The sequence below is a fragment of the Balaenoptera ricei genome, chromosome 18, assembly GCF_028023285.1.
Source record: "Balaenoptera ricei isolate mBalRic1 chromosome 18, mBalRic1.hap2, whole genome shotgun sequence".
NCBI lineage: Eukaryota > Metazoa > Chordata > Mammalia > Artiodactyla > Balaenopteridae > Balaenoptera > Balaenoptera ricei.
The window spans coordinates 47311195-47455373 of record NC_082656.1 but is presented as its reverse complement, the minus strand read 5'-3'; the positions used below and the strand labels follow the sequence as shown (position 1 = coordinate 47455373).

At 34.6% G+C, this 144179-nt stretch overlaps 1 pseudogene; it reads right to left on the bottom strand.

Annotated features, from left to right (window-relative positions):
• Window positions 1-20761: 20761 nt before the first annotated feature.
• On the bottom strand, window positions 20762-21760 carry LOC132352602 (AP-1 complex subunit sigma-1A-like; annotated as a pseudogene).
• Between the last annotated feature and the right edge of the window lie 122419 nt (window positions 21761-144179).

The window sequence follows — 144179 nt, the reverse complement described above, 5'->3', positions numbered from 1 at the left end:
GTACCTACCTGGTTTCCTCACATCATGGCAGCTTAGGCTGGCACAACATCACTTCCTTCATATTCCACTGGTCAAAATATTAACATAGTTCTGGGATATTCCAGAAAAAGGGACATAGAACTTCCTTTTTTTATGGAAGGAGTGAGAGAGACTCTTGATACTGCAATAAGCCCTGGGGTAAATGCCCAGTTATTTGTGCTCTTTTTAAAATGAAGGGTGGGAGCCTAATCTCCCTTAGTCCTCAGTGGTGTGACATATCAGAAGCCCTAACCAACACTTGGTTTTCAGCCATTTAAATGTATTTGCCCTAGTTTAAAGAAGACAGATCCATTTCATGAGCAGTGTTGAGAATACTTTCAATTTTATTTGTATGTTTTACCATTTATGAATCATTTTTGCCTACATTAGATTCATTGTTTTAAGAAATCAATAATCCTCAGAATCCTATTATCTATAGGAAAAATAAAAGAAATAGAAAAGGAAATATCTTTAAGCTAAGTTCTCAATATACCACTTTAACAAATCAAAATAGTGCTTCCCGATGCAGCTATCAGCTAAATCAGGCCTATCACTTTGAATTTCTCCATGCTTTGTTCTTTTTCCCTTGCTTGCCCTGTCTTATTGTGTTTTCAAATCATGACTGATCAGTTCCCCCTTCTTGACAGTTTCCTTTGTCACTAGTAAAGCTTGAATCTGACATTGAACATAGGTATGACCAGGGGGACATTCAGTTGGCAAGAAAATCACCCTAAATAGGAATGTTCTTGTCTGTGTGCTTAAATATCTGTTTCATGAGATGGTTTTCCCTCAACAAACCTGTCTTCTTCCAAGGGAGAGAAATGGCCTTGTGGAGGCAAGTCTCTGTGCCTGAATAAAAAGAGAATTAGCTGTAGGGGAAAACATTCGTATACTGAAATGAATTCTTCAACATGGCTTTATTTTGAGCTATATTACCAATATTCTTCACAAATATAAAATTGAACAGCCAAATTTCATATCATTTTGATGAAATAAATAAACTCTGAGGGGACTACCACTGGTGCTGAGGGTCTCCAAGATTGGAAAGCTTGTGCTTATTTTGAAGAGTTATCAGATAAGAACAAAACACAATATAAGCTCCAAACAGGCAAGCTGATATCATGCTGGCCTCAGGCAAACCAAATGTTCACTGTTGATTTACTGTTGAATTGTGAAAGCAAAAGCTATAAAAGCAAAAACAATCTTTGTTTTTCTTTTTTTTTTCTCCATCGTGGTTTCTTGATACACTAAAGTAAATATGATTTGCTACGGATGATGTGAAGAAGAGTTGGTTATACTTATGGTTCTGGAAACTTTCAAACATTTTAACATTGTGAACACAAGTGTTAAAAAAATCAAACAATTTCTGTGACAAAGGTTAGAAATATTGTTACAAAGACAGGGGAATTGAGTTTCAGTGACCTCTTTACACTTTAGTGTCATTGTAAAAGCTGCAAAGTTGAGGTAAAACAATAACACCACAAAATGTTAGTACTGGTGTCCTGGCATTTCTTTAGAAGGGCACAGCTTTATGAAACATTAGCTATAATGACCAGAGAAGTCAATAATATTCAGACGCTACTTCCTATGTAAACAAGAGTCTTTGTTGTTGAAAAAATCTTGCTGAGCATGAAGCATCTTTTCTCATTTGAGTGAAATATACCAATCAATTAACATAAATTATGACAAATGAAAATTTTAAAGTAGCATTTTTTCCCCTCAACATGAAGAATAAACGTGTTTACTTTCCCAACTTTATTTAAATAATGAAGAGAAAAATCGTAATACTTTTATAGGAATTTTACTAACCTGATAATTGCAATAGGGAAGAACAAATTTGACTCCGTTTTACATCTGTTTCTTTTACTTTAACCTTTGTATTCTATTGCTTTTGCTTCAAGTTAATAATGTTGCCTATAGCCTGAGATATACAGGATAACCCATTCTCATGGCTCTGACATTTAAATGTATTATAACACTTTTCCATTCATATAGAAATAAATAGTTGCAGAACAGAAAATAACATGTGTCTTGTTGGAAGTATACAGGAATATCGTGACCTGGCCTACTAGGACAGCTGCAAGAACAAAGGATTCCCGCACCAAGAAGTTTCCAATAACCAGTCAATGCCCCTTCCCTTTCAATATAAAAGAAGGTTGAATTTTGACTGGGGTCAGAATTCTCTAGGACATTAGTCCGCCATCTTCTCGGACTCCTGGCATTCCGAATAAAGTCGTTATTCCTTGTCCCAACAGCTCCTCTCCCAATTTATTGGCCTGTCATGCAAGCAAGCAGAATGAGCTTGGACTCAGTAACAATATGATTTATCCTATCAACAACATCATGAGTCAGATGAGGGACTGGAAACACAGAAATATTTACCTAAATGAGCAGAAGAAAAAAGGCCAAATATAGATTCAGATTCAGATTCAAAATCTGATGAATCCTTTACATATTGTAGCTCCTACTGTTTCTAAAACTATCAGAATAATTTACTTGATGTTCTCATCATGAGGAGAAAGTTTTAGAATATATTCTTCTGATTAGGTAAAAAGAAGAAATTGTAAATAATTTTTACATTATGTTAAACATGTAATACCTACATCTTCAAGTAAATAATATTAAAAAAAAACAGATTCTTTATTGTATCAGATTTAATAGCAATAGCCATGGAATTTTCTGGAATTTTCATATGTCCAGTGTCACATACTGTAATAGTTTCCAGGACTGTTATAATAGCTACCACAAATTTGGTGTCCAAAAACAACAGAAATGTACTGTTTCACAGTTCTAGAGGATAGAAATCTGAAATCAAGAGATTGGCAGTGTTGCTTTTTTCTAAGGGCTCTGATAGAGAATCTGTCCCCTGACTTCCTTCTAGCATCTGGTGACAGTTGGCAATCCTTGCCATTCCTTGGCTTACAGATGCATCACTCTAGTGTCTGCCTCAATATTCACATGGTGTTTTCCCCGTGTGTCTCTTCTCCAACATTTATGAGGATACTGGTTGTATTGGATTAAAGGTTCACTCAATCCCTGTATAACCTCATTTTAATTACATCTACAAAGATCTTATCTCCAAATAAAGTCACATACACAAGTGTCAGGGATTAGGACTTCCACATATCTTTAGGGTGGAGAGAACGCAATTCAACCCATAATGTGTAGAACTCATGCAACAGAGATCAGCTAAAAACAATCAAGCAGAAAACTATAAAGCCTGAAAGAGCTCGGTAGTTGTGAGAATATAGATATCTATGTGCATATGTATATGTGTGTGTTTGTGTATGTGCTCATGCATTCAAATTTTCAGGTGGTGTCACAGTTTATGCACTGTTTTTAGATTAGTTGATCCTCCATATCTAAGCCTTCTCAATCCACAGTTTTAACCGACTGTGAATTGAAAATATTTTTTAAAAATTGCAGAAAGTTCCAAAAAACAAAACTTGAGTTTGCCACAGGCTGGCAAATATTTACATTGTACTTATAACAATTTACATAGCATTTACATTATAAAGGTATTGTATGTAATGTATAGATGATTTAAAATATACAGAAGGAGGTACATAGGTTTCATTTAAATACTACACCATTTTATATGACAGACTTGAGCATCTTCAGATTTTGGTATCTGAGGGGGATCCTGGAACCAATCCCCTGCAGATACTGAAGGATGACCATGGCTCCTATTTTTGGTAGGGGTATTGTAGAGGAGCAGAGTTTGCTACCCCAAATATGTCTCTTTGTCATATTAATAATATTAAACTGGTTATTTTCTAAAAAACAACAGACATAGGAAAAACTGAAAACCAAGTAGGAATTATTCTTTTGTAAAAGACATTTGCATTTATAAGGGAAACCTCCATTTGTAAGTGTGTCTCTCTGGATGTACTGGGAAGAGGAGAGTGATCAAATCTCTAGAAACTCTTATCAGTGGAGAAGGCAATGACTTAAATCTGTATAACAACCTTGCCCTGGTTTACTGTGTTTTCCTGGTAATTCCCATATCTGATTCTCCCAACATCCCCTTTTGTCTTCAGCTGAAATGCTATTTAAGGTAAATTACTCAATTTTCCTGGGTCTCTCCCAGGTATACATATTATAAAATTTGTGTTTGTTTTTCTCCTGTTAATCTGTCGCATGCCAATTTAATTCTCAGACCAGCCAGAAGAACCTAGAAGGGTAAAAGAAAATTTCTTTCTCCCTGAGAATATAAAGCTGTAGAAAGCTAGGAATTTGAACAGACTGTTTCAATGATCTGGTATTCATTTCCTTCCTCTTCTCTGTCTACAAATAATTTACCAACTTTAAGATTTCCTAGTTGGAGATTTATCTTCAAGAAATCTTTCTAGACCTTGCCTTTGGGACTTTACTCTCCAAGAAGTTTCTCAGAATGCTCCAATATTTTAATTAAAAAAAAAATTTTTGTTTTGGGAACTTGTAAATTTGTTATCTTTTTCATACAAGTAAGAGTTTATCAATACTTTCTTGAGGACTTTTTATTATGAATAGTCATTATACTCATGGTCCTATATTTTAATTTTCTAGTATTTAGATATTTTTTGTAAATATTTTCCCAATAGCTAAAATTAAACCTTTGTAATTATGAGGGTATAGTTAATATAGAGCATAGAATATACAATATAAATCTGAAAGCAGCTTCATAGAACACTAAAGACCCTTATTTTACACTTTTTTTGGCATAGAGTTAAGAAGCTATTCATTTGGAAAGCTGGAATAAGATTCTTTAAGTCAACAGTAATTTAATTTTTTAAAAAGTGAAACACCTCCCTCATATTTTAAAAAGATCCTTTTTCTAATATGCACAAATCAGCAGTGCATTTGGAGCATAACATATTGGTTAAACTGTTTCGAATTCAAGTCTTCCTGTTTTGTGTAGGCGTTTTTGTGCATCCCTTGTTCACTTTCTATGGGTCTGATATACACTTGCCTATAGCGTTTAAAAGCAATTTTGAAACCTGATAGAGTTATTTTATTTTACTTATATAGTTTTTTTCTGTAATGATATTCTCATAGTCCACTAATGCTCATACGTCTTAAAAATGTGTTTGCTTTCCGTTTAGAAACTAAATTAGAGTAGTAAAAAGTACCCATGGTATCTGTCTCTCTTATTTTAGGTGCGCTGCCTCTGGCTTTCATGTGACACAGATTCCAACGCAAGCATAGAGGTAGACAACAATTATTAATTTTTATTCTCCCCTTCTTGCTCAGAAGGTAGTAAGCTAAATGCTATATTAAATTTGGAGAAAATAATATTACCTCTGTGACCCATATTCTTCCTCTAATCTCCTGAAGTAGGCTTAGTGCCCAATGAACTAGTGAACACAACCATGTGAAAGCAGCCATGGAGCACACATCATGAACATGTTATCAAATCAGATCCTACTGCTTGTGGCTTACAAAATCAATACTCACAACTGTTGGTAGAAAGGAACAGTGCCTTTAATCAGAATGCTGGCAATCTGGGGAAATAGTGGACTCAGCATCCCCAAAAACCACCTCCGAAGATTCTGCCTGGACATGAAAGCTTTTAAAGGGAAACAGGGAAGTAATCTCAATTAATCACTGAGATAGGGGGTCAGAGTCACTCCCATCCCCCACTGTGTGCAGGCTTTTGTGCAGGCTTGTGGACTCCTCATGATCTTTCTTTAAATGCTATCTTGTTCACACAGCTTGATTGCAAGATTACTTGAGGGGAAGCTAAGAAAGAGATCTGCTCATCAATTAATTACTTATTCTTCATCTATACTTCTTCAATCTATGGAAAAAAAACAACATGCTAGGCAAAGTATTGTGTGATCAAAAGATTTGAAAGTGTCCTAAGGCTGGAGATGAGTAGAACATGTGGGTACCTGGTTTAAGGTCAGTGACAAGACCAAAGGGTTCCGCCTACAAAGGGTTCTTTCCTACAAAGAGCTTTTTCCTACCAAAAGCTGCTTACAAACATTGCAATGAAGGGTGGAAACAGGAGTCATCCAGTTCTTTTCCAAACCCAGATTCTGGCTTGTGAAGTCAAGTGTTTGGAAGATGTAATTAACTTTCGGGTGCATGCAATTCATAAAGAGTGTCATATGGAGGGAAGTTTACAACCAAATTCTAAAGTATAGTCCATAGTTAAGTCCATAGTTACTGGGTGATATGAAGGGGAAAAATGTATTTCAGGAACAAATAATTTTGGGAAATTGTGAGTTAAACAGAATAAAATAGGTTTACCTAGTTCAGAATATCTTAGATCCCTGAACATGATAATGTACATTGTAAACCACTAAAATTTGGGATATAATGTGTAGTTAATTGGTTCTGCCCCTAATTCCTATGTGAGGGTGTGGGGCTTTTCCCCACACCTACCTGGAGATAGCATCAGATTCAACAATCTGGAAAGGGCTCAATCCCAAAAGACTGCCCTCCACTTCAGATGCCAATCACAAGCCTAGGTTACCTGTACTTCTAACACACTACCTACAGATTGGAGGTTCCAACAACCCCCTCCAACTCAGGATACCAATCACAAGCCCAGGTTGTTAGCTGTACTTCTGACGATTGGCTGTAAATCAGAGGTGCCCATTGAAAAAGGAGGTAACTCAGCAACAGCCAGATAGAAGAGATGAATAGGCAAGGTGTGTGGAAAACTTTCATGCTCCCTGAGAATGTCACTCTCCCCAAATCCCTACTTGTTCATGAACCTGGAAGCTCTGGGAGCCCTCTCTTTTTGAGATTTTATAGAGGTTTCATTACTACATAAGCATGATTGATTAAATTATTGGCCGAACAATGGGCTTGTGTGCCTGAGGCACACAAAGTCAAATTCTGAGAGTGAGTGTTAGGAACAAAGTAAGAGTTTATTGCAGGGCGCCAAGCAAGCTAGTGGAAGACAAGCCTCAGACCCACTCCAACTTGGTCTGTGAGTTGGGGGTATTTTTAAAGAAGAAGAACAAAGAAGCTGAAATTAATCATTGTCTTGTGACTGTTTTGTTTGTTTGTTTGTTTTTTAGGTAAGAAGTAGCTTTAGAGAGATACACATTCCATAGGTTGAATGTCCATCTCAGAAAGTGAGAGCTGCTTGTGACATTTCTTTTTTTTTTTTTTTTTTTTTTGTGACATTTCTTAATCATAGTTTCTGGAGTCAGGATGTCTACTTTACAAGTCTCTGGTCTGGTGGTCCATGACCTTGGGGTCTGTTAGCTCATCTTGCCCTGGAGAAACAACCCAAGTCTGTACATTAATGATATTATCAACAACATCAATTTTAGCACATTAATGATGCTACTGACTACAGCAATTTTAGTCATCTGACTCTGGTTGATTACTGTGTTCAGTTAACACAGAGGACAAGAAATGGAATAAATTTTGGATAGAGTAGTTGATTATAAACTCAGGAAGGGAACTTGGTTTTATGGGGGCTCGGTTTCACTAGTAGGCTATCTTCTCTGTTAGCCCCAATTTTGCCAGATGGGGTGAAGGCACATCCTGCCCTATCAGGACCTTAGAAATTATGACATAAAAGTTAAAAACACAGTTTCTTGATTAAGAATCATTCCCCCACTTCCAGCCCTGGTAGTTGTAGCCCTGATCCTATGGCCACGTTATCAAGTAGGGGGAATAAACGCTGAGGTGATGTGTGGAAGAAAGAGCACCACCATCCTTCCCTACCACTCTTCCCCACATCTACCAGAAAAACAGAAATCTATCCAGTGGGGACATCACTTCACCCCACTCATGTTCATGTTGAATGTGAGCACATATTTGTGAAGGCACATAAGCCAGCCCTTCATGTTCTAATCTCCCCTTTTTAGACAACCAATGTTTTCATTGTCCATTCTAATTTTCTCTTAAAACTATTACTCTGAGAAGGATATCTCTCTTTCCATTGTTGGACATTAAGGGCTGTAAAGAGTGTTCCTTGATCTGAAGAAATGACTGTGAGCCATTCAAATTGGTGCAATATCTTCTCTTCCAGTTCTTCCATAACACTGTATTTGTATCTACCACTGGGTAAGCAAAGCCCAGTCCAGAGTCGGTGTCTATTCTTGTCAAAACCCACTGATGAACTTATGTACAAAACAGAAATAGACTCAGAGACATAGAAAGCAAATTTACAGTTACCAAAAGGGAAGGGGGTGGGATAAATTAGGAGATTGGGATTAACAGATATACACTACTATATATAAAATAGATAAACAACAAGGTTCTAGTATGTAGCACAGGGAAATATATTCAATACCTTGTAATAACCTGTAAGGAAAAGAATCTGTAAAATAACATACGTGTGTGTGTGTGTGTGTGTGTGGGTGTGTATAACTGAATCACTTTACTGTACACCTGAAACTAACATAACATTGTAAATCAACTATACTTCAATTTTTAAAAAATAAAAAAAAAAAACCATTGGCCACCCTCAAGCATTAGTCTCACTTGCCAGCTGTGATCAAGGCTTTCCCATCAGGGAATCTGCCACATAGTCATTTACAGTCTTTGTTTCTCTTGTTAGACAGAACAGTCATTGGCATTTTGTGCATCAGAGAGTACAAGAGGGCTATGTTTAGATTCAGCCCACCTCTGCATCACTGCAGTACCACCATATCCACTCATTTCATGGACACCTTAAATGAGCACACAGAAATATCTGCTTGTAGATTCTAATCACCTTCTGAACCTGAAGGGGTTTCTTCTGATGAATATCAACCTGTTCTACTTTAATGCAACCCTCAGATTCCCATAGTCATTTCCATAGGGCTGTGCCCCATATGGACATCTCTTTAGTAGGCTACGTTTCCATTGCCCTCCTGCCTGAACATTTGACCAGGGCAATGGCCACCACCCATAAGTCAATAAAAACTGAAACATAGGAGATTTTTACCACTGTTCATTTCTTCCATAACTGCTAAGAAAGTAACATGTGATTCAGCCCACTGAGCTGATTTGTTTTTACCTTCTTCAGTCAGAGTGGTGGTCTCCCAAATAGGATATTGTTCATTCATCTTGGAACTGCCATACAAAAACCAAGCAGCTTTTTTTGGTCAGTAAAGAGCTGTTTATAGGGCACTGCTCATGTGACAATAGAAGTTGTTCCTCACACAGTTCCAGAGTCAGTCTTAGGGGAGAAAATCTCCCTGCTTGTAAGTACCTCTTCATGGCATTCTCCAGGCAGCATGATCCTGTATAAACCTTTTGCATTTTATTATGAAATTCTTCTGGGCACTGCCATCCTCATTAGAGTGTTTCTCTGGCATCATCTTAGACAATATAACTGTTTCATATTTTAAGATCATTTTATGTCCTTCAGTCATAAGGGTAGCTTCAATTAAGAATGTCCAACAGCAAGGTAGGAAATGCCCCTCAAGTGGAAATTTTCTAGTCCAAAGTCCCAGTAGTCATTGCTGGGAAGTGATCACAGGTTTTTGCCATAGCTGCAGTCTGTGCTCCACATAGGTCTATCACAGAAAGAATTTGTTCCTTCTCCCACTCCAGCTTCTATTTTATACTGTGTGGGTTCAGGGAATCTTGCTGGTTTCAGTTTAGCATGTCCAATTAACATTGCCTGAAGGACAGATTTAATAGTCAGCCCTCCTTATCTTTGGTTTTCACATCTGCATATTCAACCAACTTCAGATCAAAAATATTAAAGAAAAAAAGTTCCAGGAAGTTCCAAAAAACAAAACTTGAATTTGTCACACTGGCAACTATTACACAGCATTTACATTGTACTAGGTATCATAAATAATCTAGAGATGATTTAAAGTGTATGGGAGGATAGAGACCAGCCTCACCCACCAGCAGGCAGACACCAGAAGCAAGAAAACTATAATCCCACAGCCTGCGGAACTGAGTCCATAGGCACAGGTTGGGACCTACCCTGGGGCCAGCTAGCTGGCCCCTGGACCTTGGGTGATAAAAGGGGAGTGCACTGCTGGGACACAGAGGACATCCCCTACAGAGGGCTACTTATCCAAGGTAGAGAAACATAAGTAACCTTCCACATACATAAAAATACAAATAGATATTTAGACAAAATGAGATAGCAGAGGAATATGTTCCAGATAAAGGAACATAATAAAACCCCATAAGAACAACTAAGTGAAGTGGAGATAGGCCAGACAGATCCTGCTCCTGATTTCAAGGAGTTTATATGCTAGACAGATAGAGAAGACACTAAGTGGCATGTTTACATAATTATATATTTGATTATAATTTTAGTAAGGGCCAAGTGTAGAAATACAGGAAGCTAAAAGGATATGGCACAAGGGTCCCAGGCTTGACTCCAAAGACCAACCAAGAAGGGCTTTCTTAATCAATGGTAGAGGATCAAATTGCCCCTCCCTCCAATTATCTTCTAAATAGTTAGAGATTAGCCATGATTCCATGAAGGGTTTGAAGGGTTTGAAACCCAATGACTGTAATTGAATTCCTGTCATTTTGGCAGAATGAGGCATAAAAATAGATATCATTTTGGCTTATTAGAAAATAAAGTTACATTTCTTACATACAAGAGGTTTTGGACTCTGATTTATACCTACTATACTTGCATACACTAAGGTGTTGAAAATGATTATGTCAGATACATTTATTTCCTTTGTAGAAATATGTGTGCTTTTACAGGAAATTAGTCATCTGAAAACAACTGAAGAAACTGCTTGAAAACTCTTTGGCTTTTGTTTCTGCAAAACATAGGTCACACTCTTTTGTACAGTCATTAAAAATACTTTTCATAATTTTTCCACAAATCTGTCTTTCCCTACTTTCCTAGGACTATCCATCATTCTGCTTGACACCCTTGTTGTTTTCAACTTTCCAAGTTTCTTTTCCATATGAAACCTATTTTCATAGTTTCATTTCTCCATTCATGTGTTTTAGTCAACTTGAATTGCTTTGTTTGCTTTCTCTTACTTGTATGCTCATTATATATTCCAAGGCTAAATATGATCTTTGTGAGGCTTTTCCCATCCAACCCATCTCAGATAAATGCTATCAATTTCCTACTTTACTGTTATAATGTAGCACATTTTTCTATCACTAATTTAGTATTCTGAAGTATTTGGAGACAACAAGCATACACTTTAGTTGTCTCCATTAACAACATTGATTATATGATTGTTCAAATTTCTACTTGACTTTTCTTTTATCTAGATATAACTATTAGGAAACTAATTTAACTTGAAACAGTATAATGCTTCATACAACTAAAGTGTGGTCTCAAAGATATAATTATTTCAATTACCTTTGCAATTTTAGAAAACTATCTACTTGGAGAAGTTATAAGCAGCAATTTATAGTGGTTAAGAGACCAGGATCTAAACCAGACTATCTCACCTTGACTTTTGGTTCTGCCACTCACTACCTATATGACCATGAGCAAATGATTTCAACATTTTGTGCCTTCAGTTCCTGATCTGTTAAATGGGGACATTCATAGTACCTGACATAGAGTCTTGTAATGAGATATAAATGGATGTAATGAGGTTAGAACAATGTCTGGCACATGGTGATCTCTTAGCACATTTTACCTATTAATACTGTAAGTCGTGATTATAGTGGTAGGAAGAGAAGACAAAGGGTCAGTATTGGTGATAGTATATGCCAGACAATATGCTTGTTATTTCTTCCATCAAGGAGTTGTAGTCTATTGAAGGGACAAAAACACAAGCAGATCAATGCACACCACTGTGTTTGGCGCCACAATAGAGGAAGGCACATAGGAGATTGGGAACATTCTCAGAGAAGCACTAGAGAAGAGGAACTATTTTGGGTGAGTTATGGAGTTCTACTAGAAGTTAGCAACAAAGAAATGGAGAAGCAGTGTCCCAGGTACATACAGGCACACATGAATACAGGGGGCCTGGGACACCAGGGCACATTGAACCTCTGTCTGTAATATATCAGTGGTAGTCTATACTGTGGTCAACAGAGGAAAATACATTTTAGATTGTGAAAGGTTTTATGTTCCATGGGAAGATGTTTGGATTTTACATAGAATACACTGGAAAAAAATTAACCGTTAGAATTTTATTATTGGGTAATTAGTCCAAAGCTATTACTTGTCATGAGTATGGACAATGGGTTAGGAGGCAATGAGGTAGGAGTAGGTAAGACAACTAGAAAGTTACTGCACTAATTCAGAAATAACCAGCAAAGCCCTGGATAGAACTATGAACAGTATATAGAGTACAGAGGTACCCTTTGAATAATATCAAGAGGGCTGAGAAGAGTAGAGAATCTAGAGGTGGAAATGGGAGATTATGAGGTCTGGGAATGTTTGCATAAGTAACATGTTAAGGGGAAGTTTAACTTGACAAAATATAAGAGAGAATATATAACTGGCTACATGGTTCTAAAAGTTAAATATTTTCTGGCTTAAAGTAGTTTTGGTTAGTCAATCAGTGCCCTGAATTTGGAGACCGCACTAAATGAATAAACTTAGAGCTAAATAATTATTTGTTACTGAAACTATGAGGATACTAAGGATACAACTTATAATATATTATAACTTACATAACATATTTTGGGAAACAAAATAGAAAGCAAACAAATGAGTAAACTCATTATGCCCCTGGAATCATTATTTTACATATACATTACAACACAAAAAACAATCCTATGGAATGCATATTAATATCCCACTTAAATATGAAGAATATGACATTAAAGCCATTTAAATCATTTGTTTACAGTCTTATAACTAAGAAGTATCACAGCTAGGATTCAAATTCTAATCAAACTCTACATATTTTATTCCTAAACAAACACATTTCACTCCTGATAAAGTAAAAAACATGCAGCAAATACAGTTTGTACAGGAAGCTCACATTTCTTCTCCTATATGAGAAGAAGAGAGGCTACTTTAGTATTAACACATTAATATTGTACTCCTAATAATGTGCTGACACTTGATAGAAGTCAGACTTTAAACTATGGAAAGTATTGTCTTTGCATGTAAGAAACATATAAACTTTTGGACTTTGACCTCAAAGAACATTTAGAAAATGCAACTAAAATTAGAAGGCAGAAAGTAGAGCTAAAATGACAACACAATACTTAATCAAGAGTACAACTTTGTGGCTGATGTCCAAGATGGCAGAGTAGGAAGACACTGAGCTCACCTCCTCCCATGAGCACACAAAAATTAAAACTATTTACAAAGGAACTATCTATGAGAACTACCTGGAGACTAGCAGAAAAGATTTTCCACAACAAAATACATAAAAAAGGAACCACAACACAAAAGATAAGAGGGGCAGAGATGCAGTATAGTTAGGACCCACTCATCAGAGTTAGCAACTTGCAATTGGGAGGAATATCACAACTGTAGAGGTCCTCCTGAAAGAGTGAGAGCTCCAAGCCCCACATTAGAGTCCCCAGACTGGAAATCCTGCCCTGAGAAGATGAGCCACCAGAATATCTGCTTTCAGAACCAGCAGGAATTATGTTTGGGAGAGCCACAGGACTATAGAAACCAAGACTCTGGACTCAAAGGGTGCACCCCAAATCTCCTACACTCCAAGTCCCAGCACAGAGGCTGTAATTTGAAAGAAGCCTGGCTCAGACCCACCTGATGACCTTAGAGAACCTCTTAAAGAGACAGGAGGCAACTGAAATTTTCCCTGAGGATGGAGATGCTAGTGCTATCCATTTTGGTGAGCTAGTTCTACCACAATAACACTGACATTGGCAAGCACCATTTTGGAATGCCCCCTCTGTGCTATTAACACTGGAGACATGGTCCACAAACCAGCAAACTGGCATCAACCCCAACCCTCCCCCCACCCACCAAGACACACAGACAGCTGCATGGGGATCTGTATCCACTGTGCACTGAGCCAGCACAAGGCCCATGCCACAAACTGCTGGGCCTCACATCCAACTGCATGGGAAGAGTTCAAGGTAATGATCATAAAGATACTAACTGAACTTAGGAGAAGAATGAATGAATGCAATGAAAATTACAACAAAGAGTTAGAAAATATAAAGGAGATTCAAACAGAGCTGAAGAATACAATAACTAAAATAAATAATACACTAGAAGGAATCAACACTAGATTAGATGATACAGAGAAACAGATCAGCAATCTGGAAGAGAGAGTAGTGGAAATCATCCAAGCTGAACAGAAAAGAGAAAAAAAAAATTAATGATAGTTTAAGAGACCTCTGGAACAATATCAAGCATAATAACATTTACATTATACTGGCCCCAGAAGGAAAAGATAGAGAGAAAAGGCAGAGAAATTATTTGAAAAATAATAGCTGAAAAATTCCCCAATCTAAGAAAGGAAACACACATGCCGGTTCAGGAAGCACAGTGAGTCTCAAACAAGATGAACCTAAAGAGGTCCACAATAAGGTACATTATAATTAGGATATCAAAAATTAAAGAAAAGTAAAGAAACTTAAAGCAGTAATAAAAGCAACTAGTTACACAGAAGGGAACCCCATAAAACCATCAGCTGACTTTTCAACAGAAACTTTGCAGGCCAGGGAGGTGGCACAATGTATTCAAAGTGATGAAGGGAAAAAAGCCTACAACCAAGAGTACTCTCCCTGGAAAGGCTACCATTCACATTTGAAGGAGAGATAAAAAGTTACAGACAGTAGGGCTTCCCTGGTGGCGCAGTGGTTGAGAATCTGCCTGCCAATGCAGGGGACACGGGTTCGAGCCCTGGTCTGGGAAGATCCCATGTGCCGCGGAGTGACTAGGCCCGTGAGCCACAGTTGCTGAGCCTGCACGTCTGGAGCCTGTGCTCCGCAACAAGAGAGGCCGCGATAGTGAGAGGCCCGTGCACCGCGATGAAGAGTGGCCCCCACTTGCCACAACTAGAGAAAGCCCTCACACAGAAACGAAGACCCAACACAGCCATAAATAAATAAATAAATAAACCCAAAGTTTAAAAAAAAAAAAAAAAAAGTTACAGACAGTAAAAGCTAAGAGTTCACCACTAATCCGGTATTACAAAAAATGTTAAAGGGACTTCTTTAAGCAGAAAAGAAAAGGCCACAACTAGAAATATGAAATTTAAGAAAAGAAAAATCTCATGGGTAAAAGCAAACATACAGTAAATGTAGTAAATCAATCACTTATTAAGCTAGTAGAAAGCTTAAAATACAAAAGTAGTAAAATCACCTATTTTCATAATAAGCAGTTAGGGGATACACAAAATCAAAAGATGTAAAATATGACATCAAAAACATAAATGTTTGGGGTGGGGAAGTAAAAGTGTAGGGTCATTAAAATGAATTCAAACTTAGAACATCAACATAAAAAATCATACATATACATATGTATATGTATACATGTTGTTATATATGAACTTCATGGTAAACACAAACCAAAAATCTATAAAAGAAACACAAACACAAAAAGTGAGGGGAATTCAAATGTAACACTAAAGATAGTTATCAGATCACAAGGGAAGAGAGCAAAAGAAAATGAAAGGAAGAAAAAAGAACTATAAAACAACCAGAAAACAATGAATAAAATGGCAATAATCATATACCTATCAATAATTACATGTAAATGGACTAAATCCTCCAATCAAAAGACATAGAGTGGCTGAACAGGCAATAAAACAAGACCCTAGTATATACTGCTTACAAGAGACTCACTTCAGATCTAAAGACACTTACAAACTGAAAGTGAGGGGATGGGAAGTGAAGGGATGGAAAAATGTATTCCATTCAAATGGCAACAAAAAGAAAGCTGGAGTAGCTTATAAAAGACTAAATAGACATTAAAACAAAGACTGTGACAAGAGACACAGAAGGACATTACATAAAGATAAAGGGATCAATCCAAGAAGATATAACAATTATAAATACATATGCTCCCAACATAGGAGCATATAAATACATAAAGCAAATATTATCAAACATGAAGAGAGAAATTGGCAGTAATGCAATAATAGTAGAACTTTTAACACCCAATTTACATCAATGGACAAATCATCCAGACTGAAAATCAGTAAGGAAACACTTGCTTTAAATGACACATTAATCAGCTAGATCTAATAAATATATACAGTGCATTCCTTCCAAAAACAGCACAATGCACATTCTTTTCACATGGACATAGACAATTCTTCAGAATAGATTACACTCTGGGCCACCCTAGGCCACTAAACAAGTATCAGTAAATTTAAGAAGATTGAAATCACGCCAAGCATCTTATCCAACCACAATGCTCTGAGACTAGAAATCAACTACAAGAAAGCAACTGCAAAAAATACAAACATGTGGAGGCTAAACAACATGCTACTAAACAACCAACAGGCCACCGAATAAATCAAAGAGGAAATTAAAAAATACCTGGTGACAACAGAAAACAAAAATACAATGATCCAAATCTATGGGATGCAGTAAAAGCAGTTCTAAGAGCAAAGTTTATAGCAATACAAGCCTACCTCATGAAATAAGAATAATCTAAAACAATCGAATTTTACACCTAAATGAACTAGAGAAAGAAGAACAAACAAAACCAAAAGTTAGTAGAAGAAAATAAATCATAAAGATCACAGCAGAAATGCATGAAATAGATACTAAAAATAATTAGGAAAAATCAATGAAATAAGAGCTACTTCTTTAAAAGGATAAATAAGACTGATAAACTTTTAGCAAGACTCACCAAGAAAAAAAGAGAGGGTCCAAATAAATAAAATCAGAAATGAAAGAAGACAAGTTACAACCCACACCACAGAACTACTAAGGATCATAAAAGATTACTACAAACAATTATACACCAATAAAATAGACAACCTAAGAAATTCCTAGAAGTATGCAATCTCTCACAACTGAATCTGGAAGAAATATAACATATGCATAGGTCAATTACCAGTAATAAAATTGAATTGATAATAAAATAACTCCAAAAAAATTCAGGATCAGACAGCCTCACAGATGAATTCTACCAAACATTTAAAGAAGAATTAACTACTCCAAAAAATTGCAGAGGGTAGAATGTTTCCAAATTCATTCTATGAGGCCAGCATCACCCTGATACCAAAACAGAAAATATCACAAAAAAAGCAAATTCCAGGCCAATATCACTAATGAACATAGTTGAAAAAAATCTTCAACAAAATATTTGTAAACTGAATTCAGCAATACATTAAAAGGATGATACAGCATGATCAAGTGGGATTTATCTCAGGGATGCAAGGATAGAGCAATATTCAAAAATCAGTCAATGTGATATACTACATAACAAATTTAGAATAAAAATCATATGATCGTCTCAATAGATGTAGAAAAAGCTTTCGACAAAATTCAACATTCATTTATGGTATACTCTTAACAAAGTAGGTATAGAGGGAATACCAATCAACATAATAAAGACCATGTATGATAAACCTACAGCCAACATCATACTCAATGGTGAAAAGCTGAAAGCATTTCCTCTAAGATCAGGAACAAAACAAGGATGTCCACCTTCACTACTTTTATTGAACATAAGTATTAGAAGCCCTCACCACAGCAATAAGACAAGAAATGGAAATAGAAAGAATCCAAATCAGAAAGGAAGAAGTAAAACTGTCACTGCTTTCAGATGCAATAATACTATATGTAGAAAATCTTAAAGATGTCACCAAAAACTATTTGGGCTAATAAATAAATTCAGTAAAGTTGCTGGATACAAAATTAACATACAGAAATCTGTCACATTTCTATACAATAACAACAAACTTTCAGCAAAGAAATGAAGAAAAATGTCACATTTACAACTGCATCAAAAAAGAACAAAATCCTTCAGAAAAAATGTAACTAAGGAGATAAAAAGCCTGTACTCAGAAAATTATGACACTGATAAAAGAAATCGAAGACAACACAAACAAATGGAAAGATATACCATACTCATGGATTAGAAGAATTAATATTGTTAAAATGACCATACTAACCTAAACAATCTCCAGATTTAATACAATCCCTATCAAAATAACAATGGCATTTTTCACAGAAATAGAACAGATAATTTAAAATGTGTGTGGAAACACAAAAGATCCTGAATAGCCAAAACAATATTGAGAAAAAAAACAAAGCTGGAAGTATCACACTTTCTGATTTCAAACTACACTACATAACCACTGTAATCCAAACAGTATGGTTCTGGCACAAAAACAGACACATAGGTCAGTGGAATAATAGAGAGCACAGAAATGAATGCATACTTCTATGGTCAAATATCTATGACAAAGGTGGCAAGAATATAAAATGGGGGGAAAAATCCTCTTCAATACATGGTGTAAGGAAAAATGGACAGCTACATGCAAAAGAATCAAATGTCTACCTTCTCACACCATATACAAAAAAAAACCCTAAAAATTAAAGATGTATATATAAGACCTGCAATCATAAACTTCCTAGAAGAAAACTTAGGCAACAGAGTCTTTAACATAGACCTTAGCAACATTTTTTGGATCTGTCTCCTCAGGCAAGGGAACCAAATGCAAAAATAAACAAATGGGACCACATTAAACTAAAAAGCTTTTGAACAGTGAAGGAAACTATCAACCAAAAGAAAAGGCAGCCTACTGAATGGGAGAAGATATTTGCAAAGGATATATTTCATAAGGGTTTATTATCCATAACATACAAAAATCTCACACAACTCAACATCAAAAAAGCAAACAATCCAATTACAAAATGGGCAGGGAACCTGAACTGACATTTTTCCAAAGAAGGCATAAAGATGGTCAGCAGACACATGAAAAGATGCTCAACATCACTTATCATCAAGGAAGTGCAATTCAAAACCACAAAGATATATGCTCTCACATCTGTCATAATGGCTATCATCAAAAAGAAAACAAATAACAAGTGCTGGTGAGGATGTGGAGAAAAGCAAACCTATTGTTGGTGGGATTGTAAACTGGTACAGCCAGTATGGAAAACAGTATGGAGATTCATCAAAAATTAAAAATAGAGCTACCATACCATCCAGCAATTCCACTTTTGTATATTTTTCCAAAAACAAGAAAACATTAATTCAAAAAGATGTTTAGGGCTTCCCTGGTGGTGCAGTGGTTGAGAATCTGCCTGCCAATGCAGGGGACACGGGTTCGAGCCCTGGTCTGGGAAGATCCCACATGCCGCGGAGCAACTGGGCCCGTGAGCCACAATTACTGAGCCTGCGCGTCTGGAGCCTGTGCTCCGCAACAGGAGAGGCCACGATAGTGAGAGGCCCGTGCACCGCGATGAAGAATGGCCCCCACTTGCCGCAACTAGAGAAAGCCCTCACACAGAAATGAAGACCCAACACAGCCATAAAAATTAAAAAAAAAAAAAAAAAGATATTTACACTCCTATGCTCATTGTAGCATTACTCACAATATCTAAGATATAGAAGCAACCTAAGTGCCCATCAATAGATGAATGGATAAAGAAATTTTGGTATCTATACATACAATGGTATATTACTTAGTCGTAAGAAGAATGAAATCTTTCCATTTGTGACAACATGGATGGACCTAGAGTGTATTATGCTAAGTGAAATAAGTCAGAAAGAGAAAGACAAATACAGTATGACCTCACTTATATGTGGAATCTAAAAAGCAAAACAAACAAACAAAACAGACTCATAGATAAGAACAAACTAGTGTTTGCAAGAACCGGGGGTGGGGGGAGTTGGGAGCAAAATAGGTGAAGGGTATTAAAAGGTATTAATCTCCAGTTATAAAAAAAAATAGCCATGTGGATGTAATATGCAGTACAAGGAATATCTTCTACAATATTATAATAATTTTGTATGAGGACAGATGGTTACTAGACTTATTGTGGTGATCATTTCTTAATGTATGCAAATGGAAACTCACTATGTAATACACCTGAAACTAACATAATACTGTATCTCAAACATATTTTAATTTAAAAAGGCACAATTTTGCCATAGTCTGAACTTATTTTCACCTGTATAAGGATAAATAGAATGTATCTAAGGTTTCATCTTTGGAAGATTTAGAGTATTATGAAGTCAAAGAGATCTTAATGGTTTTCCCACCTGATATCCATTACTTAAAAAACTTCTTTGTGCTTTTCTTTTTATATCAGAGAAAAGGAAATAAAGTCAGACATTTCCCCCACCCCACCTCTTAAACATGGAGTAAAAGAGGGACTGGTCCCAGTCTCCCATTAAATCCACCCTTCACCCAACTCTCCCTTCCCTCGAAGCTGCAAGGTTAGAAAAAATTATGTTGTTCCTCCCCTGGCAGTAGTCCCAGACCCCTTTGCAGCCAAGAAGGAAGGGGAGGGGCAGATGAGGCAGGAGTTCTCTCCCACACAGAAGTCCCGCTCCCAGGCAGAGAAGCTACCCTGGCAGACTGCTGGAGGGGTGGAGGTAGGTTATGTGTCAGGGATTAGAGAAGAACCCTGAAATCTTTTCCTTAAACCTGGTATATGTATGTATTTACAGTTATAAAGGAAGGGAGGAGTTTGGGGTAACATTAGTCCCTCAAAGGCAGGAAATGAAAGTCAAATAGCATGCCTGTCTTGGTCACATTTTCCTAACTCTTAGCTCCTAAAACCTTTGGTGGGAAAAGGGGAAACAGGAAGTGGGGGGTGGAGGAAGGAAGGGAATGTTTGAGGATCTAAGCCCACAGCTCACTCCGAAAGAAGGTGAGGCAGCAGAGGTGGGGCAGCTGGGTACCACCATGAAAAAGGCCCTCAGAAAGACTTATGAGAAGCAGTCACTCATACCCTGTCTCTCCACCACTCCCCACATCATCACCCAGCCAGGCAGGGGCTCTTCCTAACCCATCTTCTCCAGCATCCTTCAGGGCTTCTCATCCTCCTCCTGCAGCTGGTCATCCTCCTGCATAGCCTTCATCACACTCTTCCTGGAGCTGTCCTGGACATCACCCTTCATCAAAAATGCATCTGAGATGAAGCAGGGCTTCTCAAAGTTGAAGATGATGTCCAGCTTGAAGTATTTGTCCAGGAGTTCCACATATTGGTCAGTCAGTTCCCGAGTTGAAACCATGTATAAACCCCTGTCCTTGTCTTTTGAAATAAAAGGCTGAACCAAGAGTTAATGATGGGGAAATGTGAAGATGTGGAACAAACAATAGCTGTTGGGCTGGGGAACTGGTAACAATTTAGACTATAAATCTGCCACATAGCAGTTCCCTGAAAGATATAGATAAAGGCCTGACACACATTCCTAAGTTGTTTGTACAGGAAGCAGACCCCCACCAGATGAAAACTGCTGACTGCAAGAACATAGAACCTAGGCTGGTTGGAACCAGAAGGTTGATGATGCTGACTCCCCATTACCTCACTACCAAGCAATCAGAAGAATGAACACGAGCTGGTCACACCCTGCTCCTTGAATCATTACTATAAGACTCCTCACTACCCCCTCCAGGACAGGACACACAGTCTTGAGGGCAATAGCCTGCTGTGGTCCCCTTTGCCTGGCAAAGCAATAAAGCTATTCTTTTCTGCTTCACCCAAAACTCTGTCTCTAAGATTCAATTCAGTGCCGGTGTAGAGAGGCCAGGTTTCAGCAACAGCGTGACGGGCTCATTGTCTTGACCCTTGATGGCACAGTAGAAATAGAGGCTGGCATGTTTCTTATAGACAACTTTGAAGTTTCTTCACTCCAGGAAGTTGCATATCCTGAGCTTGAAAGCTAGAATAACCACATACGCTCCTGAACCATCTTCTTTTGCTTCATGTCTGACATGGCCAGATACCATTTTTGCAGCCACAACTTTCCCAGTAGGCTGAACATCAGCTTAAATCACATAATTTCACAGCTTCCAGGTCTGCACGTCCCTCTTAACACCATAGATGCCAGCTCCACTCCCTTACTTAACCTTTACTTATCTTCTTTTCTCCCTCTCATTTGAAGCCTAACCTGCTCTGGAACCTTCTAAAAAGTCTAACTCAAAGAAATAAAATGTCAGAAGCGTATCTCCTTATTATGAGCGCCTTAGGGGCCAACAGTCTTTTGACAAGGCTAACTGCTCCCCTGATGCCTTTATCTGGAACCCACACGTCAGACTTGCTTGGGGCTTTCACATTCAGGGATCAGCTCCTACTGCCACAGCTGACATTTCTGTTTTGTCCATGAGCTGAACTTTGGTGAACTTAGGAAATAATTTTTATTTTACAGTAAAGTATATATAAGGAAATTTCAGAGCAGCCAGTCTTATGATGTAGATGCCTTACGAATAAGCAAATACATCTTTTATCCAGTTTTCCAAAACATTTTTAGAGTTGACTTAAAATAATAGTAATTTAACTTGAATTGCTTTTGAAAGCAATACAAAGTCATTCTTTTCTCATGATTGCTTGATTATAGATTTCAAATTTGTCTTTGTGTATAATTATAATCTCTCGAGTTTCCTTCACAAATGAAATAGCAGATGGATTCTGTAAAGCCTGTGTTATATACAGTTGAATAATTTACACTATCAAGTATCTATTTTTCCAGCTAATCAAGGTTTTAAATAGTGAACAAAACTAATATTTCAATGGTAAAATAAAACCTTGTGTTATTGCTATGAGAATGGAAACCATGTAATAATGTTCAGAATGTGACTTTTGGTACTAGAGTGCTTGGGTTTTATTATACTAAGTGAAGTCAGCCAGACAGAGAAAGACAAATATCATATGATATCACTTTTATGTGAAATCTAAAAAAAAAAGATACAAATGAACTTATACACAAAACAGAAATAGACCCACAGACATAGAAAACAAACTTATGGTTACCAAAAGGGAAAGAGAGGGGGAGGAGTAAATTAGGAATTTTAGGATTAACATATACACAATACTATATATAAAATGGATAATCAACAAGGACCTACTGTTTAGAACAGGGGACTATACTCAACATTTTGTAATAACCTATGAGGGAAAAGAATCTGGAAAAAATAGATATATATATGTGTGTATAACTGAATCACTTTATTGTACACCTGAAAACTAACACAACATTATAAATAAACTATACTTCAATTTTAAAAAGGCAAAAAATAAACAGAAAAACAAAACAACAAAAAACAAATGAAAACAAAAGTAATACTTGCTCCACAATTTACTAGGTGTGGGACTGTGAGAAAGCATTTCATTTAATTGTACCTCAGTTTCTTCATCAAAATGTACTTTATATTGCATCTGAAGCAGTTAGCATATTACTTGGCATGTAGTGTGCATTCATTAAGCATTATTATTTATCTATTCCATTCCCACAGAGAGGTTTGGAGAGGGGTTAGGCCAAATAATTCGTGAGTTACCTAGCTTTATTTTTCCTGTTGCCAAAAATAAGATGATAGGTCCAGTGGGGTACTGAGCTGACTTCTACTGGGAGAACTGATTGTGAAATTTTCAGGAATTTGGGGAGTTGGTTGGTGTTATGTTGGTCGCTTAAAATTGGCTATGATAGGAGTATTTAACCAATCATTCCCAAAAGGCAGTTGCTAAACATTTACCAGGATGATACTGAAGTTAGCTTTGTTATCCAAATCAGTAGTTTTCTCCTGCTCTGATCTAAAGGATCTTTAGATTGGTTATATAAAATATTACATTCATTTAAAAAAAAAGAATTTGGAAATTTGGCAGTTTTCTTCCATTTATAGAAACAATTTTCTATACTGTTAAATGTTTGTTTACCTATAACAGGTAAACAGACTGGTTGGAACCAGTTTTTACTGGTTTTACTCCAGTAAAACTGGAGTAAAAAATTTACTTCAAGTTATTCATCCAAGAGAAATGAAGGCATCTGTCCACAAAAAGAATTGTTCAAGAATTCCCTAGCAACATTATCCATTATGGGCAAAAACAGAGTTCTTTTAAAAGGAGAGTATATTAAAAACTTGTTTTATACTCATACAAATGAATACTACACAATAATAAAAAGAAATGAATCACTGATGCTTAAAACAAAGTGAAAGAATCTAACAGAATTAGAGTTGATTGAAAGAAGCCAGACAAAAAAATGTGTAGCATATGACTTTATTTATATAAAGATTAAGACCAGACAAAAGTAATCTATAATGAGAGAAATTAGAACTGTTGTTGCTTTTGGTGGGTTGGAGTGGTGGTGGTGGTGGTTGAGCAGAAGGAGAATGATATAAATTTCTGGGGTGATAGAAACATTCTATATCTTAAAATGGTTGTTGGCTACATGGATACACACATTTATCATATGTTATCAAATGTACACTAAAGATCTGTACATTTGTACATTTTATTCCTTACAAATTTTATCTCAATAAAGAAAAATAAAGCAATATATTTCAATAGAAATACTGATTAACAATAGAAATGGATGATGACAAAATTTGACAATTATAAAATGAAGTTTGGGGGAATATATAACACATATAGAAAAAAGAAAGAACAAGGTAACAATTAAGTGTACAATTCATCTAATCCTTCTTTCAGTCACTGTAATTTTTTAAATTGTGTGATCTTGTGTAACTTACTTAACCTTATAAATATTCTGGTTTCTAATCTTCTAAAATTGGTTTAAATATAATATTTACCTCATAAGGTAGTTTGCTGGTAAATGAAACAATTCATCAAAATAATTTAAGGTGCTTGTTTTTTAGTAAATGCTTAATAAATTATTTTAGAGCTGTTTTTATTATTAAGATATAAATATAAAACTCAAAGAAAATACGTCCTGAATTTCCATCTCCATCTCATGAAAATGCCAGGAAGAATGGAGCAGGTAAAATGAACTAATAGATTAAATTTCCCTTGAGATGAATACTTATAATCTTCTGATTGAAACAATCCAGTAAATGTCAAATAAGAAAGAGGAAGCAAGCCTAATCAATCTTGCTGCAGTTTTAATTTTCAATTAAAAAGAGAAAGTATTATGCAAAAAAAAAAAAAAAAAAGGAGAGTGATACGGTAGCTTTCAAATAGGTGAGAGACAGATTGTCATCTTCCTTCTAAACAGCAATAATGTATATTCTAGAAAACAATGGATCAGTGCCTTCTAATGCACATGGAAAATAATTTTAAAGCTTGACGTCAATGTAGGAATAGAATAAAAATTTACAGTCATGCAAGCGTTCAGAAATTTACTTCTGACATATTTTCCTTTTCTAGGAAAAAAATTTTTTACCATTTTATACTGAGCATTAGTAGTAAACAATGAAGATGAGATGGAGGTTAATTTATTTCACTGTATATTTCTCTATACTTCTAAGAAAACATTTTTACTATGACTACATACTACTTTTATAATTACAAATAGATATTTAGAAAGGTTAAATGAAGGTATCATATATTATTAAATATCATCTCTTTTCATCTGTTTTCCTAAATTAAGTATGTAGTATAATTTATCCCTTGTGCCTTGAGGAACATGAATTATGATTAATGTTGCCACTATATTTTACATTCATATTTTTATAGAGGTAAAGTTAACATATTGATAAATTACATTGTTCTTAGATGGTCAGTTTTATATGTACTGACTGTTGTATACAACCCTGTAGCTATCACATTCAATAAGATATAGAAAATTTCTATCACCCTCCAAAACTCCTTTATGTTTCCTATATCCTACCCCTCCATACCTCACTCCCTGCAGCCCCTGATCTGACTTCTATCACTAAAGATGAGTTTTGTCTGTTACTTGAGTTTCATATATCTTACACGTTTGACTCTTGAACAAATGGAGGGGGTTAGGGAAGCAAAACCACCAGGAGGTCGAAAATCTGCATATAACTTTATAGTTGGCCCTCCATATCCACCACCCCCATTCTGCATCTGTGAATTCAACCAACTTTGGATCCTATAGTACAGAAATACATATTTATTGGAAAAATTCCATGTATAAGTGGACCCATGCAGTTCAAACCCCTGTTGTTCAAAGTTCAACAATATATAATATTTATTCCTTTGTGTCTGATTTCTTAGGCTGTATTTTTAATAAAATATTTGTCCATGTTGTTTTGAGTACCGGTAGTTTATTCTTTTTTATGGCTAAGTAGTAATCCATCATTTGAGTATATCACAAGTTGTTATCCGATTTGTCCATTTCTCTGTTAATGAACATTAGGGTTGTTTCAAGTTTTTGTCTATTATGAATAAGAATGGTCTAAAAATGCTTGTGTGAGTATTTTTGAGAACGTATGTTTTCATTGCTTTCTGGGTAAATGTGTAGAATGGAATTTCTAGCTTATAAGATATATATACATCTCTGGCTTGTAAGATACATATTTATGTACATATGTATATGTGTATATATATGTATTTTACAAGCCATATGTAGCTAGAAAACTGTATGTTTATGTAACAACATATGTTATTTTGTTATACTGTTAAGAAATGCCAAACAGTTCTTCAAAATGTTTGTACCACTTACCACTCCCACCAGCAGTGAGTTCCAGTTGCTCCACAACTTCACCAACCCTCTCTGTTAGACTTTTTAACTCTATGCATTCTAGTGGGTGGAAAATGGTAGTTCATTGTGATTTCAATTAACATTATCCTGATGATCAAAGATGTTGAGCACTTTTTCATGCATTTATCAGTCATTTGTATGTCTTGTTTGGTGGTGTTTCAGTTCAAGTTTATGCCCATATTTATTACATATTTTTGCTTATATTTTTTACTGTTGATATGTAAGAGTCTTTTATATATTATAGATATATATTCAGAATATGAGACATTTGTCAGATATATGTAAGGAAAATTGTTTCTATTTTTCTTTTCTGTGGCTTGTATCCTCCTTTTCTTAGCAGTATTTTTTAGTTAACTGAAATTTTAATTTGGGTGAATTTCAATTTTTTTTTTTTCCTTATATCAGTCCTTTTTGTGACTTGTCTAATAAATCTTTGTCTACCTAGCAAAGATGTATTTCTTAAACTTCTGGATTTCAGATGGAAATATTTTACCATCCTAATTATTTTTCACTTCTCAATGATTGTCCACATCCACCTTTTCATTCAAAGAATGGGATACAACAAATTGAAATAATCAATGAAAGCACCTTTCTACTAGAAGTTGCTAAATAAGTGTGGTTTCTCCAAAAGATTATTAAAATTCCAAAGCAACTTCACAATGTTTTAGTAGGTTACGTTTTTGTGGAGGACATTATATTTGAAATATTTCCTTCAGAAAAGGAGAGAAGAAACATTACATTTTAAGGCAAATTTTATACAAACCATTTTATGTGGATATAAAACCCCAAATACACATTTGGTTGGCTGGGAAACTCTTTCAGCTTCACACGCTAATGATGTAATTAAAAGTTACAGAAATTTTAATCTGTAAAGTATTTTAAGGCTATGATTATACAAATGCAAACTCATGTCTATTTTGCAGAATACATAGAGTAGATACAGATGGATTTAAATTCATACTGAAATAGGAAAGTGCAAACCTTCTTGGCAATGCTGTTTTTTTTTTTTCCCTAAGAACGAAAAAGATTTGGTTATGTATAGTCAAAAGCAATTTTACAAGAAAACATCCCACAATTTCAAAGTGGCGCTTAATTGTGTAACACAAGTAAAACAACATTTTAATTCTTAATTGGAAGTGGCATTTGCTCTTTAGCACATCTTAATACTTTCATCTGCTGGCCAGATGATGTAAAAAGATTTTTAAAAAGTAATTGGTGCCCCTAAACCAAAGAAAATCTTTGTCCAAATGCTTATCTTTCCTGAAATTCAAAACTCTGAAAACAAACTATCATTCTTTTATGCTTTTATCATATGTATTTTTAATATATATAAACCCACACACTGTATATAAGCTTACTATATTTTAAAATATATATGAATAAACAGAACAATGATGGATGATCATGCTTTATTGTTCTGCCCCTGATTTCTGAAAAACAACGAAGGAATTTGTCATCTCAAGGTCAGGATTATTAAACTACTATTTTTTTTCCCAAAATGAACTAAAATCTGTAATGACTGATGTGCCTGAAGTTGTCTCATAAGGCTCCCAAGTGGGATGTGTGATCCTTGGTTTCTCTTTTTATTTGATCCTGAAATTCAGTCTTAATTTTTTTCTTTTCACTCTACCTGTAATAATTGCTTTTTACAGTTACTTATTAAAAATTTCTAAGTGTAGGTGTTTAGAAATCTAAGCAGATTCAAGATCTTATATGTGTTCAATAAACTATTTCAGGCTTTCCAAAGCTTGGATTATTAATAGTGATAGTCCTTGATCAAGGACTTCTATGTGATGCCCAATAAGAGTAGAGAAAGCAAAGGCAGTTGCTGAAATGACATTTTTGTTTGTGAGCTGGTTGAAATCATTAAGTTTTTTAAACTCTTATATTGTACCCGGAATGTTCATATTCTGAGACGTGGCCCAGAGATACCACATAACCTTGTATAATTTACTCTTGGCTCTGGAAGTATCAGTTTTTATATCTTTTACCCTTTGAGTATGAAATGCTCAATTTTTAAAAGTATTTTCAGAAGCACCATATTTAACCAGTTTTGCACACCCCAGAGCAAGAAAGAATGTCAGCAATCACCTTAATTTTGAGGAGGGTATATCATGTAGCCTAGTGTGTAAATTAATTGGTTAGAATGTTGTCATAGTTACACTAGAAATAAGAATTTGTACCAGAAACATAGACCAATTATTAACTTTATATTATCAAATAATACAGTAGTAAACGTGATATGGCAAGATTTAGTTTTATTTGCCAGGTTCAAAAAATATATTCCACATATCTTGATTTTAGTTACTTATTTTGCCACATCTCATTCTTTTTCATCTCCTAGAGCATAATGGGGAAATAGGAGACACTATATAAGGTGAACACACATGCAAGGACAAAGCAAAGAGTGCCTAGGGAAATTAGGGAAGACTTCTGAGAACCCTGGGTTATGACCAGAAGGCAATAGGCTTTTTTCCAGGTGGACAATGCAGTTATAATTATTCTTTATACTCTCCCCTCCAGCTGTTTTGTTTGTGAGTTTTGTTTAACATGTTGATTCTTATACTTGTAATAATTTTTCCTCCCTGTATACTGCATATTGGGGAAAACTGTTACTGCAACAATTCCACACTGGTTACTTCAGATGCCCAAAGGGTGTAAGGGTGAAGAATTTGTGGAGGCTTTTCTTCCATGACACAGGAAAGTTTATTCCTATAAACTTTCTCAAATCCCATTTGTCAAAACACCTCTTTCTCTCTTATAGTTGTTAAATCTCTAACGAGTATTTATTATACATGAAAAGATATAAGGAAATAATCATCTTTCATGTGCTTTTTTGTAAGCAACTTGTTCTAATTAATCTTATGTCTAAAAAATAGCTTCTTATATTCTTTCTACAACTATAAACATATAGAAAAAAATTCCTGGAAATATCAACTCAAGAATTTTCCTGAGGCATATTAGTAAGTATCATCATCCCATCACTTATATTTTTGCACTTACTCAGCTTCTAGTGTAATCTGATTTAATTCTTCTGCAGACTTAATTATCATCTCTTTTTTCAATGGTTAAGTTATGTATTAAGATTTGTGAAATTCTAATGGACTGCACAGAAAGAGAACTGTTATATATTTCACGTTAAGTCTAGAAAAAAAATAACATTTCCTGAATCTAATATGGAGAAAAAGTGATGTGAAATACTTGTTTTAATGTATTTTAAATATCACCTTTCCATAAGATGTGACTCAATTTCAGCAAATCATGTTCATGGAAAAAGCAATGTGAGATTTAAAAGATGAAGTTAGACTATTAAATTGTAATAATTTATGTGTTATATTTCATGTGCTTTCTTGTAAGCAAGTTGAATCACAGAGCATATAAAATTATTTTTAACCAACTGACAAACAATCTAGAATTTAAAGTAGAAGAAAGAATTTTTACTTAATGAATTTGCTATTAAGATTGCTGTGTTTTCTAAGGAAGGTGTTATACATAATCATCTGATTTACATGCTAATTTTGCAGACAAGATGCGTGTTTTTGCAAATTGTCTGTAGAACAGAAACTAAGAAAAACTTTAAACTGAAAAAAATTTCCATTTTGAATCTTATGGTATTTTATATAATAATTACTTGATTGCATGGAATGCAATTCACCTTCTGAAATATATGACTTGGTTTGAGCATCCAATGACTAAGGGTTTAGTTAAGAGTACAGATGAACTTATTTTTTAATGTATTAGTTGACTCTCCATTTCTGTTGGCTTAGCTTTCCCCTGACAATGTTGAACTTTATCTGAGCCAAATGTTCCTGGAAAATAACAACAGTTAAGAAACACCCTTCCACAGCCCCTACCTATTTTGTGTTCTAGGAAATGGCTTACTGCAAAGAACTACCCCAATGTGACTTAAATAAGGTTCATGGATGACTCTCCTGTTTATATATGACAAGGCTAGACACAGATCTTTCAAATGCCTATTCTTTGGCTCATAAATAAATAGCTACACTCTCACTGACCAATATGGACAAAATGCCTGGTAAACTGAATTGACCCAAATTTTGTCAGTTTTCCCCAAGCCTCTGAACTTTGATCCCTCCTCTGTGATTCCCTCCTGAGAATCAGCTGACTTTGAAAACACATTCCTGATCAACTGTCTGACCACAACACTTGCTTGTCTCATGCCCCCACAATGGATTCATTCTAGTCTTGTTTACTCATCCCTATAAGTAAAATTCATTTCTACCTGATCTTTGGGAGGCTTATAGATCTCAAAATTTCAGAGTATTTCTCTTGTCATAGTCCCCCTTCCCCTTTTAGTCGGGACTAAATAGTCTTTTTTTTCCTTACCTAAGTCTGGATTTGGTTTTAATTGATAATCCCCTTCTAAAATTGTGATCGTGTTTTGACTTAACATTAAGAAAAATGGTTACAGACAATAATTCATGCAAACCCATCTGCATAAATTAGAAATAGAATTAGAATCACTCTCAAATTTTGAAAGTTTAACCTATGTATTTTTAGGAAGAAGGATAATCAGAATAATATAATCTTAATTTTAATTCTGACCTAGGTTTCAAAACACTCAATTATATCCAATTTACTATTATAATTATATGAAAAAGTGATCATAAAACTTTTTATGAGAAAATGTCTCATAAAATTGAAGTAGAAAAGGAAGCAAACTCTATACTTTTATTTTGCATGTTAGGGTAGAATTCTGGTTTAAATGTGTGTATTGGGAAAGCTAACCTGCTTTTGAGGGGAAAGATTTAACTGTAATCAGAGGCCCATCTGTGTATAGGGTGTGACAAGTCAGGAAAGAAGACAGGAAGCCATCAAGTATACAGTTTATTATATTATATCCCAAGTACCTAGCCCAAAACATGACACATAGTGTATACTAATTCAATATTTACGGAATAAATTTGTAATATCTCTTTGATACAAGCATACTTTACTTATTATTTTACTTCACTCAAAAAACATGTTGTCAGTTCTTAGAATAAGATCGACAAAAGGGAAAACAAGCATATTTATTTACTGAAGAGAGGAAAAGGGATGTTAGGGAAATGGGAAAATCACAGGTATGTCTATATCACTCATCTTCAAGTCCAATAAACAACTCTAAATTTTATGTTTGGTCATCTTGAGATGAAGTCTTACATGACATTATGTATTTTTCTGGTCATTTATATTTTTATTTTGAATTTACAAACTGAAGTTATTGCATAATTTAATGAATGAATAAGCTGATGTTATGATGGTGTTTTGTGAATTAGTAAATGGTTAAAAATTTCAATCCAATATGAATAACAATTTCAAAATTAGAGTCAAAATCAATTTGTTGAGAACCACAATCTGGACCCTTAAAAAATTGCCCCAAAATGTAGGATGATAAGGTTATTGTCCTCTGTAGCACTGGCCACTGTTGGTGTCCTCCCCATCTCAATATGTACCCTTTATTTGCATTTCCAAATTATAAAAAGTAGGCAACTTTTATGATATTGTTTAGTTATGGAAATTTATTATAAATGTTATGCACATACTTATCCTACAAAAGACCTGTCCTTCTAACCCTCTTCTTATTCCCTCCCACACTGTACTATGTTGATAGCATTGCCTCAAAATTCATTTCCATTGGGAACCTCAGAATGTTAGGAAATAGGGTCTTTGCATAAGTAATCAAGTTCCATGAGATCATACTGAATTAGGGTGAGCCCTAAATTTAATGTGACTGTTGTCTTTATAAGAACAGGGACATTTGGATATAGAAACACAGACATGCATCAGGAAAATCAAGCGTTGCCAGCAACAACCAGAAGCTAGAACAGACAAGGAAACATTCTTTTCTTGAGATTTAGGAGGGAACATGACACCTTGATCTGGAGTTCTAGTCTCCAGAACTGCTAGGGAATAAATATCTGTTGTTTTAAGCCACCCAATTTGTCGTACTTTGCAATGGCAGCCATTGGAAACTAACATAACCCATACAGAAAAGAACCCTTATGTAGGGTGTTTGGGAAAGGGATTTTGTAAAGATGAGTAAAACGAGAGAGCTCTAGGAACTCTCATCCCTCACAGAGTGTCATATGCTTCTAAGGGCTGACAGTGAGTGTTTTTTGGCTGTGAAGAATGGCCTTCTGTTGATTGATTCCTTCTGTTAAAAGGGAATAGAACTACTGTATCACTCACAATTCCACTCCTGGGTATATATCTGAAGGTAACAAAAACAGTAATTTGAAAAGGTACATACACCCCAATGTTCATAACTGCATTATTTACAGTAGCCAAGATATGTAAACAACTTAACTGTCCATCAACAGTTGAATGGATAAAGAAGATGTGATATATATACATATATATATATATATGTATATATACACACACATACACCTATACATATAATAGAATACTGCTCAGTTATAAAAAAGAAGAAAATTTTGCTATTTGCAGCACCATGGATGCACTTCGAGGGCATTATGCTAAATGAAATAAGTCAAACAGAGAAAGACAAATACTTCATGATATCAATTATATGGTGGAAACTAAAAAATACAATAAACTAGTGAATATAACAAAAAAGAAGTAGACTCACAGATATAGTGAACAAACTAATGATTACCAGTGGGGGGAGAGGTAATAGAGGAGTGCATGGAGTGAGAGGCACATACTATTGGGTGTAAGACAGGCTCAGGGATGCATTGTACAACACAGGGAATACAACCAATATTTTGCAATAACTATAAATGGAAAGTAACCTTTCAAAATTGTATACAAATGAAAAAAGGGAACAGGCTTTCCTGTTGTTTAATAAAGTCTGATTTAGATAAGGTAAAAATAGTTGCTGTAACATATCCAATGATATGTTATAATGACTTAAAAATTATGAAAACAATATTTCTTACTGTCACTGTCCAAAGCAGTTGGTCCTAATTGGAAGCCAATTCTCCTCCAATCCCAGGGTCCTTCTCTTGTTTTGCTCCATCTTCATCAACACATAGCTTCAAAATCACCACGGAAGAGGAAAGAATGATAGTGTGGGAAGTTTTTAGCAGGTCAGATCTGAAAGTGATATACATCTTTAGTGACTATATTCCATAGCCAGATCTCAGATTGCATTGCTACATCTGGGGATCCAGTAAGGGCCCCGGAGAATTTTAGTCCATATCTTATACCCAGGAAGTAAAGAAAGTAGGTTTGGTGAAGGGTTAGCTATCTCTGCCACAGGGTCAAATCATTTCAGTAAACAATCGCTGAGTAATTATGATTGGCCAGGAACCTGTGTGGTCAGTCTACAACTGAGGAGCTCTTAGGGAATTGTCTGTAATTCATAATTCATAATAATTTAAGAAAAGTTTAAATGAATCATTACATTAAATATTAAACATAAGATTGATATTATATTACATTTTTTATTAGCGTTTTATTTTAAAATTATAATTTATTTCATTGGCATATTCTTGATATTTAGTTATTCCATTTTTATTTATTTCTAAACGTTTTTCAATTCTCTACATATACATTTTCTGAAATTTTTAAAATAAAAATCACCCTAGTACAGATACAGGAGAGAGGTTAAGCAATATTTAAATGTATACTCCTGACTCATAATCACACCAGTCATATTAATCTGTGATAAAAATTAGAAAGCAGAAGTAAAGGGAATAGGGGATTTTGAATCTCTGAGAGAGCTAAATGAAAGAACCTCAATGTCAGCTGTGACATTGAAAACATTGTTTATAAAAGTTACTCTAGATACTATTAAAGAAAGCATCCTTCTGCAGTATCTGGTGATTTTAGCATAAGATTGAATAGTCTTGAACATCAGAAGTATCCTTTTTTTTTTTTTTTTTTGGTTAGGGGGGAATACTTTTTGTCCTAATGATGGGATGGAATGATGGACATAGTATTTGTGGACTAAATAATCTCTTGGTTTATGAAAGTTAAGGGTGTTGACAATGTTCCCAGTAATTCATACTCTTCCATTTTAGCTTATAGGGCTTTGGAGAGGTGTGCTTCCCTCTTCAGCTGAGCCAGGACCAACACGTGCTGAGAAGGGAGCACCAGCAATATTTGGACATAAAATTTGGAAAAAGAACTGCACTCATCTGGGTCACAATACAGAGTGACACTATTATCATTTCAATCTTTTATACTTAAATTGAGTTTAATATAGAGACTACAGAGTTTATTTTCAGTGTTTTGATCAATGGACTTATTTTTGGCTGTCCTGGTACAAAAATGCCTAGAATAAAATATGTGTGTGTGTGTGTGTGTGTGTGTGTCCTTCTCTCTCTGGAAATTGTCTTTCCACCCCTTTTTGTTCAAAAAGTTATATTTTATAAGAAAGTGAAAAGCTGAAGCCTTTATTGTTGCATATTAGTATCATACTTAAAATAGAAAGTAAAACATATTTTAATAAAGTTATAATTGAAGGCTGAGTTAAATTTGTGATTAAAAATGAAACCACCCTGAAGTAAATGATAGTTATACACACAAAAAATTTAAAAAAAAAACAGTATGTCTAAGAAATAGGTAGTATGGTGGTTTAAAAAAATGTTTTCACTATCCTATTTTAGGCTAATTATTAGCTGTCAAAGCCTATCCTAACTGATGCTGAAATTTGGTATCATGATGTGAACATACAAGTGGCACAGTCTAAGACTGAAATTGCCTAAGTAGAAGTAGTTTGAGAGACAATGGGAATCACAATAATCCTAAGTAGGGAAGTTCCATTCTTGTTATTTGTTATCAAACAGATGGACAAAATGTTCTCTGTTGTACTTTACAGTATAAATTTAACATGATTGTACATTTTGAAATCTGAGAGAGAAAATTCTGGTTGTTAGAGTGGGTTGTTAGCTTTTTCCCTTCTTATAGTTTCAGTAATATCCTGTAATAAAGATACAGACTGGGCTTGAAACTGACTCATCGGAAAGAAAAGGCATACTTATTGCCTCTGACCAGTCTCTAAGGATGGCTGAGAGTGTAATAACCTGGAGGCTTGTTGGGATGAAAAAGCTAAACTATTTAACAAAAAGCTTGTCATTGTTAGCAGAGTTAAGGAATCCAGAACTAAAATTGGCAATAAGATTGAGATATGAGAGAAGTCTGATTCCCACAGGCCCTTTCCATGAATCTCCTGTTATAAAATACCAGGCAGACATAGGAGACAGTTATTTTTATGGTGTAAGTGCAGATAGCATGGACAAGTGCTGACTAACTACACCTTCCCATTCATTGTCTCAAATTGTCCAAAGCAGCTGCCTCAGTGGAGGCCATTAAACTGAGGGCTAGGGAAGTGAGCATATAACTGAGAATTGTTGCTATGAAACAGATACTTCAAGTTCCAGCTCTAGAATCAAGGAATGTGGCTCAACATGCTATCTGGTTTCCAGGTAGTTACCTTCTAGTGTCTGGGATTAAGATATTATAATGGTTTCCCATTTAGCAATTGCAACACCACTTTCACATTAGCTATCCTCACACACAATGAAGACATATGTAAACAAACCTGCAGGAAGTAAGATGATAGAGTCAGCACCCAGAATATACATCCTTTCCAATTCCCATCTCAGATGTGGGCATGGATACCACTGAATAAGGGACTCCTTTCAGAAGCCAGAATCAAGAGGCCTGGGGAGTGAGGTAGAAGTAATGGGCGAAGAAGCCCCTTCCAGAAAGACAAAACAAAGCAAGCAAAAAAACCAAAACAAAACTAGGAATCATCCCACTATCAGGGTGAACATTTCACACTCTTCTTTGGAATAGGATAAGAACTATGAAGCAATAACCACATTACTTTGTTTCCAATTATTTCCTCTCTCCAATTACTTTTTACTGTTGTATTGTTTTACCTTCCTTTTTATGTTGTATTAATTGAAGGTAATTAACATTTATCCAAAGGTCTCCAGGTCACATGGAGAAACAGCCTAAGTTGACTTGACCACTCCTTACCTGGAGAGGGAGATGGATGCAGAGACAAGAGGAGGGAATTAATGAGTTTTGTATTGTCAGGAATATTTTTGGAAACATATGTATGGGAAGGATGATATATATGGATGTCAGTTCTAAAATATTTTCAGAAATATTAAATCATAATTCTCTTGTAAATATAAACAAATATTTCAAAAAATGTATTTCACACATCAATTAATTAGGGAAACAGTAAGTCATTAATATAGGTCCAAAGAACATTTCAGATATTTATAGGCAATTAAATAAAGGAATATTAGCACAAGATTGCTGAGTTTAATATAAAACTGGCCAATGTTCTACAGTCAAAATCATAATCTTTGCTTTTGCCATGAGACAAGTTATGTACATCTCTATTGGACAAAATTTACAACTTAGCATGGCTCTTTTACTAAATCTGGGACCTAAGATCAATAGTAAATAGTGAGTTGAAAAAGTACATTTCCAGCTTTTAATATTGTATAATTTATTTGCCATTTATACCTCAATAAATGGGGGGGGGGGGAAACAAAAGTATACATTCTCCTAAGACTTAGGTAGGGATCCCTGTATGATGTTGAAAAAACAGGCCGCCTTTTTTTTTTTTTTTTTTGTCTTTATTTCCAGGTTTTAGGTGATTTTATAATCATTAGGTAGATCAAGGATTTTTTATTTTTAGCTAAATTACACTATTCTATCTTTGTTTTAAAAATGATATCCTTATTTTCCTTATGGGAGTCAACCCTTATCCACTTTCTATCCATGTGGCTTCAGGGACTGAATCAACCACCAGGACCAGGGTGGACATAAAACTAAGAGACAAAGAGCTTTACTTTCCTTCAGCCAAGTGACTTTTTCAGGAGTATGGAAAGAGCTGGATTCAATAGTCCATCCACAAGAGGTGTAGTTATTATTATTAGTCCTGGAATTTTGAGTTTTGAGAATTTCTGCAAGCATATTGTTACCAAGACCGATGACCCTATCTAATAATAGAGTTAACTCAAGGAAGTGGATCTGAGAATTGTTGGACTAAAACTTCTGGTGAGATTATTGGAGACTCGTGGAAAACCACATCTGAATTCAGAAATATCTAGACTTTGCAGTTATGTGAAATAAAATATTTCCTTAGTTTTCAATCAAAGTAAACTGGCTTTTCTTTTAATTAGTATTAAAAACTTTCTTAGAATGGATACGTGGAAATTCTACTTTCTGATCTTTGTGTTTTAGGGAATATCTTAATTTTGTCTTGACTGAATTGAGAATTTAGAAACATCCTCTAGTCAAAATTGTTCTTTCTAAATTTCAAAGACATTTATACTTGGTCTGAAAATCCAGGGAGATGTCTAATTCAAACTTAATTGTTACTTCAGTGTAGAAGACCTGTTTTTAAAAATCTAGACACCATTTCCCTCTATTTTTCTCTCTCAAAATTCTGAAATAAGGTTCTCAATAATGAGTTGTTTACACTCATACTGCTTGGCTTTCTGTATGCCATTTGAAATTAAAAACTTGTGTCTTCCTTCAGTTTGGAGAAATTCTTGATTAAAAAGATATTGTTTTTCTGGTTTTGGTCTCACTTTCAAGTCATGTATTTTAATTTCTGGTTTGATTCTCTCTTGCTTTTTCTTTCTTTTTGACCATGCAATATATTCTGGGAAATGTCTCCAAATTCACAGCTGAAATCACTCTATCAACTACTTCATTCTTTTTTAGGATGATGGTTAAGTATTTTTGTGTTCCCTTAAACTGCATTTTCTTTTCCAACCATATGCTCCTGATGGACCACTCACCTTGTTTCTCCCAGTACAAGATTTAGCCCATACAACAACCTCTGTATAAAATGATCTTCCTCCTGTTTTTACATAGTTAATTCCTACTTATCCATCATATTTCAAATGCTGTACCGCATACTCAAGGGATTTTTTTCTTAATTCTAAGGATGTTTTTCTGTTATTAAATCTGTTACTTTATGTTCATTGCATGTATAACTCTTTCTAAATGTGTTTATGTGATTATTTAATGAATTTTCTTCAACTAACTTTGTACTTTAGAAGAAAAATGACATGTCTGATAACAGACCATTGTGATACCAGTGTGGACTGTTATAAATATATGTGGAATGAATGAATTAATGAATGGGGAAGAAAGTTCCTTTTTTATTCCAGCCTCTTGTCCAGTTCTTCTTCTCTTTTTCTTAAAATAAGTACTCCTTAGGGATCTCTGTCATTATTACGGTAGTGATTAAATTCATAAGCCCCCAACCCCCAAACACCATTAATGGAATGCTTGCATTTTTATTTTTTAATTCTCAGGTCTTTGCTTAGTAGCTAATGCAATAATTTTATCTGGATTTTCTTTGTATCCCAAACTGTTATCACAGTATTATCTTTGTTAACATTTTAAATTTCTCTCTCTTTCCTCTGAGCATGGTATGTCTGACTCCATCTTTCCATGACTGCTGCAAGGAATTCTTCATTGGGCATTCTCAAAGTAGCTTTAGCATCGTACAATCAAATTTCAATCTGAGAACAATCTCTTGATCATCTGTTATGACACTTAAAGTAGCACACCTCATTTGTAGAATGTGCACCTACCATTCACATTTCTGAGTTCTGACTGCATCTTGAAATTATCATGTGCATTTGTTGATTCCATGTATCTTTTGATGTAGTGTATATCTCACTTAAGCCTCTCAGCAGTGAGGAATCTGAAATACAGAGAATTTAAGCAAACTTCTCAAAATCCCTCAGTTAATAAGTGACTGAGCTAGCTTACTCATGCAAGTTTCTTTAGATTGGAAATCTATTTTAAAATCAAAATTTGTCTGTGTAACTCACTTCCCTGATTAAATTATTCAGTTGCTCTCTATCACCAAAAGATTAAGTCTAAATTCTTCAGCATGATACATAAGTCTTTCCATGAATTGACCCCTTTTTATTGCTCCTTTTTCATTTCTTGCTATTTTACATCACAAACTTCTTACAAAGTGCTTCACACAATATATCATTTCACAGTTCTATTCTTTTATTCATACAAGTTCTTTTGACAGAAATGCTGGCTCCATATTTTCTTTAACCTTTATGTTCTCTTTCTTCAGGTCTCGGCTCATTTCTGCTCTTGATGCTTTCTAAGAATACCAGGTGGTTTAAGTGTTCCTCTTCTGTGCTCTACAGCACTCTGAATATTTGCCATCTTATGTATACAGTATTACACAGAAATCAGAGATATTTTGTTTCTTTCTCTTCCACCAGAATGTAAACTACCCGAGGAGAGCAGCTTTATTTTTATCATTTCAGCATTACTATTTCACCATGCCTGTAATGTAATCAATGTAAAATTTAAAAAAATGTGTATTGAACTAAATTCTTTCATAAAACCTGAATCACGGCAAAGAAGACTGGATCTGTCTAGGGGATTATATTTAGCATGAGAATAGTTAATTTATATTTTAATCAGATGTGGAGGGGTCCTACTGGAGGGGGTCCTAGTTTCAATGTTTTTTTGAGAAAACCATCTATTTTAAAGTGACATAATACTTATGATGATAAATTTTACTAAACGTTTAGTTGTTCCAAGCTAAGCTTGGTAATAATTATTTCTTATAACAGCCATGCCACAGAGGCACAATGAATATTTCAGTTATCAAGGGAGGAAGTGGAAGAACAAAAATGTTAAGAAAATCAGAAAACGATGAACCTTTAATAAATGATGACAACGAAGATCAAAGTACTGCAGTCTGATCCCACACACTGTGAACATAAACACAGAGCTTCGGTGTCAGAGTTTACAGAGTTTAGTGTTCTAGTTAGATTAACTTCAATGGAGATTCATAGCAGGAGGACAATGATTTGGAGAAGTCAGATAAGAACTCCCAGTGTTTTTGTTTTGTTTTGTTTTGTTTTGTTTTCTTGTCATAAAGAGATATTTATTGGGACTCGTACAAAAAGGGCAAGCTCAGGAAGGAACATGGCAGAATTACAAAATTATGAAAGCCACAGTCCAGGAAAACCTGGACCAAGGAAGCACTCTTTAAAAATCTTGAGGATGGTAGTACTTTGTATAGCACATAATAAATTTACAGAACTTAATATTTGAGGATGGTAGTAGAAACAATGTTTTGTTTCTTTTTTTAAATGGCACAGTTAATACTTTGAATGTGTGAGACACACCAAGCTATTAACAAAGTTGAAATATATCTAATCAAATCCTGGAACAGATGGAGTATCTGAGCATTCATATGCCTAAGATCAAGGCAAAGTTCAGATAAGTGCTCCCAGTGATCAAAGAAAAACTGAAATGAACAGTTCCAGAAGTTCTCAACTATGCATTCCAAAATTATTACAACAGAGGACTGTATGCTTTCAGAGAATATTGAATGAATTGTTATAACAACATAACCACAAGAGGGCATTTTCATAGTCCAATGGAGCTCTTGTTAGAGTATGGACTTTGTTTTGGAAGTCAGTGGTAAGTAAGAATATTAGAAGTGATTGTGAGTCTCACTTATTATTTGGTTGCATAGCAACTGAACCTTCTTAGAATCAATAAATTTCCATTTTCTAAATCTTTGCTGGTTACAAAAGCTCTTACTATTAAGGCTGAAAATACCTACTCTCCTGGAAGCTAAGGCATGAGCTCATAGTATTGGCTTGAGAAATCCAATACAGGAAACTAAATGTTTCAATTTGGTGATAGTGACAGAGGAAAAAAAGAGAATGTAGATTTTTTTTTTTTTTTTCTAATGGTAGTACCCTTGCGTTTACGGGAAGTAATAGATATCATACCAGCTGTGAACTCTTGGCTGAAGTATCAGCTATAGAAGTGACAGCACACAACTTTCAGTAATAGTAACTCACTGGTTGGTTCTGTTGTGTGAATGGAGTTATGATTTTGCTTGCATAATCTCCTTTTCATGCCCATAATCTGAATATGTTTTTCTACTCGACTTTGATATTTTGTGTGCTAACATTATTTTAATTAATTCATTTTCTTCAAAAATTGGTATACACTTATTACCACTGCTAATGAAGGAAGAACCTTGACTGATGCAGACATGGCACCAACAGATTCTTCAGAAAATTGAGGAATCAAGGACTTATTTTCTAGTTTGCATAAGAATAAATAAAGTAAAAAGAATTCCAGCCAATATTATAGGCTGGGGCTATGGTAGACCATGGCAAAGTACAATATATAAGTAAAATATAACTTGTGACTAGGCATAAAATTAAACTTTTGGAGAACTGAGTTGTTGCTGTAATAAAATCTGAATTCAGGATTTTATGATTGTGCTAAAATAATTGTGAGCCTCTTGCAACTATTTGTCAGAGATAAATGGGGTTAAAAACACAGCAACACAATCAAACTCTCAAATTGTGATTCTAGGGGTTGCTATATCCCTGGGTCAGTCAGGAAAAATAAAGAAATCACTTTGGTTATTTTCCTAGAGAACACTCATTATAAAGAATTAATAAATAAGTATTACAAAGTGAAAAGGAAATCTTGAATAGACCTAGAACTCATAAGTGCAGGAAGGAGCCATCCTCACAAGGGCTAGAAGAACAAAGGGAAGATACTGGAGTTATTAAAATCTAGAATTTTGCAAGAGGAACCCTGACAAAGGGGAGATTCTAACACCGGAACAGGAGCTGGTGCTTTGTTAGTGCTGGTGCCTCAGGAGGCCAGAAGGAAGGCCCCTTGAAGCTGAAACTCAGATTATTGAAAAGTCTGGCTGGGACTATTGTCTTTGAGGGGGCAAAATGAAGCTAATTCTGAGAGAGTAGAAAACAACTAGAAACTAGAACAAAGTGCAGCCAGCAGGTGTAAAACTATAAGGAAGAGGCTGACGGGAAGGAAAAATTTCTTCAACTACTGACTTCTCTTTTCTGCTCTCTCACTAACGCCCACTATTGGTGAAACCTACATGGACTCAGTTTGCAAAAAAGCAAAACAAAGCAAAAAAAAAAAAAAAAAGTTTTGAGTTTCCAGTACCACAAAATACCACAAAATAGAGCAAAAAACGGTGGATGTGGAACTGTGTGAGACCATAGTTGAGTAGACACATAGCACATATGATGATTTACAATGTTAATTGAATTTGCCAGTTCTTGTTATGTGAAATTAATTGATCATAAAAGAATGGAGATCTAATAAATAGAATGTAGAAAATGTTTGGATTTAGGGAACTCCTCCCCTTTATTTCTGGCCTTTTTGGATTTGGAAGGTGTAATGTAACTTAAGTGTGCCTCCCCAGTTTGTTTGCCTGGTGATCCAAAAGTCTACCAACACTGTGTATTTCCAAAGGCAAGAAACAAGCTCCACCTGACCCAAAATGCAAAGCAAGCAACTCTTAAGAGGTGTTGGAAGTATGTATGGCAAAATGGACTTCTTTATGGAAGATGTAACAAGCCACATTCTTAAAATCATAGAGAAGTCTCCTAGGAGCTCCAGAAGAGAATGACCAAATACAAAGGACAATAATTGAGTAGGCAAAACTTTCCTGGGATTATCTGATCATCTAAGCATTCATTATAGTGCGTTGCTAGAAGCATTACATTGCAGATTGGAAGTGTGATTTTGGAAACAAGGCAGGAACAAGCTCTGAAGCAAAAACTAACTTGCATGAGCAATTAGATCGCATTCCAGAATGCCCCGTTATCCCTGTGCATCTCTTAACACACGCCTATAAAGAAAGGTCATTGTGGCTAAAAGGAAATAAAGCAAGAGAAGGGTGGGAAGTCTGTTAAACTGAGTCCACGATATCCAGTATTTGTTCTGGCCAAGGATCACTATGCAATGAATTCTTTGGATTCAGTTAGTTTACAAAATAGATCAAATGTAACTTTGCTTTCAGAGAAATCTCAAAACAATAGACAAAGAGCTATAATTGTTCAACTACTTAGCCAATCTCTAGGACCTCAAATTTGCATTAACAAAAAGAACAGTGCCCAAAGCAAGACATCTTTTTAATTCTTTTCTTCATTGCCATGCAAGACAGTGGACCAGGGAGGTTCTCCTGAAAGCAGAGCTGTGGCAGGATAATTGACTAATCAAATAAATTATATCAAATGAGGATTTTTAAAACATACTTATTTTGGGGAATATTCTACCACTTGTATATATAACCATTTCCCCTTTCCCTCCTTTAAAAAAAGTGTCCCTTTGTGTTGTAATAGTTTTAATGGGCTTGATAAATTTATCCACTGGATATATGCCTTAGTTTCTTTTTGTATGATCATTTTTAGTCAATTGAACAAGAAAGCTGTTTTGAATTTGGGGCAACTTGGCTTAGACTCTTTTAACTAACCAGCTTTCCCATGGATAAGTGACAGGATTGCTATGAGGATTAAATGTATAGCATTTATTATCAGTGTCTGATCAATAGTAAGCAGTAAGTTCATTACAGTTATAACAAAAATAAAGTATATTTATACCCCAGCTCCTCAATTTAGTCCTATTTTTAACAAATGGGTTACCATCTACCATAGCAGCATTCTCTGATATCTACATCTCTTTGCTTGTTTTTTCTGCTTCTATGACTTTTCTATCTGAGTAGATGGCTCACTTAAGCTATCAGTAGGCAAAGGAATCAAACTTCAGTTTACCTTGTACACTAGACTGCTGACTCCTCAATATCTGAGTCAATGTCCCAATATCATATCTCATTCTTATCATGCTCACCCTTATGCCCATCACACAAGCGTCTTTTCTAATATCCTGACATTTCTTTCCATAGACTTCACAAATTATTATGATGAGTACAAGGGACCCTCAGCATGAAGGAACAAAGCACACAGCAGGGAATCTATAGAGTTAGAGTTTGGCCATCAAAATACGGAACAGTAGGATTTCGGCAAACAAGCAGTAAAAATGGGTATTGGGAGAGATAAGAAAGGAGGAGAAAGAAGGAAAAACATTTAGCTGATAATATAAACAGGACTACTTTACATAAACATGAAATAAGCCTCCTGTTAAGGAAATATTGCCATCTAGTGTGAACTAATTTCACATGCAGCCCTATTGCCACTAGAGTGTACTAGAGTGTTGCTAGTACACTTTATTGAAAATAGACCACATCTGCAGAATGTAGATTTATCATTAAATTCTGTAAGTTTTAAAAAAATGCTGATGTAATCCTATATTATTTTAGCTAAATTGAGTATTTTCACATAATATCAAGAACAAAATAGCATAAAATGCAATACCTTAATAATTTAAAGAAATAATAAATAAAAACTTAATCCACAGACTCAGTTTATTATTCTTCAGATTTCACCCTTGAGGTTTTCCTGTTTTCTCCCTTTAATGATTTAGGTACAAATCCTGTTCTGTTTCTTTAATGTTACATTCATGAAAGTATTTTCACCTGCAGTGAAAAAGAAGAGTATGTGTTTTATATTTTATTTTTTCTTTTTCGAATATTCTGCCAAATAGAATTTTAAAAAATATTCAAAAGGAATTATTTTTGCAATTTATTCCATAAAAAACAAAAACAATGTTTTTTCTCCTAAAAGTGAAGAATAATGCTAAAATTCTTTATGTGACTGACAGAGCAGTTGGTATAAATCAATAATTCTCTTTCTGTTTTAAGATATTTCTTAGAAGTAGAAAGATACATAGTATAAATAGATTAACATTCCATTTTCTTTCCTTGTATAGTACTTGCAACTAGCCCACATTTCTCAATTACTAACTTACATGAATTTAAGATATACTACTTTTAACTTGGGGCTAACCTATTATGTTTAGATAAATTTTTAATTATAAAATTTTCAAACTAACAAAAACATATTTTAAAAGAAAAATAATGTGACAGCATTGCACCTTGCAGCATGATTTTTCCTTTTGGATTTAATTTATTTTGGAAACCTATTTTTAAATAATTCTTTCAGAGAAGATTTTTAAAATTTTTGATTGGATTATCAATATTTAATTATTAATCTTAAGGAATATTTAGCAGGTAATAGAATCCTTTATTTGATATCATTTGATATTGAAGATGTTAGTCCATTTTTATCTTGTCTCTGTTTCTACAAAAATATTCACTTTGAGTCAACTTGTTGATCCATTTTGGGAAATGGATCTTTCTTTCTAGTAGGTTCTAAGATTTTCTCTTCATCTTTGGTGTTGTGCAATTTCACTACTGTATGTCTAGAAACTGATTTCTTTTTTGTTTATCTAGATCAGAACCTTGTGCGATATTTCATTCTCTGCGATCTGAGTATCAATATTGACTTGATGGTTGAACATGACATGATGGGTTGGCTTACTCTTCCTAGAATCCCACACCCTCATCCCATGCATGTGGAAGGATGATAAAGATCTTTGAAAGCTTCTACGTGAAACTTAGGATTCAATATTCAATATAATTGTGAGAGATTTGTAAGACAGAGGTAAACTAGAGATCATCTGCCTGTTCATTTTGATTTCTTCTACTAATGAGCAAGATGAGGAAAATGTTAGTTAACACTACAATATTATTCAAGTATTCCTTCCCAGCCTTCTGATGTCAAGAGCCAGTTTCATTTGGCCAATTCTGGTAACTGTGGAGACTTTGTTCCTTGTGAATTTAAGGTTCTTGCTTCATTGTGAAAGAATTTGGAGACAAAGTGATAGTAAGAAGTGGATTTATTTAGAGAGAAACACACTCCACAGACACAGTGTGGGCCATCTCAGAAGGCAAGAGAGAGAGCCTTGAAATATGGTGTGGTTAGTTTTTATGGGCTGGATAATTTCATAGGCTAATAAGTGAGAGGATTATTCCAATTATTTTGTGGAAGGGGTGGAGATTTCCAGGGATTGGGCCACCATCCACTTTTTGGCCATTTATGTTTAGCCTCAGAACTGTCATGGCGCTGGTGGGTGTGTCATTTAGCATGCTAATGTATGACAATGATCATATAATGGGGCTCAAGGTCTCAGCCATCTTGGATCTATTTAGTTCTAAGCAGTTTTTGTCATGTCCTACGGCCATGTCATTCTTTTAAAAGTTGTGCCCTGCCCCCTTCCCTCCTACTTCATCTTGATTTTGACTTTCTTATCTCTTTTTTCCACCACATAGTGTCCTTCATGCCACAAAAACAGGTGTTACCAGGACTTCTTCTTGTCACCCTATGTGAATTAAGGCTTGGGAAACTTACACAAATGCTGATACTCTGCTACTGCTATTACTGTAATACAGTCCTTTGTCTCTGACCCAGGATTCTTGTGTCTTCTTCTCCTACTCAGGAAACTGGAATGCTAATTTGTTAACTTGCAAGTACAGTAAAATCTCAGACCTTTCAGCTTTCTTTGCATAAGGATGTATCTTGATCTCAATATTGCCAGTATTGATCTCAGAGACAGTGGTCTTGCTCCTTGCTTTAAATCCTGGTATATTTTTAAAATATATAATATACACTTACTTTCATTCTGATTTAATATCTTTTACCAACTCTAGAAATGTCTTATCAAAACATTAATTGAATATTGCATTTGCTGCATCTTATTTATTATTACTTTTGAGAATTCTTTTTATACATGTACTGACACATTTATCTTCAAGGTCTCTTGAATTCTCTTAGTTATTATCCATCTTTTCAATTTCTCATGTTGCATTTTATAATATCCTCAGTTTTGTCTCCTAGCTTATCAATTCCCTTTCCCTCTGTATATATCTTTAAAGTAAACTGCCTAAGGGGATTTAGATTTGAAAGTCTACGTTTTTCTTTAATAGAAATAAAATTTTGGTTCTTTTTCACATCTGCTTGTACTCTTTCATATTATCTCATTCTTTTATATCTCTAATCTTATAAGCTTTTAATCATTTTAAATAAATCTATTTTTAAAATATTTTCTTTCTGGGCTTCCCTGGTGGCGCAGTGGTTGCGAATCTGCCTGCCAATGCAGGGGACACGGGTTCGAGCCCTGGTATGGGAAGATCCCACATGCCGCGGAGCTACTAGGCCCGTGAGCCACAATCACTGAGCCTGCGCGTCTGGAGCCTGTGCTCCGCAACAAGAGAGGCCGCGACAGTGAGAGGCCTGTGCACCGTGATGAAGAGTGGCCCCTGCTTACCGCAACTAGAGAAAGCCCTCGCACAGAAACGAAGACCCAACACAGCCAATAAATAAATAAATAAAATAAATAAATTTTAAAAGTATATATTTTCTTTCTGATTACAGTACTATTAGCTCAAGGTCTTAGAGTCTGTTATCATTTTTGTTTTATCTGCATATTCTAAATTATCATTGATTGCTTCCTCACATATTTTGTAATTTTGAATTACTCATATTTTAGAAGGTCTGTGTGATTTTGCAACCTGGTTTGAGGAAGCCTCTTTCTGAAATACTTATGTGGATCCATCTTTTGTCCCTGAATAGGCATTCCACTTCAAGCCTTAATTTTATATGCCCAACATCTCTCCCATAGCAACCACACCACATACTTCCCTTAGTAACCACAGCAACACTTGCTGTGTCTGGTGTCTCAAAACCACTCTCAAGTTAATTGATTAGCTAAAATGACTCACAAGACTCAGTAGCATGTGATAGTATAGCTAAGATTTATTACATCAAAGGATACAGAGCATGATCAATATGAAAAAAAAAATGCACTGGTGGAATCCAGAGGGATCAGGTGCAAGTGTTCAAGTCATTCCCTTACCAAGTCTCACAGGCTACATCTTGCTCTCTTGCACCAAATATAAGGATACATGCAAAATGCCTCAGCTCAAGGAAGCTCATTAGAATCTCAGGATCCAAGTCTTTTTTGGATGACGTGTCACATAGACACATTCTACTACACAACCAGTCATGACAATAGCAGCTTAGCATCCTGACAGTAAAAGCAGGTGCATCATTATTAGCCTTGAAGGTTCCACAAAGTCATCCTCACAGGTCCTGAAAACCTGGTACAGCATATCCCATTGCTCTGGATGTACAAAACTACCATCAATCAGTAATATAAGAATATTCTCAAGATCTTAGTTTCCAGGATTTGGTCAGTCTGGGTTCCAAGTGACTGTAGAGACATGCAAGGACTAAGAAGCCAAAACTGCCATGTTGATCACTTCTCACACCAGCTTTTGGCTCAGTTTTTCACTTGCTTGTTTAATTCTGTTATTTGGGTACTTTACTTTATTGTTTATAATTATAATAACCAAAATATTGTTTTATTTTATTTAGCATTTGTAAGTGTTTTTAGAAGTCTTTTTTAGTTTTTCTTAGTTCTCCATCTTGCCCTTTATATATTTCTTTATAAAAAGGGCTCTTATTTTAGATTACATAATTATTTGTGCATACCTGTGTAACTCAACTTTTCTCAGAGTGATAATTAAGAGCTGAGTGTGTGGAAGTTTGCTTACAGAGTACATTCAGTGAAAACAACTTAATAATAAACTTTTTATCTACCTATCTCTCATCTACCATCTATCTTCACTTGTTAAAGAGCTATAATGAAAAAGTTGTAGTCCCAGAAGTGAAATAATTAGCTAAGACATTAAAAAAATATTGACATGTTATGTGTACTCTTCTACAATTTTATCTTTTGCCTCACAAATCATTCTAGTTCAAGAAAAAAGAGGAATATTTCAAAGAGGTGAATTATCTTTTCTACACCATCAAAAGTCATAAATTCTTCTTTAGATTAGATTTCATTTGAATTTTCAATGGAGATAATACTATTTTTGGAAAAATTTTAAGTTATACTTCAATGTAATTTTAATATTAATATTTCATATGTCATATCCTTAACATTTCCATAGTTTTCTTAAACATATTAATTTGGAACTTATGAATTTTCACTAAAAGTTAAGTTGTGTTTTGCATATGCTGCATTCCTCAGTTATAACTGGAGTTCCTCTAGAAACATTTGTGTAGCTTTCTCCTTATTAGCTGGATCCCTGTTTACTCTGGTTTATTATTTTGTATCAACTGGGACTTTAATAAAAATAACTTTTCAATTCCATAATTGCTGGAAAATATTACACATTTCGAAAAATCTATTAAAAATAAAATTATAATGAAGGTATAACAGCCTCAGGTGAATTACTAGGATGAAGATTGAAAATTTACTTGTCTTGTTTGTTCATTTTTTCATTCAATTCATTTACTGGGCAACTACTATGTGGTCAGTCTGCTGTCCTAAACACTGAGGATATAGAATTGAGCAAAACAAATAAAAATTGAGATGCTCTCATAGGGATTACCATACATTTTGGATTTAAACCCTTGGAGAAAATTATCATGTAACACTAGTGCAATATTTCTGTTCAGAAAGAAATGATCATCTTTTGAATGAATCTATGGAGTGTTGTCTTCTTTTGACCCACTTTATCCACTACAATGCCCCAAATTGACCCGTTTGTAAAAAATGGATATTAATACACATCTAAAAGATGGACAATTATTCTCGTGGAAATTAATTCTTGACAAAAAATCATATTTTGCTTCACTCCAAAACACTAATTTAAAATGGTACGTTCAGTGTTTCAACTCGTTCTGATGGTCTGTTTACCTCTGGAAAGGAGAGCATGGCATTGTTGCTTTTCTTCTTGGAGTACTCTTCCTATTCTTTGTAACAGAATACATTCTTATTCAACTTTTAAGAAAGAAATCCAATACTAAAGCTTACATGCATCCTACTGATCTCCTCCACTATCCTGAGGGAAGTAACCATCTCTCTAATGAGCTATTATTATATCATATGGTCACCTTTAAAATTCATCTAACATATTCACAGATGCAGAGAACAAACTAGTGGTAAAGAGTGGGGAAAAGAAAGGAGGGGAGGAACAAAATAGCAGTGGAAGATTAAAATGTACAAACTACTATGTATAAAATAAATGAGCCATAAGGATATATTGTAAGGCACAGGGAAATAAAGCCATTATCTTATAATAACTTTAAATGGAGTATAATCTATAAAAGTATTGAATCACTATTTTCTACACCTGAAACTAATATAATATTGTAAATCAACTTGACATCAATTTAAAAATCTATCTAACATTATATTGTGTTAATTAATTTATTTAGTTATATAATTCCCTTTTGATAAGTTGTGAACTCCTAAAACGTAGTTTGTTAATGATTTGTCCATTTTTTATTTCTTTAGTGAGCTACTACTATATCATATGGTCACCTTAAAAGTCCATATAACATATTATATTGCATTTATAATTTCTTTCTGTGTCTATTTATCTATTTATTTATATTGTTACCCCCTTACATAGGTTGGGAACTTATAAAATGTACAGTTTGTTAATATTTGTCCATATTTATTTCCCTGAAGCACAAGGCATAGTGTTGGGCACAGTTTAGCTCATATAGTAATATGCTGTTTTATTAAAATTTAATGAATGTCACACAAAATGTTGGAAGTGCAAAGACTTTCTAAACTGTTTTATTACCTTTGTAGGCTTGAGTAATATGAAACATATTGCTTGATATGTTTCATTTTTTAATTGAAATATGTTTGTTTCATTAATCTATGATATTATAATTTCATTCTATAGTGGAAAACAGAGTGTTGGTTTTGTTTTTGAAATTTTTTGTTTTGTTTTGTGTTAGAACTGAGTGTCTTGCCAGAATGTTGAAATTGTATAATAATTCTATTGAAAACAATGTGTCTTATTACTAGGAACTACAACTGAATAACTGTATCTTAGATAGATTATAATAAAGGCTGCTTCTCTTGGTAGGCTTTAAATGTCTAACCTCTCCATGAATGATGGATATCAAAAATAGAATGGGAGGTAAGAATTGAATAAGTCAGGCTAGGACATTTTTACTTTTTTAAGTGAGAAAAACATATGTTAGCTGTGGTGCACAAGCTGTACTTTAAAAATAAGCTTTTAAAATACTTTACATCATTCACTTGGTAATGGGGTATTTTTATTATTCTTTAATAAAGCTTTTCTAAAATTTCCTCTTCTTTTCAACTCTTTCAGGAGGAAAAAAGTGGGGGGTTTTATTGATGCTTGATTCTCTGTGCACTGCTGCTAGAATGGTGTTAGCATAGAGTAAGATATCCTCAATGCGATTCATGAATTGATGGTAAGGTCATGTACCAGAAGCCCTTCCCTAATAGGAGATTCATCTTCCAAGATGAGTTTGGAGTTTCTGGTATTTTTCTCAATTCAAGAATGTGAAAGCTCTTTAATTCGTGGTTTATAGTCACACCTACACTCAGACTTTTAAGTGCCTAAAATATGCAGAGGTGTACTTAGTGATGTTTCAATGTTTTAAGAAAAATTGTCAGAGCAGATGATTTGCCCCCCAAGAATTGTACGTACATCAATGAGAGTCAAAACTCACAAGCTTTGTTTATTGTCATCAATGATTATTAATTAACAGCTTGGGTTAGTAGAACTTACCATGGGAGGCAATAAGGGCTAAATGAAGAAATAGTAATAAAATAGTATTTAGAATAATCTGGGAATTTCTAAATGATTAATAGATCTATCTCATATTTTCAAAATTTTGATATTTTTTGGAGGATGTATCAGAAAATATTAAAAGTATAAAAAATTAAAAATAAAAAACATAAGAATTTTCCTATTCTACCAATTGTATTCCCTGTTTAACTACCAAATGAATTTATGCTCATGCTTAAATTTATTTTATTTTTCTAATATTGTTGGTCATGTATTAGAACTTAATAGAGAAAATAGACCCTGTTTCCTTGGTATCCATGATTATACTGTCCTTAAAGATCTCTTTTTTACTGTATATTAGTTAGAGCTTGTGAAACACAAGAGAGACAATTATAATAGCTCAAGCAAATAAGGATTTATTTATCTCATGCAAAAATAAATCTACAGGTGGTACTCTAAGAAAGAAATTCTGCCTCAATAATGACAGGGAATGGTCTCTTTTTTTTTTAACATCTTTATTGGGGTATAATTGCTTTGCAATGGTGTGTTAGTTTCTGCTTTATAACACAGTGATTCAGCTATACATGTACATACATCCCCATATCTCCTCCCTCTTGCGTCTCCCTCCCACCTTCCCTATCCCACCCCTCTATGTGGTCACAAAGCACCGAGGAGATCTCCCTGTGCTATGCGACTGCTTCCCACTAGCTATCTATTTCACATTTGGTAGTGTATATAAGTCCATGCCACTCTCTCACTTCATCCCAGCTTACGCTTCCTCCACCCCGTGTCCTCAGGTCCATTCTCTATGTCTGCGTCTTTATTCCTGTCCTGCCCCTAGGTTCTTCAGAACCTTTTTTTTTTTTTTTTTCTTAGATTCCATATATATGTGTTAGCATACGATATATGTTTTTCTCTCTCTGACTTATTTCACTCTGTATGAAAGACTCTAGGTCCATGCACTTCACTACAAATAACTCAATTTCATTTCTTTTTATGGCTGAGTAATATTACATTGTATATATGTGCCACATCTTCTTTATCCATTCATCCGCTGATGGACATGGTTGCTTCCATGTCCGGGCTATTGTAAATAGGGCTGCAATGAACATTGTGGTACATGTCTCTTTTTGAATTATGGTTTTCTCAGGGTATATGCCCAGTAGTGGGACTGCTGGGTCATATGGTAGTTCTATTTTTAGTTTTTTCAGGAACCACTATACTGTCCTCCATAGTGGCTGTATCAATTTACATTCTCACCAACAGTGCAAGAGGGTTCCCATTTCTCCACACCCTTTGTAGCATTTATTGTTTGTAGATTTCTTGAGGATGGCCATTCTGACCAGTGTGAGGTGATACCTCATTGTAGTTTTGATTCACATTTCTCTAATAATTAATGATGTTGAGCATTCTTTCATGTGTTTGTTGGCAATCTGTATATCTTCTTTGGAGAAATGTCTATTTAGGTCTTCTGCCCATTTTTGGATTGGGTTTTTTGTTTTTTTGATATTGAGCTGCTTGTATATTTTGGAGCTTAATCCTTTGTCAGATATTTCGTTGGCAAATATATTCTCCTATTCTGAGGGTTGACTTTTCATCTTGTTTATGGTTTCATTTGCTGTGCAAAAGCTTCTAAGTTTCTTTAGCCCCATTTTTTATTTCTGTTTTTATTTCCATTACTCTAGGAGGTGGGTCAAAAAGGATCTTGCTGTAATTTATGTCAGAGTGTTCTTCCTATGTTTTCCTCTAAAGGTTTTATAGTGTCCAGTCTTACATTTAGGTCTTTAATCCTTTTTGAGTTTATTTTTGTGTATGGTGTTAGGAAGTGTTCTAATTTCATTCTTTTACATGTAGCTGTCCAGTTTTCCCAGCACCACTTATTGAAGAGACTATCTTTTCCCCATTGTATATTCTTGCCTCTTTTATCAAAGACAAGGCGACCGTATATGCATCAGTTTATCTCTAGGCTTTCTATACTGTTCCATTGATTTATATTTCTGTTTTTGTTCCAGCATCTTGATTACTGTAGCTTTGTAGTATAGTCTGAATTCAGGGAGCCTGATTCCTCCAGCTCCGTTTTTCTTTCTCAAGATTGCTTTGGCTATTTGGGGTCTTCTGTGTTTCCATACAAATTGTGAAATTTTCTGTTCTAGTTTGGTGAAAAATGCCATTGGTAGTTTGACAGGGATTGAATTGAATCTGTAGATTGCTTTGGGTAGTACAGTCATTTTCACAATTTCATTCTTCCAATCCAAGAACATGGTATATCTCTCCATCTGTTGGTATCATCTTTAATTTTTTCATCAGTGTCTTATAGTTTTCTGCATACAAGTCTTTTATCTCCCTAGGTAAGTTTATTCCTAGGCAAATTCTTCTTTTTGTTGCAATGGGAAATGGGAGTGTTTCCTTAATTTCTCTTTCAGATTTTCATCATTAGTGTATAGGAATGAGAGAGATTTCTGTGCATTAATTTTGTATCCTGCTACTTTACCAAATTCATTGATTAGCTCTAGTAGTTTTCTGGCAGCATCTTAGGATTCTCTATGTATAGTATCATGTCATCTGTGAACAGTGACAGTTTTACTTCTTCTCTTCTGATGTGGTTTCCTCATTTCTTTTTCTTCTCTGATTGCTGTCACTAAAACTTCCAAAAGTATGTTGAATAATAGTGGTGAGAGTGGACAACCCTGTCTTGCTCCTGATTTAGAGGAAATGGTTTCAGTTTTTCACCATTGAGAATGGTGTTGGCTGTGGGTTTGTCCTATATGGCCTTTATTATGTTGAGTTAAGTTTCCTCTATGCCTATATTCTGGATAGTTTTTATCATAAATGGGTGTTGAATATTGTTGAAAGCTTTTTCTGCATCAATTGAGATTACCACATGGTTTTTCTCATTTAATTTGTTAATATGGTGTATCACATTGATTGATTTGCATATATTGAAGAATCCTTGCATTCCTGGTATTAACCCCACTTGATCATGCTGTATGATCTTTTTAATGTGATGTTGAATTCTGTTTACTACTATTTGGTTGAGGATTTTTGCATCTGTGTTTACCAGTGATATTGGCCTGTAGTTTTCTTTTTTTGTGACATCTTTGTCTGGTTCTGGTATCAGGGTGATGGTGGCCTCATAGAATGAGTTTGGGAGTGTTCCTCCCTCTACTACACTTTGGAAGAGTTTGAGAACAATAGGTGTTAGCTCTTCTCTAAATGTTTGATAGAATTGGCTTGTGAAGCCATCTTGTCCGGGGTTTTTGTTTGCTGCAAGATTTTTAATCACAGTTTCAATTTCAGTGCTTGTGACTGGTCTATTTATATTTTCTATTTCTTCCTGGTTCAGTCTCAGAAGGTTGTGCTTTTCTAAGAATTTGTCCATTTCTTCCAGTTTGTCCATTTTATTGACATATAGTTGTTTGTAGTAATCTCTCATGATCCTTTGTATTTCTGAAGTGTCAGTTGTTGCTTCTCCTTTTTCATTTCTAATTCTGTTGATATGAGTATTCTTCTTTTCCTTGAGGAGTCTGGCTAATGGTTATCAATTTTGTTTATCTTCTCAAAGAACCAGCTTTTTATTTATTGATCTTTGCTATTTCCTTCATTTCTTTTTCATTTATTTCTGATCTGATCTTTATAATTTCTTTCCTTCTGCTAACTTAGGGTTTTTCTTATTCTTCTTTCTCTAATTACTTTAGGTGTATGGTTAGGTTGTTTGTTCGAGATTTTTATTGTTTCTTGAGGTAGGATTGTATTGCTAAAAACTTCCCTCTAGAACTGCTTTTGCTGCATCCCATAGGTTTTGGGTTGTCGTGTTTTCATGGTCATTTGTTTCTCGGTATTTTTGATTTCCTCTTTGATTTTTTCAGTGATCTCTTGGTTGTCTAGTAGCGTATTGTTTAGCCTCCATGTGTTTTTATTTTTACAGATTATTTCCTGTAATTGATATCTAGTCTCATAGCGTTGTGGTCAGAAAAGATATTTCATATGATTTCAATTTTCTTAAATTTACCAAGTCTTGATTTGTGACCCAAGATATGATCTATCCTGGAGAATGTTCCATGAGCACTTGAGAGGAAAGTGTATTCTGTTGTGTTTGGATGGAATGTCCTATAAATATCAATTAAGTCCATCTTGTTTAATGTATCATTTAAAATTTGTGTTACTTTATTTATTTCATTTTGGTTGATCTGTCTTTTGGAGAAATTGGGATGTTAAAATCCTCTACTATTATTGTGTTACTGTTCATTTCCCCTTTTATGGCTGTTAGCATTTGCCTTATGTATTGAGGTGCTCCTATGTTGGGTACATACAATATTACCATTGTTATATCTTCTTGGATTGATCCCTTGAACATTATGTAGTGTCCTTCTTTGTCTCTTGTAGTAGTTTTGTCTGATATGAGAATTGCTACTCTAGCTTTATTTTGATTTCCATTTGCATGGAATTTCTTTTTCCATTCCCTAACTTTCAGTGTATATGCGTCCTTAGGTCTGAAGTGGGTCTTGTAGACAGCATATATACAGGTTTAGTTTTTGTATCCATTCAGCCAGTTTATGTCTTTTGGTTGCAGAATTTAACCCATTTACGTTTAAGGTAATTATTGATATATATGTTCTTTTTTTTTTTTTTTTTTTGAAAACACTTAAGGGTCTTTATTATGGTAGCTTTTTTTTTAACATCTTTAGTGAAGTATAATTGCTTTACAATGGTGTGTTAGTTTCTGCTTTAAAACAAAGTGAATCAGTTATATATATACATATGTTCCCATATCTCTTCCCTCTTGCATCTCCCTCCCTCCCACCCTCCCTATCCCACCCCTCTAGGTGGTCACAAAGCACCGAGCTGATCTCCCTGTGTTATGCAGCTGCATCCCACTAGCTATCTATTTTACATTTGGTAGTCTATATATGTCCATGACACTCTCTCACCCTGTCACATCTCACCCCTCCCCCTCCCCATATCCTCAAGTCCATTCTCTAGTAGGTCTGTGTCTTTATTCCCATCTTGCCACTAGGTTCTTCATGACCTTTTTTTTTTTTTTTCCTTAGTTTCCATATATATGTGTTAGCATACTGTATTTGTTTTTCTCTTTCTGACTTACTTAACTCTGTATGACAGACTCTAACTCCATCCACCTCATTACAAATACCTCCATTTCATTTCTTTTTATGGCTGAGTAATATTCCATTGTATATATGGGCCACATCTTCTTTATCCATTCAACTGATGATGGACACTTTGGTTGCTTCCATGTCTTGGCTATTTTAAATAGAGCTGCAATGAACATTTTGGTACATGATTCTTTTTCAATTATAGTTTTCTCAGGGTATATGCCCAGTAGTGGCATTGCTGGGTCGTATGGTAGTTCTATTTTTCGTTTTTAAGGAACGTCCATACTGTTCTCCATAGTGGCTGTATCAATTTACATTCCCACCTACAGTGCAAGAGTGTTCCCTTTTCTCCACACCCTCTCCAGCATTTGTTGTTTCTAGATTTTTTGCTGATGGCCATTCTGACCGGTGTGAGATGATACCTCATTGTAGTTTTGATTTGCATTTCTCTAATGATTAAGGATGTTGAGCATTCTTTCATGTGTCTGTTGGCCATCTGTATATCTTCTTTGGAGAAATGTCTATTTAGGTCCTCTGCCCATTTTTGAATTGGGTTGTTTGTTTTTTTGTTCTTGAGCTGCATGAGCTGCTTACAAATCTTGGAGATTAATCCTTTGTCAGTTGTTTCATTTGCAAATATTTTCTCGCATTTTAAGGGTTGTCTTTTGGTCTTGTTTATGGTTTCCTTTGCTGTGCAAAAGCTTTTAAGTTTCATTAGGTCCCATTTGTTTATTTGTGTTTTTATTTCCATTTCTCTAGGAGCTGGGTCAAAAAGGATCTTGCTGCGATTTATGTCATAGATGTTCTGCCTATGTTTTCCTCTAAGAGTTTGATAGTGTCTGGCTTTACACTTAGGTCTTTAATCCATTTTGAGTTTATTTTTGTGTATGGTGTCAGGGAGTGTTCTAATTTCATACTTTTACATGTACCTGTCCAATTATCCCAGCACCACTTATTGAAGAGACTGTCTTTTCTCCACTGTATATGCTTGCCTCCTTTATCAAAGATAAGGTGACCATATGTGCGTGGGTTTATCTCTGGGATTTCTATCCTGTTCCATTGATCTATATTTCTGTTTTTGTGCCAGTACCAAACTGTCTTGATTACTGTAACTTTGTAATATAGTCTGAAGTCAGGGAGCCTGGTTCCTCCAGCTCCATTTTTCTTTCTCAAGATTGCTTTGGCTATTCGGGGTCTTTTGTGTTTCCATACAAATTGTGAAATTTTTTTTTCTAGTTCTGTGAAAAATGCCTGTGGTAGTTTGATAGGGATTGCATTGAATCTGTAGATTGCTTTGGGTAGTAGAGTCATTTTCATAATGTTGATTCTTCCAATCCAAGAACATGGTATATCTCTCCATCTATTTGTATCATCTTTAATTTCTTTCATCAGTGTCCTATAATTTTCTGCATACAGGTCTTTTGTCTCCTTAGGTAGGTTTATTCCTAGATATTTTATTCTTTTTGTTGCAATGGTAAACGGGAGTGTTTTCTTAATTTCACTTTCAGATTTTTCATCATTAGTATATAGGAATACAAGAGATTTCTGTGCATTAATTTTGTATCCTGCTACTTTACCAAATTCATTAATTAGCTCTAGTAGTTTTCTAGTGGCAGTTTTAGGATTCTTTATGTATAGTATCATGCCATCTGCAAACAGTGACAGCTTTACTTCTTCTTTTCCGATTTGGATTCCTTTTATTTCTTTGTCTTCTCTGATTGCTGTGGCTAACACTTCCAAAACTATGTTGAATAATAGTGGTGAGAGTGGGCAACCTTGTGTTGTTCCTGATCTTAGTGGAAATGGTTTCAGTTTTTCACCATTGAGGAAAATGTTGGCTGTGGGTTTGTCATATATGGCCTTTATTATGTTGAGGAAAGTTCCCTCTATGCCTACTTTCTGCAGGGCTTTTATCATAAATGGGTGTTGAATTTTGTCGAAAGCTTTCTCTGCATCTATTGAGATGATCATATGGTTTTTCTCCCTCAATTTGTTAATATGATGTATCACGTTGATTGATTTGCATATATTGAAGAATCCTTGCATTCCTGGGATAAACCCCACTTGATCATGCTGTATGATTCTTTTAATATGCTGTTAGATTCTGTTTGCTAGTATTTGGTTTAGAATTTTTGCATCTATGTTTATCAGTGATATTGGCCGTAGTTTTCTTTTTTGTGACATCTTTGTCTGGTTTTGGTATCAGGGTGATGGTGGTCTCGTAGAATGAGTTTGGGAGTGTTCCTCCCTCTACTATATTTTGGAAGAGTTTGAGAATGATAGGTGTTAGCTCTTCTCTAAATGTTTGATAGAATTCGCCTGTGAGTCCATCTGGTCCTGGGCTTTTGTTTGTTGGAAGATATTTTATCACAGTTTCAATTTCAGTGCTTGTGATTGGTCTGTTCATATTTTCTATTTCTTCCTGGTTCAGTCTTGGTAGGTTGTGCATTTCTAAGAATCTGTCCATTTCTTCCAGTTTGTCCATTTTATTGGCATAGAGTTGCTTGTAGTAATCTCTCATGATCGTTTGTATTTCTGCAGTGTCAGTGGTTACTTCTCCTTTTTCATTTCTAATTCTATTGATTTGAGTCTTCTCCCTTTTTCTCTTGATGAGTCTGGCTAAAGATTTATCAATTTTGTTTATCTTCTCAAAGAACCAGCTTTTAGTTTCATTGATTTTTGCTATTGTTTACTTCATTTCTTTTAAATTTATTTGTGATCTGATCTTTATGATTTCTTTCCTTCTGCTAGCTTTGGGGTTTTTTTGCTCTTCTTTCTCTAATTGCTTTAGGTGCAAGGTTAGGTTGTTTATTTGAGATGTTTCCTGTTTCTTGAGGTAGGCTTGTATTGCTATAAACTTCCCTCTTAGAACTGCTTTTTCTGCATCCCATAGGTTTTGGGTCGTCATGTCTCCATTGTCATTTGTTTCTAGGTATTTTTTGATTTCCCCTTTGATTTCTTCAGTGATCACTTCGTTATTAAGTAGTGTATTGTGTAGCCTCCATGTGTTTGTATTTTTTACAGATCTTTTCCTGTAATTGATATCTAGTCTCATAGCGTTATGGTCGGAAAAGATACTTGATATGATTTCAATTTTCTTAAATTAACCAAGGCTTGATTTGTGACCCAAGATATGATCTATCCTGGAGAAAGTTCCATGAGCACTTGAGAAAAATGTGTATTCTGTTGTTTTTGGGTGGAATGTCCTATAAGTATCAATTAAGTCCATCCTGTTTAATGTATCATTTAAAGTTTGTGTTTCCTTATTTACTTTCATTTTCGATGATCTGTCCATTGGTGAAAGTGGGGTGTTAAAGCCCCCTACTATGATTGTGTTGCTGTCGATTTCCCCTTTTATGGCTGTTAGTATTTGCCTTATGTATTGAGGTGCTCCTATGTTGGGTGCATAAATATTTACAATTGTTATACCTTCCTCTTGGATCGATCCCTTGATCATTATATAGTGTCCTTCTTTGTCTCTTGTAATAGTCTTTATTTTAAAGTCTATTTTTTCTGATATGAGAATTGCTACTCCAGCTTTCTTTTGATTTCCATTTGCATGGAGTATCTTTTTCCATCCCCTCACTTTCAGTCTGTATGTGTCCCTAGGTCTGAAGTGGGTCTCTTGTAGACAGCCTATATATGGGTCTTGTTTTTGTATCCATTCAGCCAGTCTGTGTCTTTTGGTGGAAGCCTTTAATCCATTTACATTCAAGGTAATTATCGATGTGTATGTTCCTATTCCCATTTTCTTAAATGTTTTGGGTTTGTTATTGTAGGTGTTTTCCTTCTCTTGTGTTTCTTGCCTAGAGAAGTTCCTTTAGCATTTGTTGTCAAACTGGTTTGGTGGTGCTGAACTCTCTCAGCTTTTGCTTGTCTGTAAAGGTTTTAATTTCTCCATCACATCTGAATGAGATCCTTGCTGGGTAGAGTAATCTTGGTTGTAGGTTTTTCTCCTTCATCACTTTAAGTATATCCTCCCACTCCCTTCTGGCTTGCAGAGTTTCTGCTGAAAGATCAGATGTTAACTTTATCTGGATTCCTTTGTGTGTTATTTGTTGTTTTTCCCTTGCTGCTTTTAATATGTTTTCTTTATATTTAATTTTGACAGTTTGATTAATATGTGTCTTGGCGTGTTTCTCCTTGGATTTATCCTGTATGGGACTCTCTGTGCTTCCAGGACTTGATTAACTATTTCCTTTCCCATATTAGGGAAGTTTTCAACTATAATCTCTTCAAATATTTTCTCAGTCCCTTTCATTTTCTCTTCTTCTTCTGGGACCCCTATAATTCAAATGTTGGTGCGTTTAATGTTGTCCCAGAGGTCTATGAGACTGTCCTCAGTTCTTTTCATTCTTTTTTCTTTATCCTGCTCTGCAGTAGTTATTTCCACCATTTTATCTTCCAGGTCACTTATCCGTTCTTCTGCCTCAGTTATTCTGCTATTGATCCCATCTAGAGTATTTTTAATTTCATTTATTGTGTTTCTCATCGTTGCTTGGTTCCTCTTTAGTTCTTCTACGTCCTTGTTAAATGTTTCTTGCATTTTGTCTATTCTATTTCCAAGATTTTGGATCATCCTTACTATCATTATTCTGAATTCTTTTTCAGGTAGACTACCTATTTCCTCTTCATTTGCTAGGTCTGGTGTGTTTTGACCCTGCTCCTTCATCTGCTGTGTGTTTTTCTCTCTTATCATTTTGCTTATCTTACTGTGTTTGGAGTCTCCTTTTCACAGGCTGCAGGTTCGTAGTTCCCGTTGATTTTGGTATCTGTGCCCAGTGGCTAAGGTTGGTTCAGTGGGTTGTGTAGGCTTCCTGGTGGAGGGGACTAGTGCCTGTGTTCTGGTGGATGAGGTTGGACCTTGTCTTTCTGGTGGGCACGTCCATGTCTGGTGGTGTGTTTTGGGGTGTCTGTGGCCTTATTATGATTTTAGGCAGCCTCTCTGCTAATGGATGGGGTTGTGTTCCTGTCTTGCTAGTTGTTTGGCATAGGGTGTCCAGCACTGTAGCTTGCTGGTCATTGAGTGAAGCTGGGTCTTGATGTTGAGATGGAGATCTTTGAGAGATTTTCGCCATTTGGTATTACGTGGAGCTGGGAGGTCTCTTGTGGACCAGTGTCCTGAAGTTGGCTCTCCCACCTCAGAGGCACAGCCCTGATGCCTGGCTGGAGCACCAAGAGCCTTTCATCCACACAGCTCAGAATATAAGGGAGAAAAAAATAGAAAGAAAGAAAGAGGATTAAATAAAATAAAATAAAGCTATTATAATAAAAAATAAGAAAATAATTATTAATAGTAAATGTATTTAGAAAAAATTTTTTTTTAATTTTTAAAAATAGATTTATTAATTTTTTATAATAAAAATAAGAAAAAATTATTAAAAAAAATTATTAAGAAAAAATTTTTTAAATAAAAAATATGAAAAAACTTATTAAAATTTTTTTTTAATTTCTAAAAATAGAAAATAAGGAAAAATTATCAAGAAAACATATATTAGGAAAAAAAATTTTTTTTAAGTAAAAAAAAAAAAAAAAAATACAGACGGACCTAACCCTAGGACTAATGGTGAAAGCAAAGCTATACACAGAAAATCTCACCCAGAAGCATACACATATACTCTCACAAAAAAAGGAAAAGGGGAAAAATTAATATATCCTGCTCCCAAAGTCCACCTCTTGAATTTGGGATGATTCGTTGTCTATTCAGGTATTCAACAGATGCAGGCACATCAAGTTGTTTGTGGAGCTTTAATCTGCTGCTTCTGAGGCTGCTGGGAGAGATTTCCCTTTCTCTTCTTTGTTCGTACAGCTCCCAGGGTTCAGCTTTGGATTTGGACCCACCTCTGTATGTAGGTCACCTGAGGGCGTCTGTTCCCTGCCCAGACAGAACGGGGTTAAAGGAGCAGCTGCTTCGGGGGCTCTGGCTCACTCAGCCTGCGGGGAGGGAGCGGTACAGAGGAGGCGGGGCGAGCCTGCGGCGGCAGAGGCTGGCGTGACGTTGCAGCAGCCTGAGGCATGCCATGCGTTCTTCCAGGGAAGTTGTCCCCGGATCACGGGAGCCTGGCAGTGGCGAGCTGCACCGGCTCCCGGGAGGGGCGGTGTGGAGAGTGACCTGTGCTCGCACACCAGCTTCTTGGTGGCGGCAGCAGCAGCCTTAGCGTCTCCTGCCCGTCTCTGGGGTCCGCGCTGATAACTGTGGCTTGCGCCCGTCTCTGGGGTTCATTTAGGCGGCGCTCTGAATCCCCTCTCCTTGCGTGCCGTGAAACAAAGAGGCAAGAAAAAGTCTCTTGCCTCTTCGGCGCCTGCAGACTTTTTCTCGGGCTCCCTCCAGGCTAGCTGTGGTGCGTCAACCCCTTCAGGCTGTGTTCACGCCGCCAGCCCCAGTCCTCTCCCTGCGGTCTGACGGAAGCCCGAGCCTTGGCTCCCAACCCCCGCCCACCCTGGCAGGTGTGCAGACAAGCCTCTCGGGCTGGTGAGTGCTACTCAGCACCTATCTTCCGTGCGGGAATCTCTCCGTTTTGCCCTCCGCACCCCTGTGGCTGTGCTCTCCTCCGTGGCTCCGAAGCTCCCCCCTCTGCCACCCGCAGTCTCTGCCCACGAAGGGGCTCCTAGTGTGTGGACACCTTTCCTCCTTCACAGCTCCCTCCCACTGGTGCAGGTCCCGTCCCTATTCTTTTGTCTCTGTTATTTCTTTTTTCTTTTGCCCTACCCAAGTATGTGGGGATTTTCTTGCCTTTTGGGAGGTCTGACGTCTTCTGCCAGCGTTCAGTGGGTGTTCTGTGGGAGCAGTTCCACGTGTAGATGTATTTCTACTGTATCTGTGGGGAGGAAGGTGATCTCTGCATCTTACTCTTCCGCCATCTTGCCCCTCCAGTCGATATATATGTTCTTATTAACATTTTCTAAATTGTTTTGGGTTTGTTTTGGTAGGTCTTTTCCTTCTGTTGTGTTTCCTTTCTAGTGAAGTTCCTATAGCAATTGTTGTAAAGGTGGTTTGGTGGTGCTGAATTCTCTTAACTTTTGCTTTTCTGTAAACATTTTAATTTCTCCATCGACTCTGAATGAGATCCTTGCTGGAGTAATCTTTGTTGTAGGTTTTTCCCTTTTATCACTATAAATATGTCCTGCCATTCCCTTCTGGTTTACAGAGTTTCTGCTGAATGTTCAGCTGTTAACCTCATGGAGATTTCCTTTTATGTTGTTTGTTGCTTTTCCCTTGCTGGTTTAGTATTTCTTCTTTGTATGATAGCTTGATTAATATGTGTCTTTTCCTGTTTCTCCTTGGATTTACCCTGTATTGGACTCTCTGCGTTTCCTGGACTTGATTGACTATTTCCTTACCCATAACAGGGAAGTTTTCAACTATAATCTCTTCACATATTTTGTCATCCGTTTCTTTTCCTCTTCTTCTTCTGGGACCCCTATAATTCAAATGTTGGTATGTTTAATGTTGTCCCAGAGGTCTCTGAGGCTATCCTCAATTCTTTTCATTCATTTATCTCTATTCTGCTCTGTAGTAGTTATTTCCACTATTTTATCTTCCAGGTCACTTATCTGTTTTTCTGTCTCAGTTATTCTGCTATTGATTCCTTCTAGAGAAATTTTAATTTCATTTATTGTGTTGTTCATCATTGTTTGTTTGGTGTTTAGTTCTTCTAGGTCCTTGTTAAACATTACTTGTGATTTCTTCACTCTATTTCCAAAATTTTGGATCACCTTTACTATCATTACTCTGAATTATTTTTCAGGTAGACTGCCTATTTCCTCTTCATTTGTTTGATCTGGTGGTTTTTTTACCTTGCTCCTTCATCTGCTGCATATTTCTCTGTCTTCTCATTTTGTTTAACTTACTGTGTTTGGGGTCTCCTTTTCTCAGGCTGCAGGTTCCTAGTTCTGACTCTTTTTGGTGTCTGCCCCCAGTGGGTAAGGTTTGTTCTGTGGCTTGTGGAGGCTTCCTGATGGAAGGGATTGGTGCCTGTTTTCTGGTGGGTGGGGCTGGGCCTTGTCTCTCTGGTGGGCATGGTCGTGTCTGTTGGTTGGTTTTGGGATGTCTGTGAACTTATGATTTTAGGCAGCCTCTCTGTTAATGGGTGGGTTTCTGTTCCTGTATTGCTAGTTGTTTGGCATGGGGTGTCGAGCACTGGAGCTTGCTTGCCATTGGGTGGAGCTGGGTCTTAGTGTTGAGACAGAGATCTCTGGGAGAGCTCTCACTGATTGATATTACATGAGGCCAGAGGTCTCTGGTGGTCCAATGTCCTGAACTCAGCTCTCTCCCTTCAGAGGCTCAGGCCTGACACTATACCAGAGCACCAAGACCCTGTCAGCTACATGGCTCAGAAGAAAAGGGAGAAAAAAAGAAAGAAAAAAAATAATGAATAATTTTTTAAATTATTAAAATAAAAAAGTAATCATAATTAAAAAAAGAAGAGAGCAACCAAACCAATAAACAAATCCACCAATGAAAGTAAGTGCTGAAAAGTATATTAATATAAACATAAAAACCAGAAATAAGTCAACTGCAGACAGCAAACCCCAAGTCTACTGTTGCTCTCAAAGTCTACCTCCTCAAGTTTGGTATGATTTGTTGTCTATTCAGTTATTCCTCAAATTAAGGGTACATCAAGTTGATTGTGGGGATTTAATCTGCTGCTCCTATGCTGCACTGAGAAATTTCCCTTTCTCTTCTTTGTTCACACAGCTCCTGCGTTTCAGCTTTAGTTTTGACCCCACCTCTGCATGTAGGTTGCCCTTAGGCATCTCTTCTCACCCAGACAGGACGGGGTTAGAGCAGCAGCTGATTAGGGGGCCCTGGTTCACTCAGACTGGGGGGAGGGAAGGGTATGGCAGTTATAATTGGAATGCAGTGTGAACCTGCTGTGGCAGAGGCTGATGTGACATTGCAATAGCCTGAGGTGTGCTGTGTATTCTACTGGGGAAGTTGTTCCTGGATCATGGGACCTTGGCTCCTGGGGCGGGCTGGTGTGGATAGTGACCTGTGCTTGCACACAGGATTCTTGGTGGCTGCAACAGCAGCATTAGAGTTTCATGCCCGTCTCTAGTGTCTGAGCTGTTAGCCATGGCTCTCGCTGGTCTCTGGAGCTTGTTTAGGCAGTGCTTTGCCTTCTGTGGGCAGTCGGAAAAGGGATCCCCTCTCCTTGTGCAACATGAAACAATGGTCTCTTGCCTCTTAGGAAGGTCCAGACTTTTTCCCGGACTCCCCCTGGATAGCTGTGGTGCACTAGCCCCCTTCAGGCTGTGCTCACGCAGCCAACTCCAGTCCTCTCCCTGGGATCTGACCTCTGAAGCCCAAGCCTCAGCTCCCAGCCCCCACCTACCCCAGCAGGTGTGCAGACTAGCCTCTCAGGCTGGTCAGCACCAATCCTCTGTGAAGGAATCTCTCTGCTTTGCCTTCTGCACCCCTGCACTCTCCTCCATGGCTCCGAAGCTTCCCTCCCTCCCACCTCCCGTCTCCATCAGTGAAGAGGCTTCCTTAGTGTGTGGAAACTTTTCCTCCTTCACAGCTCCCTCTCAGAGGTGTAGGTCCCATCCCTATTCGTTTGTCTCTGTTTTTTTCTTTTTTTTCTTTTACCCTACCCAGGTACGTGGTGATTTTCTTGCCTTTTGGGGAGTCTGAGATCTTCTGTCAGTGTTCAGTAAGTGTTATGTAGGAGCTGTAGATGTATTTTTGATGTATTTGTGAGGAGGAAGGTGATCTCCATGTCTTACTCCTCTGCCATCTTGAAGGTCCCCCCCCTCAGTTTTCTACCATAAGCAATAATCACATCGGTTTATGCAATGGTTAATTTTATATGTTAACTGGACTAGCCCATTGTACCTAGTTTCTGGTCACACATCATTCCAGATGTTGCTACAAAGGTATATTTATATACAATTAACAGTTAAATCAGTACACTTTGAATAAAGCATATCACCCAACGTAATGTAAGCCTCATCTAATCAAATGACAGCCTTAAGAAAAAAGATTGAGGGCTCCAAAAAGAGGGAACTCTACTGCCATACTGCCTTTGGACTTGAGATTGCAACACCAACTCTTCCCTGGGTCTCCAGCCTGCCAGCCTGCCCTGCAGATTTCAGACTTAGTCCTCACAATTGTGTGAACCAATTCCTTAAAATTGGCACTCAGCTCTCTCTGTCTCTGTCTCTCTTCATGTGCATATACACACACATCCTATTCATTCTGTTTCTCTGGAGAACCTTGACAAATACAGTATATGTCTTACTTCTTTCCTCTGCTTCTCGTTTGTCATCTGATCTAATAAAAAATTATTTTTCTAATTATTTATCATATATATACAGAAATATATATAATACAGAAACATATATATATGTGTGTATCCATATGTCATAACCATCACTCCAATTTAAAAATTTTTTATCACCTCTGAAACTTTCTTTGTGCCACATTTCAATCAAACTTTCCATACCATCTCTCTTCTGATTTCTATTACCTTGACCAGGTTCTTCTTGCTTTTGAACTTAATATGGATGGAATCAGGCAATATGTTCTCTTTTGTGCCTATGGTCTTTCACTTATAAAAATATTGTTGAGATTCATACAATTTATTGCTTTTATCAATAGATAATTATTATTATTTTTTATTACTGAGTAGTTTTCCAATGTATAAAAAACATCACAATGTGCTTATCTGTTCTCTGTGAACATTTTGATTGCTTTCAGTTTCTGTCTGCTATGAAAGTAGCTGTTATGAACATTTTTATACACATCTTTTTATGGATATACTTTTTTATTCCTCTTTAGAAGATTTCTAGCTGGGAAATCATAGCATCATAGGATTTTTTTTAAATTCTAATTTTTTTTACTTTTTAAAAAAAACCTGCAAGTTTTCCAAAGTAGTAATACCATTTTACACCCCCACTTGCATATATGGGAATTCCAGTTGCTCAACATAATCACTAAACTTACAATGGTAAATATTTTGGTCCATCAAAAAAGACTTGTATTTCCATTTATTTTGAGTTTCTCTAATTTCTTTCCAGAGTATTTTATATTTCTAAGTGTAAATATCTTTCACTACTTTTTAAAATTTATTCTTAGCCATTTTATAATTTCTTATGTTGTTAGAATAGAATTCAAAAATTTTTATATTTGTATTACTCATTGAAAGTTTTTGGAAATACAATTAATGTGTATGTATTATTAATCTTGTATATTTCAACCTTGCTGAACTTGCTTATTACTTCTAATACTTTTGTAGTGGATTTCTTAGGGTTTATATGGGTTTTTCAGAGATTCATTTTATTAGGTTAAGGAAATTCCTCTTATTTCTAAATTGTTAAGTGTTTCTATCATGAAAGCGTATTAGATCTTGTCAGATTCTCTGAGATGAAATCTTTGGTGAGATGATCATGAAGTTTTTGATCTTTGTTCTTTTAATATGGTATATTATTACATTGGTTAATATTAGGATTTTGTTGAATTTGTTTTTCCTGTGGGGTCATATCGAAGTTTTATTTAGTTTGTAACATCCATTACAAACTAAGTTAAACTTATAGAATGTATTTTTAATTTGGAAATTAATTTGAAAGAAAGAACATAACGGTTGGAACAGAAATAAGTCTCAAAGGAAACAATCATAAATAACACTAATTAGTTCTGGAAATATAAATATCCCTAATATGATTAATTTGTGTTTATGATTCACAGTAACTGAATACCTATCTCATCAAATGCCAGACCCAAGAAGACTCTTGCTTCTTCCTACTACAGTGGATTCTTTATTATTTTCCCCTAAACTAATTATAGAAAGATAAAAAACCTGCTGCAGGCTACTAAATTTTATTCAATTTTTTTGATCTTTTCAAAGAAAAAAACTTTGGTTTCATTGATTTTATCCATTGTTTTTCTATTCCCTAATTCATTCATTTTAGCAATATTAGTCTTTATTTCTTTTTTTCTGCTTGCTTTGGGTTTAGTTTGCTGTTGCTTCTCCAGTTTCTTAGGGTAGAAGTTTAAGTTATTGATTTGAGGTGTTTGATTTATTTTAATATATGTATTTATATGTATAAATTGCCACCTGAGCACTGCTTTAGCTGCAAACCATAAGTTTCACTAAATTCTCTTTTACTTTTTATTCATCTCAAAGTATTTTCTCTCTCTCTCATGAATACTTCATTGACTCATTAGTTATTTTATATTTTTTAATATATGCATATTAGTGAATTTCCCAAATTTTATTCTTTCGATTTCTACTTTAACTCCATTATGGTGAAAGAATATGTTTTGTATGATTTTAGCCCTTTTAGATTTATTGAGGCTTGTTTTTTAGCAAAGTCTGTGGTCTATCAAGTGACTTGAGAAGAATTTTTATTTTGCCATTGTTGGATAGTGTTCTATAGCTATTAGGTCCAGTTGGTTTATGGTATTGTTCAAATCATCTACTCTCATGTTGACTTCACCTAGTTGTTTTATCTTCCATTGCAAGTGAGTTGTGGAGCCTCAACTATCATTTTTATATTGCCTATTACCCCCTTCAATCCTTTCAGTTTTTATGTGTTTTGGAGCTCTATTTTTACATACATCTATGTTTACATTTTCTTGATGTATTGACCCTATTATCATTAAAAAGGTCTCTTTTTTTTGGTCTCTAGTAACAATTTTTTGTCTTCAAGCCTATTTTGTCTGATATCAGTATAGCCACTCCACTGTTTGGTTTATATTTTGCATGGTATATTTTTTCTATCCTTTCACTATTAACCTATTTGTATCTTTGAATATAAAGTGTATCTCTTATAGACAGCATTTAGTTTTGATCTTTTTTATAACATATGTTTTGTAAGTTTCAGACTTTGGATCAAGTGTTTTAATTCATTTATATTCAACGTAATTTCTAGTAAGGTATGATTAACATTTGAAATTTAGATGAAATTTAGATATTTTTTATATATCTTATGTAATTTTTGTGCCAAATTCAGGCTTGGTGAGGAGAACTATTCATTATCTAGAATTCCTTGGCTTTGAGCTATAGGCAGTAACTGGTGGATGGTCAGAGTTGTTGTTTACATACTTTAATTTTGACCAAGAGAATAAAGAAAACACTTAATTATAAGGATTATAAGAAAATGCAATATGGTGTAAGTGGTCCTCAGTTATTTTGTACAGTCACTGAAGATTAAACACACATGAAATAAAATAAAATTTAAATCAAATTTTAGCATTAAGATGTTGATTTTCAAATTGACTTGCATGCTTATAGCATCTTTTATTTTGCAAAGTAGAAAGAATTTCAATTTTGGTTTATTTCTATATATGGGATAACAATCAGTGGAGACAAATCATTTTTTAAAAGTACAGGGTTTTTTTCACATTCTTATGATGAATTATAAAGTAGGAAAGAAAGGTGCAACTCAAATTCAGCTCTCTCGTGGTTGAGCATTTTTTAATCAACATAGCCATAGTGTGTCTAATTTTCTCCTTTTGGTATGATTCTTTTCTGTATTCAATAACAATTGCAGTTGATAATGGTTATGATAATAGAGGCTACATTTATTGAATTTGTACTCTGATCCAGACGTTGAGCTAGTAGTGTCACATTCTCATATGTTTGTATGCCTACTTTTCTTAATCTCTCTCTCTATCTGTTTCTTTCTCTTTCTCTCTCTCTCTGTCTCTTTGTCTCCCTAAACTCAGCCTCTTCATTCAACCATAAGAGCTGCTGGTTTATAAATGTTCCTCAATCATTAATAATAGGATTTATTTGTGGGGAAACAAAAGTCAGCAGTCATAAACTTATGCATGCTGCATTGAGATTCATTCAGTATAAGAAAACTAGACTGTGGTTTTGTCACAATGGCTATAATAGTCAGTGTTTTTCCTGTCACTGTATATATTAGTGTATATATATACTAATATATAGAGGGGGGGTTGTTACTTTAAGAAATTGGATCATGATATTGTGAAGGCTGGCAAGTCCAAAATTTGCAGGGTGGACAGACAGGCTGGACACCAGGGCAGAGCCAATGTGGTATTGATAGCTAAAATTCAAAGGTAGTCAAGCTGAAGACACAGGGAAGAACAGGTGTTGAATTCAAGTCCAAAGGCCATCTGTCAGCAGAGTTTCATCTTGCTTGGGAGAAGTCAGTCTTTTGTTCTACTGAGACCTTCAACTGATTGCATGAGGCCTACTCACATTACACAGAACAATCTGTTTTACTCAAAGTCCACCAATTTAAATGTATTCACGTCCAAAAAACCTTCATAGAAACATCCAGAATAATGTTTGACTACTTACTTGAAAACCATGACCCAGCACCCCCTGTCAACATGGCACCCAAATGCTTCTCCTTAAACCATATTTAATCTCCAAATAAAGAAAATAACAAAGTCATACTTCCACCTAACACAATGTAACTATCCTGCATACAACAGAAAACATACACTTTGCCCAGAAGAGGATGAAAACTCCTTGACTGATGTTTATTATTCTTTATATTCCATAACTAACATACCATAATGTAAAGTTAAGAATACTCAAATACAATGATATAAAGTCAATATATCTTATGTTACATGATAGGGGAATAAGAGAAGGGAGAAAACAAAAATATTTACATCTATATGTATATATAAATATATATAAAATACATATCACATATATACCATACAAATACATAAACATGTGTAAAAATGTATATATATATATATATGTGTGTGTGTATATATACATCACACAAACAAATTTGTAACAAAATAAAGAAGGAATACTCATGATGATTATAGTCTTCATTTCTGTAACTGGTGCCATGATCATAGCTGGTATTTATAAATATGTTCTTTCACTACCCATCCTGTATTCCCTTTGCCTTCAGCAAGCACCTCAGCTGGTCACGGTCTTTTACCTGGTACAATGACCCAAACCTTCTCCATTCTTTAATAGTCTGGTCTAGTAGTAGACCTGTCTGGACTGGATTACTGTAGTTTTCCATTGACTTTAATCACAGGTCATAGTAATACCGAGAGATGCCCTAAGAGATCTCCCATATTCCAGGAGAATATAGGAGATCTCTTAGGGTATCTCTGTTGTGGAGTAGAGTCCAGTTTCCACTTAGTACTCAGGATGATTCACCCCAGCCAACACCATAACTTTAATTTTGCCTATTGATTCAGAGGCATTGAGTCCAAAGTGGCTGAGTGGCAGTCTCAACCTCTAGTTCAATAGAATCATTGTTGTGTTTCCTGGTGGAAGTGTTTCTTCCTTTGGAGCTATGACCTCTAGATCAATGGAGTATAAGGTCACAGGGACAGGAAGCAAACAATTTGCTAGTGGGTGACTAGGGGTAATAGTAAGGAGTGCAACTCCCATTTCTCCCCTTTCATTTCTATATCTGTGAATCTTGGCTATCTGAGAAAGGGCACCATACACTGGATACTAACTCAGAGCATATACAACCTCTTGGAGAACCTGGCCCCAGTTCTTCAAGATATTGACACTTAACTGGCACTATAACTGAGTCTTAAAAAGGCCATTCCACTGATTTAATATTAATCTTATCCAAAAGCATCCTCACAGAAACATCCAGAATAATATTTGAACATGCTATCTGTGCTCTGTGGACCAACCATGTTGGCACATAAAATTAACCATCACAGTGGATATAATTCTTTCAGACCTTAAACTGGATTAAAAGTAATTTTCTGTCAGTTAAGGGATTGTGACGTGAAGAAGAGAAAGGGTGTTATTCATAACGTGTACTGAAAGTTGTATTTTATATATCCTTCACCACTTACTTTATTTAGAAATTTACTCTGATAGGCCCAAATCCTCATGTCTTGAAGCTGCTTTCTTCCTCATTTAACATATTTAAAATCACATAATTTCCACTATCCCTCAACCTTCCTTGACACCAAGTTCTGAACTGATTATGAGTTCTATCTGGTGAAAAGTTCCTTTCTCTTCTAGGAACAGAGCACCACACATCTGCCACAAGCTATCCTCCAAGAAAACTTACATTCTTCACGGTGTTAATCTCATACTCAACATGTCCCTGAGGCACTTTAGTCCTGTGTGGCACTGGCTGCTGTCAGAGCTTGTTGCTCTGAAATTTCTTCAACTTATTAAATGTGCTTAAATAAAAAATTTTCTCAAATCCCCACATTTGTTTCAATTAGAGAACCACTTACCACTGATTTCTACACTGAAGCAATTATTCATATTTACAGAGACAATGCTCACAAGTCTTAGAGAGGGCCAATACTGTTTAATTTTCTTTCAGATGTTCTTTTTCCCAGCTTTGGAATTTTTCTGTCCTTGTATAACTTTACTATTTCAATGGTAGCACATGTGTTCCCTTCTAATCATTCTTTTCCTGCTGTAAAATGATGTGATTCAAAGTTCCTAATTCTAAATGATCGGGCATTACATCATTGAATAATTATTGAGCATATGGTATGTTCAGGCATCCATCACATGATTGGGGTTCAGACTGGGGCTCATCAGTGACCAAAATAGATAAGGCGTTTTACTTTCATGGACTTCATTGAGTTCTCCTTCTCCATTCAAATTATTTTAGCTGAATATTTTAACATTTTAGTTTTATTTTTAATTGATCACTTTTCTTCTATATATGGCTCTTTCAGAACAATGGAAATGTGAAGACATTTTCATAAAAACAAAGGTAGATAGTTTATCAGCAATAGAATTTCACTTCAGAAAGAAAGGAAATATCACAGTAGAAAGGTGTGAAATACAAGAAAGAATGGTAGGCATAAATATTAGTAAAAAAATGTAGTATAAGAATTATCCATATAAAATTTTTTAAAATGAGGAACATAATAATAATGTAAAATTAACAATAATGCATAATTGGAAGGCTTAGAAAATTTCAGACCAAAACCCTGGAAAATATTAACATGTAAACCATCTAGAGGTTGATTGGTATTAAAGTTCTTTAAGGTATTTGCATTTGTAGGGAAAAGAGTAAATTTAATTAACATTAGACTCAAGTCAAAATAGTAGAATTTCAAGGGTAACCATTGAAAGGAAAAAAAAAAAAAAAAGACTTAGAAAAAGAATATAGAAAATATGGGAGCTATGAGTAAATAAAGTGTTCAGCAATAAAGGGAAAAAGATAAAAAGAAGCATAATACATGAGATAAGTAGAAAGAATAAATTTAGGTAATAAGAAAAATTAAATCTCAGAAATAAAAGCAAACATGAATTAATTAAACCCATTAGTCCAAATAAAGATTTTTTCAGATTGGATTAAAAATTCAGCTATAGGGGAGAAGATGAAGATGGTGGAGTGAAAGGATGTGGAGCTCACCTCCCCCCATGAACACATCAAAAATATCTTTATGTGTGGGGCAGTTCTCACTGAAAACTAACTAGAGACTTGCAGAAAGACTCCTATACAACCAAGGCTGTAAGAAAAATCCACAGGGAATTTGGTAGGAAGGGAAGTGATCAGGTATGAACCTGTGCCCCAGAAGGGGACACAGAAGATGAAGGGCATTACATGGGCAGAGATGTTCCCTGGTGAATCAATGGTTTGAGCCACATGTTGGGCACCCTAGCCCTAGGGTTGGACACCAGGAAGAGGAATTCCCTTAGCTGGTTTGAAAACCAGTGGACTAACAGGACTGTAAGATACTTAAACTCCACTTATGAAGAGTGTGCATACACTTTCTTACTTTCTAAACAAAGTTGGAGGAAGCAGGTTGAAACTGCAGGTGACTCTGGCTGGTTCCCCTGCAACTGCCAATGTGTGAGCCCCAGCCTGAGCTGGGCACCCATTCCAGCCCCACCTACTCTGCAATGCAGCTCCACACTAAGGCAAGGTGAAGGGTGAGGGGAGTGCTCAATTGTGAGGAATAGAGCAGCTCAGACCAGACTTGGAATGGCATCTGAACAGTGAGGGGGGAGCCATTACTGCATTTATGGAGGCAGCCCATCAGGAACAGTCTGGAACTCTGACTGGGACCAGGACAACCACAGCTCAAGCCCTGACCCACAGTGAGCACCTGCTCCAGCCTCTCTTGTTCCAGCATTGCTCCCTTCTGGGGCGAGGGTGCTCATGCTGGAAGAGGGAAAAAGCATACCCTTTGGAACAGAGCCAGCTCAGACAAAAACCCTAAGGACTTCTGCTTCAGCAACTTGGAACCTGCCCCTGCTCCCAATTAGATGTGTTAATCACTGAGCAGAGGAGAAGCCCTGGCTCTGGATCTAGCCCCTCAATCTTCAGACCCATGTACTACTAAGGTGATAGCTGCCAGCACAACATGTAGGAAGATGTGACTCATGATCAGATCAGATCCACCTCTCCCACCAGAAACACTGAGCTCATGTAGACTGTATAGAGACATTCCTACATGAGGACACTATTTCAAGACCAGAATAGGTAACTGCTTAACCTAATTTCATAGATATGGAGAAAGTTAAGCAAAATGAGAAGACAGAGGAATTTGTTTCAGTTGAAAGAACAAGAGAAACCCACCACAAAACAACTAATAAAAGAGAAATAAATAATTTACCAGATAAAGAGTTCCAAGCATTAGTAATAAAAATGTTAACTGAATTAGAGAAAAGAATAGATGAACACAGTGACAATATTAACAAGGAACTAGAAAATATTTTACAAAAATAGTTAGAACTAGAGAATAAAATACCTGAAGTGAAAACATACTTAGAAGGAAATAACAACAGACTAGGTGTTACAGAAGAACACATAAGCAATCTATAAGACAGAATAATGGAAATCATCCATCAGAAGAGCAAAAAGAAAAACAAACAAAATGAAAAGAGTTTAAGGGACCTCTGTGATAAAATCAAGCAACATTTACATTATTGAGGTCCAAGAAGGAAAAGAGAGGAAGGGGTTGAAAATATATTTGATGAGATTATGACTGAAAATTTCCCAAAGCTGCAGAAGGAAACAGATATCCAGGTAGAGGAAGCACAGAGGGTCCCAAACAAGATGAACCTAAACAAATCCACAACAAAATATATTGTAATTAAAATGGCAAATATTAAAGATAAAGAGATAATTCTAAAGGCAGCAAAAGAAAAACAGAGTCAATAAAAGGGAACACCCAAAAGGCTATCAGCTGATTTTTCTGGAGAAATCTTGCCAGCCAGAAAGGAGTGGCATGATATATTTAAAGGGGTGAAAGGGAAAAATCTGCAACCAAGGATGCTCTACCCAGCAAGGTTATCATTTAGAAATGAAGGAGAGATAAAGAACTTCTCAAAGACATTAAAAAAAAAAATTACAGATCAGTATCTCTGATATAGATGCAAAAATCCTCAGTAAAATATTAACAAAATATCGGGGTGTCCTGTGAGGAGATTCAGCTTATGTCCCAAGCTGAGGTGTCGGCTCAGCCGTTTCATGAGGACCTCTCGTCTGAAGGGCCGGGAGCAGGGTCTCTGTATGGGGCCCATTATGAGCAAGTGAAACAGACTAAGCACAAAGGAAAAAAAGGTGGATGGGCTAGGCCTGAAGTGAGATGGCCAGATTTATGTCCTTCCCAGATGAAATGTGGATCCTCTAGCAACAGGAGGTTTGAAGAGAGAGGACCTTCAAGATGATGGAGGAGTAAGACATGAAGATTACCTTCCTCACAACAAGTACATCAAAAATGCATCTACATGCTGAACAACTCTTTTGAAACACCTACTGAACGCTGGCAGAAGACCTCAGACTTCCCAAAAGCTGCATGGCTGACAGGGTCGTGGTACTACAGCCGGCTGTCAGGCCTAAGCCTCTGAGGTGGTAGAGACGAGTTCAGGACATTGGACCAGCAGAGACCTCCTGACCCCATGTAAAACCAATCAGTGAGCACACTCCCTGAGATCTCCATTTCAACGCTAAGACCCAGCTTCACTCAATGAACAGCAAGCTCCAGTGCTGGACACCCGATGCCAAACAACTAACAAGACAGGAAGACAACCCCACCAATTAGCAGAGAGGCTGCCTAAAATCATAATAAGTTCACAGACACCCCAAAACAAACCACCAGATGCAGTCCTACCCACCAGAAAGACAAGATCCAGCCATATCCAGCAGAACATAGGCACCAGTTACCTTCACCAGGAAGCCTACACAAGCCACAGAACAAACCTTACCCACTGGGAGCAGACACCAAAAAGAGTCAGAACTAGGAACCTGCAGCCTGAGAAAAGGAGACCACAAACACAGTAAGTTAAACAAAATGAGAAGGCAAACAAATATGCAGCAGATGAAGAAGCAAGGTAAAAACCCACCACACCAAACAAACGAAGAGGAAATAGGCAGTCTACCTGAAAAAGAATTCAGAGTAATGATAGTAAAGATGATCCAAAATCTTGGAAATAGAATCAAGAAAATACAAGAAACGTTTAACAAGGACATAGAAGAACAAAAGAGCAAACAAACAATGATAAACAACAAAATAAATGAAATTTAAAATTCTCTAGAAGGAAACAATAGCAGAATAACTGAGGCAGAAGAACAGAAAAGTGACCTGGAAGATAAAATAGTGGAAATACCTACCTCAGAGCAAAATAGAGAAAAAAGAATGAAAAGAATCGAGGCAGTCTCAGAGACATCTGGGACAACATTAAACGCACCAACATTCAAATAATAAGGGTACCAGAAGAAGAAGATAAAAAAAAAGGGATGAGAAAATATTTGAAGTGATTATAGTTTAAAACTTCACTAATATGGGTAAGGAAACAGTCAGTCAAGTTCAGGAAGCTCAGAGAGTCAAATACAGGAGAAATCCAAGGAGAAAGAGGCCAAGACACATATTAATCAAACTATCAAAAATTAAATACAAAGAAAAAATATTAAAAGCAGCATGGGAAAAACAACAAACAACATACAACTGAATCCTCATAAGGTTAACAACTGATCTTTCAGCAGAAACTCTACAAGCCAGAAGGGAGTGGCAGGACATATTTATAGTGATGAAAGGGAAAAACCTACAACCAAGATTACTCTACCCAGTAAGGATCTCATTCTGATTTGACAGAGAAATTAAAAACTTTACAGACAAGCAAAATTTAAGAGAATTCAGCACGACCAAACCAACTTTACAACAAATTCTAAAGGAAATTCTCTAGGCAGGAAACATAAGAGAAGGAAAAGACCTACAAAAACAAACCCAACACAATTAAGAAAATGGTAATAGGAACATACATATCAATAATTACCTTAAATGTAAATGGATTAAATGCTCAAACCAAAAGACATAGACAGGCTGAATGGATACAAAAACAAGACCCATATATATGTTGTCTACAGGTGACCCACTTCAGGCCTAGGGACACATACAGACTGAAAGTGAGGGGATGGAAAAAGATATGCCATGCAAATGGAAATCAAAAGAAAGCTGGAGAAGCAATTCTCATATCAGACAAAGTAGACTTTAAAATAAAGTCTATTACAAGAGACAAGAAGGACACTACATAATGATCAAGGATCAATTCCAAGAAGAAGATATAACAACTGTAAATATTTATGCACCCAATATAGGAGCATCTCAATACATAAGAGAAATGCTAACAGCCATAAAAGGGGAAATTGACAGTAACAAAATAATAGTAGGGGACTTTAACAACACACTTTCACCAATGGGCAGATCATCCAAAATGAAAATAAATAAGGAAACACAAGCTTTAAATGACATATTAAACAAGATGGACTTAATTGATATTTATAGGACATTCCATCCAAACACAAAAGAAGACACTTTCTTCTCAAAGGCTCATGGAGCATTCACCAGGATAGTTCATAACTTGAGTCACAAATCAAGCCTTAGTTAATATAAGAAAATTGAGTTCATATTAAGCATCCTTTCTGACCACAACACTATGAGACTAGATATCAATTACAGGGAAAAAAATATAAAAAATACAAACACATGGAGGCTAAACAATATGCCACTAAATAACCAAGAGATCACTGAAGAAATCAAAGAGGAAATCAAAAAATACCAAGAAACAAATGACAATGAAAACTCGACTGCCCACAACCTATGGGCTGCAGCAAAAGCAGTTCTAAGAGGGAAGTTTACAGCAATAAAATCCTACCTCAGGAAACAAGAAAAATCTCAAATAAACATCCTAAACTTACACCTAAAGCAAATAGAGAAAGAAGAACAAAAAAACCCCCGAAGTTAGCAGAAGGAAATTAATCTTAAAATCATATCAGAAACAGATGAAAAAGAAATGAAGGAAACAATAGCAAAGAACAATAAAACTGAGAGCTGGTTCTTTGAGAAGATAAACAAAATTGATAAGCCATTAGCTAGACTCATCCAAAAAAAAAAAAGGGAGAAGACTCAAACCAACGGAATTAGAAATGAAAAAGGAGAATCAACAACTGACACTGCAGAAATACAAAGGATCATGAGAGATTACTAAAAACAACTATATGCCAATAAAATGCACAACCTGGAAGAAATGGAAAAGTTCTTAGAAAAGCACAACCTTCTGAGACTGAACCAGGAAGAAATAGAAAATATAAACAGACCAGTCAAAACCCTGAAATTGAAACTGTGACTAAAAATCTTGCAACAAACAAAAGCCCAGGACCAGAAGGCTTCACAGGTGAATTCTATCAAACACTTAGAGAAGAGCTAACACCTATCCTTCTCAAACTCTTCCAAAATATAACAGAGGGAGGAACACTCCCAAACTCATTCTACAAGGGCACCATCACCCTGATACCAAAACCAGACAAAGATGTCACAAAGAAAGAAAACTATAGGTCAATATCACAGATGAACATAGATGTAAAAATCCTAAACCAAATACTAGCAAACAGAATCCAACATCAAATTAAAAGGATCATACAACATGATCAAGTGGGGTTTATCCCAGGAAAGCAAGGATTCTTCAGTATACCCAAATGAATCATTGTGATATACCATGTTAAAAATTTGAAGGATAAAAACCATGTGATAATCTCAATAGATGCAGAAAAAGCTTTTGAGAAAATTCAACACCCATTTATGAAAAAAAATCTCCAGAAAGTAGGCATAGAGGAAGATACCTCAATATAATAAAGGCCATATGTGACTAACCCACAGCCTGCATCATTCTCGGTGGTGAAAAACTAAAACCATTTCCACTAAGGTCAGGAACAAGACAAGGTTGCCCACTCTTACCACTGTTATTCAACATAGTTTGGAAGTTTTAGCCACAGCAATCAGAGAAGAAAAAGAAATAAAAGGAATCCCAATTGGAAAAGAAGAAGTAAAACTGTCACTGTTTGCAAGTGACATTATACTATACATAGAGCATGCTAAAGATGCTACCAGAAAACTACTAGACCTAATCAATGAATTTGGTAAAGTAGCAAGGTACAAAATTAATGTACAGAAATCTTTTGCATTCCTATACACTAATGATGAAAAATCTGAAAGAAAAATTAAGGAAACACTCCCATTTACCACTGCAACAAAAAGAATAAAATACCTAGGAATAAACCTACCTAAGGAGAAAAAAAACATGTATGCAGAAAACTATAAGACACTGAAGAAAGAAATTAAAGTTGATACAAACAGTAGGAGAGATACACCAAGTTCTTGGATTGGAAGAATCAACACTGTGAAAATGACTATACTACCAAAAGCAATTTATAGATTCAGTACAATCCTTATCAAACCAATGGCATTTTTCACAGAACTAGAACAAAAAATTTCATAATTTGTATGGAAACACAAAAAAGACCCCGAATAGCTAAAGCAATCTTGAGAAAGAAAAACGGAAATGGAGGAGTCAGGCTTCCTTACTCCAGACTATACTACAAAGCTGCAGGAATCAAGACAGTATGGTACTTGCACAAAACCAGAAATATAGATCAATGGAACAGGATTGAAAGCCCAGAGATAAACCCACACACATATGGTCATCGTATGTTTGATAAAGAAGGCAAGAGTATACAATGGAGAAAAGACAGCCTCTTCAATAAGTGGTGCTGGGAAAACTGGGCAGCTACATGTAAAGAATGATATTAGAACACTCCTTAACACCATACACAAAAATAAACTCAAAATGTATTAAAGACCTAGATGTAAGGCCAGATGCTATAAAACTCTTAGAGGAAAACATAAGCAGAACACTCTATGGCATAAATCACAGCAAGATTCTTTCTGAACCACCTTCTAGAGAAAGGGAAACAAAAACAAAAATAAACAAATGGGACCTAATGAAACTTAAAAGCTTTTGCACAGCAAAGGAAACCATAAATAAAATGAAAAGACAACCTTCAGAATGGGAGAAAATATTTGCAAATGAAACAACTAACAAAGGATTAATCTCTAAAATTTACAAGCAGCTCATGAAGCTCAATATCAAAAAACCAAAAACCCAATCCAAAAATGGGCAAAAGACCTAAATAGACATTTCTCCAAAGAAGATATACAGATTGCCAACAAATACATGAAAGGATGCTCAACATCACTAATCATTATAGAAATGCAAACCAAAACTACAATGAGGTATCACCTCACAGCAGTCAGAATATCCATTATCAAAAAATTTACAAACAATAAATGCTGGAGATGGTGTGGAGGAAAGGGAACCCTCTTGCACTGTTGGTGAGAATTTACAATTTACATATAAGGTGATATAACCACTGTGGAGAACACTATGGAGGTTCCTTAAGAAACTAAAAATAGAACTACCATATGATCCAGCAATCCCACTACTGGGCATATACCCTGAGTAAACCATAATTCAAAAAGAGTCATGTATCACAATATTCATTGCAGCTCTATTTACAATAGCCAGGACATGGAAGCAACCTAAATATCCTTCAACAGATGAATGGATAAAGAAGATGTGGCACATATATACAATGGAATATTACTCAGCTATAAAAAGAAACAAAATTGAGTTATTTGTAGTGAGGTGGATGGATCTAGTATCTGTCACACAGAGTGAAGCAAGTCAGAAAGAGATAAACATATACCATATGCTAACACACACACACACACACACACACACACACACACATATATATATGTGTATATATATATATATATATATATATATATATATATATATATATATACACATATATATATATGGAATCAAAAAACAAAAATGTTCTGAATAACCTAGGGGCAGGGCCGGAATAAAGATGCAGACATAGAGAATGGACTTAAGGACACGGGTAGGGGTAAGGTTAAGCTGGGACGAAGTGAGAGAGTTTCATGGACATATATACCCTACCAACTGTAAAATAGATAGCTAGTGGGAAGCAGCTGCATAGCACAGGGTGATCAGCTTGGTGCTTTCTGACCACCTAGAGGGTTGGTTTAGGGATTGTGGGATGGAGATGTAAGAGGGAGGGGATATGGTGATATAAGTATATGTATAGCTGAATCACTTTCTTATACAGCAGAAACTAACACAACAGTGTAAAGCAATTATACTCCAATAAAGATGTTAAAAAAAGAAATTGAGCAAAAAATCCAACAATTTATAAAAAAGAATCATACACCAGGAGCAAGTGGGATTTATTCCAGAGATTCAAGGATCATTCTGTATTCTCAAAGCTAAATAATGTGATAAACCACATTAACAAAAGGAAGGATAAAAGTCACATGATCATCTCAATAGGTGAAGAAAAAGCATCTGACAAAATTCAACACCCATTTATGACAATAACTCTCATAAAAGTGAGTATCGTGGGAAATATCTCAACATAATAATGTGCCATACATGACAAACCCACTAACCCAGTTGACATCATACTCAACAGAGAAAAGCTGAAAACTTTTCTCCTAAAATCAGGAAGAAGACAAGGATGCTCATGCTGCCCAATTCTATTTAGCATAGTATTGGAAGTCCTAGCCACAGCAATCAGACAGGAAAAAGAAATAAAATGCAACACATTGGAAGGGAAGAAGTAAAGCTGTAACTATTTGCAGATGACATGATAATTTATATAGAAAACCCTAAAGTCTCCAGCAAAAATCTATTAGAACTAATACAAGAATTCAGTAAAGTTACCAGATATAAGAATAATATACAGAAATCTATTGCTTTTCTGTTAATTAACAATCAACTACCAGAAAGAGAAAAGAAGAAAAAAAAAAAATCCTGTATAAATCACCTAAGAATAAACTTAACCAAGGAGGTGAACAACCTATGCTCTGAAAACTATAAAATATTGATGAAGAAAATTGAAGATGATACAAAGAAATGAAAGATATGTCATGTTCATGGATTGGAATTAATATTGTTAAAATGTCCATACTACCCAAAGCAATCTACAGATTTAATTCAATCCCTATCAAAATACCCAGGACATTTTTCACAGAACTAGAACAAATAATCCTAAAACTTACATGAAAGCAAAAAGACCCTAATTAGCCAAAGCAATTTTGAGAAAAAAAGAGAGAACAAAGCTGGAGGTATCCTGTTGCCTAACTTCAGTCTCTCCAAAAAAGCTACAGTAATCAACATAGCATGGTAGTGGAACAAAAACAGACCCATAGATCAGTGGAACAGAATATAGAGCCCAGAAATAAAACAACACACTTATGGTCAATTAATCTATGACAGAGGAGATAAGAATATGCAATGAAGAAAAGACAGTGTCTTCAATACATGATGCAGGGATAACTGAACAGCTACATTTATTTATTTTTTAATTATATTTAAAAAAAATTTTACACAATTTTTAAAGTTTACACTCTATTTACAGTTATTACAAAATATTCACTATATTCCCTGTATTGTACAATGCATCATCATAGCCTATCTTACACCCAGTAGTTTGTACCTCCCACTCCCCTGATGGTAATGACTAGTTTGTTCTCTATATCTATGCGTCTGCTTCTTTTTTGTTATATTCACTAGTTTGTTGTATTTTTTAGATTCCACACATACGTGATATCATACAGTATTTGTCTTTCTTTGTCTGATTTATTTCACTTAACATAGTGACATCCATGTCAGTCCATGTTGCTGAAAATGGCAACATTTTTTCATGACTGAGTAGTATTCCATTATACATATATACCACATATTCTCTATCTATTCATCTGTTGATGGACACTTAGGTTACTTCCATAACTTGGCAATTGTAAATAATGCTGCTATGAACATTGAGGTGCATGTATCTTTTCAAATTAGTGGGGTTTTTTTTTCAGATATATACTCAGGAGTGGAATTGCTGGGTCATATGGTAGTTCTATTTTTTAATTTTTTGGGAAACCTCCATACTCTTTTCCACAGTGGTTGCACCAATTTACATTCCCACCAACAGTGTACAGGGGTTCCCTTTTCTCCACATCCTTGCCAACATTTGTTGTTTGTGTTCTTTTTGATGACAGGCTGTCTAACAGGTGTGAGGTGATATGTCATTGTGGTTTTGATTTACATTTCCTTGATGTTTAGTGACGTTGGATATCTTTTCATGTGCCTGTCAGCAATCTGTATTTCCTGTTTGGAAAAATGTCTATTCAGTTCTTCTTCCCCATTTTTAATTGGGTTGTTTGTTTTTTTGATGTTGAGTTGTATGAGCTGTTTATATATGTCTCTAACACCATACAGAAAAAGAAACTCAAAATGGATTAAAAACCTAATGTAAGACCAGATATGATAAAACTCGTAGAGAAAAACCTAGGCAGAATACTCTTTGACATAAATCATAGCAATATATAATTTTTTTGGATCCATCTCCTAAAGTAAAGGAAATAAAAGCAAAAATAAACAAATGGAACCTAATTAAAATTAAAAGCTTTTGCACAGCAAAGAAACCATTGATAAAACAAAAAGACAACCTACCGAATGGGAAATAAACCTCCATATGAAAATAAGCAATTTAAAAAAAAAATAGTATAAATATTTCAGACATTATGAACCCCAGTCCTGAATTTAAAGTATTAATAAAAGAGATTCTCAATTTCCTTAGTAAGTAATAAAATACAAATTAAGACAGCAATAATGTTAGATTTTACATATAATGAGAGTAGCAAAAGTTAAGAAGTTTGAAAATATAAGTTAGTGAGATTATGGAATAAGAAATCCTCTTATATGTTGCTGGAGCGTAATTTGTTACAAACACTTTGAAAAGTAATTTGGCATTATCTTATAAATTTCAACACACTCACCTTTCATTCAAGCAATTTACATTCTTAGGTATAACACCTACATAAAGTCTCATACACTGACATGAGATATATTCAAGAATGGTTGTTAGCAAAATTCTTCATAATAGTAAAAAATCTGGAAATGTTGTCCATCAATAGAAGAGTACATGAATAAATTGTGATATATTCACAAATTGGAACACTATAAAAATTGAAAATAAATTAATTGGACTTGAAAGGATGACATGGATTAATTTTAGAAAAAAAATTAATAGAAAACGGGTCACAGAATGGTACTTTCAGCGTGATGCTATTACTTGTGACCCTAAAACAAGGAAAATGCTTGATGTATTATTCAGATACACATACATATGTACATGGCTACTCACTCTATGAAATATTGAAATAAGAAAAGGAAATGACTCGTAAAATTTAAGCAGAGAGATGAGACTAAGGCAGTGCACACATGTAAATTTTTTATTTGGAAATGTTTTGCATTTAAGTATGTGCTGACTTTAAAGGTGTTCATTTTATCATCATGTGTAATAACTTACATGTATGATACATGTGTTCTTTTTGTGGTCCATGTATTTCATAATGAACATTGTTCATTATGTTAAATGAACAATGTTCATTGAAAATCTGTAGAAAATCATTGATGTTCCATAGAAAATCATTTAAAATACAATGAAAAGAAATAGAATTTGAAGGAAGTGGTCTAGTGTTGCTTACCCATGTCTGGCACTAATAATTTAAAGGTCAAATCATGACATAAGAATATATGACAAAGGAGACAAGGATATACAATGGAGAAAAGACAGTCTCTTCAATAAATGGTGCTGGGAAAACTGGACAGCTACATGTAAAAGAATGAAGTTAGAACACTCTCTAACACCATACACAAAAATAAACTCAAAATGGATTAAAGACCTAAATGTAAGACTGGGCACTATAAAACTCTTAGAAGAAAACATAGGAAGAGCACTGACATAAATCACAGAAAGATCTTTTTTGACCCACCTCCTAGAGTAATGGAAATAAAAACAAAAATAAAAAAATAAGACCTAATGAAACTTAAAAGCTTTTGCACAGCAAAGGAAACTATAAACAAAATGAAAAGACAACCCTCAGAATGAGACAAAATTAAAAAAAAAAAAACCACAACCCAATCAAAAAATGGGCAGAAGACCTAAATAGACATTTCTCCAAAGAAGATATACAGATTGCCAACAAACACATGAAAGAATGCTCAACATCACTAATTATTAGAGAAATGCAAATCAAAATTACAATGCAGTATCACCTCATACCGGTTAGAATGGACATCATCAGAAAATCTACAAACAACAAATGCTGGAGAGGGTATGGAGAAAAGGGAACCCTCTTGCACTGTTGGTGGGAATATAAATTGATACAGCCACTATGGAGAACAGTATGGACATTCCTTAAAAAACTAAAAACAGAATTACTATATGACCCAGCAATCCAACTACTGGGCATATAACCAGAGAAAACCATACTTCAAAAAGACACAAGCACCACAATGATAATTGCAGCACTATTTACAATAGCCAGGTCATGGAAGCAACCTAAATGCCCATCAACAGACAAATGGATAAAGAAGATGTGGTACATATATAAAATGGAATATTACTCAGCCATAAAAAGGAACAAAACTGGGTCATTTGTAGAGACATGGATAGACCTAGAGACTGTCATACAAAGTGAAGTAATTCAGAAAGAGAATAACAAATATCATATATTAACATATATATGTGGAATCTAGAAAAATGGTACAGATGAACCGGTGTGCCAGGCAGAAATACAGACAGAGATGTAGAAAACAAACATATGGACACCAAGGGGGGAAAGTGGGTGGTGGGTGGGGAGATTGGGATTGACATATATACACTAATATGTATAAAATAGATAACTAATAAGAATCTGTTCTATAAAAAAATTAAATTAAATTAAATTAAAAAAAGAATACATTGTTGCCTGTACCAAATTTAGCACCTTTGTGATTTTAACCCAAGATTGCAGTCCTGACTGAGAACGAAAATGAAATAAGTTAAAATTATTCAACCCACCAACAACTAAAATTCTCATGCATCCTAACTCTGTCACTTTTGTGGTGAGCCTTGTCTTACATTAGATACTCTTTCTAATCATGAAAATGCCGCCTTGCCCATCCCCCATACCTGCACAGCCAGCTGTGGCCAAGTGCTAAGGTTCACTGGACACAGAGATCTGCACATTCTGTTCACCCAACCTGTGCAGCTTGCATTTCTCAAACATTCACCTGTTACAAACATTCACCTGCCTGCACACACCTGCCGAGACAGCTGCATCAAGAAGGTAGTTCTCACCAGGGGGTACTTTGTTCCCCAAAATGTCACTACTTTTGCCAATTTCTCAAGGTTTCCTCACCCAGGCCACATAGGTTAGAGTGTTAGGTAATAATTTTGCATATACTCCTGTAATCCAAGTTTTGAAACAATTAGGAAGTATGGAATGAGATAGAGATCAAAATATACATAATATGTTATGTTGTGTTGTGTTGTGTTACGTTATTATAGGAGACTGCACTTGTGTCTGAGAGCAAAATGGCCTTTTTAGTACTTCCTTCATCACCACCCTAGACCTTTGGACCCATTGAATGGGATGAGCAATTTTCCAACCAGCTCTACAAAGGATTGCACTCTTCCTTGGATTGGGTGGTTAAAGACGTAGAACAAAAATCTTATATTTTATAGGTGATAGTGTAAATTGTCAGAACCATTTTGAAAAAATTGCCATTATCTTATAAACTTAAGCATGCACACTCCCTATATTATGTGAAGATGTTCATAGCTAAATTATACACAAGCACACACAAACTCTTATGTAATTATGGGCAGATGCGTGGGAGAAGGTTGACAATGATACTCCCTAAATTGTTATTTTTAACATGCATTGGTTTATTGTATATTACTGGATAAAAATATAAAAGTTATAAATATAGAACAATGCTTATTTTGTTCTGTGAAACATGGTACATGTTGTTCTTATGCTCATCAACTATACCTTTATAATATTTTATGTGCACAGAAGATTTGCCCAATCCAGATTGGGATCAGCATGGTTTACTTTCAGTGTGAGCTGTGACTCAAGCTCTAAATATTATTTAAGGACTTAAATGTGCCTCACATGTTTGAGGGCTACAAAAACAATTAAAGATATAAACATGCTTTTGAAGAAGCTTACTGAGAAATAGAGGGAGGAGGACATGAAGAAAAATGTGGTAAAGTTTTATACAGGCTATGGTATAAATCTGTGTAGTATATACTAGAGGTAGAAAAAGTGATAGGAACAATTTCTATTTCAGAATATTGTGTCAGGAATGGCTTTTAAAATAAATGCAATATAACTTGAATAGAGTCACAAAGAAAATGATTTTCCTGAGCAGAATGATGTGGAAAAAAGATTTTCTTGGAAGGAGATTAGAGGAATCAAAGACTCAAGAAAATTTAAATAATCAAAAACCTGAAGGCCATATTTCTGAAAGACAAAAATGTTTTACCTCACAGATATTTTTAAAGAGTGAACAACTGGAAGTATTGCCAAGAAATTCACATTTCTTTAATATCAGAAGGAAAAACAGCATAAGATAGAAAAGCGGTTTTATTTGCACTTCAAATTTAAAATATTTAAAATGTTACATAGTAACAGAAAATGAAACTTTATCACTTCAGTTTTTCTTAGGAATGCACAAATAGTAGTGAATTTCATTATGGCTGAGAGAAAAATCTCATAATTTTGTACCCTTTTAAATCAGATACTCTGTATTTTCAAAACAATTTTAGACTTCATGCATTCTAGCTACAAGTGTTGCCCACTTATTGCGAAAAGTTTTTCTTGGTATTAGTCTGTAATATCACCATTGCAGGGGGAATCTGGCATTCTATAATGAAACTCTAAATGTTTAGCATATCTAGCCAGCCCCAAAAGCTGACATGTCATTTTCTTGGGAACAAACTAAATATATAAAGTATGATTATTTCATTATTATCTATACCCTAACAATGTCAGGATCGAACAGTAAGCAATTTATACTTTCAAGGTAGGTGAGGGAAAACATATGATTTCAAATACAAATGTATATATAAACAATACTTGACTTGAAATATTTCATATGTAATGGAATATTCCAAAACTTCAAATGAAAAATAAACAGAATACAAAGAACAATAATACAAGCTTTGAGCAGAAAGGGAAAAGGTCTCACAAAACCCATATCCTTTTTATACAGCAGTGTTTCCTTTTCATTTAGCAGCTTCTGCAATATTTATAGAGCTGACTGGATAAGTTTGATTTTCTAGCTCCCATTTGCATCACAGGGTGAACCTCTGGATAAAAGTTAACAATTACAAAGAAGGGCTGGTTCTGTGAGATACATCAGTAGTGATAAGTGAACAGTCTGAAAAGACACATTTACTTTGAAAATCTAACAAAGATGTAGTAAAGAAAACCACAAATGTTGCATCAATTGTAACAATCCTAAAGCACAGAGTAGTTGAATTGTGTTAAATATTTCCTGTTTACTAAAGCAACACATTAAGAGAGAACTCTGATTCATGAGTTTTTCAAATTGCAACCACAATATTCTCTTCAAAGATGAAGACTGATTATGTTACTTAAATGCTTCAAATTTTTCAGTAACTTCCCATTGCTCCTAGGAGTTAATCTCTCACTTTCAGATACTTTTCTTCTTATTCTTGGAATATTTTGCCTCTAATTTCATGTAGTAGATCACAGCAATATCACTTCCTTAAGAATATCTCCTCTGGACACTTCTAGACTAGGTAATTTCTCTCTATCATACAATCGCATAGTATTTTCTGCTTTTGAAATAATTTATTGATTATAGATACTTGTTTAATGACCATCTTCTTAATAAGACTGTAAATTCCCTGAGGACAGATACAATGATTGTTTTAATTGAATTGCTATTTAATGAATGAACGGGCACCTAAGTGATGAGATAAATAATTTCTATATCTTTGATTTATAATATCATCAAACTAGAAAAACTTGACATGTCTTTAGAAACATACAGAGAAAAACAAATGAGTACTATAAAGACCAAGATGAAACTTGTACTAAAGAAAACAAAGCAAAACAACTTTGAAGTACTGACGATTAAATTGTTGCTAAACTCTCAGAACAATTTTCATTAACTATCAGGCTAATGGAGCTCTTTCAAAACAGAATAAATGAATTAATCATGCTTAGAAGCAGTATGGTGATCTTCCAGACCTAAAAATTTACTCGAGCTATTGCGTATCTTTCCCAATGTTTTGGAAAATGTAATATTTTAGAAGTGTAAGACCAGGCTGGACAGGAGACAAGTCTTCTTAACTTCTTTATGAAGGGTGTGTTTCAAGACACCTGTATTAATTTCTTATTATTACTGGAACATTTTAGAAACTGATTTAGTAGCTTAAAACAACATCAAACTATTATCTTACAGTTCTGTACCTCAGAAGTCTAAAATGGGTAAGCAGGGCTGTGTTCCTTCTAGAAGCTCATTGGAATAGTCCATTTCTTTGCTTTTCCCAGTTTATAGACAGTACCAGCATTCCCTGGCTTGTGTTCACACATGACTTAGAACTCTGCTTTCATGGTAACAGTTTCTTCTTTGATTAACTCTCCTGTCTCCCTCTTTTCTTTATAAGGACCTGTGATTACACTGGGTCCACTTGTATAATCTAGGATAATCTCCCCATTTTATGACCCTTAATTATTAATCACATCAGCAAAATCCCTTTTTCCATGTTAAAACAACGTATTTCTTTAACATGGAAAAAGTTTCTGTGGATTAAGACATGAATATCTTTGGGGGTGTCATTGTTTAGCCCACTGCAACACCAGAATAGTGTGTCTCTCAAACAATAAGCATCTTTCTCCATCTATTTGAAGAACAGAGGAGGAAAATTTTTTCCTTTACTCCTTTCAGGTCTCCATAACAAAACACAGATTAACATGAGAAAAGCATACAAATTGAAGTTTTACATGACATAGAAGCCCTCATAAGGAAATAAAAACCCGAAGAAGTGGCAAAACCTAGAGTAGGAAGTAAAATGAGAAGAATAAAGGAAGATAAGTACTATTTTAACAAGTTCTGCTTGTACAGAATTCTCCTGGTCTCAAATCATCCTTAATTAAAAGGTTACTTTCTTTCTGGTATAAGGAGGACAGCTTTCTTATGGAATTTCATCTCCTCTCCTTAGGAAGAAAGGGGAGATTAGAATGCTCTTCTTGCATCTGCTATTTTTCGAGTGCCTTAAGTTCAAAGTATCACTTATGTTGAAGTGGCAAACATTGATCTCAGAAAACAGTTGTGCAGGAAATAGAAAACAGTACACAAGGCATTCTGCATCCTCATAAACACAGATTTATAATCAAAGAAGTCTAGGCAAGACTGCAGACAGGACATAGCTGGGCACCAGGGATTGTAGTAACTTAAGTACCACATCATTTCATAGTATCAGCATGCAAAATTGTAATTACAAGTTTCCCTTTTCGGATTAGCAGAGCTGAACTACTAATACCAAGGCCATAATGCTGTTCTTTAATACTTATAAGATTTTCTCTTAGCACTATATACATAAGTGTATGTGTGTGTGTATCTACATATACAAGTATGCTTGCATTGATACATAATCATATATATGCACATATATATGGGCAATATTTTTGTGCACTCCCTATAGGATAAAATAAGGTAATATTTTTATGCAAAAAATGAAGTGAACAGCAAATTTTAAGGAGAAAATTGATTATAGATAAGGGCAAATGTTAAAGTAGTCCAAAAAATGGAGTAAAAGGAATGAAAATGCAATAAAAGAGTGAACATTCTCATTTGAATTGTAAAGAACAGATTTGACAAAGTGGAATATTGTATCAGAGACATAACGAACAATGTAAACCATTCTTCTACAGTTTCAGGAAACATGACAAAAAGATTAAGATTATGTGGATATTATGATAAATCTAGAAAAAAGAAGATATAGATTAAACTAATGAATAATTCTTATACCAGAGCATGTGCGTATGTGTAGACATGTGAGTGGGTAGTGCAGGTGAGAGAACACAGAAAACTGATAGAAAAGCAATATCTAAAAATATAAATAGATAATTTTCTTGATGCAAAATATGTGAAAATGCCTATATAAATTAGCACTTTTTAAAAGAAATAAACATTTGGGGCTTCCCTGGTGGCGCAGTGGCTGAGAATCTGCCTGCTAATGCAGGGGACATGGGTTCGAGCCCTGGTCTGGGAAGATTCCCACATGCTGCAGAGCAGCTAGGCCCGTGAGCCACAAATACTGAGCCTGCACGTCTGGAGCCTGTGCTCCGCAACAAGAGAGGCCGCGATAGTGAGAGGCCCGCTCACCGTGATGAAGAGTGGCCCCAGCTTGCTGCAACTAGAGAAAGCCCTCGCACAGAAACGAAGACCCAACACAGCCATAAATAAATAAATAATATTTTTAAAAAAAGAAATAAACAGTTGTTTCACACACTGCTTAATGTGTATAAATAAATATATATTACTGTATATTATAAAATACTATTATAACAATTTTAAAATTACTGATTAAACAGTTACTGTGTGGTTGCATTTGTACTGTGCACTCTATGTTGTTCATTCCATTCTGACATTGATACTGATATGTATATATCTATATATAATCATATTTTTTAAAGATAAGAAAACTGAAAATCAAAACATAGAATGAAATTAAATGTATGTCTCCATCAATTTGAAGGCTTTACTCTTCAAGTGAGGCAGTCCATCACCAAGATAGACTAACAGAAATTGCAGGCTACCTACAAAATTGCCAATCAAGTTTAATTTTACTGAGAGATTAAGAAAAATAACTATAGGAAATACTGAGAAGACATAAGAGAGACTAGAAAGTTTATTTCATTTAGACCTAATTAGGTTATGTTTGATTAGAAGAGTCTATAGCCCAGAGGCAAAATTTGATCACACTCTGCTCTTAGCTATTCTTTTTCTCCTAATCTGTAGCAGAAAATTTGCTTTTAATCTCTCTATAATATGCATGGACTTTTTGTCTTATAACAACTTAAAAATTTAACCAACCAATGAAACAACAAAATAAAAATAATCCCTCTCCAACTTAATCACGTAAGACTTCATTTCTGGCTCTTTCTAATAAAAAACTAAACTATTTATGACATTGAAACACTACCAAAATAATTTCTAACGAAGCACCTAAATTTTTCCCTCCAAAAGTAGGTTCACTTAGAGTTGTACAATTAATACTTGTCTCACCCAGGAGATTTTCTAAATAATATTGAATAATTTAAATTATGTTCCCCCCCTCAGTGGAAAGACTGACACCTACTGTCGGTGCAAAGCTCCTCCGTGAAAGGTCCTTTTTTGTTGTCTGATTATTTCTGTAAAATCAGTAAGTATAGAAGTTTGAACAAATGAGTAAATATATTGTAGGTAATGGGATCCAGGTTTTTCATTATTGGAGAAACAATTTACAAATAAGAAATGAGGGGACTGGCATGGGTGAGTGGGCAGATAGTGTAGAAAGAGCCCTATGGTTCTGGATTGAAGTCAGTTGGTATCAGTGTGAACTCATGTTTTAATATACTGTTGCAGTTTTAATACATATTAGATGCAGAAATAAATATAGATGTGTATACATGAGGTTAGTGTGTATATATATATATATATATATATATATATATATATATATATAAATTTCTCAGATCTACCCACTGAAAGAGCCTAAGTGCAGTGTCACCCCAGTAGCAATGAGCACATCTAGCATCCAGATAGTGATTTCTAATATCATTGTCCAAAATAGTGAACTAGAACTCCTTGGAGAAGTGGATGATTCCTGGCAGAGGTAGGGAATATGAAAGATGAGCCCAGAGCATCTTGTGATGACAAAAAAGTGCCAAAAAAATTTGAAAGTTGGTTCATATTGAAAGGGCACAGGAGACAGATTAAAAGTGCTCCCAAAAGCCAAAGCAGGAAAAATTTGAGCAACCAAGTAAATAATAATAGTATTAAATTATAATCAACTAATAAAATAAATATCTATGATTCCATACCGATATCAATAAATAATTCAGTAGAAAAGTAAATGTGGGAGAAGGGATGCCTTTTTCTTACAAGATAATTCTGATTAATAAGTATGAAAAGAATGAATGAAATAAAAGGTCACCATTAACACCATTAGAACACTTGCCACAGGCAAGTTCCCCTAATGGATTCTAAAATGAGTGGGCAAATATAAGGAGCAACAGGATATTTGCAGTCTCAAAATATCTCCCCTCAAACAAATCTTTATTAATTTTAAATGAATAAGCAGTAATTTTACAGTGGAGAAAATTTGCCACATAAAACCTTTGGTAAATATAGGGATGGTTAAATAATAACTGCACATTAAGATAAATTCAATCCTACCTTAACTTTTTTAAAAAGGATTTTCTCTGCTTAATTAAAATCTGAGTGACATTTTTATCCTGTTTTTTAGGTAATAAATTTTCTGCATGAGTATGGAAACATCTGCTCAATCAACCAAAATAGAATATATATACACACATAAAATCGTGATATTCAATAGACATGTTTATGTAAAATGTGTATCATAAACAATGGAAAAAGACTACGAAATGAATAGTGAGTGACAAAATAACAATTATGGAGTTATTATAAAATTAAGAAGGAAAACATAATAATCCCATAGCATATCTTGGATAGTGATATATATGTGCATGTTTGCGGGTGTTTAGATTAGAAAATTTAGTATATTTTTCTTCCCTGAGAAGATATATCTTGTGACAAGAGATACAGAAAATGAATGGAGTAGGGTTGAATAGATTGAACAGTTTTCCAGAAGTGTTGAGAGAATTTAGAGTTTATAACACATGTAAAAATGTCTGCTTTAGCAAAAGAAAGCACGTTCTTCCTGGCATGGAGGATAAAGAAGAGATTAATAGATAAAGATAGCGTGTGGGTGGAAAGAAAGTGGTAGTAAAAAACCACAGAGGAAATATCTAGGTTAAATCATACGTGCATTACACATTTCACACTACAGTGCTGTCGTCAGGAGATTGAAGACTATGGAAAATATTTGATAAAATATTTCCATTAAATGTGGTAAATACTTAGGTTTGAAAAAACTGAAGTTCTGATGGTAAAGCTCTAGTTATTGGTTCTCTGTTCCATTTCCTCGATCTGAATACATCACCTGTAAATATCATCAATCTCAAGGCAGAAATGCCTATTTTGTGTGCAAATATTTGCTGAGTTTCTGGCATAGTTCTTGACACAAAGTGGGAACTCAGTTTGCATGAAAAACTGACTGAATCACAAAAGGTAAAGTAAGGTGTTACTGCAGGTTGAGTAGTAAAAGTTTTGATTAGAATGTGTCCTAAAATCTTACTGCTTTTGGAATGGAGTCTGAAGACACACCATGACTACCCAAATTCAGAAAGGATCATTTGATTTTTCTTTCCTATAATGATGACAAGCTATCACCTCATACAATTACCTATTCTCATTTCACCATAATTATGGCCTTTATTTCCTTGATCCCTGCACATTCTTTCATCTTGTTAATATCTTTGTTCACGATATTATATTCTGTTGCATGTTATTAATATATATAATTAATTATTAAGTTATAATTTATAATCTTAAAATTGTATTTATCCCTTCTTTGTTTTGATAGCTCCTGTTTTCACTAGACAGGACTACATAGCATTTCTTTATTATTTCAATTTTAAGCTTATAAAACAGCAATATGAACAAAAATGGAAAATGACAAAAGCAGTATGCCTTTAGAAAATCAACATTGCAGTGATTTTCCTGAAAATAATTCCAGAACATAACTTCAGGTCGATATATTTATATTTACTCCTATGAAACTTAGTTTTGTTTATTTACATATGTTTATGGCAGGCCAATTATCTTAGTAATATTTATTGAACAATAAATATTTTCTTCACTGATTTGATACCACTTTTTATCATATACTAAACCAGGTTTTTCATTTTGGGTGAATTTATGGATTCTACATATTTCCATTCAGGGGCTTTTTCTTTTCCTCTATATTTCTCAATATTAGCTAAAAATAATTGTAGCCTTATAAGAAATTCTTATAACTGTAGGGTCAAACCTTTCTTAAATTAGAATTTTACATAATTTTAGTGAAATTGTGAACAAGCCTCATAATATCTAATTGGTATCTTAATTGATATGTCACTAAAGACACAGAATAATCCTGGGAGAACGCTTTTTTTCACTGACTTTTTTTCTTAGAATTATTTTTTAGTGCCATTTAATATTTGTTAATAAAGTTTTCAGTTATTTATGAGATAGGTCCATGCACTTCTCTTTTTTTCTCTTGCATAACTTTTATTTCTATTTATAATGAAATATTGTCTTCCTTGCATTTTGTTTTTCCCCAGTATATGGGAAAATTAATACATTATTGTCCCATAATTCTGTAGTTGGTCATCTTATAGATAATCTTATTGACTGGATTTTCAAATTAGTCTCTATAATTTTCCAGGTGTATAATTTTATTAACTAAAAATTTTAGATTCATTTATATAAAGAATTTTAACTGAATAATTGAAAAAGAATTTCAGTTGAATAATAATTTCAACTGAATAATAACATGTCTTTTAAGTAAATACTTTCACAAAGTACCAGAAAAACATTTCAAATTGACAAAATTAAGTATTGTATTTGGCCAGAAGGAAAGCTTCAAAGATGGTCTTCAATCATCTATGAATAAATAGAGTGTAGATGATTAAAGAATTTTAATTTTTCAAAGAAAAGGCATTTACTTTGTATTTCTTATGAGTACCTTTTAATAAAAGATTTCCCAACGTTTTTGCTAGCACTTGTTTCAAAGTAAAACATTTGCACGCATATACTGACATCTGGTGGATATTCAATTTATGATCTCGTGGCTATTCAGTGTAGTACTTCTAATGTAATGCGAGGGGAAGTAAATAAAATGTACTGTAAGAACAAAGTTCTAGCTAAATTTATAAAGAGAGTAATAATTTATTTTTATTTTATATTTATGGGAATGTAAATATAAGAAAAATGTAAACGGTTTTGTTAGATTCTTAGTATGCTTATTCCTATTGGGTTTTCAGGGTGTAGCATGTATAGAAAATTATTTATAACTCATCATATACTAGTGTCTAATATCTTGTTTTGCACGCTGCAGATGCTTTGCACTTATGTTATTTACATAAACGTTATCCTGTATCTCAAGACAGCTAAAATTGTTACTGGGTTAAAACATCTTCAGGTAGAAGAATTGACTGAAAAAAATGGAGATGCTACACATTTAGCAATGTTTTATTAAATTAGGAAAATCTCCAGAGGTGGAGAGAAAATGCACAATGGAGTGTTATTAAAGTACAATATTCCAGAAGCAAGGGTATTTTTTTAATGTTGAAAAAGTAGACTATATAAAGCAAAGCACTTCATCTGTGGATGGCTAGACCTGTTGCATGAAGATCCCAAGTAGGTCTAAAAGCCCAACTAGTAGCTGCTGAAACTAATAACTTAAAACTGTTGTGAGACTCAATTCTGGCCCTGTGGCATAGCAAGTGTTAATTAGGACCAAGACTGGTATCATAAACTCAGGGTTTAATATTATCTTTTAATTATAATAATCCAGATCCTTAAATGCTGAATGACCCCTCCCATCCTATGAAAGAATAATCCTGAGGTTTTAGGCACTGACAACCTTAAAATTTCACATTCCCCATAGACAATATATTCCATTGTATATATGAGCCACATCTTCTTTATCCATTCATTGGTCAATGGACATTTAGGTTGCTTCCAACTCCTGGCTATTGTAAATAGTACTGCAATGAACATTGTTGTACATGACTCTTTTTGAATTATGGCTTTCTCAGGGTATATGCCCAGTAGTGGGATTGCTGGGTCATATGGTAGTTCTATTTTAGTTTTTTAAGGAACCTCCATACTGTTCTCCATAGTGGTTGTATCAATTTACATTCCCAACAACAGTGCAAGAGGGTTCCCTTTTCTCTACATCCTCTCCAGCATTTATTGTTTCTAGATTTTTTGAGGATGGCCATTCTGACGGTTGTGAAGTGATAGCTCATGGTGGATTTGATTTGCATTTCTCAAATGATTAGCGATGCTGAGCATCTTTTCATGTGTTTGTTGGCAATCTGTATATCTTCTTTGGAGAAATATCAATTTAGGTCTTCCACCCATTTTTAGATTCTGTTGTTGTTGTTGTTTTTTTTTGATATTGAGCTGCATGAGCTGCTTGTATATTAAGGAGATTAATCCTTTGTCAGTTGCTTCATTTGCAAATATTTTCTCCCATGTTGAGGGTTGTCTTTTCATGTTGTTTATGGTTTCCTTTACTGTGCAAAAGCTTTTAAGTTTCATTAGGTCCTATTTGTTTATATTTCCATTTCTCTATGAGGTGGGTCAAAAAGGATCTTTCTGTGATTTGTGTCAAAGTGTTCTTCCTGTGTTTTCCTCTAAGAGTTTTATAGTGTCTGGCCTTAGATTTAGGTCTTTAATACATTTTGAGTTTATTTTTGTGTATGGTGTTAGGAAGTGTTCTAATATCATTCTTTTACATGTAGCTGTACAGTTTTCCCAGCACCACTTATTGAAAAGGCTGTCATTTCTCCACTGTATATTCTTGCCTCCTTTGTCATAGGTTAGGTGACCATAGGTGTGTGGGTTTTTCTCTGGGCTTTCTATCTTGTTCCATTGATCTTTGTTTCTGTTTTTGTGCCAGTACCATACTGTCTTGATTACTGTAGCTTTGTAGTATAGTCTGAAATCAGGGGGCCTGATACCACGAGCTCCAATTTTTTTCCTCAAAATTGCTTTTGCTATTCGGGGTCTTTTGTGTTTCCATACAATTTGTAAAATTTCTTGTTCTATTTCTGTGAAAAATGCCATTAGTAATTTGATAGGGATTGCATTGAATCTGTAGATTGCTTTGGGTAGTATAGTCATTTTCACAATATTCATTCTTCCAATCCAGGAACATGGTATATCTCTCCATCTTTTTGTATCATCTTTGATTTCTTTCATCAGTTTCTTATGGTTTTCTGCATACAGGTTATTTGCCTCCATAGGTAGGTTTATTCCTAGGTATTTTATTCTTTTTGTTGCAATGGTAAATGGGAATGTTTCCTTATTTACTCTTTCTGATTTTTTGTTGTTAGCGTATAGGAATGTGAGAGATTTCTGTGCATTAATTTTGTATCCTGCTACTTTACCAAATTCATTGATTAGCTCTAGTAGTTTTCTGGTGGCATCTTTAGGATTTTCAATGTACAGTATCATGTCATCTGCAAAGTGTGACAGTTTTACTTCTTCTTTTCCAGTTTGGATTCCTTTTATTTCTTTTTCTTCTCTGATTGTTGTGGCTAAAACTTCCAAATCTATGTGGAAGTATAGTGGTGAGAGTGGGTACCCTTGTCTTCTTCCTGATCTTAGAGGAAATGTTTTCACCATTGAGAATGATGTTGGCTGTGGGTGTGTCATATATGGCTTTTATTATGTTGAGGTAGTTTCCCTCTATGCCCACGTTCTGAAGTTTTTGTCATAACTGTGTGTTGAATTTTGTCAAAATCTTTTTCTGCATCTATTGAGATTATCATATGGTTTTTATCCTTCAATTTGTTAATATGGTGTATCACTTTGATTGATTTGCGTATATTGAAGAATCCTTGCATTCCTGGGATAAACCCCACTTGATCATGCTGTATGATTCTTTTAATATGCTGTTAGATTCTGTTTGCTAGTATTTGGTTTAGGATTTTTGCATCTATGTTTATTAGTGATATTGGCCTGTAGTTTTCTTTTTTGTGACATCTTTGTCTGGTTTTGGTATCAGGGTGATGGTGGTCTCGTAGAATGAGCTTGGGAGTGTTCCTCCCTCTACTATATTTTGGAAGAGTTTGAGAATGATAGGTGTTAGATCTTCTCTAAATGTTTGACAGAATTCGCCTGTGAGTCCATCTGGTCCTGGGCTTTTGTTTGTTGGAAGATATTTTATCACAGTTTCAATGTCAATGCTTGTGATTGGTCTGTTCATATTTTCTATTTCTTCCTAGTTCAGTCTTGGAAGGTTGTACTATTCCAAGAATTTGTCCATTTCTTCGTGGTTGTCCATTTTTTTGGCATATAGTTGCTTGTAGTAGTCTCTTATGATCCTTTGTATTTCTGTGGTGTCAGTTTTTACTTCTCCTTTCTCATTTCTAATTTGCTGATTTGAGTCTTCTTTTTTTTTTCCTGGTGAGTCTCACTAATGGTTTACCAATTTTGTTTATCTTCTCAAAGAACCAGCTTTCAGTTTTATTGTTCTTTGCTATTGTTTCCTTCTTTTCTTTTTCATTTATTTCTGATCTGATCTTCGTGATTTCTCTCTTTCTGCTAACTTTGGGGGTGTTTTGTTCTTCTTTCTCTAATTGCTTCATGTGTAATGTTAGGTTGTTTGTTTGAGGTTTTTCTTGTTTCTTTAGGTAAGATTGTATTGCTATAAACTTCCCTCTTAGTACTGCTTTTGCTGTATCCCATAGGTTTTGGGTCATTGTGTTTTCATTGTAATTTGTTTCTAGTTATGTTTTTATTTCCTCTTTGATTTCTTCAGTGATCTCTTGCTTGTTTAGTAGTGTATTGTTTAGCCTCCATGTGTTTTTTTTTTTTTTTCCCTGTAATTGATATCTAGTCTCATAGCATTGTGTTTGGAAAAGATGTTTGATACAATTTCAATTTTCTTAAATTTAACAAGGCTTGATTTGTGACTGAAGATGTGATCTATCCTGGAGAATGTTCTGTGTGTGTGCACTTGAGAAGGAAATGCATTCTGTTGTTTTTGGATAGAATGTCCTATAAATATCAATAAATTCCATCTTGTCTAATGTGTCATTTAAAGCTTGTGTTTCCTTATTTATTTTCTGTTTGGATGATCTGTCCATTGGTGTATGTGGGTGTTAAAGTCCCCTACTATTATTGTGTTACTGTTGATTTCCCCTTTTATGGTTGTTAACATTTGCCTTATGTACTGAGGTGCTCCTATGTTGGGTGCATAAATATTTATGATTGCTATACCTTCTTCTTGGATTGATCTCTTGACCATTATGTAGTGTCCTTCCTTCTCTCTTGTTACAGTCTTTATTTTAAAGTCTGTTTTTTCTGATATGAGTATTGCTACTCCAGCTTTCTTTTGATTTCCATTTGCATGGAATTTCTTTTTCCATCTCCTCACTTTCAGTCTGTATGTGTCCCTAGGTCTGAAGTTGGTCTCTTGTAGACAGCATATATATGCGTCTTGTTTTTGTATCCATTCAGCCAGTCTATGTCTTTTGGTTGGAGCATTTAATCCAGCTACATTTAGGGTAATTGTTGATATGTATGTTGCTATTACCATTTTCTTAATTGTTTTGGGTTTGTTATTGTAGGTCTTTTCCTTCTCTTGTGTTTCTGGCCTAGAGAAGTTCCTTTAGCATTTGTTGTAAAGCTGGATTGGTGGTACTGAATTCTGTTAACTTTTCCTTGTCTGTAAAGCTTTTGATTTCTCTGTCGAATTTGAAGGAGATCTTTGCTGGATAGAATAATCTTCATTGTGGGATCTTCCTTTTCATCACTTTAAATATAACTTGCCACTCCCTTCTGGCCTGTAGAATTTCTGCTGAAAGTTCAGCTGTTAACTTTATGCGGATTCCCTTGTATGTCATTTGTTGCTTTTCCCTTGCTGCGTTTAATTTTTTTTCTTTGTGTTAGTTTGATTAATATGTGACTCAGCATGTTTCTCCTTTGGTTTCTCCTGTATGGGACTATCTGCATTTCCTGGACTTGATTGACAATCTCCTTTTCCATGTTGGAGAAATTTTCCACTATAATTTCTTCAAATATTTTCTCAGACCCTTTCTGCTCTTCTCCTTCTTCTGGGATGCCTATAATTTGAATGTTGGTGTGCTAAATGTTGTCCCAGAGGTCTCTGAGACTGTCCTCCATTCTTTTCTATTTATTCTGTTCTGCAGCAGTTATTTCCACCATTCTATCTTCCAGCTCACTTATACGTTCTTCTGCTCTAGTTATTCTGCTATTGATTCCTTCTAGAGTATTTTTAATTTCAGTTATTGTGTTGTTCATTACTCTTTGTTTGCTTTTTAGTTCTTCTATGTCCTTGTTAAACATTTCTTGTATTTTCTCTCTTCTGTATCTGAGATTTTGGATCATCTTTCCTATCATTACTCTAAATTCTTTTTCAGGTCATTTGCCTATTTTCTCTTCTTTTATTTGGTCTTGTGGGTTTTTATCTTGCTCCTTTGCCAGCAAGTTAGTTCTCTGTCTTCTCATTTTGTCTAATTTACAGTATTTGAGGTTTCCTTTCGCTAAGCTGCAGAGACATAGTTCCTCTTGCTTCTGTTCTCTCCTCCAGGTGGTGAGGTTTGTCCAGTGGCTTGCTTAGGCTTCCTGATGGGAGGGACTGTTGCCTGCGTTCTTTTGAGTGGAGCTAATTCTTTTCTCTCTGATGAGCCGGGCCATGTCAGATGGTGTGTTTTGGGGTGTCTGTGAGCTTAGTATGACTTTAGGTTGTCTGTGTCCTGATGGGTAGGTTTATGTTCCTGTCTTTTTTATTTTTTGGTATCTCACAACTGATTCTGAGTATTAAATTTATTAAATTGACTAGGTATAGATTTATTAGTCTGAAAATATAGACAAATTCAAGAAAAATTTATGTAAACCTACTTATACTTTATGCTTCAATTTCATCCTATTTAGGAAGAGGGGTAGAGCCAATATAGTAATTTGTATATTCTTAATATCTATTTTCCAATTATCAGTTCAAATTAATCCCTGACTTTTTACAAGTCTTTTAAAGCATATTTTCTTATCCTTCTTTCAATCATATCTTCTTTGCTGTTTTTTATTTCTTTTCTTTGCCTCTCCCTCTTTATACCTATCTCTGTCCATCTCAGATTTTACACCCTCTCTTCCCCTTCCATTTTTCTGTATTGCTCTATATGGCAGGGAGTGAGATTAAGAAAGATGATATCTGACATATTGGCCATAGTTGCAATTTTAAAATCATTTATTTAACACTGAAAATTACCATCAAGTTTGTGTAGTTCTTCTTTCTTTTTTATACTTTTATGAAGGATTATATGAAAAAATATCAAGTAATTGTGCCTAGGTCATTTGGAAACGTGTTCATAGAACTAGATTTATGACCTATTTGTCCAGCAGTCTGTCCCATTTTCCACTTTTATTTCTTAGTTTGTCCAGCATAGTAAAGCCATAATCTAACCATTTTTTTTATGCCTCAGAAAATCATTTTCATCATTCACAATTCAAAGTGAGGCTTGTTATGATGGATATCTATTTTAAGGATGGTGAATTTGAACTCTTCTTCTTTTTTTTTTTTTTTTTAATTATTTTATTTATTTATTTATAGCTGTGTTGGGTCTTCATTTCCGCACGAGGGCTTTCTCTAGTTGCGGCAAGCGGGGGCCACTCCTCATCGCGGTGCACGGGCCTCTCACCATCGTGGCCTCTCTTGTTGCGGAGCACAGGCTCCAGACGCGCAGGCTCAGTAACTGTGGCTCACGGGCCCAGTTGCTCCGCGGCATGTGGGATCCTCCCAGACCAGGGCTCAAACCCGTGTCCCCTGCATTGGCAGGCAGACTCTCAACCACTGCACCAACAGGGAAGCCCCTGAACTCTTCTTCTTATTAGCTTCTTTGATTTTAAATTTCACTCTCTTTAAACCAACTTATTTCTAACTGCGGGAATGATTATGTACTTGAATGAGATTATATCTTTTTAAACTTGTTTTTGCATATTTTTCCCCCAAATATTTCCCTTCTCTGGTTTGCAAATCTGAAAATAGATTTAGAGGGCTAGGGAAGTTGTAAAGTAGATGGAGTCAAGAAACCATAGCTAAACTCATTATTTTCTTAGCTTCCTGGTTGGGAAGGACTACTGAACAACCTTGCTTTGTCAATGAATCCATGGTCCTTTCTTTTCTTCTCATTTATTCTATCAAGTTTGTACTAAGAGTCTACTATTTACCAGGTTATGTGCTAAGACCTGGCAGAACAAAAGTAAAGGCAACAACCCTTGCACTTAAGAAGCTCACAGTCAAATTTGGAATATCTCCCTGGAAATTTTCTAATCCCTCAGCTTTCCTGATAGAGAAAACCCTTCATTATTCTTTCCATTTTTGAAAGTTTCCTCGTGTCTCTCTTTTTCTGCCTGTCTCTGTCTCTAATTAAAGGATCTCTCTTTATTCAACTGAAAATTTGTTTTCTGGGACACTGCTTTTCTTTTACTATATGTTACCTTTTGATAATTTCACTGACTCTCAGTGTTTCAACTACTCACTATATGTCTCTTTTTTTCCATAATTTATTTGTCCTCCTAAACCTTTCTTAGTAGTCTCAGATTAATTAATCAAACTTTTTGCTTGCTCTACAAATGTAGGCAACACACAGGAGCTTCAAAAAGTCAAAATTGAATAAATATTCTTCCTCTCAGGGCCTATTTCTTCTGTATTTTATTTTTCTTCTAGCAGCACTGTGTTGGATCTATTAACAGAGCCAAGGACCTAGAAGTTATTCCTCACTTTTATCCCCCTTTATCTCCTCCTGTGACTAACCATCAATTTTGGTGATTTTATTCTCCATGTATTTTTTTCAACCATCCATCTCTTCTATCCTTATTACCTATGCCCTCCTTCAGACCCCAATCCTCTCATGACTAAAAAACCTAATAACTCTTGCCCCTTTCCTTCTTCTCCTCACACCTACCCTTCTCATACATGTCAGTGACATCAAATGAAATTTTAAGTAATTACCTAAATACTTTAATGGCCTCCCCTTTTTTTTTTTTGATAAATCTCAGTCTCCTTAATCATATATATAGGATATAAAATATTTTATAAACCAATGTCTTACACTTTACACTCCAATAAAGTTAAATTGTTTTCAGTATCATATACATATCGTCTGCATCACATGTTCTTATCTAAAAGCCATCAAGTGTCCTCAATTCACTTGTCTCACTCCTGCTCATAAGTTAAGACATCCACCAGTAACTTTAAATTGATATTCCATGTTTGGCTATGGTTACTCTTCTGTGATTTCCCCATACTGTCTGTGTATTACTATCTTTGATTTTCCATCAAGCATCATGATCAGCTTTTATCTATATCCTCTTGCCCTCTTTCCCCCGTATGCATTGCTATTAGACTGAAACATCTGTCAGGATGGGAATGTCCAGTACACAAGCATAGTGCTCTATGCACAACAGGCTATCAACTATTCTATAAGTAAAAATTTGAAATAATAACATTACATTATAATTGGTAAATATTTATGTGTATATTTTAAATATCAATCTAATGATGCCACTTAAGTGCTTAAAACCCTTCACCAGCTCCTGACTGTACTTTGTGTGCCTTACAAATCTCCTTTCTCCAATTTTTAAGAGACTTACTCTTTCTACTTACTATTTCAGATTTGCATGGCTTGTTCCTTTACTTCCTTATGACCTTTGTTCAAATTTTACCTTATCAAAAATGTTTTTACCAAATTGGTCACATTCTACTTCTTTCCATCTGCTTCATTTTATTCATAACTCAATGCAGCCTGATATATATTTGTTTATTTTATTTATTTGTGTGTCACCCTGAGTTTACCAGACTATAAGTTTCATAAAAACTGGGATTTTAAGTATTTTATCTACTGTTAAGTTCACAGCACACAGAGTACTTTGGATTTATTATGATAAATAAATAAAAGAATAGATTCATCTTTGTTTAGTTCCTCTGCTAGATTTTTTTTAAAAAAATGATTTCTTAAAACTTTTTAAAGAAACTGTCTTAACCCAATGAATTCACCTTAATGTTGGGATTTAAAATTTTGGTATACACATTTAGAGAAGAGTTTTTTGAAAGATCTGGTCTGATATAGTCATCCCTAAAAATATTTATATTACTTTGTCTATGTTCTAAACTTGTAAATAAGATTTTTTTCTACTTGAAGAATAACAAGGTTATGTGGAACTTTGAGTATAAGACTGTAGCTATTAATAAAATTTAGAGTTACTGAAGGTTTTGTGTGTGGAATAGGAAATAATCCATGCAGATGTTAGACTTATAATATGACCAGAGAGGCTGGATGTGCATACAAATAGATGGCAGAAGAGATTTAATATTTACTAAATATTCAGTATATAATTGGGACTTACATACTTTATTAGTATTTTTTTAAAATAATACCTACTATGTAGGTCTTTTTATACTCATCTAACTTTAAGTATCAAACCAAGATCCAAAGATATTTGAAAATTTAATTAAGACCCAATGGCTCATAAATAGCAAAGCTAGGTAAAAAAATGGAACATATTACAAAATCACTGAATACAATGTCTGTCATATAGAACATTTGGATTTATCCCATTATATCCCATTTTTGTTATTATTATTCATACTAGAGCCATTAAGTTACCTTCATTAAAACTAGGATTTTATGTAATACCTCCAATTCCTTCTTCAGAGATTATTTTCAATATTTCTCTAGATAGCATATGTAAAATAATTTTTAAAAATGAGTATCAATAGAGATTTAAGGAAGGGTTGAATCCCTAAACAATAGATTTACAGAAGAAAATAAACAATTATAAAGTAATAGATAAAAATTAGTCTTTTATTAGCATTTATCTGTTATTTGATATTACTTGTATGGATATCAGAAGTAGATTATATCCAGACTAATATCAATGTCCATAGCATTAACCAATGAAAAAAAATAAAATAAAAAAAAAAAAACTACCAACATTTATTCTAAGTCTTTCCCTAGATTCTTTAAATTATGGAGATATTGATTTTTATGTCCATCCAATTACATGTGTAAATAATCTAAATTAAAACTTTAAAAAAATAAATAAATAATTTTATTATTTTTTTAATGGATATTCTGATTCCATAGATCTGGAGCAGGGACTGAAATCTCTGTTATTCTGACAAGTTCCCAGGTGATGCTGCTGCTCTGGGGCAGACTACACTTGGTCAGCAGGGTCCTAAGGTTGGTTCTCGAATGGGTGCTCGGGACAATCCCTGGAGGGCTGGTGAAAAAAAAAAACTTTTTTTTTAATATGATGTATATTTGGAAAAATAAAATATAATTATTGATTGTAAAACATTTGTCATTTGCCATAGGGAAAAATATGTACAACATCATTTAAGGAAAGATAGATATAATGTTTTCTTTTTTGAGGAGTGATACTTTCAAGTAATCCATACAGTTTGGGGTTTCCAGGTTTAATAACTATATTAATGAGCTTCATATTTCAGTAGTATTTAGAACAGTTGACTGTTATTTAAAGATTAATATAGCATCAATGCAATCATTCCTAGATCAAGTTTACCAAAGACAATATTTTGCTTGTAAGTAATCTTTTTTTATTAAGGGTGTTTGGTGTTTAGTTCAGTTAAATTGTCTATCAACACTATTAAAGTGGCCATATGAAGAACATGTGTTTTAGATCCTCAAGATTACTTCCTTTTCAGCAGCCTAACATTGAAAATTAAACATTTCTATTGTCCTGCAAGCACAGACTTTTGGATTCTTTTTTGTTGTTTTACTACATAATTCAAAGTTGATAGAGTTAAAAAACAAACTCAATGAGTAAATTTTAAGGATCTTATTGGCTTTATTCAGTGAATCATGATCCAGGCAGCATCCAATCCACCAGATAGAAAGGAGCTCTGAGGAGCTGTACAAAATGAAAGACTTTTATAGGCAGAGGGAGTGGGAAGAAGGAAGTTATACTAGGCAAATGAGAGGTTGGTTATTGCAAAGTTACTTTCCTTTAGGGGATGGCAAGTGACTATGAGGCAGATTATCTAACTAGTATTGATTAGGTGATTACTGATTGACTGGTTTAGGATTCCTTTTCTGGGAGAGCTGAAGCTGTAATTAAAGTAAGTCTCAGTTTGATGATGTGGGGCTTAGCATAAGTGACTCCATTTGTGGCCTGTTGTCTCGTTTTTAACAATAGGCAAGGACTGCTTCAATATTGATAATGTCTCGTTGTTGAACTATCTGAATTCTTTCATTCCCTTAAGGTTAGATAAAAGTCAAAGTGTAGTTGTTATTGCTTAAAGTTGTAAATGGAGACATTAGGTGACGTGCAAGCAATGGTCATAGTGAATGAATGCAATAGAGAGGCCAAAATGAATGCTTAAGACTTCTGTTGCTTTGCCAAAGAGGGAAGTTGTCGTGAACAAGTTGGTTTTGTGTGCTATGGGATAGGGAGGGATATAAATTCAGGAAAGGTGGCAACGTGGGTAAGATTCCTACACTTAAAAAATGAGTTGGAGAAATGTGCTATGCTTGGTTTTCATGACCAACTGGTTTAGTGAATCATCAAGGAATAGCACTTCAGCATGTTTTAATATGTCATACTCTGCATGTATCTGCATTTTGAATAGACTGAAATTCTATATTTTTCAGAAACATTATTTTTCTTTGTCTATTCCCCTAATTAATCCTTGCTCAAGAATTCTAAATAGTTATTATTGGGATTAATGCAGTTCTGCTCTTGTCAGTCATCCTTCCTATGTCCAGCTGCTTCAGCAGAATGATCAATTTTGGTTGGAAGCTACTTAATCAAAAGAACCAATCAGTTATTTTTGGCTCTTTGAAATGTAATGTAGTTAATTTGATCAATTGCCAAAAATATATTGTTAACATGACTCCAAAATCCTAATAATCCAAACTGTTGCTGATTTGGCTATGTTAGCATGATGTATAAACATTAGTTTCTGTACAGAAAGCTAAATGAACATTTTAATATTGTATTTACAATGAAACAAAAATAGACTCAATTATCATCTATTATTTACGTTATTTTTCAGCTGAGGTCAGTGTAACATAAATTTTAAAACGATTATCAGTAAACTAATAATTTAGATGGCTCACAGGGGAAAAAAGCATTTGCAAGTGTTTTTTATTTTTATTTTTTAGAGAGAAACTATTTTATAAGTCATTAAATAAATGAGCCTGTATATATGAAACTGAAATATGTATGTCAATATATAATTAAAAGTATGGTGAGTTGTCTAGATGATACCTAAAATTAGATGCCAGAAGGTAAGTTGTAAATCTGTTTTATCTCTTTAAATCTTCTCATTAACTCTATTAGGAGGGAAAGGTTTAGATGAGGAATCTGTGGCTTAGAATTCCCAAAGTGATGGACTCCTCCCATGAGAAAAAGCATCTAAAATGATGTCATGCTTTCCAGTTAGAAATGACCCAATATGATCTGTATATTAACAAAGTATTCGAGAAAAGTAGTATTTCTTTAATGATGACATTTTTGGCATCTCATAACTGGCTGGAGATATTCTAAGAAAATAAATCTTAAAACATCAGAAAACAGAAAATAAAGTGAACTCTATGTGATCTCCCCTGTCATCTTTCTCATGTTCCCAATATGAAGTTAATACTCAATTCAATTTCTCTAATAACATCTGAAGCTGGAAAATCTTGGTGGTATTCACCAACCAACATTCAATGTCTTTGCTGTGCCATGTTAATTATCTGACCTTTGAGGATTGTAGTGTAGCATGTATATTCTCCAAACTTGAACTATTTACTAAGAATTTTTTGTAAGTTTGCAAATTTTAGCAATTTATTTCCCTTTATTCCCCTACATGACTATGCTATCACAAAATTGATCATATTTTACTTGTTACTACCGCAAACACATTTTAATTTTTAAAATTTTGCTTTCATTTAATAAAAAAATCTTAAGTAATTGTATCTACCATCTACAGTCATCTAAGATAAAAAACTGTTTTTTTCCTTCAATCTCTCCTTTTTCCATTTCCTTCATTCCCTTAATTATCTAAATAGTTAATTCTTTATCCAGATACCTGAAAAATTAATTTTCTTTTAACTCTTCTCCCAACCCTGCTGATGTTTTAGTTAAGGTCCTATCATCATTTCCCTAGGATCCAGTATCTTCTCTGTTTTGTACAAAATTAACATTGTACTCAAATCTGATGATGTTTTTTCACTAAAAATACAACAATAACAAAATGAAATGAAATAAACAAAAAACCAACTAAACTCAGATAATCCTCTACTAATTATATAATCAAAAAGGTTAGAGACCAAAATTCTAAGTGAGGCCATCAAGAAATTCATTATCTATGCCTATCCTATTATTTAAACCTATTGCCATTTTTTATTTAGCAAACATCTACAGATCTCTGTACTATGTATCAAGTACTTTTTTAAATATAAGAAATACAGCAATTCATGCAATAAACAAATAGTCACCATATGCATCCTTTAGTTCAGTCCCACCAAAGAACTCTCTCCAATGAATATATCAAGGTTTTAGCAGTCAATATTGCATATATTCTAGAGTGTTCTGAAATCCTCATCTCTTTCTTCTCTTCCTGACACACTTCTCCTTGAGCTTCAAAATTCAGAGCATATGTTACCAATCCTCAAGAACCTTCTTTTGAGTCTCCTATGTAGTAGTTGTTATTAGTCTTCTGTTTACAACGGTATTTTAAAATACTAAATGTTATGTAATTTGTAATTATTTGCTTATCTCACTTGATCTTAAAATTAGGGGTCATTGACATCTTTGAACATCTGATGAAAGCTAACAAACTTCTGTCCTGAAAACTGAACATGTGTACAAAATCAAGTGGAGTATAATCTCAAGGGATTCCAAATTTGTTGAAACATGAATGTAACCCAAGTTTAGCGCCATTCCATATATTTCTTGAGAGCACTGAGAGTGTTCCACTTGTTTTGAATTGCCATTGCATAGTGAATATTTCTTGAAGAAATGGAGGAAATTATCAAGGAATGGCTTCTAGGAATTTTAGTATACTAATTCGATATGCTATATAGGAAAAATAGCTCCCACCAAATTTTTCATGCATGGTTTTTCTGAAATTTTATAAAATTAAATAGAATGATTAAAGTGGACTAATAAATATGTGACAGTGACACAAGCACATACCTTAAGAATATTTTTGATACATTATTTTTATGTAAATTGTATGGTAAACATTTATTGCCCTTTGTTTATGACTATTCCTCAGATCCTCTTTATTATTTTCAAACCAGTTTGCAAATTTGAGAGGAAAAGTTAAGTTCTGAAAGGGCATTTAATGGTGCTTACCTCTATTTTAAGGTACATAGTTGAGTCTGCATTTGGAAACTTGCAGTCCTGCTGTCTGAGCTCAGTCTCTTTTGTGAATGACAGCATTTGCAATTTAAGTCCAGCTGGAACACCTCAAGCATTCAATTCATTTATTAACTTATTATTAAGCTTGGCATATGAATCCTCAGACTATCAGTGAGGCAGAAAACTTAAATGAAATTAGATAAACAGACATTCATAGAATAGTATGTGTATTAGAGATACTGAAAAGAGCTTCCTGTTTTTCATTTTTAGGAGTGTCTGTCCATTTATCTCTTTGATGCCAGATTAGTATAAATTAGCTTTGCCCAATCTTTGCAGCAGATTTTAACCACTGTTGATAAAAAGAAATGAAATAACTATTATGGCCAGAAGAGGGAGATCTTGTAATAATATTTGTAAGAAAAGTTTATAAGAACTTTGAGATATGCACTTAAATCTATAAAGAAAAAAAAAAAAAAGATTAAATTTCCATATGTTTAACTTTCAGAAAGTTAATGCTTTCTATAATTAGATTATTTTATTTTGCAAAATACTTGTTGGAAAAATGAGGCATGTACTTTATCCTAATTTTCATATATAAAGTATTATTTATATTAGTAATTTTTATTAATAATAAAAACTTGAAATATCCAAAATGACACTGAGTATTATTAATAAATGCTATTAGTCTTATCTGTAAGGATTTGTTTTTATTTTTAAAAAGTAATTTATTTGAATTTAAATCTTTTATATCATTAATTCTCTATATAGAACATATCTAAAACTGAAACAATGGCATATAAAGAAGAGCAATTTTAACGTTGATTATTAATCACTGAGAACCTGTTACATGATAGATAACTCAAACATATACACCTATTTGGGCACCTATTGGGCTAGTATACACATTCTTTTTCTGTCTTGGTCTCTCTCTGTCTCTCTTTCATACACACACACACGTGCACATATATGCACACATTCATGTTTGTGTATAAATATATACGTATATATTTGTATTACGATGTGGAACCATTTATTTTTGCCCCACTTGATAGTTTTAAAATATATTAAGACAGTCACAGATGGGGCACTGATTGTACCACCTGGAGGGCTGCAATTGATAAATCTCTGACGTGATATGAGGAGAAGTTTGTCACTAATCATTATTAATCTTTTCCCCAAATAAATTCATAAAATCTAGAAATTGATCTTTCTTTTGTTTTGAGTACCACCAGTAACACTTGTAAATTTCCATAGGTACTACTAAAATGTATGTCTGTTTTGTACAGGTTCTGATGAAAAATAATATTGATATTGCCACCAAATATATGTTCATTGGTTGCCCTACTTATATTTAACAAAGCTGAATGATGAGTATATTTAACAAAGCTGAAAGATGCATTTCTTTACTTGGACTATTAGATCCAGCTCTTACTGACTTTTTATTTCAGAACCAGCATGCTGCATTCCTCTTAATCTCAAATTAGTAACCAGAACTCCAGATTAAGATCAGCAATACTCGTACCCATGACCAAACATTTACTCTTTTTTACATTTCTTTATATTGGAGAAAGCTGTGGATACGTATTTGCTTGAGATACTGGACTCCTTTGAGTTCCTAGGGCAGAAACCCATTTTCAAATCTATAAATAAAATACTGATTAAAGTCTATATAGTTTTGGAAACTCTGTGGCCTTGCTCCCTACCTACCAAATCTTGGTCTTCTCCATGGAGAAGCAATGCATTGAAATCTTCCTCACAGGCCTCCTACAATGTGACAATAAACTTTCTTTCATATTGTTCAATTTAGTCTTCACTGAGTCATCCTGAAATACACATCTGTACATCATTAAAACATTTTGCAGAATTCCTAAAAAAATGATTTATATATTTTTCTAACATTCTATACATTGAATGTAAAGGTTTCTCCTTATTTTCAATGCCATATATTTAGTTTTCAAGGTAAAGCAATAAGTATTTATTTCTGTAGAAAAATTCCACCAAAATACAGAACAAAAATATAAAATATAAGATTGGATACTTTTGCTATCAAATGTGGGTGACCTAACTAAAATCTATTTCTCTCTCTGGTGGAAGGCGAGGGAAGTTGCAAGAGCATGCATTAGGATGCCACTGATACAATGTTACCATATGCAAACAACATTATACATTGAGTAAGTATAGACAGGTATGTAATAAAAATATAGAAGCATAAATGAGATTGATGAGCCAAACACTCAGCATATGAGTCATCTCATGAAGAAGTAGAGGATTTCATCTCTACTTGTAGCATTTAATTTTTTAAGCTAAGAGGTGGATACAGATGTATTCAGAGTGTTTTATAACTAGTTTGTGTCTTAAATGTTACATAATAATTGTAATTAGGATTTATAGCTATAATTTTGAGCCATTATCTCTTCTGTTTCTTATAGTTGCCCTAAATTTGCATGCAAAATTTACTTTTATATTTTCAAGATCCATTTAAATGGGTCCCCAGCAGAAAGTAATGGACACTAGTCTGAGTATTGGGAATTACATCTCCTTGTCCAGGTTGTTTTGGAAAATAAGAAAAGATGGAAGAGGAGTTGGAGTCTTTATCATATCGTTGTGGAGGAAAGATGCAGTTACTTTTTAAAAAATAAACTTTATTTGTAGGCTCTTCAAATATGTTTATTAAAAAATTACTTATTCTTACTGAGCAATCTACATCAATGCCTCTGTTTAACATTGCTAGAATAAAATGAACCACTCCTTTGTCCTTAAAAGCAGAATTAATTGTGATCCCTTTGTTTTAAAAAATATATTATCATGGAGATTCCACAGGATTTATTGGAAACCCTGATGACCATTGATTTTTTTTCTACTTAAGAAATATTCTTTACAGTCTATGTCTGCTAGTCATATTAATTGATTCCAAAGGCCAACACAGTTTCTCCTGGTTAAGAGACATGTCAATTCTGGTGACTTGTAAAATTCTGTGTTTGCTGGAGTGTGTGTGTAACTTGGTTTTATAATTTGTCGAAATAAATTCTGCTTTCCAAGTGGCCCTCACTCCTTCCCTCTTGGCTAGTTTTGGCAGGCATTGTAATTTTTTCCTCAGGTAACTACAAATCTTGGAGATGACTATGAAGTTCAGCTAGATTCAATTTGGGGTAGAGTCAAGATGGCAGCATAGGAGGACACAGAGTTCATACCTCCCCACAACTAGGGCACCTGTCGGATTCTGATGGGGACTTCGATGCCCAAGGAGATGGGAGGAACCCCCGAGAGACACACTAGGATGTGGAGGGGAGTGAGGGGGGAGGAGAAGTGGAGGCCAGACAGGACCGGCACCCCTGAGGGGTAGCTGAGAGAGGGGATTGGTTCCATCACCTGGAGGGGCCCTCTGGGATCAGAGGATCAGGGGAGGTGCAGAAGGCTTCTCCCCCCACACTCAGGCCTGAGAGGCCTGCTGAGCTCTTGGGCCTGGTCCTCAGTTTTCCGGGGCCCCCTCCAGCTGCAGGGGTCCTAGGGATGTAGGAGGGAGGGAAGAGGGGTAAGAGGAGGAGAGGCAGATGGGGGGTGCTCTCTGGGACTGGAGAATCAGGGGAAGCGAGGCAGGCATTTGCCCCACCCACTAGGCCCCAGGAAGCCTCTCAGGCTTCTTCTGGGTCTGGTCCCCTGCCTTCTGGGGCCCACTTCAGCCATGTAGGTCTTAGGGGCATAGGAGTGAGGGGCGGGGAGAAGAAGAGAGGTCAAAGGGGAGGGATTCTCTGGGATCAGAGAATGGGGGAACACACTAGAGTTTCCCCCACCACCTTGGGCCCAGGGAGCTTGCTGGGATATCAGACCTTCTCCTCCACTTCCAAGGCCAGAGGCACTCCTGTGTCCCTCCTACTACATTGAGCCTGAGCCCTACCCTTTCAAGGCCTTTTCTGGCCGTGTGGGTCCTAAGCATAGGCCCCACCCACCACATAAGCCCTGCCCTTACCTAAGCCCTGCCCCCCACAACCAAGGTCTTTTCCAGCTTTTGTTTTTTTTTTCTTCTTTTCCTCCTCTTTTTCACTGCTGTGATTCTGTTTTACCTTCCAATTGTTGTTTCATATATATTTTTAATTTTTTCTAAAATATGTGTTAGTTTTCTAATCTTATTTTATTTTTTACTCTTTGTTCTGCTCCTTTTTCTTTTTATTTATTTAATTATTTTTTGCCACCCCACACAGCTTGCAGGATCATGGTTCACAAACAAGGGGTCAGGCCTGAGCTCCTGTGGTGGGAGCTCCAAGTCTTAACCACTGGACTAACAGAGAACCTCAGACTCCAGGGAATATTCATTATAGTGAGGTCACCCAGAGGTCATCATCATGGCACAAAGACCCAGCTCTACCCAACAGCCTACAAACTCCAGTGCTGGAAGCCTCAGGCCAAAAAACCAGTAAGACAGGAGCACAATCCCAACCATCAGAAAAAAAAAAAAAAGAGATGACAAAAAATTATGTCACAGATGTAGCAGCAAGGTAAAAACCTACAAGACCAAATAAATGAAGAGGAAATAGGCAACCTACCCGAAAAAGAATTCAGAGTAATGATACTAAAAATGATCCAGAATCTCAGAAATAGAAAGGAGGCACAGATAGAGAAAATACAAAAAATGTTAACAAAGACCTAGAAGAACTAAAGAACAAACAAACAGAGATGAACAACACAATAACTGAAATGAAAAATACACAGGAAGGAATCAATACCAGAATAACTGAGGCAAAAGAATGAATAAGTGAGCTGGAAGACAGAATGGTGGAAATAACTGCTGAGGAGCAGAATAAAGAAAAAAATAATGAAAAGAATTAAAGACAATCTCCGAGATCACTGGAACAACACTAAATGTAACAACATTCGAATTATAGGAGTCCTAGAAAAAGAAGAGAAGAAGAAAGCCTCTGAGAAAATATTCAAAGAGATTATAGTGGAAAACTTCCCTAACATGGGAAAGGAAATAGTGACCCAAGTCCAGGAAGCACAGTGAGTCAAATACAGGATAAACCCAAGGAGAAACACACTGAGATACATATTAATCAACCTAACCAAAATTAAATTCAAAGAAAAAATATTAAAAGCAGCAAGGGAAAAGTAAAAATATAGCATACAAAGGAACCCCCATAATGTTATCAGTGGATTTTTCAGCAGAAACTCTGCAGGCCAGAAGGGAGTGGCAGGATATAATTAAAGTGATGAAAGAGAAAAACCTACGACCAAGATTACTCTACCCAGCAATGATCTTATTCAGATTTGACAGAGAAATTAAAACCTTTACAGACAATCAAAAGCTAAGAGAATTCAGTACCACCAAACCAGATTTACAACAAATGTTAAAGAAACTTCTATAGGCATGAAACACAAGAGAAGAAAAAAGACCCACAAAAACAAATGCAAAACAATTAAGAAAATCGTAATAGGAACATACATATTGATAATAATATTGAATGCAAATGGATTAAATGCTCCAACCAAAGGACACAAGCTTGCTCAATGGATACAAAATGAAGACCCATATATATTCTGTCTACAAGAGCCTCACTTCAGACATAGGGATACATACATACTGAAAGTGAAGGGATGGAAAAGATATTCCATGCAAATGGAAATCAAAAGAAAGCTGGAGTAGCAATACTTGCATCAGATAAAATAGATTTTAAAATAAAGACTGTTACAAGAGACAAGGAAGGACACTACATAATGATCAAGGGATCAATCCAAGAAGATATAACAATTATAAACATTTATGCACCCAACATAGGAGCACCTCAATAAATAAGGCAAATGTTAACAACCATAAAATGGGGAATCAACAGTAACACAATAATAGTAGAGACTTTAACACTCCATTTACACCAATGAACAGATCATCCGAACAGAAAAAAAAATAAGGAAACATAGCTTTAAATGACACATTAGACCAGATTTAATTGATATTTATAGGACATTTCATCCAAAAACAACAGAATGCATTTTCTTCTCAAGTGTACACAGAACATTCTCCAGGAGAGAGCACATCTTGGGTCACAAATCAAGCCTCAGTAAATTTAAGAAAATTGAAATCATATCAAGCATCTTTTCTGATCACAATGCTATTAGATTAGTAAACAATTACTGGAAAAAATCTGTAAAAAACAAGAGAAAATGGAGCCTAAACAGTGTGCTGCTAAATAACCACGAGATCACTGAAGAAATCAAAGAAGAAATAAAAAAATACATAGAAACAAATCACAATGAAAAAACGATGACCCAGACCTTATGGGAGGCAGCAAAAGCAGTTCTAAGAGGGAAGTTTATAGCAATTCAATCTCACCTCAAGAAACAGGAAAAATCTCAAATACACCTAAAGCTTACACCTAAAGCAACTAGAGAAAGAAGAACAAAAAACCCCAAAGTCAGTAGAAGGAACGAAATCATAAAGATCAGAGAAGAAATAAATGAAATAGAAATGAAGAAAACAATGGCAAAAATCAATGAAACTAAAAGTTGGTTCTCTGAGAAGATAGACAAAATTGAGAAACTTTTAGCCAGATTCATCATGAAAAAAAGGGAGAGGATGCAAATCAATAAAATTAGAAATGAAAAAGGAGAAATCACAACTGACACCTCCAAAATACAAAATATTATAAGAGACTACTTCAAACAACTATAAGCCAATAAAATGGACAACCACAAAGAAATGGACAAATTCTTGGAAAGGTACAATTTTCCAAGACTGAACCAGGAAGAAGGAGAAAACATAAACAGACTAATCACAAGTAATGAAATTGAAACTGTAATTAAAAATCTTGCAACAAACAAAAGTCCAGAACCAGATGGATTCACAGGCAAATTCTATCAAACATTTAGAGAAGAGATAACACCTATCCTTCTCAAACTCTTGCAAAATTTAGCAGAGGGAGGAACACTCTAAAACTCATTCTATGAGGCCACTATCACCCTGATACCAGAACCAGACAAAGATGTCACAAAAAAAGAAAACTACAGGCCAATATCAGTGATGAAGATAGATGCAAAAATCCTCAACAAAATACTAGCAAACAAAATCTAACAGCACATTAAAAGGATCATACACCATGATCAAGAGGGGTTTATCCCAGTAATGCAAGGGTTCTTCAATATACACAAATCAATCAATGTGATACACCATATTAACAAACTATAGGATAAAAAACATGTAATAATCTCAGTAGATGCAGAAAAAACCTTTTGACAAAATTCAACACCCATTTATGATAAAAACTCTCCAGAAAATGGGCATAAAGGGGACCTACCTCAACATAATAAAAGCCATACATGACCACCTTACAGCCAACATCATTCTCAATGGTGAAAAACTGAAAGCATTTCCACTAAGATCAGGAACAAGACAAGGAAGTTCACTCTCGGCACTCTTATTCAACATAGATTTGGAAGTCCTAACCACAGCAATCAGAGAAGAAAAAGAAATAAAATGAATTCAAACTGGAAAAGAAGAAGTAAAACTGTTACTCTTTGCAGTGACAAGATACTATACATAGAAAATCCTAAAGATGTCACCAGAAAACTACTAGAACTAATCAATGAATTTGGTAAGGTTGCAGGATACAAAATTAAGGCACAGAAATCACTTGCATTCCTATACACTAACAGCAAAAAATCAGAAAGATAAATTTAGTAAACATTCCCATTTACCACTGTAACAAAAAGAATAAAATACCTAGGAATAAACCTATCTAAGGAGGCAAAAGACCTGTATGCACAAAACCATAAGACACTGATGAAAGAAATCAAAAATGAAACAAACAGATGTAGAGATATACCATGTTCTTGGATTGGAAGAGTCAACATTGTGAAAATGACTATACTACCCAAAGCAATCTACAGATTCAATGCAATCCCTATCAAATTACCAATGACATTTTTCACAGAATTAGAACAAGAAATTTTGCAATTTGTATGGAAACACAAAAGACCCCGAAAGCAATCTTGAGAAAGAAAAATGGAGCTGGAGGATTCAGGCTCCCAGACTTCAGACTATTCTACAAAGCTACAGTAATCAAGACAGTATAGTACTGGCACAAAAACAGAAATACAGATCAATGGAACAGGATAGAAAGCCCAAAGAGAAACTCACACACCTATGGTCACCTAACCTATGACAAAGGAGGCAAGAATATACAATGGAGAAAAGACAGTCTCTTCAATAAGTGGTGATGGGAAACTGGACAGCTACATGTAAAATAGTTAATTAGAACACTGCCTAACACCACACACAAATATAAACTCAAAATGGATTAAAGACCTAAATAGGAAGAACACTCTTTTACATAAAGCACTGCAAGATCTTTTTTAACCCACCTCCTAGAGTAATAAAAATAAAAACAAATATAAACAAATGGGACCTAATTAAATTTAAAAACATTTGCACAGCAAAGGTAACCATAAACAAGATGAAATGACAGCCCTCAGAACGGGAGAAAATATTTGCAAATGAAGCAATTGACAAAGGATTAATTTTCAAAATATACAAACAGCTCATGGAGCTAAATTTCAAAAAAACAAACAATCCAATCCAAAAATGGGCAGAAGACCTAAATAGACATTTCTTCAAAGATGATAAACAGATTGACAACAAACACATGAAAGGATGCTCAGCATCATTAATCATTAGAGAAATGCAAATCAAAACTACAATGAGGTATCACCTCACGCCAGTCAGAATGGCCATTATCAAAAAAGTCTACAAACAAAAAATGCTGGAGAGGGTGTGGAGAAAAGGGAACCTTCTGCACTGTTGGTGGGAATGTAAATTGATACAGCCACCATGGAGAACAGTATGGAGGTTCCTTAAAAAACTAAAAATAGAACTACCATATGACCCAGCAATCCCACTACTGGGCATATACCCTGAGAAAACCATAATTCAAAAAGAGTCATGTACCACAGTGTTCATTGCAGCTCTACTCACATTAGCCAGGATATGGAAACAACTTAAATGTCCAACAAGAGATGAATGGATAAAGAAGATGTGTTACATTTCTACAGTAGAATAATAGTCAGCCTTGAAAAGGAACAAAATTGGGTCATTTGTAGAGATGTGGATGGACCTAGAGTCTGTCATACAGAGTGAAGTAAGTCAGAAAGAGAAAAACAGATATTGTATATTAACACATATTTGTGGAATCTAGAAAAATGGTACAGATGAACGTATTTGCAGGGCAGGAATAGAGACGTAGATATAGGGAAGGAACATGTGGACACTGTGGGGGAAAGGGAGGGTTAGACCAATTGGGAGATTAGGTTTGACATAAATATACTACCATGTGTAAAATAGATAGCAAGTGGGAACCTGCTGTATAGCATAGGGAGCTAATCTCTGTGCCCTGTGATGACCTAGATTGGTGTGATGGGGGGTGGGGGTAGGAGGGAGGTCCAACAGAGAGGATATATAGACATACATATAGTTGATTCACTTCATTGTACAGCAGAAACTAACACAACACTGTAAAGGAAGTATACTCCAGTAAAAAAAACAATTTAAAAAACAAAGTAGTATAGGACATACTTCCTAAGTGGAAAAGTAGGGTGTTTGACAATTTTTCCTCAGAGGAAAGCTTCATTGGCAGACTGTGTGTGTGTGTGTTAGCCCTGGGATTGACCTATCAGATAACTGGGTAGCTTTTGAAGATGATATAGTGTGAGAGGTCAAATGTATATCAAATGAGAGAGAAGTATATTTTACTTATAAATTCTCTTCAGTAATTTTTAGAACCAGGAATATCTTAACAATTAATTTTTTACTCTTGTAGTTTATAGCACATTGCTTCAAAAAGCAAACTTAAAATCAGCTTTATAAGTGATTTATTTCCCAAATGCATTTTTTTAATGGAATCTACTAGCATTTCCAAAACAAATTTTTTTTTTTCTCAAGACTATATGGCCCTACTAACTCTGTTTGTCAAAAAAAAAAAAAAAAAAGTTAATTAATTTTCAGTGGAAAATAAAATTGAGTGAAAAGACTTATGCTTTAGTCCTTCCTGATTTACTACCTACTAACCATCAGACTTTGAAGGAGTCCATTTATATCTTTTTACTTCTGGTCCATCATTAGAACTAATTTGGGCATAGTTCTCATCTTTATTTAGTAAATGTTAAAGTATGCAGTCAAGTACATTAAAACAGAAACATTATACAAATATGCACTGGATGGTACAAAACAATGCATGGTTTAAAAAAAAATGACTCTTAGGGCTCTAATGTGGGAAATTAAAACTAAATAGATAGGGATGTGAACATCTATCACCACTTACATCACTGAGAAGAAAAGAGAGAGTGAAAGGCAAAAAATGAAAGGCGATGGAATCCTTAATTAACTGAATAAGATTCTTTGTCTTTGTGAAGTTAAAGAAAATGGCACAGTGAGTTTGACTCAGGATGTTTGTAACAATTCCTCATTCTCATTACTACTTTCTACACTTCTTATCTTCTGTTTTCTCATTTTTGTATGCTGTTATTTAAGTAATTTTTTTTCTTACTCTTAATTTTTGTCAGAGCTCCCTCAATTATATCCTTTCCCTCAGTGTAGAAAGTACAGAAAAGGTATCATTTTTAAAACTTGCCCAATTATAATTTAAAATATTTTCTCTATTTGGCATTATAATTTATTTTAGATTTATAAATAATAGTGGTAGGAACTGCAATGAAGCCAACCATTTGGCTGAATGTTATTTAAACTCTACCATCTGCCTTTTGTGTGTGTTTATAGAAGTTGATTCTTATTGATACAGTACAATTTTCTACATTCATTATTTTTGGTATATATACTAAATTTAACAGATTTTATTTGTGTATCTATGAAAATTATCTATATATTCTTCTTTTTAATCTGATTTACCATGGAAAGCATTTAAAAGAGATGCAATATATAACAGAATTGTCAATATGGTTTATCTTTTTTTTCATTTTTTTTCTCTGTAGACAAATTTCTGTTTTTGGATAATACTGCTTAAGCTGAAATTATTTAATTACAACATTGTGCATGATTAATAACATTTAATTGCTGGCTATTGGAAAGGAATAGGATTTAAATCAACATTAAAAATATATAGTCAAGGTGAAAGTTTAATGTAAAATTAAGCTGCTATGCTAGTTTTGCTTAATGTTGATAGACCAAATATTGATATCTATGTTGAAATCTATAGCTACAGTTATCTATGTATATCTATAGCTATATCAATCTAAACATTTTTTAATATATAGCAGTTGTGTTATAGTATATCAGTTTTGAAGTAAGAAAAAGAAAAAGAAAAACAATAGTAAACATTTATTGAGGAGCTGTTATGTGCAATACCATATAAACAGTGAAAAACAACTAACAGCAGTGCCTGTAAAAAATCCAGATTTCTTGCACCCAACCAAGATTTAATGGACCTTCATTCTTAATGAGTGCTACAGACTGTTATGTAGGTGTTTCATGGACACCATACTTTTAAAACAATGAGCTATTATGTTACATATGGACTGTGTACATGCACAGAAATTGACTCATTTAATATTCATTAAAAATACATGTTCTATTTGATTATTAGTATACTACTTTTTACAGATAAGCAAATTGAGTATACATTATTTTAAGAATTTGTCTGCAATTACAGACCTGGAAATGGCTGATCTGTGACTCCAAATAAAGTAAATTTGACTTCAAAATAGATAGTTTGAAAACACTACAAAAAAAACAAAAAACAAAAAAACAAATACATATATATAGTATATATATATATTTCCTACATCAGACAAATGAAACAGTCTATTGAAATAAACAAAAATTAGTTGATATACTTGAAGTTTCAAAGGCATGCAGTATAATAAAGAATGTTATATGTAATAAAGTAATGGACAGCTGGTTATTGGAGCTAGATATACTGTGCATCTTCTTTTGTTTTACAGAGAAAAGTTTTAAATAGAAACAGTATTTAAGCACCTATACAAAATAAAGAAAGATAATTAAGATCGCATAAGTATAAGGTTAGCAGAGTCAAAAGAGGAATAATTTAGACCCCACTGCTTCATCATTGTCTATTTATGCATCCTCTGTTAACTCTCTATATTGAATCCCCCTCATTGACTATTCCATTCTTTCAATTAATTTCCCAAATGAACCTTCAATACAGTGATGATTCTAAACCAATGGCCTTTATTTCTTTCTCCTTGTTCCATTTTTAAACTATTTCTTTGAATAAATAGTGGTTTTCTTCTCCATCTAAGATATGCCATCTGTCTTCTTGATGCTATTGTTTTTTATTACTCTGTTTTTGGTGTACGGTTTGCATTTCTAATTCATTCTCTCTCTATCTCCCCCTCTCTCTTGATTTAGTTTGGTCTAAAAATATACAATCCCTGTTAGGATTAGAATTACTGCAAATAACACAGGCCTCAAAATAGAGATTAAATGAGCTAAAAATTCTAAGAGAAATTTGTAATGAGGCAATCATGGCTGTTGAAGCTTCTCTAACATGTCCAGAACTCATGATCCTTCTTTCTTCTTGTTCTGATGGTATAGCTTCTTTTCCCAAGGTCACATTATGTTCAGAATTGGTCCTCATGTTTGAGACATTTCATCCATATTCTAGGCAGTATGGAAAAAAATAAGACGAGAAAAGGCACTCCCATCTTTTAAACATGCCCCAGAGGCAAAAATGTCAGTGGTGTTATAGAATTCAGATTCGGCTGCTCATAGCTCAAAAGTGTTGGTAGTAAAGGAAAGGTTACGGTATTCAGGAGGCCAGCAACCTGGCAAGAAGGTGGACTTGTGTCCAAAAGCCAACTCCCCACTGCCTATCAGGGGCAAGAGCTTTTAAAGGGGAGTTTCAGGGGTCTATAGGTGGAAAGAGGTGGCTACATGCAGACCAGCCCAGCTACTCCGAGAGTCATCTTGAAATTAGTCATGTGGTGGTCTGATCAGCATCACCCTGATTGTTTTAAGTTAATCTTTACTCCCAGGGTCAGTTAATTCCCGTTTCCTTGAGGCCAGTTCTCGGAATTGTGTAAGATGGAGCAGTCTATGTCATGACTACAGTCTGGTTACTATGTAGTTAACTTCTTCTACCTAGTGGGAGTTTCAGAATCTGCAAAACAGCTCAAACGATATGGCTTAGAATATTATCTATAGCCCTTGAAAAGGAACTAAATGTCCTTGGCTTTGTTTAATGACTAAACTATTATTATTTTGTCCTACTTGACTACTTTTCTTTGCTTCTGCATTTTTTTCATTTCTCTGATTAAATTTATTCTTCTATTAAAGGTTTTTTTACAGACAAGAGGCAGGTGAGAGACATGGGGTGGGAAGTACCCACAGGGTCCTGCTCCATTATAAGAGCATCTCATTGGTAATAACTGGAGTACATTGCCATATCTAGTTGTAGGGAGTTGTATGATGCAAGAATTTAACCAGGTTTCAGAGTGCTAAGTTTAACATCTATGTTCCTTTACTAAAGAGAAATGTGAAAATGGATATTGAAGGGAAAGTTCCAAGTGCCTAACCATACATTCCAATTTTTGGTAAGAAAATGTGAAATCCCTTTACTGGCTATGGTCACAATCCCTTTTCTTCATTTCCAAGTTTTCCAAGTTTGTAAATACTTCCTTCTCTTACTAATTGTGCACATTCTCCGTAAGCCCTTGCAATATTTTGTGAAAAAAAGAACTCTCAAAACTCCTTAGAAAATGTATAATTTTATAAATTACTTTTAAATCATTCATTTTTTTTGTTGAATTTTTCACAATTGAAGAGTTAAAAGGAAAAAAATAGTATCGTGTTATTATTTGAACTAAATAATTTTGGATAGTGGATTAGAATTGAAATGTTTGTCCAAAAACATGGTAGTAATTTATTAGTGTGAAAGAATGATTTCATGGGACTAAAATTAGCATTGTGGCTTAATCAGAAATAGAGAACTACAAGTGAATGTGAAGTAAATTTTCTTCTTGTTGCAATGTACCTGTTCTTATGAATTTTTTATGGCTTTGAGTTTGATTGGATATATTTATGAGGGTTTTAGTGGATTCAAGACTGTTTTACTTTTGTAAATATTCTAGTTTTAAAACTGGTATTGTTTCTCAGCCCTGAAGGATTGAGATAATTATGGGAACTTATTTAATAATTTGAACCATTAATTATTACTTGTACTAGGATAAAGTTTAATATTTGGTATATAGCTTGAAGTAGAATTAATTTTTTTCTTTTAACTCTAAATGTCTTATGATGCCAACCAGTCATTGTCTAACTTTTCATAACATCATTAATAGTTAATATGTTTTATGATTTTTGTATTCCTTCAATTTTTCCAAAATTTTATCATTTGTTATCCTTTATATATTTTGTATTCAGATATCAATTTTAAACAAGTTATACATTTTGTTAGGTAGATAAATACTTGAAATTTAATGTACTATGGTGGTTTCCATAGCATCCAGTGTTTCACAGTGATAGGTAGCTGCATATTTTCTACATAACTCAATGCTGATAAACATGACTATCAACTTTTTTAATCATTATGGGCTCAAAAACAATCTGTGAATATATTTTCAATTGTCTTTTGAAACCTAAATTAACCTGACAGTGAAGGAAAAAGAATAATACACCCAAAAAATCCTGAGTATTCTTTAGTTATTAAAAATAAGTTATTTAAAAAAAATTCCCCAATTAGTAAATGATATCTAATAATAAACAATTGAATAAATTTTTCTTTGAAATTTAAGGTGTGTTTACACAAACTAAAAGAAACTTAGCAACTATGCTATATGGATGAATGTGGCATTATATATATGTCTAAAATAGAAGTTTTTTAGTTGTATTATAATGGTCATAAAATATTATATTAGTTTCAGTTGTAGAATATAGTGATTCAATTTTTAATAAACTACAAAATGATCACCACAATAAGTCTAGTTACCATCTTTCACCATACAGAGTTATTACAATATTATTGACTATATTTCCTATGCTGTACATTACATCCCTGTGGCTTATCTATTTTATAGCTGAAAATTTGTACCTCTTAATCCTTTTTACACATTTTGCTCATCTCCCTAACCCCCTTCCCTCTGGCAACCACCAGTTTGTTCTTTGAATCTATGAGTCTGCTTCTGTTTTGTTTTGTTTGTTTTATTTTGTTTTAGACTTCACATACAAGTGAAATCATATAGTATTTGTCTTTCTCTGTCTGATGTATTTCAGGTAGCATAATATCCTCTAGGTTTGTCCATGTTGTCTCAAAATGCAACATATATACCACATGTTCTTTATCCATTTGACTACAGATGGACACTTAGGTTGCTTCCATATCTTGGCTATTGTTAATAGTGCTGCAGTGAACATAAGGGTACACATATTTTTTGAATTAGTGTTTTTATTTTCTTCAGATAGATACCCGAAAGTGTAATTGCTGGATTATATGGCAATTCTATTTTTATTTTTTGGAGGAATCTCCATACTGTTTTCCATAGTGGCTGCACCAATTTACAATCCCACCAACAATGCACGACCCTTCCATTTTCTCCACATCTTCACTAACACTTGTCTTTCTCATCAAGCCACATCAAGTAAGCAAGAAAAAGAAATGAAAGGTATTCAAATTGGAAAAGAAATAATTTTTTGTAGAAGGCTTGATACTATATATAAAACTCCAAAGACTTCTCCAAAAAACTATTGGAACTAAAGATTGAATTCAGTAAATTTGCAGGGTACAAAATTAATATACAGAATTTAGTTACATTTCTATACACTAATAACAAACTATCAGAAAGAGAAATTAAGAAAACAATTCCATTTACAATTGCAACAAAAGAATAAAATACATAGGAATAAATTTAACCAAGGAGGTGAAAGACCTATACTCTGAAAACTATGGGACATTAATGAAAGAAATTGAAAACAACACAAATAAGTGCAAAGATACACTGTGCTCATGGATTGGAAGAATCAAATTATTAAAATGCCCATACTACCCAAAATAATCTACATATTTGATGCAATTCCTATCAAAATACCAATGTCATTTTTCACATAACTAAAATAAATAATCCTAAAATTTGTACGAAACCAAAAATGACCCCAAATGATCAAAGCAAACTTGAATAAAAAGAACAAAGCTGGAGGTATCAGTATAGATTTCAAACTATACTACAAAGCTATAATAATCAAAACAGTATTGTACTTGCACAGAAACAGACACATAGATCAATGGAGCAGAATATAGGGTCCAAAAATTAATTCATGCTTCAAATAATCTATAATGAAGGAGGCCAAATATACAAATGGGGAGAAGAGTGTATAGCTCTTTTTCCCAATGGTGTTGGGAAAACTGGACAGCTACATGTAAAAGAATGAACCTTGACCACTTTCTTTCACCATATACAAAAATAAACTCAAAATAAATCAAATACTTAAATGTCAGACTTTAAACCATTAAACTCCTAGAAGAAGACATAGGCAGTGTGCTCTTTTACATTGGTCTTAGCTATATTTTTTAAGACTTGTCTCCTCAGAGAGGAGAAAAAAAAATAACAAACAGGACTACCTTAAACTAAGAAGCTTTTGCACATTGAAGGAAACGATCAACAACATGAAAAGTCCACCTACTGAATAGGAGAAGATATTTGCAAACAATATATCTCATAAGGGGTTGATAACCAAAATATATAACTCAACATCAAAAACAAACAAACAAGCAACTGAATTGACAATAGGCAGAGGATCTGAATAGACACTTTTTTCCAAAGAAGACCTACAGATGGCCAAAAGACACATGAAAAGATGCTTAACCATCACTAATTATCAGGGAAATGCAAATCAAACTGCAATGAGATACCACGTCACACCTGTCAGAATGAATACTATCTAAAAGAAGTTTTCTTATAAAAGGTGGTGAATAAAAGTAATTTTTAAAAGAATTCTACCACCCACTTTGAAACCTATAAAATAAAACAAAACCTGAACAGTACAGAGTACTACTTATATCTGTTTTTTTTTTTTCCTACATTTCTAACCTCTGCATAAGTTTTTAACTTCATGAGCATATTTTTCAACATCACAATTCTATTTGTTTTATTTTTCAAATTTGTCTTTCATTGTTTATAACATTATTTTCTTGTGCTTTTATTTCTTTTTTTGTGTCCTTAATTTTACACATATTATTTTTAGGACTTGGATGGTCTAGTGTTACTTTTGGTTTTGTCATGTGACTTTCACTCATGGTGGCTTGTTTCCCAGTATTTTTTAATCATTTACTTTGTAATCCTTTTCAATGAAACTTTATCCATGACAGCCTGGATGAAAGAGTTTCCTTCCAGGAAAGCTTTGCTTTTAACTTCATAAGATTCCCCACTTCAGATGTATTATCAAACAAGACCAAAATTTTGTATTATTTATTTCATTGAGTTTTTTTCATTCCAAAGTCAGTTTAAGTCCATTTGTTATGTTCAAGTCATGCTGATAGAATTTGGTGTTTAATGGTGACTAAGACTAAATCCAATAGGTCACATATAACCTTCTTTTAATGCTTCTTGCTTTTCTTACTAAGTTCTTTTTTATTACAGTTACATAAAATACTACATATATTTTTAATTCTCTTAAATATGATAAGTTTATTTTTTATACCTTCTTAGAAAACTAAGAATAACTCGGAGGGCTCACATCTCAACAGATTCAACATCTTATAGTATTATACTATTTAACAATAATGTTAATGATTGGTTACTGTTAATAATGTTACTATTAATAAATGTTGGTAATTTTATTCAAAGATCTACTGTGATGAAGTTATATACTTTTGGGAAAATGTTTGTATAATCATACAAAAGAAATATTAAGCACTTTTCCCCTTATTTGAATATTTCTATGAATGGGAAAAAGTGATCTTCCAATTCCAAATCTTCCCTTCTAAAGTTGACTTTGTGGTGCAGAGGCTGTAACTTGGCAAACTATATTTCTCCTTTGTCACCTTATTTCCTGGTAGGTTTTTCCACTGTGGTGTTCTGGAAAGAAGACTGCAAGGCTGGAGGAGAGAGGGAGAGATTCCTTTCTGTTGGAATTGTTATCCTGTTTGTCTTTCTTATTCCTGTCAGTGTCATCAGTCTTGTTTTTTCACCAAAACCGGCAGTTTGTTACATGTAACAGTTTTCCCACCTCTCACAGAATTGGTCTCATTGTGTCCCCTCAGAGACATCAGCACCAGGTGACTTATGTCCCTTTCTCTGAGGTTTGGTCCAACTCCACGGGGCCCTCTTACTCAGAATCATTAGCACAGTCAAGCAATGTCACATTCTCAAATATATGAATTTTCCTTCCAGAGAACCCTCCTCCCAGGCCTTTACATGTTAATAAGTCAGAACGACTTCCCTCTGTTCCCCATCCTTAGGGGTGATAGCTGTTTCTTGCAGTTGCTACTTTTGTTATACTGCATTGGTTCCTTTTTACCTTTTCAGTTCTTCAATATCTAAAATCCTTTATAGTAAATTCTCTCTGTTAAACTAATGAGTGCAAATTTCTATCATCACTATATCATGAGTTACTTCAATATTGTATGTCTTATAATAAGAATTTGGTGAACAATATTTTAATTTGTAAGGTTTGTGTTTTACATATATATATAATTCTTATTCATTATTATTTTTACTTTTATAGGAATAACACCCAAACCCAATTCACCTTCCTGTATTACACTTTAAGGCAAAATATGATCATTAAAGTAAAAAGGAAAGAAAGAAAAACATATATAGTGAAGATTCAAAAGAGATAGATACCATTTCTTGATGGGAAATTTGGTCTGGTAGATTTTTAGGGGTGAATAGAATTACTTGGAGCAGAGATTCTGGAATGATGGGAAAGATATTAAAATGAGAAGAAGTAGGATGAACAAAAAGGTACAATATGAGAAGTATTTGAGGTGAATAGGAATAAGAACATTTTGATCACAGAATGTAAAAACTCAGAGATATGGGATGTGGGCCCATGTGAACCATAAAATGGTGGTATCTATAAAAGCACAGAATCAAAACAGTGATAAACAATTTCTGGATAATAAAGTTTTAAAGATTATAAAATAATTGGTCATTATATGTATAATTGAAAATAGCAACCTGGAAGGTTGCTGAAATTAAGGTAAGAAAATAAGTTTGAGATTACAGTTTTGAGGATCATAGACAAGATGATGTTGGTCACAAATAAAACTTTGTTTTTTTAAAAAAAACATTGTTTTATAGTTTCATAATGTGCAATAGGTGCCATTGGAAGAGGTAATCTAAATCAGTATATGTCTCTGCCCCACTGACTTTAGACTTGGTCATGTAAATTGTTTCATCTGGTGGGAGTAGGCAGATATGTTAAGAGCTGAGGCTAAAGCAGGCTTATTTGGTTTATATTGTTCTCTGTTACCCATGAGATTTGCCACAAGGAAAGTATACCTGGATAACAGCTAGACCAAGAAGGATGTGGAGACATGTAGAGCAGATATAAACCTAACTCAAAGATTGGAGCCAAGTACAGCTGACATGTAGCCAGAAACAGAACTGTTCCAGCTGACTTGCAAACCCTTGAGCAAGAAAAATAAACGCTTACTGTAGACCACTGAATTCTGGGGTTATTTGTTATGAAGCATTGTTGTAGCAATAGTTGACTAATACATGTAATACACTATGATTTTGTGGTTGAAAACAATCAAGGTGAATAGCTTAATTAAAGTTCAGTGTACAAACTCCAACTTTCCTTAATTTAGAACGAAGACAATAAAAGGATTTCCCAGAATTCTATAAATCTCTCTAATAAATTATCATAATAGATTATCATTTATAATTTGTTAAAATACACAAAATCAGACAGTACAAAATAAATAAAAGATACCAGAATATTTTCAGGTTAGAATAGGATTGTAGACTGTTGTATATGCACATATACATTGTAAATACACTGAAAAGACAGTGTCTGTATAGAAAAAAAAAAAAATGTTCCTTTGTGATAATACTCAACATTTTTTTTTTCCCCTCAACATTTTAGGTCTATCATCCTACTATATGGTAGCAAGTATTTCATCTATTTTTCATAAGAAGTTTTGAAATTTTTCCACATTGGACAGTAAGTTAACTTTTTGCCATGAGTTAACCAATTTTATTTCCCATTTCAAGAGAGATTTCTCAATATTGCTCATTTGAAATTATCCAGTGTATCCAATAAAAAAATTAAAATGAAAATATGTATATAAACTGCCTTTTACTAAGTTACCAGAAAATAAAGTGCCAAGTTAATTTCTACTAAAATCTAATTTTCAAAATTCAATTCAAAATTTCATCTTAATTCAATTCAAAATTCAAAAAAAATTTCCAATTTTGTTTGTTTATTTTGTTTTGCCTTTTGCTTCATGGGCAGCCACAAAAGTCTTATTTGGGTGCTTATGAGATTTCTGGATACTTTCTTCTTCAGCTATCTAAGAAAAACATCTCAAAATTTGAATTAAACCAGCCTCATTTTCCTCATGTCTCTCACACTCCAAAAATTCCAAAAGGATAGCACCATTTCTCTAAAATTAACCTTAATGCAATCTCTGTAATTCATTTCCAAAAAAAAAAAAAGTGATACAGTGTTACTCAGAAGTGGGTACAGATGAAAAACACGAGAAAGAAGAAAATAATAATTTAGGGCTTCAGCTTTCACAAAATGCCAGTCAGTACCAACTGTTCAGAATTTAGTGTTCATTTGGGAAAAATCACCCACCAAAATGTTAGTGTGACATCTTGCTTAAAAAAGTCATTCATCCATACTCGCTTTCTCTCTCAGTATTTGAAATGGCTCTGTTTTTGCCCAGGTGTAAATTTTTGCAAAGGTGACTATTCTTGCCTCTTGTGCTTCCCTGAAGTTCCTGCATTCCCTTGGTTTCCCCTCATACATTCACAAACCTCTGTACCTACATAGTCCTTTATACTCTGAATTCAAGGCACTGTACAGTTGAAATGAATATGAGAATTCTGTAGGGAAACAGAATATATTTAAATCTATTACCAAGATGTCCCAATATGAAACATAAGACTCTAATACTCCTCAAAGTCCCAATGGCCTCTTATGTTCAGGTTTTTCTGTATCTCCTTCTCTAGAAAGGCCACACATTGTAATGGAATGGGACCCTATGAGGCTTTCCTAGGACAGATACCCGCCCCCAGCCCCTGCCATATCCTCTGCCTGCCTCTTGTTTGTAGAAAAACTTTAGCCTCCTAGACCTTCCTGGAGTGAAAATAAAGGAAAAGAGTCAAGCAAGACAAAAATAATAATAGTTCAGCCATTAAACAAAGTCAAGGATATTTAGTTCCTCCTCAAGGGCTATAGATAATATTCTGAGCCATGTCCTTTGAGCTGTTTTGCAGTTGCTGAAACCCCCACCGGGTGGAAGAATTTAACTGTATGTTGCCCACAAGCATGTGGACCCCAGACTGTTTGGAAAAAGAAGGTTAATGATGTTGACTCCCAAAATACCACCCGGTTACCTCACCACTAACCAATCAGAAGAATGTCTATGAGCTGATCATGCACCCCACAACCCCCCTCCCTCACCCTGTCTTTAAAAGCCTTTCCCTAAAAGTCATTAAGGAGCATGAGTCTTTTAAGCACTAGCTGCCTGGACTCCTTGCTTGGCCAGTGGACACAAGTTTGTTTCGGTAACAACATCGTTTTTATTTTGTCTCCATGTTGATGAGTTTGCTGCATATACTCAAAGGATAATTCCAGGTCCATGATTCCTGTTGCCTAAGATATTTTCCTCCTTATCATTTCTCTGTTTGAGAATCACTTACCACACTATTCCCAGTCAAACTGCTTGGCTTCAGATCTTGAGAAAGCAAGGGTCTAATGAGAACCTCTACAGGTTATGCTGTACTATGCATGACAAAATCTTTTCAGTATGTTATTTTGTAATTTCTTTGTTAATTTCACAGGACTCGAGTAATTTGCGCTGTTTCAAAGACATCAGAAACATTTCTGTCTACTGCATTCTTTCCTGGTGTTATGGGTTGAATTGTATCCTCTCAAAAGTTGTTGAAATCCTAACTCCTAGTACCCGTGAATGTGGCCTTATTTAGAAGTAGAATCTTTGCAAATGAAGTTAAAATGAGATCATTAGGATGGGTTCTAGTCCAATATGACTGGTGTCCTTATAAGAAGGAAAAATTTGGACACAGAGATGGACATCTATAGAAGAAGACAGTATGCAGACACAAGGATTATGCCATCCACACCCCAAAGATGGCCTAAGGCTACCAGGAGATAGGAGAAAAGCATGGAGTAGACTCTCCCTCACAGCTCTCTGAAGAACCCCACCTTTCTGACTCTTTAATTTCAAACTTTTAGTACCTGCCAGAACCTCAAGACAAAAAATGTGTATTGTTTAAGCCACTGAGTTTGCAGTATTTTTGTTACAGCAGCCACAGGAAACTAATACACCTCTGAATAAATGTTTTGTGTATTTCATTAACATTTGTTAGTCTCCTACAATTCTAAGCATGACCTGGTAAATTTTTTAAGAGTTAATCTACCTTTAACTTTAGTTCCATTACTTTTCTACCTGATGCAGGAAGAACACTATTTGCAATTGAGGGATCATCTTTCCCTTTGCTTTCCTTTTGCTTTGGGTCCAGATGTTTTATTCATGTATTCTTCCTAATTCTACATTTTAAGTCTCTTAGAGTGAGAGATACAATTTTTGAATTCTAAATGTGAAGAAATATCCACTTATCTCAAAAAAACACAATTCCTCACTTCCCCAAATAGGCTAATTCCACTGGGAAGGTCATCAACTACTTGTCCAGAATTCCAGAAAACTAGATTTAATTTCTCATTTCATGTTTTTCTTAACTTTAACATCTCATCATCCAAAAAGTTTCACTTGTAGTCTGGCATTCCCTTATGGCACAAGAATGACCTGCTTTCCAACTTAAGATTCTATTTGTATTTTACTTTATTTAGGATTCTATTTTTTTTAATCAAGAAACTCAACAAATGTGTGAATTTCATACTGATATTTTCAAACTTTCTTTCCGAGATGTGTCCAAACCTTACTTGATAAACTAGAGCAATTGTTCCTATAAACAAAGAACATGTTAGAGGATATAACTTTATACATTTCTGCCTCCCACTCTTCTTATGGAAGATTTCCACATTTTTTAATGTTGCCAACATCTTGACTTTTTCTTCCTATATGAAATCTTATTGAGTTCTGATCCAGAAAGAAAGTAGATTTAACTTTGCTAGTTTTTATTTTTTTCATTTTCCAGCTTTATTGAGATATTATTGACAGAACATATTTTGCTAGTTTTTTATTTCAAAAGCAGTCAAGTATGGGTACATTATCTTTCTTCTCTGTTTTGTAGTTTTCTATTTGAGAACTTCACCTTTTTTCTAAGCAAATCTCTTTTCTTCTTTTGCTAAATAACATGCTTTCCTTTGATTTTCTTTCATTTTCAATACAGTTTCAACTCTGACTAAAGAAAATAAACGGCTTTTTAAAATCATTTCATTCTTCACTACATCTCTGTGCAATCTTAAGTCCAACTGACAAAGTATTAAGAGTACACTATTTTTAAATTATCACTTATCCCTTGGGTTTATAATAATTACACTGATTTTTTTTTTTTCTATCTCAGCTTAGTGGTATAATTTCTCATGGTATCAAATTTCTGTTCCACATTACCTGTTCACTGAACAAATACATCCCACTGTGATGTTGATTTATCCACAGACTGTGGGTTCCTGAAATCCACAATTGTAATCTCGGGGAATGTCAGAGCTAGCCTGAAAACATGGTGTGGGAGATGACTACAGGAGCTTCTGTGAATGCCACAGGGATTTAAAGTCTACTCTTAAGGCAATGTCTTCCTTGGCCTTGAATGTTATTCATAGATATAGAGGAAAACAAAGTTGAGCAAAGCCAAGCCCCATGCTGCTGTAGATCAATTTCTTAAATTTTATATATTCCCAAAGTCACATATTTGCACTCTGCTTTCCTAAATTTGTTTTATTGTTTGTTTTCATTTTAAAGTCTCATTTAGCATACCTGGATAAGAAAAACAAAAGCAGAGTTAGCATAAAATCTATTCAACCACTATCACAGAATCTGCCTATATTTGTGTCTTCTGAGATAAGAATAAAAATATTTTTGCCAATAATACAGCAATAGACTGTTTATGATCTCACCTCTGCCACATCAGAGTCTTCAGGCTTTTCTCAGAAAACTTTTCTCCAAAATTAATTTCTTTTTAAATATATTCAGATGATCCCACATCAACCCCCGACGTATAAATTGTTCAGAAAGAATATCATGACCTCATCTTTGTAATTTTCTTTCTCCCACGTCAAGAGGAAAACAAAGTAAAAATTTTTAAGGCCTTTGCAAATTTTGATCTCTTTTTCCTCTGCATGTGACTGCCTCATCCACTTCAGATTTCACTGGATTAAATTGGCTCTTGACCAGTAGGAAGACTCTTATTTTCACTCATTGGAATACCTGCATTTGTAACTTCCCAAACTAAAGTTACATTTATACCACTGCAATAAAAGAAAAGGCCAATCTTATGTACATCCCCAATAATAAAGTACATAGTAAGACATTTCCCTTACCTCAGAAGTTCCGGTGTCTTAAGTAGCCTAGCTCCTGACCCCCTGAGCCTGGTGTACTTAGCTCAGAACTTGAGAGTAGCTAAGCTTAGTATTAATGTGAGGAAATGATAACAGTGAGGAAATGAGTAGGACATAGTAGAAAAAAATGTGAAAATATAAGGTCACTTATTTGGATAAACAAATTCAGAAATGGGGAAGTTGAAGAACAGGGAAGAATGAGTTTAAGGCACCATAATTCTGTCTGCTGTCTTAGCTTCTCAATGTAGATAGAAGCTCCTGGGTGAGGAGACAGTAAGAGCAGCAAAAAATATGGATAGTGGTGTTTGTTCTTCCTTATGAGGAGAGGGGACAAAAAATGACCACATTACTCACCTAAAAAATTTATTCTTGAACACCAAAAAATATTTCATACATATTAACAAATTGATATTATTGAACTTTTCAATAGAATTCATCAGAGACCAAGAAAAAGGAGGCAAATACCAATGTGATCATTATCAAAGGACACAAAAACAATTCATTTATTAGAATTCTACCTTTATTCTTGATAATAGTGTTATAATGGTGGCTTCTGAAGTACAGTAGAAATATCACTGACATTCACAGTCTAAGATAACTGTAGTTGAATTTAAGTTAAATCACTTTCAACTCTGTTACCTTGCAGGAACTGCTGAATCTTTCTGAATCTTAGTTTTTTTCATTGACAATATGGGAATAATAAAATTACCTATCTCATAAGATCATCACGAGGACAGCATGAAAATAGCTTATGTAAAAAATCTATTACAGTGCTTTGTATGTTCTGGTGTTCTATGAACATTATTTCCTTTTAGATATTGTTATATGTCTTAAATTTAGAGTAGCAATGGTGGAAAACGTTAACTATAATATATAAAAACACACTCTACAGATGTGTCAAGTTCTTTGTTGCTATTAATTTATACTTCCATAGTCTTCCTCTCCTCATATTCCTTAACCCTTTGTTTCAACAAGACCAAAGAACGGAGTCAGAGGTAGTGTCTTATTTCTAAGCATTTGTAAGTACATGATTTCCCTAGTATAGTGTCTAGTTAGTGAGAACTAGAAAGAATGATGGATAGGAGATATGCTGGCAAATGCACCTTGTTCTCAGCATGAGAGTCTCTCGAAATATCTTTCCTTTAGCCATTAATACACAATATTTCTACCATGTGCAGTTTGACAGCATCTGACCTTAGCTGTAGCCAATATCTCTGGCTTTCTGGATAGGACCTTCTCTGAGGTCTCAACCTGGGGAAACTACTAGTTTTTTGAGTATTCAAGAACTGGACTGTGAGGGTGGTAACATGCACTGGGTGAACTGTGACCAGTGGGCACTAGATACTGAGAGATAAATGATCCTCTTTCCTCCCAAGCAGATAATTTCAAGTTACACTTTACATGAATCATTATATGTATGGGGGGGGGGGGAACACATGTGCTCCTACCAGGACTGAGTGATAGTTGTTGACAGAGTTTACCTGCACAATAATGTAATCTTGTTCAGTTGTAACTGCATCCCTATTTCACTCTTAACAAATTAACAACTTGCACAAAAACATTTTCTCAGGCTCTGCTTTCTGAAGAAAACAGCCTAAGCCACCCCAATATCTTTCTTTTTTTCTTTTTTGATGGTTCAAATAGTAAATTTTATGTTATGTGTCTTTTACCTTGATTTTTTAAATTTTATTGTAGTATTTTATTTTATTGCATATTTACAGTTTTGTGTTAGTTTCACGTGTACAGCAAAGTGAATCAGTTATGTGTGTGTGTGTGTGTGTGTATATATATATATATATATATATATATATATATATATATATATGCACACACATTCTTTTTCAGATTCTTTTCCCATATAGATTGTTACAGAATATTGAGTAGAGTTCCCTGTGCTATACAGTAGGACTTTATTAGTTGTCTATTTTATTTATAGTACTGTGTATATGTTAATCTCAATCTCCTAATTTATCACTTCCTCCATGTTTCCCCTTTAATAAACATAAGTTTGATTTCAAGATCTGTGACTCTGTTTCTGTTTTGTAAATAAGTTCATTTGTATAATTTTTATTAGCTTCCACATATAAGTGATATATGACATTTGTCTTTCTGTCTGACTAACTTCACTTGTATGATAATCTTTAGGCCCATCCATGTTGCTGCAAATGGCATTATTTCATTCTTTTTTATGACACTGGTCAGAATGGCCATCATAAAAAAATCTAATCTACAAACAATAGATGCTGGAGAGGGTGTGGAGAAAAGGGAACCCTCCTACACTGCTGGTGGGAATGTAAATTGGAACAACCACTATGGAGAACAGTATGAAGCTTCCTTAAAAAACTAAATATAGAACTAACATATGATCCAGCAATCTCACTCCTGGGCATATAGCCAGAGAAAACCATAATTTGAAAAGAAACGTGCACCCCAATGTTCATTGCAGTACAATTTACAAAGCCAAGACATGGAAGCAACCTAAATGCCCATGGATAGAGGAATGGATGAATAAGATACATATATACTCCAATATTTTTCTGAAATTTAATTATTAAAACCCATAAGGGTAAACTGAGGTTAACAGTGACCATCACTGAGCCAACCCCTGACACCTTCGAATGTACTCTCTCTCTCTATGGATTTGCCTATTGTGAACATTTCATATAAATGGTATCATATGATATATGGCATATAATATAATATTGTTGCTTTCACTTAGCATGATGTTTTCAAGGATTATCTATGTTGTAGCCTGTTTCACTACTTCATCCCTTTTTATGGCTGAATAACATTTCATTGTATGAATATATCACATTTTGTTTACCTATTTGTCAGCTAATGAACATTTGGATTGTTTCCGTTTTGTGATTATTATAAGCAATGTTTCTGTGAAACATTTGTGTAGATGTTTTTATGTGGACATACATTTTCAATGCTCTTTGATAAATAACCAGCAGTGAAGTATCTGGTAACTAACTCTATGTTCAACATTTTGAAGAACATTGAAACTGTTTTTCAAAGTGACCAAACCATTTTACAAGCTTATCATCAATGTATCAATGTTCCAGTTTTTCTACATGTTTACCAATTCTTATTTTCTGCATTTAAAAATTTTACCCATCCTAGTGAGTGTGAATGATAATATCATTGTGGTTTTGATTTCCATTTCTCTAATGATTAATGATATTGAGCATTATTTCATGCATGTATTGCCCATTTGTATTATTTTCTGGACAAATTAAATGTACTATTTTTCTTTTGTTGCTTGTGTGTGTATAAAAGAATTCACCTTTTTTCACAATCCTTAGTGTGATTGTAGTGGAGAAAGTTCTTTTTTTAAAATGGATTTTGCAAAGCATTTGGTTACAGCCTTCAGAACAGCAGGGAAGACCTAGTGAGATTATACAATAATAAGAAGATCAATTCTAGCTCTTTTTTATTTGAAAATGTTTTCCATATAAGAAGGATGATGGGACAAATTCATTACTGTCTTCTGAGAGCTAATATTCAGGTCCTATGGCTCTGTTCTTTTACAGAGAAGGCAATTAGCTAAAGATATGTGGCTTGCCTAAGATCACCCAGCAAGTTATTGGCCTAGTAGGAATATGAACACATGGACTCTCAGTTTCCCATCTGTTTCCTAGTTCATTTGGCTGCTTTGTTAGGAGTGAGTATGTATGTATATTTATGTAGTGTTTTAGGAACAAGCAAAGGAATGGAGGTTGGTTTGTGCATTGTTTCAGATGGGCACAGGGAAGTGGGAAGAAAAATAATTTTCTTTCTTAATCTGCTAACAAATATATTTAAGGTGATTCTAACACTGAGAGAGAAGTAGGGTAAATAATCATCCTATTTCAAAGCATTTGGATATGTAATTCTATATTACTTTAAATATAGTTAACCAAACCTTGCAATATGTTAAAATATATACACTACGTTATATGTCATTATAAAAGTGTTATATGTCATTATAAAAGTACTGGCTCTACTATAATGGGTAGTATAATAGTGTTATGTATAGTAGGAAGAGAAAAATTGAGTCTGTATTGGATGGGCAGAAATTGAAAACAGTCTCCTTATTCAACATCTATAAAACACATTGTTCTAAACAAAGCTGAAAGCATAATGAAGGGACAGGTGGAAAGTAGATAAACTAGAACAAGGAGTTACTATTAGAGAAAGGAAGAAAGGAAAGATGAAAAGGATGATGCAGTATAGACCAACAGGAGGAAAAGAAAATAGAAGGTGGGGGGAAGGAAGAAAAGGTCAATATATTTGCATGTCTTAATTCCTACAGCTTAGTCAGAAATAGTATTCAATGTTTTGTTTTGTTATTTTCCTTAATTTCTCTTGAGAAGAGAGCCTTATACAGTAATATGGAATAAGAAGACAAAGTTATGTAAATATTGGTGGCATAGTCCTCAACTGTACCTTTGAGAGAATGATCAGCATAGATGTGTATATGAATTGTGTGTATGTCACCCATACCTCCTCATCTTCTACCACCCCCCTCCAGTACTGAAAGTAGGTACACAAATAAACAAAAGGAATGTTATGGTCATTCCATCCATACAGAGTATTCTCCTACCTCTCCAAGTGATGCCTCTCTCCCTCCAGCAGCATGAAGCCCACCAAGTGGGAGAATGATAATTGTATTCATCATATTGTACAAATGTATGAGAATGTAATGACCTTAAGATATATATTACTAACGATGCTGCTCTTGTGTTTTTAAGAGAGATCATTATATTCATTGTCTACCTCCCTTCTTTAGAGTAAAAATACATTTAGTGATGGAACTATTAAGATAGAATAAAATACTGATTCATATAAAACAATGGCACCTATACTCAGTGTTAACATGGTCTTCCTAATTTCAATTACCCCAAAGTGAGAAATTTTAAAGGGAAGAAATCTGAATGTTATTCATGATGATTATTCAGAATGGATTACAATTTTCTATTAATTCACTCTTTTATTTTAAGTGTTTTAATTATTTTCATTAGAAATGTTTCATTTTAGAAATGAAAAGTTCAGACCTATGTTATAAGTCAGATTGAAGTATATTGGGAATTTCATAGTTAATTTTCATTTACTATAGTTGCTTATGACCAGATACAAAATTAGAAATAGTTAAGTAGATAGTTACCAGTTTAATATATAAAATTTAGAATTGAAGAATTTTGATAAACTTACACTACATCTTGATATAGGCTAAAACTACATTCTTTCTATAAAGAAACCTCATAATCATCAGGAAACTTAGGTTAAAAAAAAAAAACTTTATAGTTATGTAGCCATCATGTGGATTCCTTGATTTTTGAATAAAAAACAAAATAGAAAAGTTATCATTATGTCTTTATCTTTTTAATTACTTAATGAATAAATTGTGCTATTAATCAAATATAAGAAAGTTTAAATAAATTGATACTATGACTTGGGGAAATATGTAAAAACTAGACATAAAGCAGGAAAAATTCAACACAGCAATACAGCTCAAAAATTTATAATTTGCTATTAGACTCTAAGGGATATTATTTTATGTGAAGAACTATATTCGTTTAAATTTGGAACCCAGACTAATATGTTGGAGGTCTTCAGCCTGACCTATCTGTATTCCCTGGGTCAACCTTGTCATTGAAATGTATCCTCCAGAGAATGCCAAATACCTAAGGTATTACTTAACAATCTCCTTGTTATTTTATGTAGTTTCTATTTTTACAATGTATGTGTCAACTTCAAGTATTTTAAGGTGATTCACAAACTTTAAATTAACAAGGTGAGTACGAATTCCAAAAACATGCCAAAGGGTAGAAATGAACACTTACTTTTGTTGAGTTGTAGCATTGAGCACAAAGGAGTGATTTGGCAGCAGTGACAAGTAACTTAGCATCTGACACTCTGAGGGCAAACAGCTTCCAGGGAGAGTAAGATTCCAGTTATTTTTTCCTGCTAGATTGGGGGCTATGGTGCCTCAGATAAGTGAATTTCAAGCCTCAGGCAGCTAAAACTCAAGGAAACAGAAGATAAGTGGGTTTGGCAATGATGCCAGATGAAAGAGTACAGCCGGATTTATGGTAGTTTATTTTTATCTATCCCACTGTCTGCTGTTCCTCCCTAGAGATCTGCTTTCTTTTTCTCTACCATTTTCTATCCAAGAGAGTTAATGGAACATACAACCTCAATAACACAGCTAATCTGTGAAATAGAAACAAAAAAATCTCTCCTAACAGAGGTTTAGAATTACAGCACTGTAAGACAGGAATCAAGAATGTAGATTTCAGTACCAACTATATTTTTTTTCCAGGGAAAGTCACTGAACATCATTTTTTAAAGTGGAGGAGTTGTAGTATATGATACACAGAATAAATTTTATCTCTACAATTCCATTGTTCTATTTCCTTTAATTTGTCGTAATTTTCTACATTTCTTGTCATTACATATGACAAGATTTCACTTGTTTCACCTTTCTTGGTCATCAGCTGTTTTCTTTACATTAGTTCTTTTAGTTATAACATAACCGCAAATTATACTGTGTATCTTTGCTTATACTGGAACTATAGATTTATTTCCATGTAACATGCCAGATATTTCTATTAAAGTATACACTCTAATTTTCTAGTTATCTATATGTAAAATGCATTCATATGATATATTTCCAAGGATTACAAATAAATATTTCCCCACAATCACATACAGCCTGGTAATCCACATCAAATATGAAAACTAGTAGTTCTAGAATTTATGGAGGTTATTGCTGAGCTTATATGAGAAATCCTTGTGTAAAGTCCCTACATAATAGCTCATGGAACAAAATATTTTACTCAATAAATCCCCCCCTTCCTCTAATCCTGACACTCAAAAGTTCCCTATACTAAAACTGCTGCAGAATTTTATGATGAACTATTTTACTATTAATTCCTACCAAATGTGAAAAATAAGACCATTATCCTTGCCTGTTCTAAGTTTCAAAATTATATCTTTTGCTCATCTGTATAGTACAGTTTCTGTTATTTTAATGAACTTTATAAATGTATCAGATGCTTATATGCTTTTAAATTCAACAGCCAATGCAATTCAACAGCATCAGTGAGGCTACTACAACAAAATTTCACATTGTTTTGAAATGTTATAGTCTCTTTCAATTTGTATCTAAAATTATCCCAATGCTCAAAACGTACTATCATGCATTGCTTAAACTGCAAAATCCACCTCACTTTACTTTTATTATTCTTGGAAATTAAGTGAAGTTTTTATATCTCTATTTTCCATAATATAACACTTTTCTGGGATCTATCAAAACGTTTTCTTTCTAAGAAAAACAGGTGATAGTAAAGGACGAGCAGGTTTCAAGTGCATTATGATACAAATAATTGCAGAGATTTTTAAATAACTAATTAATAATATTACTTAACCTATGCCTATAAATTTGGAAACATAGTTAATATAGTTGCATTTCTTCACTTGTAAAATTCTAAAAAAGGCAGTAGAAGAACTAGAAATCTTGAAAGTAGGAATAACTATTATATAAATGAAAATGTTAAAAAATATAGTCTTGTAACCCCACAAATTCCAGTCCTATAGGCTTTTACAAGGGAATTCTACTCTAGTTTGGTGAACAGATAATAACTCTTTTACAGAAATTTTCAAAAATAGAAGAAAAGAGAAGAAAACTTTGTAATAAATTTTACTCTAATAAGGTAAATGCAAACCAAGAAAAGAGAATTATAGCCTAATTTTATATATTGACCCAGATAAAAATATCTAACTGCAACACATCCCTTGATCTAATGGAAAATGAAAACTAGTTGGATTTGATCAAGAGAAATTTATTTCCAAAATGCAAAATTATTTTATTATCAAAATTTTTATCAACAAAAAATGGGCTATATCATACAAATCAATATTATGCAAATAAGGGTAAATGGCCAAATAGCAAAGAACCTGGACCTGTTTGAGTATAATTTAATAATTTTATCACTTTATATTTTACTTAATAAGCTACCAAAACCTTGTGAAAATCGGAGTAGTAGCATTTGCATGTTTCCTCTTTATCTACTATATTCTACAGTTGAACACATTATCTCTAATTAGGCTGGATATCACATTGCAGGATAAAAACTTCAGTTGCTGGGTTATAAGGCTTTTAAGATGCATGATTGAGCAGGAGGAGTCAAAGCCTTGGGGTTAACCAAAATATATTGTTTTAAGCATTGGACTGTGGTTGTTTTCCTTGATTCTTTCAGAGGACAAAGCTTTTCTTTGGAGGTCAGCATGCTTTGTGAATAGGCTAATACTTACCTTAAATATAACAAAAATCTTATAAATTTTAATGTTACTATTTTTTTAAAAAAGTAGA